The 116819-nt window shown below is 41.9% G+C and overlaps 9 protein-coding genes and 1 long non-coding RNA gene across 25 annotated transcripts; 3 read left to right on the top strand and 7 right to left on the bottom strand.

Moving 5' to 3' along the window:
• Window positions 1-1083: 1083 nt before the first annotated feature.
• Window positions 1084-24062, bottom strand: LOC109873727 (MAP7 domain-containing protein 2). 12 transcript variants are annotated; one of them, XM_031809410.1, is made up of 18 exons: window positions 22917-24062; window positions 19873-19980; window positions 19124-19234; window positions 18825-18902; window positions 17615-17778; window positions 15844-15943; window positions 14552-14632; window positions 8671-8792; window positions 8399-8514; window positions 7856-8313; window positions 7588-7738; window positions 7253-7433; window positions 7003-7107; window positions 6812-6871; window positions 6418-6469; window positions 3163-3724; window positions 2516-2794; window positions 1084-2366 (listed from the first exon to the last, which is right to left on the bottom strand). In XM_031809410.1, the coding sequence occupies exons 1-17, from the start codon at window positions 22957-22959 to the stop codon at window positions 2536-2538; spliced, it is 2751 nt and encodes a 916-aa protein (XP_031665270.1). In that variant the 5' UTR covers window positions 22960-24062; the 3' UTR covers window positions 1084-2366; window positions 2516-2535. The 12 variants fall into 12 exon arrangements, with proteins under 12 accessions (XP_031665270.1, XP_020321005.1, XP_020321006.1 ...); XM_020465416.2 differs by having other exon boundaries at window positions 2532-2794; XM_020465417.2 differs by having other exon boundaries at window positions 1153-2366; window positions 2532-2794; window positions 6418-6466.
• A 117-nt stretch (window positions 24063-24179) lies between these two features.
• Window positions 24180-27324, bottom strand: LOC109874119 (eukaryotic translation initiation factor 1A, X-chromosomal). Of its 2 annotated transcripts, XM_020465906.2 has the most exons (7): window positions 27104-27324; window positions 26458-26541; window positions 26094-26197; window positions 25760-25810; window positions 25603-25684; window positions 25265-25356; window positions 24180-24529 (listed from the first exon to the last, which is right to left on the bottom strand). In XM_020465906.2, the coding sequence occupies exons 1-7, from the start codon at window positions 27117-27119 to the stop codon at window positions 24524-24526; spliced, it is 435 nt and encodes a 144-aa protein (XP_020321495.1). In that variant the 5' UTR covers window positions 27120-27324; the 3' UTR covers window positions 24180-24523. The 2 variants fall into 2 exon arrangements, with proteins under 2 accessions (XP_020321495.1, XP_031665278.1); XM_031809418.1 differs by having other exon boundaries at window positions 24285-24529; window positions 25603-25810; window positions 27104-27305.
• An 89-nt stretch (window positions 27325-27413) lies between these two features.
• On the bottom strand, window positions 27414-47761 carry LOC109874076 (ribosomal protein S6 kinase alpha-3-like). 2 transcript variants are annotated; one of them, XM_020465832.2, is made up of 22 exons: window positions 47415-47761; window positions 46902-46943; window positions 45767-45883; window positions 45505-45586; window positions 45266-45346; window positions 45069-45148; window positions 44835-44953; window positions 44584-44621; window positions 44275-44417; window positions 44018-44088; window positions 43826-43914; window positions 41453-41517; window positions 39611-39713; window positions 39383-39507; window positions 39154-39279; window positions 38969-39058; window positions 35997-36155; window positions 35641-35802; window positions 35389-35465; window positions 33552-33669; window positions 30376-30516; window positions 27414-30270 (listed from the first exon to the last, which is right to left on the bottom strand). In XM_020465832.2, exons 1-22 carry the CDS (start codon window positions 47478-47480, stop codon window positions 30148-30150), a joined length of 2217 nt encoding a protein of 738 aa, XP_020321421.1. In that variant the 5' UTR covers window positions 47481-47761; the 3' UTR covers window positions 27414-30147. The 2 variants fall into 2 exon arrangements, with proteins under 2 accessions (XP_020321421.1, XP_020321422.1); XM_020465833.2 differs by having other exon boundaries at window positions 44835-44941.
• Window positions 47762-48020: 259 nt separating this feature from the next.
• On the bottom strand, window positions 48021-59642 carry pdha1a (pyruvate dehydrogenase E1 subunit alpha 1a). 2 transcript variants are annotated; one of them, XM_020465258.2, is made up of 13 exons: window positions 59354-59631; window positions 58840-58948; window positions 56913-56933; window positions 55080-55148; window positions 53222-53395; window positions 52718-52844; window positions 52469-52560; window positions 52233-52325; window positions 51964-52119; window positions 51809-51880; window positions 51619-51686; window positions 51255-51363; window positions 48021-49286 (listed from the first exon to the last, which is right to left on the bottom strand). In XM_020465258.2, exons 2-13 carry the CDS (start codon window positions 58894-58896, stop codon window positions 49122-49124), a joined length of 1203 nt encoding a protein of 400 aa, XP_020320847.1. In that variant the 5' UTR covers window positions 58897-58948; window positions 59354-59631; the 3' UTR covers window positions 48021-49121. The 2 variants fall into 2 exon arrangements, with proteins under 2 accessions (XP_020320847.1, XP_020320848.1); XM_020465259.2 differs by lacking the exon at window positions 56913-56933 and having other exon boundaries at window positions 48031-49286; window positions 59354-59642.
• Window positions 59643-61044: 1402 nt separating this feature from the next.
• On the top strand, window positions 61045-68486 carry LOC109874044 (peroxiredoxin-4). Its single transcript, XM_020465788.2, has 7 exons — window positions 61045-61381; window positions 65299-65416; window positions 67422-67538; window positions 67637-67759; window positions 67988-68118; window positions 68226-68260; window positions 68376-68486. Exons 1-7 carry the CDS (start codon window positions 61168-61170, stop codon window positions 68424-68426), a joined length of 789 nt encoding a protein of 262 aa, XP_020321377.1. The 5' UTR covers window positions 61045-61167; the 3' UTR covers window positions 68427-68486.
• A 3942-nt stretch (window positions 68487-72428) lies between these two features.
• LOC109873711 (diamine acetyltransferase 1) lies at window positions 72429-76241 on the top strand. Its single transcript, XM_020465391.2, has 6 exons — window positions 72429-72932; window positions 73130-73181; window positions 73289-73372; window positions 73988-74089; window positions 74361-74401; window positions 74556-76241. The coding sequence occupies exons 1-6, from the start codon at window positions 72867-72869 to the stop codon at window positions 74727-74729; spliced, it is 519 nt and encodes a 172-aa protein (XP_020320980.1). The 5' UTR covers window positions 72429-72866; the 3' UTR covers window positions 74730-76241.
• Window positions 75525-77652, bottom strand: LOC116358292 (uncharacterized). The gene is made up of 3 exons (XR_004206178.1): window positions 76255-77652; window positions 76004-76087; window positions 75525-75695 (listed from the first exon to the last, which is right to left on the bottom strand). It is a non-coding gene; the product is annotated as an uncharacterized LOC116358292 (long non-coding RNA).
• Window positions 77653-77734: 82 nt separating this feature from the next.
• On the bottom strand, window positions 77735-85027 carry LOC109873712 (MICOS complex subunit MIC26-like). The gene is made up of 4 exons (XM_031809409.1): window positions 84960-85027; window positions 83644-83745; window positions 83409-83528; window positions 77735-77892 (listed from the first exon to the last, which is right to left on the bottom strand). The coding sequence occupies exons 1-4, from the start codon at window positions 85020-85022 to the stop codon at window positions 77881-77883; spliced, it is 297 nt and encodes a 98-aa protein (XP_031665269.1). The 5' UTR covers window positions 85023-85027; the 3' UTR covers window positions 77735-77880.
• A 9238-nt stretch (window positions 85028-94265) lies between these two features.
• Window positions 94266-106502, top strand: LOC109873766 (zinc finger Y-chromosomal protein 1-like). 2 transcript variants are annotated; one of them, XM_031809408.1, is made up of 8 exons: window positions 94266-94349; window positions 101331-101427; window positions 101624-101959; window positions 102108-102257; window positions 102366-102473; window positions 102547-102681; window positions 102836-102982; window positions 103155-106502. In XM_031809408.1, the coding sequence occupies exons 2-8, from the start codon at window positions 101361-101363 to the stop codon at window positions 104432-104434; spliced, it is 2223 nt and encodes a 740-aa protein (XP_031665268.1). In that variant the 5' UTR covers window positions 94266-94349; window positions 101331-101360; the 3' UTR covers window positions 104435-106502. The 2 variants fall into 2 exon arrangements, with proteins under 2 accessions (XP_031665268.1, XP_020321060.1); XM_020465471.2 differs by lacking the exon at window positions 94266-94349 and adding an exon at window positions 94717-95114.
• Window positions 105974-110675, bottom strand: LOC109874020 (lipocalin). Its single transcript, XM_020465755.2, has 6 exons — window positions 110473-110675; window positions 110018-110157; window positions 109807-109886; window positions 108746-108859; window positions 108487-108588; window positions 105974-108190 (listed from the first exon to the last, which is right to left on the bottom strand). Exons 1-6 carry the CDS (start codon window positions 110566-110568, stop codon window positions 108171-108173), a joined length of 552 nt encoding a protein of 183 aa, XP_020321344.1. The 5' UTR covers window positions 110569-110675; the 3' UTR covers window positions 105974-108170.
• Window positions 110676-116819: the final 6144 nt, after the last annotated feature.

The raw sequence follows: 116819 nt of genomic DNA, 5'->3' as shown, positions 1-116819 counted from the left end.
AAAAAAATACAAAGAAACAATTGATATTTTTCTTTGTATTTTATTTTACCAGATCCAATGTGTTACATTCTCCTACATTCATTTCACATTTCCACAAACGACAAAGTGTTTCCTTTCAAATGGTATCAAGAATATGCATATCCTTGCTTCAATGCCTGAGCTACAGGCAGTTAGATTTGGGTATGTCATCTTTGGCAAAAATTGAGGGGCGGATCCTTACGCGGTTTTAAGAAGGAAAGAAATCCACAAATTAACTTTTAACAAGGCACACCTGTTAATTGAAATACATTCCAGGTGATTACCTCATGAGCTGGTTGAGAGAATTCCAGTGTGTGCAGAGTGTGCAAAGCTGTCATCAAGGCAAATGGTGGTTATTTGAAGAATCTCACATTTTGATTTGTTTCACACTTTTTTGGTTACTACATGATTCCATATGTGTTATTTCATAGTTTGATGTCTTCACTATTATTCTACAATATAGAAAATAGTACAAATAAAGAAAACCCCTTGAATGAGTAAGTGTTCTAAAACCTTTGACTGGTAGTGTACATTTGCAAAAATGTTTAAAAAAAACTGTTTTTGCTTTGTCATTATAGGGTATTGTATGTAGATTGATCAGGGGGAGAAAACAATTTCGTACATTTTAGAATAAGGCTGTAACGTAACAAAATGCGGAAAAAGTCAAGGGGTCTGAATACTTTCCGAATGCACTGTATATGGCTAAACCTTTCCACATAATTGGAATGAATAGCACAACACCTAAAGTGCTATAGCCAATAGGATAAGAAAAAGTCAATCAGTTGGTAGAGGCATCGGGCTGTTTTCTAACAATTGATTGTAGGATGAAATTTGGGTTGGTACACTGACTTTGTACAACATTTTTGCAGTGCAAACATCATTAGTTATTATCAAATGATTGTACAGGACATTAAAACATTAAGACATTGGTATTTACCCACTGGGCACACACTGGCTAGTCTTGTTTTTGACATTTCATATTCAGATTTTTATCAGATATATTTAGGTGGCTTTATTTTTAGGTGGCTTTGTGACCAACTGTAGGCATTCAGATACAACAATACATTATTGTTTTAAGGTTTATTAATAGTACTGATATTCATCATCTCATGCTAATGACCCATGCACAATGTCTACAATAGTCACATTTTTTTATTCATTGCAATGCTGCTTTAGTTAGAGATACGACAGACACAGTAGGTTTGAACTGTTAATAACATTTTTTCTCTTTAAAACTGATTTTCTACATCCCTGGTTGCTTACACTTCAAGTAAAAAATCTTTCCTTCTTCTGGTGCATTATTTCTCAAAACACAATACAGTCATAGTGGAACCAGTGACTGTCCACTCACATCTGTGCATATACACACCAAAAGTACTTCATTTTGACAACACAGCCAACTGGATTCCATCTTACAAGCCATTTAACATTCAAATGATACCAGCTTACTGGTTTCAGACTTTTGAAGGATCAGGCACAGCTCCATACTTTGTTGATCGAGGAGGAAAGAGAGAACAAAACCTGCAATGCATGGGTTGGTGACAATCTGTATTATACTGAGGAATGTTTCTGTACAGCTTCTTTTTTTAAACTTTTGAGTTGCAGTAGGGCCTACTGTTTGACCTGGGTTCAAGTATTATGGCACACATGCTACAATCTAAAATCGCACAGCAGGTTGGACACATACATTATGACAACAAGCTTGAGTCTCTTGGGAGTGAATTATGTCCAGGGAGATACAAGCTAGCCTGAGGCATCCACAGCCAGAAAACGGTGGACTTTTCAGTGGAACAATCTAATTGAAAGATCAGTACATACTAAACTACAGTGGGTGGATACAGACCAATATTAATCTTTCAATCATTAAAGGAACAATACTTCTGTCATTAGAGGAACAATACTGCAGTAGCAAAGGCAACTTACTGATATGATTCTCTACATGGGTGTGGGGTCTTGCTTCATGGCCACTTTGTTTCATTGAGACAGTCTCTCTCACGCACGCACACACACACACACATGTTTCAGACACTAACAACAGCTCTATGCAGTACATGACATGACACAGATAGCTATGACTATCATCAAGGTATTATCTGAGAAGTACAGTAAATCTATGAATATTATTGTCACTTATGCTCCGTGGTCCAAGGCTATAAAGACAGATGTATTGTAGGAGGTTGAAGGTAAATGGACATTCAAGGTTGGAGACCAACAAGGAGGATCAAAAACTACATTCAGAGTGCTTTCTCTCTCATCTCAAGAGGTGCCAGATTTCCATCCTCAATAACACCAGACAACATAGATGCTTTCCCCCTGCTCTCTCCATCATGGCTTGCCAGTCCAGGGCTCTGAAAAGAAAAAGGTCATCATAAGATTCTGTGTGTTTGAGAGAAGCTAGTGTGGGCGAGCTACTGTATGTGACAACTTGCGTTTGTGATTTAAAGTGTGTAAACATGCACCTGTGAACATTCTCACAGATTCACATTCTCATCCTCACATATTTTTTTATGTACCGGACTACTGGATGTTGAACTTGTGTGAGGGTGGAGGATGAGATTGGATGAGCTTGGAATCGGCACCGGGGCTGCAGAGCCCCTCGATCAGGTTCTTGTTGCAGTCTCCTAGGCTTCCCATGGGGGAGAGTTTGGGGTAGGCCACATGGCCCGTCAGGTCCAGCAGATCTTCCAGGGCTCGGGCATTACTCATGCAGTTGTGCTGGACCTCATTGACTGGGGAGTACTCTGGGATGGAGACGAGCTCCTCCTTGGAAACTGGGCTGAGAGAGGACAAGGGATGGAGGAAATTTGTGAATTTCATAATGGTTATTCCCTCGATGGTATACTACTATGGAGCATGCTGCCCTTGAGTAATCGAGGGCGGATATGAGGTGAATAATAAATGTGAAGCCATTTTCATTATCAATATTCCTCAGGGTATGCCGAAGTGCTATGGAAAAGTTCGGAATAGGATTCTATTGATACAAAATCCCTAATATGCCCTGAGGGTAACACACATAGGTAGCTGGTATGGTGGGCAATACATGTGCATACTAACCAGTATCAGTTGCATTTATTGTTTGAATCAGTTATACATACATCATCATGTATTCCCGTAGATAGACATGGCCTTGCTCTGATGGCTTACCTGACCTCCATGGACTGCACCTCGTCATACACCCCGCTGCTTTTCACAACCAGAGGCTCCAGGTTGATGAGTGGAGGTGGGGGTCGGCCCACCGGTAGGGACGCCATGGACGGTTTCTTGGGCTGCACCTCTTGTGCGATTGTCTGTGTGGTCAACTTCACATTTACTTGGGTACACCCCTGGATTTTGAGCTGAGCAGTGGCTTGGCTGCTCACCTGGGTTTCCTCCGGTTTCTTCACCTGTACATTCTCTTGCTGGTTCACTTTGGAAGCGACCCGTCCCTTTACAAAGACACTCTCTTGCTTGAGAACCTGGGCTCCACCCTGTCCATTCACTTGGGCGGTCTGTTGTTTATTTATTTGTTTAGCGTCCTGTCCCTTTTGCAGATCAGTCTTCAGTGGGGTTACCTGGTAGGTGGCTTGACCCTTCACCAGGGCACTGTCCTGCTTGTTGACATGAACAGTGACCTGTCCATTAACCTGAGACTCAACCTTTGGGTTTTCTTGCACATTCACCTGAGCATTAGTTTCAATCTTCATCTTTGAGTTCATTTGCATTTCCCCTGTAGAGAACAAAATTATCACATTGCACAGAACTATTCCCTGAGAAAGAGCACCACAAGACCTGACCAAGGACGGCTTAAAAATATGCTAAATATACACAAATCCCATGCCTCCCCTAGAATCATGTCAGAATTTGTTAAATCCCTGGCCAATATTACCCCTTGAAATTGTCCCATTCCTTAACCTATATGCACTACTGTGGCAACATATCATACATGACTACCTTTGTGAGCCAGAGGGGTTCCCAATATCAAGTAGACAGGCAGATTTGCTTGTTCTACATCAGCTAATCAAATAGAACAAGAAATGCAGATTGGTCTTTCTCTTCAATTTCATTACATTTTCTAAATACTGTGTGTATTAGGTAACAACACATCCGCCACGCTGAACATTAACACGGGGGCGCCTCAGGGGTGCGTGCTCAGTTCCCTCCTGTACTCCCTGTTCACTCATGACTGCACGGCCAGGCACAACTCCAACATCATCATTAAGTTTGCTGATGACTCAACAGTGGTAGGGCTGATCACCGACAACGATGAGACAGCCTATAGGGAGGAGGTCAGAGACCTGACCATGTGGTGCAAGGACAACAACCTCTCCCTCAACATCAAGACAAAGGAGTTGATTGTGGACAACAGGAAAAGGAGGACCGAGCACGCCCCCATTCTCATCGACGGGGCTGTAGTGGAGCAGGTTGAGAGCTTCAAGTTCCTTGGCGTCCACATCAACAATAAACTAACATGGTCTAAGCACACCAAGACAGTCGTGAAGAGGGCACGACAAAACCTATTTCCCTTCAGGAGGGTAGTGCGTACGGCCCAGTACATCACCGGGGCCAAGCTTCCTGCCAACCAGGACCTCTATACCAGGCGGTATCAGAGGAAGGCCCTAAAATTTGTCAAAGACTCCAGCCACCCTAGTCATAGACTGTTCTCTCTGCTATCACACGGCAAGCGGCACCGGAGTGCCAAGTCAAGGTCCCAGAGGCTTCTAAACAGCTTCTACCCCAAAACCATAAGACTCCTGAACAGCTAATCAAATGGCTACTCAGACTATTTGCACCCCTCCCCACGCTGCTGCTACTCTCTGTTATTATCTATGCATAGCCACTTTAACAACCCTACCTGCATGTACATAATTATCTCAATTACCTCGACACCGGTGCCCCAGCACATTGACACATTGACTCTGTACCGGTACCCCCTGTATATAGCCCGCTATTGTTATTTACTGCTGCTCTTTAATTATTTGTTTTTTTTATCTCCTACTTTAAAAAAATAAATAATTGTTGTTGTATTTTCTTAAAACTGCATCGTTGGTTAAGGGCTCATAAGTAAGCATTTCACTGTAAGGTTATTTCACCTGTTGTATTCGGCGCATATTTATTTTTTAAATTTTTATTTCACCTTTATTTAACCAGGTAGGCTAGTTGAGAACAAGTTCTCATTTGCAACTGCGACCTGGCCAAGATAAAGCATAGCATTGTGAACAGACAACACAGAGTTACACATGGAGTAAACAATTACAAGTCAATAACACAGTAGAGAATAAAAAGGGGAGTCTATATACATTGTGTGCAAAAGGCATGAGGAGGTAGGCGAATAATTACAATTTTGCAGATTAACACTGGAGTGATAAATGATCAGATGGTCATGTACAGGTAGAGATATTGGTGTGCAAAAGAGCAGAAAAGTAAATAAATAAAAACAGTATGGGGATGAGGTAGGTAAAAATGGGTGGGCTATTTACCGATAGACTATGTACAGCTGCAGCGATCGGTTAGCTGCTCAGATAGCAGATGTTTGAAGTTGGTGAGGGAGATAAAAGTCTCCAACTTCAGCGATTTTTGCAATTCGTTCCAGTCACAGGCAGCAGAGAACTGGAACGAAAGGCGGCCAAATGAGGTGTTGGCTTTAGGGATGATCAGTGAGATACACCTGCTGGAGCGCGTGCTACGGATGGGTGTTGCCATCGTGACCAGTGAACTGAGATAAGGCGGAGCTTTACCTAGCATGGACTTGTAGATGACTTGGAGCCAGTGGGTCTGGCGATGAATATGTAGCGAGGGCCAGCCGACTAGAGCATGCAAGTCGCAGTGGTGGGTGGTATAAGGTGCTTTAGTGACAAAACGGATGGCACTGTGATAAACTGCATCCAGTTTGCTGAGTAGAGTGTTGGAAGCAATTTTGTAGATGACATCGCCGAAGTCGAGGATCGGTATGATAGTCAGTTTTACTAGGATAAGTTTGGCAGCGTGAGTGAAGGAGGCTTTGTTGCGGAATAGAAAGCCGACTCTTGATTTGATTTTCGATTGGAGATGTTTGATTTGATGTTCAACCTTTCTAGTGAAAAATAGTACAGATGAAGTTCCATGCTGAGGGCTGCATTTTGGCAGGAACAGAGGAGTTATAAATAGCCAAAGACCTTGAACATAATCTAGGATGCAGAGCGAATCCAATCCTCTCCCGAGGACAGGTATTGGAAAAACACTGCTAAATTACAGCCATGCAGGAGTCTCCTATGTTGATGGAAAAGTACTGGGGTCTCTCACCCACCATGCCCAGTCTACTTTCTGCTGCCACTGGGTGGGACTCCTATACAACATGCTTTAGTAAGCATTTATACATTCATAGGGGGTCTTTCCTGCTCGGGCAGGCAGAGTATCAGTGGGTGAGTGGAATGGATCACCTACCTGGTGGTGAGACAGGCTGAGGCAGAGTATCCACCTGCCCTTCCTCATTCTGCTTCAATATGGAACAAAGATGGAGGCAACATTTATTATTCCACAGCAAATAAGAACAAAATGATGTACAATACTGTGTGATTAAGACCTGTAGTAATCAGGACGCATAAACCAATGTATCAACAATGATACAATTTCATCCTGATAATGATCACAACATAGATATAAAAACAAAAGCTCTTGGGGGGGGGGGGGGGGGGGGTTACAAGCTGCAAAGCACATACTATGTTAGTATGCAATACCTTACAGGATCACACAACATCACATGGATAATACAACAGTCAGCAGGTCCCTTCCTTGAAGCGGTGCAGAGCTATGAGAACGGCAGGCACATCTACAGTACCTTCATCTCAGCCTGGTTCTCATCACTCTTCCTGGTTCTCTTCATTATCTCCTCAATTCTCTGTGGGGATTGCATCAACATTTGATTAAGGACTGGTCCAGACTTTGATGACGTGTATTGAGCGGTGCAGACTGGGTTTCAGAGAGGCTGATTTATTCAGTAATAAGCATTGAGTACTGAGTCATAAAAACCTTCTTCCGCAGATGTCTCTCCTCTTCTTGTTGTAGCTTGAGTATCTCTCTCTCCTGACGCTGACGCTCCGCATCCTTCTGTGCCTGTAACTCGGCCTCCTCCTTCTGTATCGATGAAGATAGAGGATTTATGCTTGGAAGTGAAACAGTACTGTGTGCTGTGCAAACAACTCATGTTAAACATGCACCAGAGTAGACCTTCTGCATATCACCATACAGACAGTCACAACATAGTGACCCCCCCCCCCACCTCTCTGTCCATCTTGACCTGTAGCTCCTTATCCTGGCCCTCCCGCTGCAGTTTCTCCTCTTCCTCCCACGTCCTACGGAGGTCCTCCTGTCTGCTCCTCTCCTCTTCAGCCCGTCGAGCCTCCTCCTCCTGCCGTGCTCGCTCCTCTGCCTGTCTCCTCCTCAGCTGCACCGCCTTCAGACTGAGTGACACAGAGACAGACATGATGACTTGCAGTATATGCCATCAGTCACATCCACATCCACAGACACGCAGACACACCATCTGTCCGGCATGTACTGACAAACAAAGAGACGCATGGTGACACTAACCACTGAGACACACAGTCTCCTTACCGCTCATCCTCCTCCTGCTCACAACGTTGTTTCTCCTCCAGCTCCTTCTGCACCCTGGCCAGACGCCTACGCTCTGCTAGCAGTCTAGATGCTTCCTCTGCGCTTGTCGTTCCAGCAATTCCTTTTCCTGTTGGCGTCACTGACGATGGCTCTGTCACAAAGATAAAGGCCCAAATGTGTGTGCATTGAAACTCGTGCCCTTTTGACAATGCACTGATAGATGTACTTAAATATTGATATACACAAAACGATTGGTAAAGAGTTTCACCTGTGCTGTTATCTGTATTCAGGTCGCTGCAGGCGGACTTTGGCATCTTCTTGTCTGGAGTGTCTATTTTGGATGCTTTCCTATCAGCAGTCTCAGCCATAGGACTCTTCTTATCAGGGTTGTCCTTCTTTTCAGAAATCTCACCTTTTAAGTTCTTACTGGGGGTCTCAGTTTTTGGGAATCTCTTTTCTGGGGTCTCAGTGTTAGACAGTTTTTTTTCAGCGGTGTCAGCTTGAGAAGACTTCTCAGGGCTCTGAATATCAGACATCTTTTTCACAGGGGTCTCTGGCTTGGAGACATTTCTGTCACTGATGTTGTTGTGCCCTTTGGCTTCTTCAACTTGTCCGTCCTCCTTCTTGTTGCCGTCGGTAACCGGGGTGGTGGGTCTGTGCCTGATGGGAGAAGAGTGGTACTGGCGCACAGTGCAGGGAGACTGGGTACAGCTCTTAGGCAACAACCTAGCAACAAGAAAGACATCATCACCCTCTGTCACAGTAACTAGGACCGACCACATGGATTCAGCAGCAGGACAGCGAGTCTTACTTGGGGGTGGCGGGGGAGGCTGAGCGTCTGGTGAACATGGCTGGGGATTCTGCTCTTCTCACAGGGGAGCCTGTCGCCGGGGAGCCAGTCATTCTCTCTCTGCGCAACCTCTCCTTCTGAAAACACACCAGAGAGAATGTCAGTGTGTGTGCATGTGTGTGTAATCCTGCCAACATGGCCCTGCCAACATGGCCCTGCCAACATGGCCCTGCCAACTCTTCACTGGTTTCTGTCTATTCCACAACCAAGTGGGTAGGTAAAACAAGTCTGACCTTGGGGGTTTGAGGGGTGGAGATAGACCCCCCTGCTGACTCCTCTGGAGAGCCCTGGAGCCTCCGTCGATTAGCCCGGCTTGGCGAGCCCCGATAGGGTGACCTGTGGGGGCTGCAGGGAGCTGCACAACGACAGACATCAGACACTCAGAGGTCAAAGGATAAATTAATTATCAAGTTAAGATGTATTGTGGTCAGAGGAGATACAATGATGGTAATTCCATATTTTCTGATCAATATCCACAGTATAGGTATGGAGGAAACTAACTATACTATCAATTTTTGTAATGAATCATACAAATTATTTTGTCTTTTCGCATGGTCATATGTCGCAAGTTAGAGTGATGTTTGCACAATCCCCCCAAATACATCACGAATACTATATAAATTGGCATTTAGAAAATAAAATAAAAACACCCACACACATTACTACTGCCATATTTACAGTGGTGTAGTGGAGGGTCAACACCGTTTACTCACCTTTTTTATTTCACACGAGCGTTACAGAAAAATGAATTGAAAGTACTGTGTTTATCCACCTATTTTGTTTACCACTACATCACTGTACATTATGTAAGGCATGCAATGTTAAGCAACACTTTGTGAAGCATCTTAGCGTGTAGTTATTTTTTCTCCTTGTCACTCCAAAACATACACAGAAACACAGTAGACAGCTGTTACACACATACTGAATACGCACATTTAAACACATCTACACCCTCTGACACATACATTCAAAAAAGCCAGACCTAGACATAAATAAAGTAGATCAAATGTCATGTCTATCGGCAGAAGTAGAAATGCTGCCATGCAGTCCCTAGTTTCTACATCACTAACGCTGCATGATGTCACTGGTGTGTTACCTGCCTGGAAACATTTACTGCCTATGTGCAAAAACTTGTCGGTCCAAATGTTTTGTCTAGCTGCTACCTGTGCATCGGTGGCAGGGCAGATGGAGGTCTGCTGCACTGTGGCACTGTGGCACTGGGTCATAGAGGAGTGAGTGTGGGTAAGAAGGCGGTGGACCATCAGGCTCTCCACAGAGTTCATGTGACAGCGCTGGGCTGATGGAGGGGTCAGGGGTCAATGGAAGAGTTGGCAGGAGGGGACGGAGATGAGGATGACGAACAAAACAAAATGCCATGAGGGACATGAGACGGAGAAATTAAGGTGCTCGAAGCAGAAGGAGAAGCGGAATGGGGCTAAGAATGCTTGTTCTAGACTAGTGAGTACTGTACACCCGGACAATGGAAAAGATGTATGGGTCTGCCTCAAAAATGTCTCATTGTCATTTGTGATGACACGGACAGAAGTAGCTATTAGCAGTGAGGGTGAGAGTAGCAGTTGCCAAAGTCATAGTGTTTAGGTTAGTAGTAGTAGCATTGATAGTAGTAGTAGTGATAATAGTACTAGTACTAGTAGTGGTGATAGCAGCCACAGTAGCAGTAATAGTAGTAATAGTGGTGATAGTGGTAGTATTAGTGGTGATAGTAGTAGAAGGAGTAGTATTAGTGGTGATAGTAGTAGAAGGAGTAGTACTAGTGGTGATAGTAGCAGTAATTGTAGCAGTAATAGTGGTGAAAGAAGCAGTAGTAGTAGAGGTAATAGTAGTAATAGTGGTGATAGTAGTAGTACTAGTGGTAATAGTAGTAGTAGTAGTAGTGGTGGTGATAGTAGTAGAAGGAGTAGTAGTAGTAGTAGTATTAGTGGTGATAGTTGTAGTAGCAGTCATAGTAGTAGTGGTGATAGTAGTAGTACTAGTGGTGATAGCAGTAGTAGTAGTAGTAGAAGTGGTGATAGTAGTAGAAGGAATAGTAGTAGTAGTAGTACTAGTGGTGATAGTAGTAGAAGGAGTAGTAGTAATGGTGATAGAAGTAGTACTAGTGGTGAAAGAAGTAGTAGTAGTAGTAGTGGTGATAGTAGTAGTAGTAGTAGTAGTAGTTGAAGAAGTAGTACTAGTGGTGATAGTAGTAGAAGGATTAGTAGTAGTACTACTACTACTACTAGTAGTAGTAGTAGTAGTAGTAGTAGTATTAGTGGTGATAATAGTAGTACTAGTGGGGATAGTAGTAATACTAGTGGTGATAGTTGTAGTAGCAGTCATAGTAGTAGTGGTGATAGTAGTAGTACTAGTGGTGATAGTAGTAGTAGCAGTAGTAGTAGTAGTGGTGATAGTAGTAGAAGTAGTAGTAGTAGTAGTAGTGGTGCTGATAGTAGTAGAAGGAGAAGTAGTAGTAGTGGTGATAGTAGTAGAAGGAGTAGTAGTAGTAGTAGTAGTAGTAGTAGTAGTAGTAGTGGTGCTGGTAGTAGTAGAAGGAGAAGTAGTAGTAGTACTAGTAGTAGTAGGGTGATAGTAGTAGAAGGAGTAGTAGTAGTAGTAGTAGTGGTGCTGATAGTAGTAGAATGAGAAGTAGTAGTAGTACTAGTAGTAATAGTGGTGCTGATAGTAGTAGAAGGAGAAGTAGTAGTAGTACTAGTAGTAGTAGTAGTAGTAGTAGTCGTAGGGGTGATAGTAGTAGAAGGAGTAGTACAGTGGTGATAGTAGAAGGATTAGTGGTAGTAGTAGTACTAGTAGTAGTAGTAATGGTGATAGTAGTAGTAGTAGTAGTAGTAGTAGTAGTAGTGATAGTAGTAGTGGTACTAGTAGTTGTAGTGATAGTAGTAGTAGTAGTAGTAGTGGTGATAGTAGTAGAAGGAGAAGTAATAGTAGTACTAGTAGTTGTAGTGATAGTAGTAGTAGTAGTAGTAGTAGTGGTGATAGTAGTAGAAAGAGAAGTAGAGGTAGTACTAGTAGTAGTCGAAGGAGTAGTAGTAGTAGTAGTAGTAGTAGTAGTAGTGGTGCTGATAGTAGTAGAAGGAGAAGTAGTAGTAGTACCAGTAGTAGTAGTGGTGATAGTAGTAGAAGGAGTAGTACTAGTGGTGATAGTAGCAGTAATTGTAGCAGTAATAGTGGTGAAAGAAGCAGTAGTAGTAGAGGTAATAGTAGTAATAGTGGTGATAGTAGTAGTACTAGTGGTAATAGTAGTAGTAGTAGTAGTGGTGGTGATAGTAGTAGAAGGAGTAGTAGTAGTAGTAGTATTAGTGGTGATAGTTGTAGTAGCAGTCATAGTAGTAGTGGTGATAGTAGTAGTACTAGTGGTGATAGCAGTAGTAGTAGTAGTGGTGATAGTAGTAGAAGGAATAGTAGTAGTAGTAGTACTAGTGGTGATAGTAGTAGAAGGAGTAGTAGTAATGGTGATAGAAGTAGTACTAGTGGTGAAAGAAGTAGTAGTAGTAGTAGTGGTGATAGTAGTAGTAGTAGTAGTAGTAGTTGAAGAAGTAGTACTAGTGGTGATAGTAGTAGAAGGATTAGTAGTAGTACTACTACTACTACTAGTAGTAGTAGTAGTAGTAGTAGTAGTATTAGTGGTGATAATAGTAGTACTAGTGGGGATAGTAGTAATACTAGTGGTGATAGTTGTAGTAGCAGTCATAGTAGTAGTGGTGATAGTAGTAGTACTAGTGGTGATAGTAGTAGTAGCAGTAGTAGTAGTAGTGGTGATAGTAGTAGAAGTAGTAGTAGTAGTAGTAGTGGTGCTGATAGTAGTAGAAGGAGAAGTAGTAGTAGTGGTGATAGTAGTAGAAGGAGTAGTAGTAGTAGTAGTAGTAGTAGTAGTAGTAGTAGTAGTGGTGCTGGTAGTAGTAGAAGGAGAAGTAGTAGTAGTACTAGTAGTAGTAGGGTGATAGTAGTAGAAGGAGTAGTAGTAGTAGTAGTAGTAGTGGTGCTGATAGTAGTAGAATGAGAAGTAGTAGTAGTACTAGTAGTAATAGTGGTGCTGATAGTAGTAGAAGGAGAAGTAGTAGTAGTACTAGTAGTAGTAGTAGTAGTAGTAGGGGTGATAGTAGTAGAAGGAGTAGTACAGTGGTGATAGTAGAAGGATTAGTGGTAGTAGTAGTACTAGTAGTAGTAGTAATGGTGATAGTAGTAGTAGTAGTAGTAGTAGTAGTAGTGATAGTAGTAGTGGTACTAGTAGTTGTAGTGATAGTAGTAGTAGTAGTAGTAGTGGTGATAGTAGTAGAAGGAGAAGTAATAGTAGTAGTGGTGCTGATAGTAGTAATAGTAGTAGTAGTAGTAGTAGTGATAGTAGTAGAAGTAGTAGTACTAGTGGTGATAGTAGAAGGATTAGTAGTAGTAGTAGTACTAGTAGTAGTAGTGGTGATAGTAGTAGTAGTAGTACTAGTGGTGATATTAGTAGAAGGAGAAGTAGTAGTAGTACTAGTAGTTGTAGTGATAGTAGTAGTAGTAGTAGTAGTAGTGGTGATAGTAGTAGAAAGAGAAGTAGAGGTAGTACTAGTAGTAGTCGAAGGAGTAGTAGTAGTAGTAGTAGTAGTAGTAGTGGTGCTGATAGTAGTAGAAGGAGAAGTAGTAGTAGTACCAGTAGTAGTAGTGGTGATAGTAGTAGAAGGAGTAGTAGTAGTAGTAGTAGTAGTAGTAGTAGTAGTAGTAGTAGTGGTGCTGGTAGTAGTAGAAGGAGAAGGAGAAGTAGTAGTAGTACTAGTAGTAGTAGGGTGATAGTAGTAAGAGGAGTAGTAGTAGTAGTAGTGGTGCTGGTAGTAGTAGAAGGAGAAGTAGTAGTAGTAGTACTAGTAGTAGTAGGGTGATAGTAGTAGTGCTGATAGTAGTAGTAATAGTAGTAGTACTAGTAGTATTAGTGGTGATGGTAGCAGAAGGAGTAGTACTAGTGGTGATAGTAGAAGGATTAGTAGTAGTAGTAGTGGTGATAGTAGTACTAGTAGTTGTAGTGATAGTAGTAGTCGCAGTATTGGTGAAAGTAGTAGAAGGAGAAGTAGTAGTAGTACTAGTAGTAGTAGTAGTAGTGGTGATAGTAGTAGTAGTAGTAGTAGTAGTGATAGTAGTAGTGGTGATAGAAGTAGTACTAGTGATGATAATAGTAGTACTAGTGGGGATAGTAGTAGTAGTAGTAGTAGTAGTAGTAGTAATACTAGTGGTGATAGTTGTAGAAGTAGTAGTACTTGTGATTATAGTAGTAGTAGTAGTAGTAGTAGTAATACTAGTGGTGATAGTAGTAGAAGGAGTATTAGTAGTACTTGTATGTAAAACTGGTGGACTACCTGTTCCTGTGCATGTTGAATGGCAAATACTGCTCGTCACTTCATTATTATTGGGTTATGTTTTCCAAATACTCATGGGGATAGGATGGGCTCTCTGAAATACAAAATATATAACACTGATTATTTCAATGAGTGATATTACAGATTGGTAAGATGCAGAAAGAAACCTTGCGAATGTCAAACCTCAACCAAAGTGTTGTGACTGAGTGACATATGCTTTCAATGAGGAGCGACAAGGAGGTTTCAAACAATGAAAAGGAGGAAGTGAAGTGGTGTACATGTGGCCCTAATGCCTGTCCTTTCCTAATGGATCTCTTGTTCACTTTCTTATCTGTGTATCCTTAAACCCTACATCTCTATTGTTATCCCTTGCTGTCTCTTTTGCTCGACCCGGATTGACTTGTAAGTGCCAAAAGACAACTAAGATATCAAAATAGCAAAGCTGAGCACAAACACCTACACATACCCTCACACATACACACGTAAAAAAAATATTGATAAAAGCAGCAATTATACAACATCAATGTGCACTTGTACATTAGTAATTGTTCCAGGCACACAACTCCTCCCACACACCCTCATGCTTTCAGATACACTTTCTGATTTAGCTGTTGCACATGCATTCTGGGAAATATACATAAAACCTTTGAGTCGGCATGACATTTCCCTAAAACCAAACAGCCAATGAGAGCAGTGGTCACTGTGGGGTGGAGAGCAGGATGGGGGACAGGGGATTGGTGGACCGAACGGGAGGGGTTCATAACATTACCGGATTCGCTGGCAGCAGGAAAGGGGGCGGCGAGTTCATGGGGAAAGGTGGAGGCGGGGAGAGGGGCATTCTCACAGTCACCTATAGGCAGCGGGCGGAGCAGAGAGAGCACAGCGTTATGGCCAGAGCTGCCACTCATGGCTTTACCTGATGACCCTCTGATATACCTGTGCACCCAGCATGGTGCCCCGGTAGACAACTGTCTGGGGAGGTAAACCCATGCAGCAAGGCTGGAGGCAATGAGCAGGCCAGGGAGAAAGACTCTCTCTCTCACATACACACCTTTATCCTCCATATACATGTATCCCTCTATGACCCAATCCAAATCACATGTACAAACACATTCAGAAAACAGTGTAATAAACATCAGCATCTACATTTAGAACATTATGTTTCTGTATCTCAGTCCTCCATCTTAATCCATAAAGAACACCAAACTCCCAGTGCCCCATCGAAATGAAATCATCAATACCTGACTCAGGACAGAAGCCCTCAATAATGCCCTAAACCAGCAGCAAGTATGCTGTCAATTCTAAAACTGTCTGCTTTGCTCCCCTCAGGGTTGACTGAACTGATTACTATTTCCACAGTTTACGACAGGTCTGGGACAGGCAGGCACAGAGACATCACAGTCTGACCTTGAGTCTAGAAGGGTGGAGGAGAGTCATAAGCTACCAGCAGCTTCCAGAACAACACCTATCGTTTGCCCGTTTATCCGATGGACTGCTTGTTTGCTACTTTATCCGATGGACGGCTTGTGTGCTTATTTATCCGATGGACTGCTTGTGTGCTAGTTTATCTGATGGACTGCTTGTGTGCGAGTTTATCTGATGGACTGCTTGTGTGCGAGTTTATCTGATGGACGGCTTGTGTGCTAGTTTATCTGATGGACGGCTTGTGTGCTAGTTTATCTGATGGACGGCTTGTGTGCTAGTTTATCTGATGGACTGCTTGTGTGCTAGTTTATCTGATGGACTGCTTGTGTGCTAGTTTATCTGATGGACTGCTTGTGTGCTAGTTTATCTGATGGACTGCTTGTGTGCTAGTTTATCTGATGGACTGATTGTGTGCTAGTTTATCTGATGGACTGATTGTGTGCTTGTATCTGGTAGAGAGGAGAACTCCAAATGTGTATCCTATAACTTTAGAAGCCACAAAGGGACATGCCAAATCGAATTAGCCTAGGACATTTAGTGCGGTTCCTCCCTCCCTCTCACCATTTCTCCTTCCAGTCACTGATTCATCATTCACACTTCATTGTACTCCTCTCCATCTCCCTGTTGTGGACTCACCCTGTGCTCCTCCAGCTCCGCCCCATGTCCAGCGTTTGGGCCTTTGCTCTAGCTGCAGGCTGCGTTCCAGGGAGCGTTTCATCAGAGCGTCCAGTCGCTCCTGGTTGTTCCGTTCCAGGACCGGGAAGACAAGGGAACTCTATCACTGAGCTGCTCCCCTGGACCTCCCACGAGGACCAGGCTGGTCGCTCCATAACCACCACCTCTCCTCTTACACAGCACAGTACAGTCTCACAGCACAGCACAATCTCACTTTACCACATAAGGCAGATAGAAAGAGAGCACAGCTGCCTGGAGACTCCACCCCTCCAATCACATACACATGTTGACACAAAGACACTCACACAGTCAATCTCCCAGCATGCAACAGTATTGACACAGTTTGGAGACTAGCTCCCTTCTTCCTTTATCCTATATCCCCCCACTCTCTTCTGGCCTCCTGTTCTACTCAGATTTTCCCCAGTAAATCATCTTTCATCCAAGCTAGTTAACCCTTCCCCACCCACAGTGTTGCCATGGTACACAGAGCAGGAGACAAAGCCATCTGGTGGGGGATCAACCATTGCCAACATTTCTCCATTTACAATTATTCCATCTTTTCCTCCTATATATCCCCGCTATTGCTTTTAATTTCTTCCTATCTAACACAGAAAAATACATGGACATGCACCGTCAATATGAACTACACACACAGATGAAGCCAGCACAATAGCAAATATTTGAATGAGAATTACACTGCAAAGATTCAATAAAGGGTGAAAAGAAAGTGAAGAATCTTAGTAACACAGAAAAGCAAATCCGACAACAGGCTCCTCCTGTTTTTCTATTGGTCTAAAATGACATCATCCAGAGGATATAATCCATCCAATAGGAACACACACCACACACGCACACAATCGATCCGGGTGAGATTGATGCCCAGGCAAATGCTGTATCATCCGTCTCAAAAATGCATGATCTTATGAATATTACCACTTTTATAAAGATATCAAGAGAGCAGACAAAAATGATAATTAATGTTATTTCATTCCACTTAGACTTACTTAATTCTCTATAACATACATGTTTATGCTAGGTTTGAAGGCTAAACGGTGGAATCAATGTAGGCTACAAATCCCTAAAATAAATGGACCCGTCTTTGGAAAGTGGCAGTGTGTGACATGATTTAAAAAGACAAAGCTGCCAATGTCGTCGTGGCTGAGCAGATATTTTGGGAAGCATTGACAAATTGAGAGCAATGACAAAGCAGGATTAGGATCAGATTAAAAAAATGGAATGCCAGAGACATTCATTGATTAGGCTGATGAGGTCACTGAGATTTACATAGAGATCAATACCAATGGCATCAGCTTCCCAGAAGCCAGTGTTGACTGGTATGCAGGGTGGGATAGACTAGAGGGGGTGGGTGAAAATCCCCATTACCTAACAGAGCAGAGGTCTATCCAATATTTGATTGGGAGACGACATTAAGTACTGTGATTAATGAACTACAGGATTTGAGTGAATTAAAGAGCATACATTATGTTCCTGCTTATCTCTCTCTCCAAAACCCAAAACAACGTCGCCACAGAAGGATTTCATCATCTGGCTGTTGGGGCTATTGCTGCACATGCCACACACACACATAGAAACAAAAACAGAGCATACAAACTGAATAATAAACACACAAAAATGGAACTGAAACTGAACTGAAGCTGAAAGAGCTGAGTGTGAGCACAGAGGGAACTACATCATGCACTGGAAGATGTAGTGGCTAAGTGGTGAGTCTGACCTTTTCCTCCTCCAGCCTCTGTCTCCTCTTCTCCTCCACAGCAGCTCTGCGGAGCTCCTCCTTCTGTCTCTGTTCCTCCAGCTTCCTCCAGCGCTCCTCCACGGTACGCTCATACTGCAGCTGAGCCCGCCGCTCCTTCTCCATGATCGCCTGCTCTCGTACCGCTGGAAACACCAACCAACACACCCAGATTACCACCCTCTCCAACACCACTTTAACAACCAACAACAATCTTTGTTCCTGAACTGGAAGTTTTATGGGGCAAAATGATAGAACATTTCTGCTAACACGCTATAATAAATTATATAACATTTCTGCTAATCTGCTGTAATAAATTATAGAACATTTCTGCTAATCTGCTGTAATAAATGATAGAACATTTCTGCTAACACGCTATAATAAATTATATAACATTTCTGCTAATCTGCTGTAATAAATTATAGAACATTTCTGCTAATCTGCTGTAATAAATTATAGAACATTTCTGCTAATCTGCTGTAATAAATTATAGAACACTTCTGCTAATCTGCTATAATAAATTATACAACATTTCTGCTAATCTGCTGTAATAAATTATAGAACATTTCTGCTAATCTGCTGTAATAAATTATAGAACATTTCTGCTAATCTGCTGTAATAAATTATAGAACATTTCTGCTAATCTGCTGTAATAAATTATAGAACATTTCTGCTAATCTGCTGTAATAAATTATAGAACATTTCTGCTAATCTGCTGTAATAAATTATAGAACACTTCTGCTAATCTGCTATAATAAATTATACAACATTTCTGCTAATCTGCTGTAATAAATTAAACAACATTTCTGCTAATCTGCTGTAATAAATTATATAAAATTTCTGCTAATCTGCTGTAATAAATTATATAACATTTCTGCTAATCTGCTGTAATAAATTATACAACATTTCTACTAATTTGCTATAATAAATTATACAACATTTCTACTAATCTGCTATAATAAATCATACAACATTTCTACTAATCTGCTATAATAAATTATACAACATTTCTGCTAATCTGCTATAATATATTATACATTTCTGCTAATCTGCTATAATAAATTATAGAACATTTCTGCTAACCCTCAATAATAAATTATACAACATTCCTGCTAATCTGCTATAATACAAATATTGGCTTCAATAAAATATGATTTCCATCAGTCTAAATACTGACAGGAACATCACTTACCTAAACCTTTATCTCTTTCCTCACGTCTCTCTTTGGCTAAACGCATCCTGTCATCTGTCCTCAGATACCCTTCCACATCTGAGGGAATGAGATATAAAGTGATATGAAATGGGATTAAAAAAGAGAAACAGACAAGCTACACAGAAACAGAGCAAGGAGAGACGTTCAAATAGATAGTGAGGGAGAGATGTGCTTATAGAGAGGACCCTTGAAGATCTTAAGCAGCTTTCATATCTAGAAAAAGGGAAAGATTCTGTAGGGGAGCTAACAGCCACAGTGGGGGTGAGAGTGTGACTTACACTGTTTACCTGCATGATTGTTAGTGTTGTTGCCTGGCAGACGTAAAGGGGAGGGGAGCCCATTGAGCTGGGGCTTCTTCTCTATGACCAATGCTGGGCTCAGCACCTCGTCTGATATGGGAGAGATAACAGTCCCCACAGTTTATCAGCAGAGGAAAGCAGTGCTATACATAGCACTAAACCACAGTATTGGATGCACTGGATGTGTCATCTCTGTAGGGTCCGAACGGTTTGACCTACAAACTAGAGTGGTCATGCTCTACGACCCCCACAAGCATCATGGGACTCGTCTGAAGTCGGTACAGTTAATCTGCCAGTAGGCTACACACTAATACAACATGTAGGGTGTTTTGCTCTAGGACACCCACAGGACTCACAAGACTCGTCTGAATGTCCCCTGGTACCAGTTTAAAAAATGATTCCAGTATACTGTATATGGAGACTGTTTTACGCCAAAAATACTTTAATACATGTTTTATTTTTATTTGACTGTTTCCTGATATCTCTCAGATATAAGACAGACACTTCAGAACAAACGTCCTTTCGATTTTTGGGTGGGACTATCTGTTGTTCCATGTAGTGAATCTGTTATTCAATGTGATTGTATGGGCTAATAGCAGTAAGGCCAAATAAAATAATTATGAAAGTAATTCTGTAATGCACCTTTTCAATTCAGACAAGTACCCAATAAGCACCCAATAAATATGTTTAAATGTTAAGAGTGTGAGCCATCAGTTGGAGCAGTTTACTGTTTTTCACAGCTGGGCTCCCTGGATGAAGTACAACACGGGCTGGGGAGCCATGGCTGTTGCTTTGGGGTCTCTTCTCCGCAACTGACGGTGGAGTCAATCCTTCGGCTGGAGAAGGGAACATATGAGTCAAGCGAAAAGTCTGAATAGCTATTGTATGTCAGTCAAGGACAAATAGCAGCCAGGCCATTGATTTATTCTGTACTAGATTAAAAACAACAGCCATAATCTGTCCCTGTTACTTATGCATCACTCACCAAAATCTAATACAGCTCCCGGTCAAGGAGAAACCTATCAAATCACAACATTGGGTTGTACACGGCCTATAATGAAAGAACTGACTTTTGGGAAACTAGGAATTAGCCTAGATACTGAGGGGTGTTTTCGCAGACCCAGTGTAAGTAAACCTATAAGTTAAAAAGCACTTTCGATTGAGACTGTCCATATCATGCTTTTAGAGTATAGGCTATAAACTTAAATTGGGGTCTGCCAGGACAGGCCTTATAGGTAGGCAACTAACAAGAATACCTTTTCACTGGCCAGGTCACATGTCTTTAACTATTGATAAATGGTATGTGCTTTGGTGAGAAACCATATGTTTCAAGTCCCTGATTTGATTTGATTTTTAAATACATGTCTACCCTATGAAAACTAAATAAGGCCTCAAAACCAGATGTAGATATATGCATTTGATCAGCCCTAAATTCTAAGCTACTGGGCCATTTTGATTGGACATACTCAGATCTAGCTATGGAATGCTTAACTCCTCGGAGAACGTAGTTGAGCGTTCCTTAGCTAACACAGATCAGGTTACATCTGACTGTGTAATTTGAGCACAAATCATACCTTGATGATAACATTTGTACCAGTAACTGAAAACAATTACCTTGGACACCAAAATCTAGGCAACGGTTAAAATTTACCCAAGAATTTAATTTGTGGCGTCATGCACCCTGTCCATAGGTTGGTTTCAAACAGTGGAAACAGCCTTTTCCTGCAATCTAGAGCCATGTTTAATTCTATGTAAAAAATATATATGTTTATGTTTCTGCATATCTAATCATACCTTTTGAGCTGTCTGTGTCATAACTGGTGGTTATTTTTTCAAACTAAATATGCTTATCTGCATCTCTGCTAAAAATTGTTTTATTTGATTTTATTCAACCTTGATTTACAATGGCGGCCTACTTGTAAAGCCCCCCCAGCCAAATCCGGATGACGCTGGTACATTTGTGCGTCGCCCTATGGGAATCCCAATCACGGACGGTTGTGATACAGCCTGGGATCGCACCTGGGTCTGTAGTGACAACTCTAGCACTGCAATGCCCGAGCCACTCGGGAGTCTGGGTAAAGGATTGAAAGGAATGTGAGTCTTATTCGGTGAATTTAGTAATTGCTTGATTTTCTAAAGTCTACGGCTATTCGGCTATTTCAGCCACACCCACTGCTGACCGGTGTATAAAATAGAGCACACAGCCAAGCAATCTCCATAGACAAACATTGGTAGATTGGCCTTAGTGAAGAACTGTGACTTTCAATGTGTCACTGTCATAGGATGCCATCTTTCCAACAAGTCAGTTCGTCAAATTTCTGCCCTGCTAGTTAAGTGAAGTGGAAACAACAACGGCTCAGCCGCAAATTGATAGGCTACACAAGCTCAAAGATTGGGACCGCCGAGTACTGAAGCGCGTAAACACTCCCTATCGAGTTCCAAACTGCCTCTGGAAGCAACATCAGCACAAGAACTGTTCGTCTGGGGCTTCATGCAATGGGTTTCCATGGCCGAGCAGCCGCGCACAACCTAAGATCCCCATGTGCAATGCCAAGAGTCGGTTGGAGGGATGTAAAGCTCGCCACCATTGGACTCTGGAGCAGAGGAAACATTCTCCGGAGTGATGAATCATGCTTCACCAACTAGCAGTCCGACGGACTAATCTTGGTTTGGTGGATGCCGGGAGAACACTACCTGCCCGAATGCATAGTGCCAACTGTAAAGTTTGTTGGAAGAGGAATTATGGTTTGGGCTAGGCCTCTTAGTTCCAGTGAAAATAAATCTTAACGCTACAGCATACAATGCCATTCTAGACGATTATGTGCTTCCAACTTTGTGGCAACAGTTTGGGGAAGGCCCTTTCCTGTTTCAGCATGACAATGCACTTTGCACAAAGCAAAGTCCATACAGAAATGGTTTGTTCGAGATCGGTGTGGAAGAACTTGACTGGCCTGCACAGAGCCCTGACCTCAACCCTATCAAACACCTTTGTGATGAATTGGAACGCCGACTGCGAGCCAGGCCTAATCAGCCAACATCAGTGCCCGACCTCACTAATGCTCTTGTGGCTGAATGAAAGCAAGTCCTCGCAGCAATGTTCCAACATGTAGTGGAAAGCCTTCCCAGAAGACTGGAGGCTGTTATAGCAGCAAAGGGGGGACCAATTCCATATTAAAGCCCATGATTTTGGAATGAGATATTCGACGAGCATGTGTTCACATACTTTTGGTAATGTAGTGTAGATAGACAAACTAGCTACTCTAACTTCATTGATAGCCTGAAATGGCTTATTAGTAGCTAGTTGTGAGGTTGGGAGACTGGGAACCTGGGCTAAATAACACCAACTTCATAAAATTACTAGGTGGCTAGTAGCATTACAGAGAAACAACTCAAAAATAAAAATAAAACATCTAAAATTAGAATACAATTTTTAAACAGGGGGTTACCTGCCCCTGTGCCCCCTATTGGCATGACACCTCTGGCACAGAGACAATCAATTTGGCAATCAACAAAGGTGCATGTTGTCCTTTTGATGTAACAATAATTCATTGTTTAGGCAACTGACCTTCAATACAGTCAACGATATTTAGCATAGGCTATATAGGCTACATTAGGAATGGCTTAAGACTACAATGAAATGCAGTTTGGGGATACAGTGATTTATGCGCGTAGCCCTATGCCAATGTTACAGAACCCTTGACAAAATAGGCTACAGTGGAGAGAAACATTGGATATTGTAAACAATAGACAGTTAACGTTTTACCTAGCTTACCTGTCAAGGCGCTGGACGCTGTATTGATTGCCTTCTCCGCCATCGTCGTAGTCACTAGCGGATCACCCTCAAATGTATGGGTGCAATGTCAAACACCCCGCAGCAAAAGGCTCCAAATCAAGCCGAGGGAAACCGCATCGCCAGCTTCTACCTTCAGGCGCATGAGAACATATGCTGCGCTATCGAGGGATGTATCTGTTTTCCACTGCCTGCAATATGTGCGCTCCCCCGGAACGGTGCACAGGCGGTCAGGAGAGCAGTAGGATATTCGGGTGAATGCGGTTACTGAATGAGGCAATAGGCTGCTGTTTAGTGGACTAGTTTGAAGGTCAAAAGTGTTCGTGGCTAGGTATCCTTGGATAATTGTTGGGAAGGAGGGGAGAAAATTATGCGCTCCAGTTCAGGGAGTAGAGCTGGATAGAGATGATGTGCGAATATTCGACAGCGCGTCAGTGCCTCACCAGCCGGCTCCGCATTACATCATTGATGGAGGGACAAACTGTAGCCTAAGCAAATGCATGAAGTAGGCTAAAATCGAATTATTGAATTGCATTTAATAGCATTATACGTTGCCATCAAATAATTGGATACATGATGGGAGTGGGACAGACAGTTGATTCGTGCGTTTTATTTTCCATTGGGCTATATTTGGGGTGAAATAATACCTTTCTTAAAAAATATGAATTTGGAAATAGATAACTGATGTCTTAATTTTATTATTAATATGCTTTCTTCAAATAGGCTATTAGTGAAAAACATTACAATGACAGCGTCAAAACTTTTGAGTAGATGTGCCTCTGATCCCCTCTGCCCAGAGACGTGAGCGTGGATTAAGTGGTGCGCAGCATCTGAGCACCCTGCGGCGGTCTCGCTCCAGACTCAAATTAACCTCGCCCGGTACTGTCAGTCTGACTTTGTAGCAAAGCCAGCCAAATTCTGTGCGTGTCATCAAGCCATAGCAAATAAAACAAATGCGAAGAGACCATCCTTGCCTGAGCACTCCTAATTTGGTTACAAAACTGGGCGAAGTATCTGTTTCCTAGGCTTAAATGCAGCATTGTTATTGATAGGTGGAATACTGTATAAAAACAAGGCACTATTACATACTAGGTCCAGTGTTGTGCCAATACTGTAAATGCTAAATAAAAGGTTTACCAATAGGACAGAGTTCTTCTACCTGCTTTCACCATTTTTACAAAGTGAAATTTCTGTTGCCAGCCAAGATGTTTTTTGATTGAAAAAGGCATATCAAATTAGCACAAATTTTAAAATAATTACTTTATTGATCATCAATATCAAGAAAACAAAAGTATGTTCTAAAAAAGGGGGGGATACTTTGTTTTAGACAACAAATCTTCAGACCAAACATTTATTTCAGTTTTTTTATTTTAAATTCTGGTGTTCTGTAATTTGAGCCTATATTCCGCATGAGATGGAATAAAATATAAATATATTACACCTATAACAAAAATGTGAAGTGTGAACTGAAGTAGGTGTGATGTTCTCATTTGACAGATTCCAGGTCTTAAGCAGTCTCAACTGACTTGAGGATTATAGAAATGTCCACTTTCCTCTGCGTAAATGATGTGGCACACAATAGTCCTGATTCAGATCTGAGAGGAAGGGGAGAGAGGCATGTTACCAAGTAGTATTACCTGACCCAATAGCAAAGACAAAACGTTCAAGCAAAATGCACAGAGCGAAAAAGCATTTCACTCAATTGTATGTGATTTCAGTTGATTGACTACATCAGTTATCCATTTGGGTTGGGGGGGTATTCAGATTCCATACAGTTTCTGTGCCATACCGGGGTATGCAGTATTACCAGAAGTGCATACAAGGGGCGCACAAAACAATTTAGGCAACCAATCAAATCAATTTATATAGCCCTTCTTACATCAGCTGATATATAAAAGTGCTGTACAGAAACCCAGCCTAAAACCCCAAACAGCAAGCAATGCAGGTGTAGAAGCACAGTGGCTAGGAAAAACTCCCTAGAAAAGCCCAAAACCCAAAAGGGGTGGTCAGTCCTCTTCTGGCTGTGCCGGGTGGAGATTATAACAGAACATGGCCAAGATGGAACATTGTAACAGGGATCTTAATCCAGGCAGGGATTGAATGTCTCTGCTGTAACCAAGAAGCTTGATGTTGACATTTAGCCACTTAGTAGACTAAATGTATAGCTGGAGCCCTGTGCTGTATATAATTCATGGCATCTTAGATTTCTTAGTTATACTTAACTTAAAATCATACCGTATTTTGAAATACCCTGGTATGCGGTATATCGCCCAATCCTATTCCTCATTGACAGCTTTCCTTGTGACTTGCAAGAGGAACCTTCTACTCACATCATCAATGTCCTCGTCATCATCTCCAATGTCATCAAACTGAATGTCCTCGTCGTCACCAGGTCCAAATGTGTCGGTCTCATTGATTTTAGCTAGGGAGTTAGAACATACACTCACCGTTAATTAACTAGTTTGCCTTAAAGAGTGCACATGTGCCCATAATCATAAGAGTACATGGCCATTAAAGCCAGATCGGTCTTCAAGATGATCAAAATGTTCATAAATGACAAACAGGGTAAAATAATAATCACAGGTCAGCAACTCAGAAGTAAATGTCAGTTGGCTTTTCATAGCTGAGCATTCAGTGGTCGAAAAGCAGGTAGGTCCCAGATACTTACCATGTTCAGGAAGCTCCCCATAGGCCTTCAAACTCCTGGCCTCGTCTGCATTGTACTTCAGGATAACATCAGCTTTTTGGTCCTTTAAGGAAGAATGTAATGTATTATCATTAAAAAATACAAACCATTGCTGATTTTTGTCTCTCATAATTATTACCTGGTAATCTCGAAGTCCCACCAGGATGATGTCTGAACTGTTGATCCAAACCTGCCCAAGAGAGAATAACAAGATGTCAGCAAGGAGAATTTGGAGTATAATAACTGTAATACTTCCATCATAGAACTGGACACATACAGCCCAGGTAGAAGAGTCTGTCAACCCTCATGTCATTTCCAACCCAAAGCATTACGGAAGTAGCGCGTAAAGGATGATGTCATTGGATTGCATTTATACAGTTCACATATGATCAACAGTCTTCAGCCTGCAGCTATTTGCCAAATTGTGTGACTAGTACCACTAACGCTATATAGGCTACTGTGTACAGAATTACCTTTTTCCGTAGTTTTCCTCGGATGTGACAAAGTCGCTTGACTCCATCAAAACACATAGCTTCCAGTCGTCCATTACCCAACATCTTAATGACCTGTGCATATTCTAGATTAGAACAGACAAACAGAGATGAAGCAGTTAGGCAATTCATATAGAGGTCACGAGGTGACTCAAATGTAAGTGCTGAACTGGTAACCAGGGAGCACACAAATGTTGAATACATCTAGATCATAACTGTATTCGATTAGTAGCTACACTGTTAGCATGGTCAGTGTTAAAGCAGTTGACAATTGGTTGAAATTAAGTCAGAACCTATTTGCTAAATTTACAGACTAAATAAGGTTGAAGGGGGACCTTGCACTCACCTTGGCCATCCTCTTTGAAAACCAGCTCTCTCTTTTCTGATTCATTCTCATTTTTACCACGTCGTCGATTCTTTCCCCCCTTACCTGTAATGAGAGGGTGAGAGATGTATTAGAATGCCAATTTTTCTATCTAATGGGTGACAGTCATTCCAATTCCACCAGTCATTGGCAACATGAGTCAAATAAACACGGATAAATAGGCCAACCAAATGGCTGTTGCCTAGCTACAAATATACTTTCATTAATCCCTTTTACCTGTGCTAGTTAGTTAGTTAATGTGACAGCATCAGGGCTGAGGCTCAAGATGATAGGCACAGGGCAGGGATATTTTTGGCCTACCGCACTAGTTGGTACTAACGTCATTCAGTTGCGCAAAATAATGTGACAAAAGGCAGTTCATAGTTCGCCAGTCGAATTCCTAAATTATTAATAGTCAAATTGCGATACTATAAACAATATGACATTGGTGATAATGAAGGTTAAGCAACGTTTCCACACGTTTCAATATTTGTTAAATGCCATACGGTGCCTTCCTCCAGTCACGTTGCTAAGCATGGGCCCGGGTGGCTAGCTAGCTAGCATAAACATCAACCATTCCATGGAATAACGTTAGCTAACAACCAAAGGCAACATGTTTGCTACTTACCTTTATTCTTCGGCATATTCCCAAACTAACAGGCTTTGTTAAATCAGTCCTGTTTTGTCCGTATCGAATTGTGTGTTAAAAAAATGGAATGAAATACCAATCCGTGACGATGTCACACACTTACAGAGTTAGCAAGCTTGTTAGCTTAGCTTTCTCGGAGAAACCACTTCCGCTTGCAACACCGTGAAGCAGCATTAGGGTTTAAAAAGTGGCTTCCCATGTTTCCTAACCGATCTGGTCTCCTACATCATATACTCATTAAAATGGATAGTTATGTGGCCTTTCGGTGGAGGAAAGAATGAACAATTGATGCATTACTTGATTGTATATTTATTTGATGTATTCATGATAATTTTTTGGGTTACAAATGAAGCTGCAGTCACTTGCCTGGCCCACATCTGAGAAACATTTCTCTGTAAAACATGGAAACAACCAGAGGGGAAAGTCGCTATCTATTCACCCCTCCATCTAGCATGTTACATTTCCCCAGCATCTTCTTGGAAAGCCCCCCCCCCCCCAAACTAAAGCTGTCCTGTGACCATCATGCACACCAAGTAGAAAATGTTTCATTCATCAACATATACAAAAATACATTCTTAATGGTCTCTTAAAAGTAGACTGGAAAAGTAATCTTAATTGCTATAAGTATATCCCAAGTTCACGTTTCCCTTTATGATTATGAGAAGGACAAAAAATGTTTAAAGACTAAGTAAAGCAAGAAAACTCCAACCCCTCTGGGCCCTGCCCCAACACAAAGGTCTGAGAGAAAGTGCAGCAGCAGATACTGGAGTGAGGAAGGAGGTTAGCACTTTTTCTCCCCCCTTGCTGACAGGGCCTTGGTAAACTGTTGCACTATTAAGGAGTTTGTCAGTGTCCAAACCCTAATTGCCCAATAAATAAGCAATATAGTAATAATTCCATGTTGCTTATTCCCAGAGCCTTGTATTTAGAAAGTTGAGCCAATGCGGTTTCCGCATCATGATGCATTTTATATTGACACTTCAACATTCTATGGCAGCCATGTTAGCTCACTATTAACAATAGCTACATGGGGAATATAAAAATAAAATAGAAAATTGTATAAAACTGAATGTCTGAATTGGGCAATGATGCAAAAACATGACACTAAAACATTCCATGGCAGCCATAATAGTTCCATAGAAATAGAATGAATATAACAGGCATCCCCATTAAAGTCAACGGTAGCATAATGGCTGGACTGGCAGCCATTGAGTGTACCTATGACTAGGTTGAATATGACAAAGGTTAAGAAAACAAGATTCTAATAGCCCATAACTCTTTGCAAGAATAGGACCAGCTGTGCTGGTTAGCAATGGCGCTGGTAGTTAACGAACACCAATGATCGCAGATTTGTGACGACGTTGTCTTAACCTGAATATTTTTTCCCTAGACCAATGGCAGGAAGTAAAAGCAAGAAGTATAAACTTCAATCTGTTAAGTCAACTCAACTGACATCACAAAAAATACATTCATGAGCCACATCAGCTAGCACACGAGTGTCAAAATCATTCCACGGAGGGCCGAGTGTCTGTGTGTTTTTGCTCCTCCCTTGTACCTGATTGATGAATTATGATCACAAATTAGTAAGGAACTCCCCCCCCACACTTGGTTGTCTAGGGATTGATTGAAACGAACAGACAAGGCCCTCCATGTAAAAGGTTTGACACCCCCGAGCTAGCATAATTTGAATGAACATTCTACATTACCATGGCAATCCAGAATCTATTGATAGAATATTCCAAATAAAACCTAGGGGTCAAACAAGGAAATGGCTCCATTCATTTTTCCCATAAGGGATTTTAGAAACACTTAAAATAAGGGCTTTTGATAACTGTGTAAATCTCTCTAGGACAAGGTGACTTATAAATATATTTGCCTGTATTTACCCCCCCCCCCCAAAAAATGTGCTAATTAACTGTGAACGTGGCTATCATAAAGAACTACAAATGCCATGATGACCTGGACGAGACTGCCAAATCGAGGCAAAGGAGAGAATGTCTGGATTAACCATTTTAGTTACATTTAGTAATGAATAAATTGGCTAAATGTATTTAAATGGACAATTATGTGAACTGTCTTGACACAATAACTGTTAGCAAAGGTGTCAGCACGTGCATGAGCTTGCAGGTATTTGTAATCTTGCGTGATGTCTACTTGGACACTAATTAGCATTTTTGAAGCAGAGTAAATGGAGACAAATATATCGGTTAGTCAACTTGTCAGAGATTTACAAGGTTATCAAAATGACACGCCAGGGTAAACCTACACCAAACATAGCCCTTATTAAGTATCATATGGGAAAAATGAATGGTGGAAAAACAATTGGAACCATTTCCCTGTTTAACTGCTAGGTTTTAGGAGTGTTTTGACACCACTGTGGGGCTATACGGTGAGTTCGTTAACCAGTCAAATTGCCAGGGTTAGAGCACCAAGTCAGTTCCATTCATTCATTCTATTTCTATGGTTAGCTCCCCATTTAACATGACATGGGGAATATTTAAACAATGCTATGTACCCAAATGTCTGGAATTAGAACAATATAACATTCAAAAAATTGTCCTAACTAAAAATATGACATGTTTACATGTATCTAATATTTTCAGATCTATACAAGTGCATAGGTAGGGGGTAGGGGCTTAGCGGTTGATTTGGAATAAGGGGGACTGACTGTGCTCCATGCAACTGGGGGAAACACCATTTTAACCCTTTCCAAACCCCTTCATCCCCCAGTGCTTAACACAATCTCTGTTTAAACACAGACCTGTAGGAACCCGTATACATTTAATTCTATTTTTGTAGTAAATATCTCATTTTCATAAAATATACAGTTCAGCCTTTCCAAGAGTTTGTAACTCTTGGTCTGAAGGCAGTGATTGTACAAGCAAATACATGATACATTTTCTCAGTGAATGGGTTACCGTTTCTTTTTGGTCTTACACACTGTTCTTCTAACACAGCGGGAGTCGAAACACACTAATGCACTGGTGCAGTAGCATTAAACAGGTGAGATTGATACTAGTGGATCACAGGGCTGTGGAGGTCAACTTCTTCACTCCTCTTCTTTGAGCTAACGAGGAGCGCCCTACAGGGTCCAGCACAGGGGGAACATGCATGTTCAGAGCAGAATAAGTGGCTGCCATCGCACCCTGCAAGAGGGAGAACAGTCTTGGTGTTAATTTATCAATACCCAGCAGAGAAGCTTTCAGAGTGTCAGAAAAGAGAGACTTGTGCATTGAATAAAGTTTTGTTACCTTGACCAAATGAGGAGCATCCTGTCTATTGAGCTGGTACTTGGGCAACTGGTCCTTGTGTAATATCCAAGGGTGTCGCAGCACCTGAGCAGCAGTTAGCCTCTGGTGGGGGTCCACATGCAGCATCTTGGACACTAGGTCCTAAAAGACAGCAATGCCAATGTTCAGATTGTGCATACTATCACTTCCATCAAGTATACAGTGCATTCAGAAAGTATTCAGACCCATTCACTTTTTCCACTTTGTTACATTACAGACTTATTCTAAAATTGATTAAATCGTTTTTATTCCCTCAATCTACACACAATGACAATTCAAAAACAGGTTTAGAATTGAAAATGTATTTTAAAAATCTAAAACATCACATTTACATCAGTATTCAGGACCCTTTACTCTGTACTTTGTTGAAGCACCTTTGGCAGCAATCACAGCGAGTCTTCTTGGGTATGACGTTACAAGCTTGGCACACCTGTATTTGGGGAGATTCTCCCATTCTTTCTGCAGATCCTCTCAAGCTGTCAGGTTGAATGGGGAGCGTCGCTGCACAGCTATTTTCAGGTCTCTCCAGAGATGTTAGATTGGGATCAAGTCCGGGCTCTGGCTGGGCCACTCATGGACATTCAAGAGACTTGTCTTGAAGCCACTCCTGCGTTGTCTTGGTTATGTGCTTAGGGTCATTGTCCTGTTGGAAGGTGAACCGCAGTCTGAGGTCCTGAGAGCTCTGGAGCAGGTTCATTAAGGATCGCTGTACTTTGCTCCATTCATCTTTCCCTCGATCCTGACTATTCTCCCAGTCCCTGCCGCTGAAAAACATCCCCACAGCATGATGCTGCCACCACCATGCTTCACTGTAGGGATGGTACTGGCCAGGTGATGAGCAGTGCCTGGTTTCCCCAAATGTGACATTTGGCATTCAGGCCAAAGAGTTCAATCTTGGTTTCATCAGACCAGAGCATCTGTTTCTCATGGTCTGAGAGTCCATTAGGTGCCTTTTGGCAAATTCCAAGAGGGCTGTCATGTGCCATTTACTGAGGAGTGGCTTCCGTCTGGCCACTCTCTACTATAAAAGGCCTGATTGGTGGAGTGCTGCAGAGATGGTTGTCCTTCTGGAAGGATCTCCCATCTCCACAGAGGAACTCTGGAGCTCTAGGAAGAGTCTTGGTGGTTCCAAACCTATTCCGTTTAAGAATGATGTAGGCCACTGCGTTCTTAGGGACCTTCAATGCTTCAGAAATGTGTTGGTACCCTTTCCCAGATCTGTGCCTCGATAGAATCCTGTCTCGGAGCTCTACGGACAATTTATATGACCCCATGGCTTGGTTTTTGATCTGACATGCACTGTCAACTGTGGGACCTTATATAGACTAGAGGTCGACCGATTAATCAGAATGGCCGATTAATTTGGACCGATTTCAAGTTTTCATAACAATCGGAAATCAGTATTTTTGGGCGCCGATTTGCCTATTTTTGTATACCTTTATTTAACTAGGCAAGTCAGTTAAGAACACATTCTTATTTTCAATGACGGCCTAGGAACGGTGGGTTAACTGCCTTGTTCAGGGGCAGAACGACAGATTTGAACCTTGTCAGCTCGGGGGATCCAATCTTGCAACCTTACAGTTAACTAGTCCAACACAATAACGACCTGCCTCTCTTGTTGCATTTCACAAGGAGACTGGCTGTTACGCGAATGCAGTAAGCCAAGGTAAGTTGCTAGCTAGCATTAAACTTCTCATAAAAAACAATCAATCATAATCACTAGTTAACGACACATGGTTGATGATATTACTAGATATTATCTAGCGTGTCCTGCATTGCATATAATCTGACTGAGCATACAAGCAGGGCAGTGTCCCCAGTTTACAATTGGCTCATTCATCCCCCCCTCCTCTCCCCTGTAACTATTCCCCAGGTCGTTGCTGCAAATGAGAACATGTAAAATAACGAATAAATAAAAGCATACAAGTATCTAAGTATCTGACTGAGCGGTGGTAGGCAGAAGCAGGCGTGTAAACATTCATTCAAACAGCACTTTTGTGCGTTTTCCCAGCAGCTCTTTGTTGTGCGTCAAGCATTGCGCTGTTTATGACTTCAAGCCTATCAACTCCCGAGATGAGGCTGGTGTAACCGAAGTGAAATGGCTAGCTAGTTAGCGCACGCTAATAGCGTTTCAAACATCACTCGCTCTGAGCCTTCTAGTAGTTGTTCCCCTTGCTCTGCATGGGTAACGTTGCTTCCATGGTGGCTGTTGTCGTTGTGTTGCTGGTTCGAGCCCAGGGAGGAGTGAGGAGAGGGACGGAAGCTATACTGTTACACTGGCAATACTAAAGTGCATATAAGAACATCCAATAGTCAAAGGTTAATGAAATACAAATGGTATAGAGGGAAATAGCCCTATAATTCCTATAATAACTAACTACAACCTAAAACTTCTTACCTGGGAATATTGAAGACATGTTAAAAGGAACCACCAGCTTTCATATGAAACATTAGCTTTCTTACATAGCACATATTGCACTTTTACTTTCTTCTCCAACACTTTGTTTTTGCATTATTTAAACCAAATTGAACATGTTTCATTATTTACTTGAGGCTAAATTGATTTTAGTGATGTATTATATTAAGTTAAAATAAGTATTCATTCAGTATTGTTGTAATTGTCATTATTACAAATACATTTTTGTATTTTAAAATCGTCCGATTAATCGGTATCTGCTTTTTGGTCCTCCAATAATCAGTATCGGAGTTGAAAATCATAATCGGTCGACCTCTAATATAGACAGATGTGTGCCTTTCTACATCATGTCCAATCAATTTAATTTACCAGAGGTGGACTCCAATCAAGTTGTAGAAACGTCTCAACAATGATCATTGGAAACAGGATGCACCGGAGCCCAACTTCAAGTCTCATAGCAAAGGGTCTGAATACTAATTTCGTTTATTTTTAATACATTTGCAAAAAAAGTCATGGGGTATCGTGTGTAGATTGATGAAAAAAATATTAAATTAATTTTAGAATAAGTCTAACAAACATTTGGAAAAAGTGAAGGGGTCTGTACTTTCCGAATGCACTGTATAGTGCTAGGAAAAGGATTCCGTTTTGAAACCACTATCATAGAGTAATTGGATACTATGGAAAGCACAGTGCTGCAGTACAACCGACATCCCAGACATACCTTGGCCTCTGCGGAGACTGAATTCCAGTAGCCACCCGTCAGAGAGAACTTTCCACTGCCGATCCGAGCCAAGATCTCTTCAGGAGTATCCTCTGGTCCATTGGCAAAAGGAGTGAAACTGAAATATCAAGATAAATACATACTAATAATAAGGACTAATAAAATATGAATGTACTTTATTGTTGCTATTGTATTAGTGGGGAGAACAAGTATGATCCACTGCCGATTTTGCACGTTTTCCTACTTACAAAGCATGTAGAGGTCTGTCATTTTTTTAATCATAGGTACACTTCAACTGAGAGACGGAATCTAAATCAAAAATCCAGAAAACCACATTGTATGATTAAGTAATTCATTTGCATTTTATTGCATGACATAAGTATTTGATCACCTACCAACCAGTAAGAATTCCAGCTCTCACAGACCTGTTAGTTTTTCTTTAAGAAGCCCTCCTGTTCTCCACTCATTACCTGTATTAACTGCACCTGTTTGAACTCGTTACCTGTATAAGACACCTGTCAACACACTCCGACCTCTCCACACTGGCCAAGACCAGAGAGGGTGTACGGACATCAGGGATCAAATTGTAGACCTGCACAAGGCTGGGATGGGCTACAGGACAATAGGCAAGCAGCTTGGTGAGAAGGCAACAACTGTTGGCGCAATTATTAGAAAATGGAAAAAGTTCAAGATGAGGGTCAATCACCCTTGGTCTGGGGCTCCATGCAAGATCTCACCTCGTGGGGCATCAATGATCATGAGGAAGGTGAGGGATCAGCCCAGAAATACACGGCAGGACCTGGTCAATGACCTGAAGAGAGCTGGGACGACACTCTCAAAGAAAACCATTAGTATCACACTACGACGTCATGGATTAAAATCCTGCAGCGCACGCAAGGTCCCCCTGCTCAAGCCAGCGCATGTCCAGGCCCGTCTGAAGTTTGCCAATGACTATCTGGATGATCCAGAGGGGGAATGGGAGAAGGTCATGTGGTCTGATGAGACAAAATAGAGCTTTTTGGTCTAAACTCCACTCGCCGTGTTTGGAGGAAGAAGAAGGATGAGTACAACCCCAAGAACACCATCCCAACCGTGAAGCATGGAGGTGGAAACATCATTCTTTGGGGATGCTCTTCTGCAAAGGGGACAGGACGACTGCACCGTATTGAGGGGAGGATGGATGGGGCCATGTATTGCGAGATCTTGGCCAACAACCTCCTTCCCTCAGTAAGAGCATTGAAGATGGGTCGCGGCTGGGTCTTCTAGCATGACAACGACCCGAAACACACAGCCAGGGCAACTAAGGAGTGACTCCGTAAGAAGCATCAAGGTCCTGGACTGGCCTAGCCAGTCTCCAGACCTGAACCCAAAAGAAAATCTTTGGAGGGAGCAGAAAGTCTGTATTGCCCAGCGACAGCCCCGAAACCTGAAGAATCTGTAGAAGGTCTGTATGGAGGAGTGGGCCAAAATCCCTTCTGCAGTGTGTGCAAACCTGATCAATAACTACAGGAAACGTATGATCTCTGTAATTGCAAACAAAGGTTTCTGTACCAAATATTAAGTTCTGCTTTCTGATGTATCAAATACTTATGTCATGCAATAAAATGCAAATGAATTACTTACAAATCATACAATGTGATTTTCTGGATTTTTGTTTTAGATTCCGTCTCTCAAAGTTGAACTGTACCTATGATAAAAAATTACAGACCTCTCCATGCTTTGTAAGTAGGAAAACCTGCAAAATTGGCAGTGTATCAAATACTTGTTCTCCCCACTGTACGTGTTCATATTTTTATGAACATCATTGGCTGCATTACTATTGGTAAAGCACGCATACCCAGTAAGCATTGTATAGAGCAGCACTCCTAGACTCCAGATATCACAGGCTGCATCATAGCCCTGTTTCTTCAGGACCTAACAACAATAGGAAGTATAGCCCACTGCATTAGAATACATAATGAAAAGAATGCCATGTCAGTTACTAGACAAATATATTGAAAACTGAAAATACGATGAACTTGTTATAGTTAGACGACCATTAGCTGAGCATGCAGGTACTAGTCACAGAAACATGTAGAAGAAGAGACACCTCGGGGGCAACAAAGTTGGCCGTGTAGCAGGGAGTCATCAGGAGTCCATTTTCAGCTCTCAGCTGTTTGGCGAAGCCAAAGTCACAGATTCGGATGGACTCTGGGTTTCCAGACTCATCCACGTACAGTATGTTACTGGGCTTCAGATCTCTATGGACAACCTGAGCAGGGGGACAGAAATTCCAACAGTGACATAGTGAGTCAGGGAGGCAAATTGTAGATTGTCAACTCGTATTGCTTATACCGTAGAAAGGTCCTGTGTATTGAAAGTAGCAAAGTGCTCAAAATATAGTGTATATACTTGGAACACGTAATATATCAGTATTATGCATCATTGTGATGGTGAATGTTTTACCCCCTGTGCATGCAGGTACTCCACAGTTTTGGTGATGGTGTGGAGAACTGCACTGGCCTCCCTCTCAGAGAAGAACTTCTGTCTGAGGATCTTATCCAGCAGCTCTCCTCCTTTCATCAGCTCTGTCACCAGGTACACTGAGCGCCCATCGTCAAACACCTACAGTTAACAGGGCACACAACCTCACAATGTCACCCAGAGAGACACTCACAAATAACAACTCATTATAGAAGAGTATTCAGCACACAAAAAAATATTCCCATAACTCTCAGAACATCGACATACTCGCCAAACAATGAAACAACAATTCAATTGTGAATCTACACTGAACTCAACGTGTAAAGTGTTGGTCCCATGTATCATGAGCTGAAACAAAATATCCCAGAAATGTCCGACACGCACTAGGGTTATATATTTTCCCGGTATTTTACAAATGTTCCATCCTGCGAATAAATCACTTTCCTCCCGGGTAAACCGGTATTTCCCGCCAAAACCAGAAGTGCCATTCAAAAGTATATAATGTTTGGATTTGATTGGAGCTTTGATCAGCATGAGAATTCAAACCTGATGTGCCATATATTAAATATACTGAACAACAATATAAAAGCAATATGGAACAATGAAAAATATTGTACTGAGTTAGTTAGTTTAAATTAGTCAATTTGAATTATTAAAGGTCCAAGGTCTCTTTTAAAGCTGGGCCCTGCGTATACATGTTTACACATACAGTTGAGCAAATTAGGCCCTTATCTATGGATTTTACATGGCTGGGCAGGGGTGCAGCCATGGGTGGGCATAGGTCCATCCACTTGTGAGTCAGGCCTACCCACTGGAGAGCCAGGAGCAGCCAATCAGAATGAGTTTTTCCCCACAACAGGGCTTTAATACAGACAGAAATACCCCCCCCCCCCCCCCCCCCCCCCCTCGGGTGAAGAAGCCGGATGTGAAGGTCCTGGTCTGGAGTGCTGACATCGTGGTCTGCGGTTGTGAGGCCAGTTGGAAATTCTGTTACTTTTTGCACCAAAGTACATTCATCTCTAGGAGACAGAACGCGTCTCCTTCCTGAGCGGTATGACGGCTGCATGGTCCCATGGTGTATATACTTGCGTACTATTGTTTGTACAGATTAACGTAGTACCTTCAGGCATTTGGAAATTCATCCCAAGGATGAACCAGATTGTGGAGGTCTACAATTTTTTTTACTGAGGTCTTGGCTGATTTCTTTTGATTTTCCCATGATGTCAAGCAAAGAGGCACTGAGTTTGAAGGTAGGCCTTGAAATACATCCATAGGTACACCTCCAATTGACTCAAATGATGTCAATTAGCCTATCTGAAGCTTCTAAAGCCTTGACATCATTTTCTGGAATTTCCCAAGCTGTTTAAAGGCAGTCAACTGAGTGTATGTAAACTTTTGACCCACTGGAATTGTGATATATTATTTCACTTATAATTCACTGTCTGTAAACAATTGTTGGAAAAATTAATTGTGTCATGCACGAAGTAGATGTCCAAACCGACTTGCCAAAACTATAGTTTGTTAACAAGAAATTTGTGGAGTGGTTGAAAAACAAGTTTTAATGACTCCAACCTAAGTGTATGTAAACTTCCGACTTCAACTGTAATAGATAAAGGTTGAACTCTGAAGTTCACACACACACACATATATAAAACTCTGCAAAAAAAGAAACGTCCCTTGTTCAGGACCCTGTCTTTTAAACACTATTTCCCATGCTTGTTCAATGAACCATAAACAATTAAATGAACATGCACCTGTGGAACGGTCATTAAGACACTAACAGCTTACAGACGGTAGGCAATTAAGGTCACAGTTATGAAAACTTAGGACACTAAAAGAGGCCTTTCTACTGACTCTGAAAAACACCAAAATAAAGATGCCCAGGGTCCCTGCTCATCTGTGTGAATGTGCCTTAGGCATGAGGACTGCAGATGTGGCCAGGGAAATAAATTGCAATGTCCGTACTGTGAGACGCCTAAGACAGCGCTATAGGGAGACAGGACGGACAGCCGAGCGTCCTCGCAGTGGCAGACCACGTGTAACAACACCTGCACAGGATCGGTACATCCGAACATCACACCTGCGAGACAGGTACAGGATGGCAACAACAACTGCCCGAGTTAAACCAGGAATGCACAATCACTCCGTCAGTGCTCAGACTGTCCACAATAGCCTGGACTGAGGGCTTGTAGGCCTGTTGTAAGGCAGGTCCTCACCAGACATCACCGGCAACAACGTCGCCTATGTGGACAAACACGTCGCTGGAACAGACAGGACTGGCAAAAAGTGCTCTTCACTGACGAGTCGCAGTTTTGTCTCACCAGGGGTGATGGTCGGATTTGCGTTTAATCTGTTGTTGAATCTTGTTATGTTCATATAAATATTTACACGTTAAGTTTGCGGAAAATAAACGCAGTTGACAGTGAGAGGACGTTTCTTTTATTGCTGAATTTAGGATAATAACACCATCTTGCTGTAACTTCAGTCAACGGTAACAGCTGAGGCTTAAAAGCAAAACAGCGCAGGGCCTCCCGAGTGGCGAAGCGGTCTAAGGCACAGCATCGCAGTGCTAGAGGCGTCACTACAGACCCCGGTCCGATCCCAGGCTGTATCACAAACAGCCTTGATCGAGAATCCCATAAGGTGTCGCACAATTGGCCCAGCATCGTCTGGGTTAGTAGAGGATTTACTTGGCTCGTCGTGCTCTAGCTGACCTCAGTTGTCAGTTGAACAGCGTTTCCTCCGACACATTGGTGCGGCTGGCTTCCAGGTTAAGTGAGCGGGTGTTAAGAAGTGCTGTTTGGCAGGATGCATGACTCGCCTCCCGAGCCCGTTGGGGAGTCGCAGTGATGCGAGAAGATCAAAATTAGGAAGAAAAAGTAAAATACATAAAAAATATAATTAAAAAACATTGCTGCTTGCTTCATTCGCATACTGCTGATGTAATGACTCACATCTTTGAGAGTGATGATGTTGGGGTGCTGTCCATAGCGCAGAAGAATCTCCACCTCTTCTGTTGTGTCCCTCTTGGCCTTACTGATGATCTGGGATAACAACATCAGTAATAACAGTTAATCCTACCATTCTACCATGGGCATTCCCAGGGTGTGACATGGGCAGCCCCAGCGTTACAGCTCACCTTTACAGCATAATCCATACTGTTGCTCTTCTGAACACAGCGTTTGCATATAGAGTAAGAGCCCACACCAATGTCCTCCTTCACATCATAGGCATCACTAAACTGTGCTGTGTTTCTGTGGAGTTGCTGAAGAGAGAGAGACACAGACACCAATTCTGTTATTTCCACACACAACCATATTATAATAAATAAATACAGGGACCTATCCAGTGCGTGCGTGTGTTGGTACCTGTATAGAGGACATGTTGATGTTAATGTTCTGTGGAGGTTGACTCTCCTCATCTGAGATAGCCACGAAGCTGAAGCCTCTAAACAGCTGGTTGGTGTTGGCACTTGGGGGACAGCCGGGAGAGTCTGTGGGGAAAATCCTCATGTCAACCCTCACTACTTTTCATTCACACACACAATTATGAAACTGTGTATTGTATAAAGCACCAAACAAGAATCTGTCATTTACCCCGTGGAGTTTTTGCAGTGAATTCAGAGTCAAAGTAGATGGTGTCATCAGGTCTGCCACTCGCAGGTTTGAAGGGGGGATGGAGTTCTCTCCTGAATAATTTCTACAGGCATACCAAAAAAAAGGGGGAAACATTGGAATAAACCTTAACATGTTCATTTTATTTAACTGGGCAAGTCAGTTAAATTCTTTGGGATAGGGGGCAGCATTTTCACTTTTGGATGAATAGCCCAGAGTGAACTGCCTCCTCAGTCCCAGATGCTAATATATGCATATTAGTATTGGATAGAAAACACTCTGAAGTTTCTAAAACTGTTTGAATGATGTCTTAGTATAACAGAACTCATATGGCAGGCAAAAACCTGAGAAAAAATCCAAACAGGAAGTGGGAAATTTAGGTCATTTTTGAAGTCACCCCTATCGAATACACAGTGGGATATGGGTTATTTTGCACTTCCTAAGGCTTCCACTAGATGTCAACCATCTTTAGAACGTTGTTTCAGGCTTCTCATGTGATGTAGGACCGGATGGGAGCTCTGAGTCAGTGGTCTGCCTACTGCCTCGTTCTCAGTCACAGGCTTTCACTTGAGAGGTAGCTGTCGTTCCATTGCTTTTCAACAGACAATGTAATTCTCCGGTTGGAACATTATTGAACTTTTATGATAAAAACATCCTAAAAATGGATTCTATACTTAGTTTGACAATTTTCTTCAACCTGTAATATTACTTTTTTAAACATTTTGTCCAAATAGACCAGATCGAGCATTTGGATTTGTTTACCAAATGCCCTAACAAAATAAGCTATTGGACATAAATTAAGGACATTATCAAACAAAACAAGCATTTATTGTGGAACTGCGATTCCTGAGAGTGCATTCTGATGAAGATCAAAGGTAAGTGAATATTTATGATACTATTTATGAATAATGTTGACGACCCAACATGGCGGATATTTCTCTGGCTGGTTTGGGCTCTGAGCGCCGTTCTCAGATTATGCTTTTCCGTAAAGTTTTTCAAAATCTGACACAGTGGTTGCATTAAGGAGAAGTGTATTTAAAGTTTAATGTATAATAGTTGTATTTTCATCAACATTTATCATGAGTATTTCTGTGAATTCATGTGGCTCTCTGCAATATGACTGCATGTTTTGGAACTACTGAATCAAACACGCCAATGTAAAATAAGATTTTTGGATATAAATATGAACAAAACATCATGTATTGTGTAACATGATGTCCTGTGAGTGCCATCTGATGAAGATCATCAAAGGTTAGTGATTAATTTTATCTCTGTGTGCTTTTTGTGACTCCTCTCTTTGGCTGGAAAAATGGCTGGGTTTTTCTGTGAGTTGGTGGTGACCTAACATATGCGTTTGTGGAGCTTTCGCTGTAAAGCATTTTTGAAACCAGACACTGTGGCTGGATTAACGAGAATTGTATCTTTAAAATGGTGCCTAATACTTGTGTTTGAGAAATTTGATTTATGAGATTACTGTTGATCTGTATTTGGCACCCTGCAATTTTATTGGCTGTTGGCGAGGGGTTGCGCGAGCGGAATGGAACCCAAGTCCGAGACAGGTTAAGAACAAATTCCTATTTACAATGATGGCCTAATCCGGCCAAACCCTAACCCGGACGACACTGGGCCAATTGTGAGCCGCCCTATGAGGCTCCCAGTCAAGGCTGGTTGTGATACAGACCGGAATCGAACCAGGGTCTGTAGTGACGCCTCTAGAACTAAAGACAGCTGCGCCACTCAAGAGTTTAAAAACATAAAGCATTTATAATACACACTGACAGAGGAGCAGGCAGATGGCAAACGCATATTAATATGCAAACTTACGTTCCAGTCAATTGTGGAAAATAAGGAATGTCTCTTGATCTCTTCCACTCCATCTGGACCAGCACCTGTGAACAACAAATCCACACACATTACAGGATACCTGTGGTATCTTTTGTAATATGATTGCAGTTCAGTGATGACAAATTTAATTTCATGGTATATAATTGGTAGTTACAGTATTGTCCCATCGCTGCAACTCCCGTACGGACTCGGGAGAGGTGAAGGTCGAGAGTCATGTGTTCTCTGAAGCACGACCCTGCCACAAGCCACACTGCACGCTTAACCCGGAAGCTAGACTCACCAATGGGTCAGAGGAAACACTCCAACATGCTACCGTGTCAGTGTGCCCGGCCCACCACGGGAGTCGTTAGAACACGATGGGACAAGGACATCCTTGCCGTCCAAACCCTCCCCTAACCCGGACAATGCTGGGCCAATTGTACACCGCCTCACGGGTCTCCCGGTCACGGCTGGCTGCAACACAGCCCAGCTAGAACCCAGATCTGTAGTGACGCCTCTAGCACTGCGATGCAGTGCCTTAGACCACTGCACCACTTGGGAGACAACCAAACACTATGTTCCGCCTAGAGTGGCAAGATATTTTTTTCTCTATTGAGTGAGATTAATTTAAAGGGGCAATCTGTGATTGCTACAAACATTTGTGGACTTGTGAATGAAATATGTGCAGTTGAAGTCATAAGTTTACATACACTTAGGTTGGAGTCATTAAAACTTGTTTTTCAATCACCCCACAAATTTCTTGTTAACAAACTATAGTTTCGGCAAGTCGGTTAGGACATCTACTTTGTGCATGACACAAGTCATTTTTCCAACAATTGTTTACAGACAGATTATTTCACTTATAATTCACTGCGTCACAATCCCATTAATCTGTACAAACAATAGTACACAAGTATATACACCATAGGACCATGCAGCCTTCATACCGCTCAGGAAGGAGACACGTTCTGTTTCCTATAGATGAACCTACTTTGGTGCAAAAAGTGCAACTCAATCCCAGAACAACAGCAAAGGACCGTGTGAAAATGCTGGAGGAAACAGGTACAAAAGTATCTATATCCACAGTAAAACGAGTCCTATATCGACATAACCTGAAAGGCCACTCAGCAAGGATGAAGCCACTGCTCCAAAACCACCATAGAAAAGCCAGACTACGGTTTGCAACTGCACATGGGGACAAAGATTGTACTTTTTGGAGAAATGTCCTCTGGTCTGATGAAACAAAAATAGAACTGTTTGGCCATAATGACCATTGTTATGTTTGGAGGAAATAGGGGGAGTCTTGCAAGCCGAAGAACACCATCCCAACCGTGAAGCACAGGGATGGCAGCATCATGTTGTGGGGGTGCTTTGCTGCACTTCACAAAATAGATGGCATCATGAGGTAGTAAAATTAGGTGGATATATTGAAGCAACTTCTCAAGACATCAGTCAGAAAGTTAAAACTTGGTCACAAATGGGTCTTCCAAATGGACAATGACCCCAAGCATACTTCCAAAGTTGTGGCAAAATAAGGACAACAAAGTCCAGGTATTGGAGTGGCCATCACAAAGCCCTGACCTCATTCCTATAGAAAATTTGTGGGCAGAACCGAAAAAGCATGTGCGAGCAAGGATGCCGACAAACCTGACTCAGTTACACCAGCTCTGTCAGGAGGAATGGGTCAAAAATCACCCAACTTATTGTGGGAAGCGTGTGGAAGGCTACCCGAAACGTTTGACCCAAGATCAACAATTTAACAATTTAAATTTCTACCAAATACTAACTGAGTGCATGTAAACTTGAGACACACTGGGAATATGATGAAAGAAATAAAAGCTGGAATAAATCACTACTATTATTCTGACATTTTACATTCTTAAAATAAAGTGGTAATCCTAACTGACCTAAGACAGGGAATTTTTACTAGGATTATATGTCAGGAATTGTGAAAAACGGAGTTTAAATGTATTTGCCTAAGGTGTATGTAAACTTCCGACTTCAAATGTATTGGTTGAATAAGATAAATTATAAAATACCTCATGAACTTAGTTCAACTGTTGTACGCCATAACAACTCAAAATTAGCTGTTTTTACTCCAATGTTTGTAAACAAAGTAAACGTAAAAACACTTCATAGCCTAAACTTTTAAAACTATAAATGTTGATATCATGAATGGTCAATCTTTGCATCCATAGCTATGTCTATGAATTTAAGAGTGGTTACATTTCTCCAGCCCCACCCCTCAGCTTTTTACCAAAACAAGGGCAGGGATGCGCTTTGTTATTGTTTCAACTGTTGATTGCCACTTTAAGCAATCATCAGTTACAAGCCATGGTGCACAATACCCTTTTAGTGATGGAGAATGATTACCTAGTCTGTTGCCTGGGTTGCGTTTGAAAAGGTTACGTAGGAGAGATTGGGCGTCTTGGCTCAGGAACTGTGGCATTCCCAACTTGGCCCTGCAGTGCAAACAAAACAATGACCATGGTAGATTGAGATCAAACTGTTATGTGCTAACAGCCTGGTTAAACTTGTACTCAAGACAGGTTGAGTAAGACGCACTTCAGTATCATGGTCATGGTTTCCTTCCGGTCCTTCCCTTGGAAAGGCAGTGTCCCAGTCAGCATCTCAAACTGGGGAAGATGAAAACAACATTGTATTAACATGTCTAATCAGTGGCAATGTCAGCCATTGGACACATTGGCCCATCCAGGCAGTTATGAATGTGGACACACTTGATACTAGATATCAGATATTTGAACACATCCCAGGGTAATGAATTGCAGAGAGACAGAACCATTTGGAACTCCAGCACTCACCATGAGCACACCGTAGGACCACCAATCAGCGCTAAGGGTGTGTCCTCGGCGGTTCACAACCTCTGGTGCCATGTACTCCACTGTTCCACAGAAAGAGTAGGCCTTGTTCTCATGATCAATTGACTCTTTACTAAGGCCGAAGTCTGGAACAAACAAAGGGCAGCAAAATGAGTCGAGCTGAAAATGGTACATAGGAAGACTGGGCTCCTAAAAGGCATTAAAAACACTTTCTTATTCTGCTCGGTGGCTGAGTCAGGCTGAGTGTGAATATGAAACATTAATATGTAATAGGAGCAGAAAATCACTCACCAGTGAGTTTGATATGGCCCTCCTCATCTAACAGAATGCTGAAAGGACAGAGTGATCTCAGTCAGAGAGGAAATTCAACATCTGCCAGCAGAAACGCATACAGTAAACAGACAGTATATAACATAAATTCGAAGCTCAAAATAACATTAGATTTATATAAAAATATGCAATCATTTCCGAGGTTGCTGATTGGAAGAGAAACAAGTACCTAATGGGAAGAAGCAATGTCATAGCATTAGTGTAATATGTACTTCTCAGGTTTAAGGTCTCTGTAGATGATTCCCAGGCCATGCAGATGGTCCAGGGCCAGAGCCAGCTCTGCCAGGTAGAACTTCACATCCTCCTCTGTGAACATCACCTGGTAGACAGACTTGTTAAAAACAACACACCTAATATAATATGGACATGAATTACCAGGAAAAAATAAACATTTTTTTAATGTAAAAAATAAATAAATAATAATAAATTATTTGAATTCTGCTCACCTCTTTAGACAGCCGTGTGAATAGATCTCCACCTCGGAGGAAGTCCAGAATCAGGTACAGCTTCCCTTCTGTCTGGAATGCTGTGAAGAATCATGGATACATATTGAAGTCAAAACTCATCTGTAAGGTTTAATGACCTGTGCTTATATCAGACGTAGACATATGACAGGGCAGGCAGATGATGTCTGATAACTCACCGTAGTGTAGTCTGACTATGAAAGGATGGTTCACCTCTACCAGAATGTCTCGCTCCATCTTGGTACGGACCCTATCTCGCACTGGTGATTCGTGAAAGAAATGACAATTAAAAACACGACTGTAATAGAATTCAAAAAATATATATATACTGTAGTTGTAAAGTAGTTTTAAAACCATTGCAAGCATAATATTCAATATCAACAAATTCACAGAAAAAAAAATCATCACAGCAGACTACCTTTCAAAGTGGCCTTTTTCAGCACCTTCATAGCATACAGCTGTCCAGCATCAGGCCCTGTTATTTTCTTCACAAGGAACACCTGAACAGGGGAACATAGGTAAGAGACACAAATCAGTTCAGCTATTAAACCCAACAGCATCCAATCAATCAGTCAGTCTAATATACACAAATGTTCAGAGATATGAAAACCATAATTCATAATAAAACATAAAACACATTTAGACCACTACACAGTTTCATCTCACACACTGTCATTTACCTTCCCAAAGGATCCCTGTCCCAGTACCTTGCGGAGCTCAAACTGCCTAGGATCAGCCCTTTCAGAGCCCTCTTTAACATGGTTTGTGATACTGATCTCATTCACTGAGCCCTCATCCTGTGAAAGATTAGAGACACAGTCAAAACAAAACCAGGTACGCGCCAAATACACCGCAGTGTGGAGAGAGAATAGGAATACACAGTAATTCTATAAAACAAACACACAAATGTACAGACACACGTCACAAAGAATAATAAAGAGAAGCAATGGAATTAATCAAATAAAATACATTCACAAGTTTTGAAGTAAAACCCTACCAAGAAAGAGACTGTTTCAGCGCTGCATACTCAGAACCTTTTCTTTGCACTAGAGCAGAGAGTCATACTGTGGGAGGATGGAGAAATCAAATCCCATGCTTTCCCACCCAAACACAACACCAAGCCACATCAGACCCACGTACAGCACACCAGCTCTCAGCAAATTCCTTCTTTGGCCCGTGTTCTGCCCCAGCGGTGTCCAAATCCCCCATCCCGGTGCTGGGCCAGCAGAGCCCCTCTCCCTGTGTCACAGTGTGGCTGCGCTGGGATAGACTGCGCTACACTCTGATCTGTCGGGGGAGGGAGCTGCCGACGGACAGCTTGCAACCGGTTCCACGCATTCAACACCCCCTCCCACTGCATCAAAAGGTGTGGAGGAGGATGACTAAAAGACATAGCATGCACTCTCCCTCTTTCACAGTCGCTTTCACTCTTTCGCTACCCTTATCTTCTCTTTAATCATTTTGCTCTCACCGACCCCACCACTAGTCCATATTAATACATAGTACTCAGTATTATTGTGGAGTGCCTGGATGTAGGTGTGTGAGTAGGTGAGAGAGGACAAAGAGAGAACTGAATTGAGAGAGAACATGAAACATAAATACATATGCACACACCAGTGGAGGCTAGTGAGGGGAGGACAGCTCATAATAATGTCTGGAAAGGAGGAAATGGCATGGCATCAAAGTGTTTGATACCATTCCAATGATTCCTCTCCAGACATTACCACGAGCTTGTTCTCCCTTGTTCTCCCCAATTAAGGTGCCACCAACCTCTCTGGGAGAAGACAGGTGAGATTATAAAAAATGTTTACTCACACTACATACGGTTTCATCCTCCCCCATTGAGTCATCCATGACCTGTAACACAGAGAAAGCGATTGAACTTGGTCTCTCACACAAAATTGGGGTGGGCTCGTGTTTTTGAAACTGTGTAATATGCTTCAGGGCCAATTGTTAGTTGATTAGAACATATAGAAATAAAACTGCATTTAATAGACCCAGTTTACACTTTAGAAATGGCAACTTGAACGATAAATATCACATGTTCGCTGTAGTGAAGTAGTTAGCGATTTGTCCCCCCCCCTCCCTCACGATGTCCTGAAACAAATGGCTGTTAGTTATCAGCCTGCACTTCTTGAGAAATAAGACAGCTTTAATCACAAATATGTAGTCCTTTTTTTAATCGCTTAAGTTTAATAATCAGTTTATGCGAAACTAAATCGAAGTTGGTGTCCCACAAACTGTGTGAGGAAGTGGATTCACAACAGCCCGCGTCAAACGTTGACAAATACAGCTAAGGTGGCCATCGTTCATTGGCATGTTCATTACCTCGTTTTCCGAATTCTCCAAGGCCATTTTCTGCCATGGGTCTGCTCCAAACTGTGCCAAGGGCATCTTCGACAAGAGTTCAGTCGCTGCCGCGCGCTTTCAGTGACTTAACACTGTCAAGGGTGGGATTCGAAAAAGTATTTCTTGAGGGGGGGGGGGGGGGGTTCTCTTAAACGAGAAAACCAAAATAGTAAAATGGTTTCAGTTCAACCCTAACTGTGCGTTTAAACGGCTTTCATCACTCTTGCCAATGTTTTCTAGGAACTTCATAAACACTTTTCCACATCAAAAATCACTCACTTCCGTTCTCTCTCTCAATATGGCGCCGTGGTTCGGTCTACCTGTATGTCAGAACGAGGCTCTGGAATGCGTCATACGTCATTGGTTGGGAGGGACATGATATGGCATCAAAACAGGTGATGATAAGCAATTACTAGGTTAAAGTTGATCAAATATGCAATAAGCCTCGATGTGACATGGAAAATGTAACCTAGAACTTACATCACAATAGGGTCATATAAGTTGAATAGCCATGTAATTGTTTAACATTAAGCCCCCCATCCATGCCTTTTGTTTAGAACAAGGATCACACATTCACACTTCAGACACATTTGTATACAAAGCTTTCTTTCAAAGTTTATTTGTTTGATAGACTGTACAAAGACAATCAAGGCATACATACACTTCCTGACACATTAGCATCTCTGGGGGAAAACTAGGACAGATCTGTGTGTAGTGCCCCACTGTTCTCTGACCATTATCCACTGTAACAGTTGACGACCCCCCCCCCCCAAAAAATCAGCATTTTCTATTCCTGCTTAAAGTAGTTGTAGTTTGAACAAACCGCATTGGGATGTCAGTTACAAAACACATTCAGCAATAAATACGAGGCTGATAGAATAAAAAAGAAAAAAATTCAGGAAACAAGAGAGCAGGGCAAATAATGATTTAGAAGGACAATCATTGTCTACAAAGTTGGGGTATGACTGACAAGATAGTGAAGGCATGAGGTCAACATGATTTAATAATATCTCTCTGAAGCATCACACCACAATATCCAGACTTCATCCATGCGGCTCTGCAGTGTTTGTGTTCTGCTATGAGTGACCCGCAGCCTAGAGACGCTCATGGTCGAAACAGAGAAGATCCCACAGGCACAGATTTGATTTGGCATGACAAAAAATAATCCCAATGTAAATCACTTTATTTAAAATACCTTTTAATCTTATATTTGGAGAGAAAACCAACCACAATCATTGAATAGGAGTAACTACACCTGTAATGTTGATAAGGACAATAGGTCCATGTGACCAGTCTCAGAACATTTGGAGAGGGACAATGAAAGGTTCTTAACTTCTCTGTTAAAGAGCCTTTCTTTGGGGCGAGAGATTAGAGTCCATGAAGGCCATTGGCTGAGATGGAGAAGGTGATGTGTGCAAAGACAAATGTGCGTTGTTGGAGGATAGGGGAAGGGCCTGGGAGACAAAGGGGTGGGGCACAAGAGCTTTTAGCTCAGCGGTTCCCCAAACTCGGGCCTGGGGACCCAATGGGGTGCACATTTTGGTTATTGCCCTAGCACTACACAACCCATTCGAATAATTAACTAATCATCATGCTTTGATTGTTTTAAATCAGCTGTGTAGAGCGAGGGAAAAAACAAATGTGCACCCCTTGGGGTCCCGAGGGCAGAGTTTGGGAAACGCTACTTTAGCTGGTCGACGTCAGCTTGGTCCATGGGGTGGCACCACGCACTTCAAAGGGCTGATCGTTGGCAAAGATGTGGCTACACAGGTCATCCAGAGGGGGCTCGGGGTCTGTGGTGGCGAACTGTGCAGCATCTTCAATCTCCTTCCTCACCGCAATGTCAATCTCCTGCACACATACAGGACAAGGGAAGTCTTTGCATCCTCAAAGACATGCTTCAGTCAGCTGTAACTATTTTCAATGTGTCAATAATCATGCGTTTTTCAAAAAAATGCAGCTATTTGACTTTGTGTAGGTAACTGTCAAAATAAAGGAAACACTTGAATAAATGAGGGATACAAAGTATAAAAGCAGGTGCTTCAACACAGATGTGGATCCTGAGTTAATTAAGCAATTAACAACCCATCATGCTTAGGGTCATGTACAAAAATGCTGAGTTTCCCATTATTTTGGCTAACATGGCTAGAAGAAGAGATCTCAGTAACTTTGAAAGAGGGGCCTCAAGGGAGCATAGGGGGTTTAAATGGTGTGTGGGTGTGTCTCAGTCACCACATCTCAATCCAATTGAACACTTATGGGAGATTCTGGAGCGGCACTTGAGATAGCGTTTTCCACCACCATCAACAAAACATGAAATGATGGAATTGATCATGGAAGAATGGTGTTGAATCCCTCCAATAGACTTCCAGACACTTGTATAATTTATGCCAAGGCACATTGAAGCGGCTCATGGTGGCCCAACGCCTAAGGCTGGGCGATATGGCCTAAAATCATACATCCATTTTTTTCTCTAAAGAAGCTTTGCTAAAATACACTGCATTTCAAACATACTCTAATGAAGTCAGGGCTTGTTAAATTATACCTAGGCTAAATATAAGCCTTCCACAACCATAAGACCCACTAATAATTACATGTTTAACCTGCTTTTAATTATTTTTATGATCAATGATCTTGCTTTCAAGTCTATCAGAATGGCCCTTTTTATTGAAAATGTAATGAGAACCACACATAAGGCATTCACTAATGACCAACTTCTTGTAGCAGGCATTATAGAAAATTAACACAGATCTCAAACAATCTCTCAAGCACAAGCACACTTGCTAGTGAGTAGCCAGCTAATCTTTACAGTTAAAGTAAACTTGGATCTATTTGCTAGCTAACAAGGTAAAACAGTTGAATTGTTATGAAGACACCCTTCTGTCTCCAACTGTTTGAACAGCATGCTAGCCTGTCCACTTTGTTCAGATGTTGAAATCAAGTGGCCTACCTTATTTCTCAGAATAAGTTGCTAATTCCTTATATAATAACTTTTTTATGGCTATTGCACATTTATAAAACACATACGAGCTGTCTAGTCTAACAGTCTGTGGGTTAAATGCTGCTAGCAGTACATGGTACCGCAATGTCACGCGCAACAAACTGCGTATATATTTTCCAGAATCAATGTTCATTGATACTCCCGTTTTAGTAGGGTCTGCTCTTTGCACAATTTGAGTTGAAACATAAAAAGGGTATTCTTAGAAAGATACATTTCTCATCTATTACAGTCAAATAATGTCTCAATATGCCCGATTCTGTTATACCAAACATCAAATAGCGAGTTGAAACCACTTATTGAAGAAGTGATGTTTCATCTTTGTTGTCGTGAGTGTGAAGTTAATGTTTTAAGTATATATTTCTATTATTACGGGGATATCACTCTGTCAAGAGGGCACCTGCGCGGGAAGTTTAGTTGTTGATGGACCTAGCCTTGAGGGGAATGTTCACACGGTATAGTAAAGTATGTTAAACTGGAACCTTGTCGTTGTGTCATTTCAAGTTAACAGTGAGTGCCAGGTAGGAGAGTGGCTGTGTGTAAATGGGAAGGTGTACAGTCACAGCAGAAGGAACGAAAGAGACCAATAGAGAATAAGCGGACAGACATAAGCTCTCATAAAAAAGAAAGCTAGATTCTTGTGATACAGGTATTTGGAATATTGTGTAAAAAAATAAATAATAATTTGATATGTTGCCCAGCCCTACCAACACCCTGTGAAGACACTGTTGGCATTTCCTTTATTATGCCAGATACCTGTATATGCTGCCTATTCATACTGTGTTGAATGTGCAGTATATTAGTGAATGTTTGAGAATCACCTTGAGCTCCTCTATGCTGGCCATGTTGTTGCTGAGCATGCGGTCCTTCAGCATGGAGATGGGATCGCTCTTACTACGGACCTCCTGGATCTCCTCACGTGTGCGGTAGCTGAGGAAGGGGGAAGAGCGGGTAGGGATCAGGGCTATGCAGTGTCACTACAGGGGGGTAGGAGGGCAGGGAGGAGGCTACTGGGGGACATAGCAGAGTGCAGGGACAGCAATATATTAGAGCACTGAAAGCTTAGCTGAATCCCTGGTGTGTTGGCACTGATAGAGTAAAAAAAACAACATAGGTATGTAACAATAATCATGTCAATAACAACAATAGTAATCCAATAATAACAATATAGATGTAGACTTTTACCTGACCCCAGGATCGCTCATGCTGTGTCCATGGTAACGGTAGGTCTGTAGCTCCATGAGGATAGGACCCTTAACACAGGTGGTGCACAGAGAAAGTTTAAGTTGTGCTACTTCAACTGAAAACACACAAACCTGTACACAGTACACACAGAAACAAATCAACCATCCTACCCACTAAGGTTGATGCTCACCTTTCCAGATCGGCAGTGAGCAGCTGCAAACTTGGTGGCCTCTCTAACACACAGGACATCCATCCCATCCACCTGGATACAGATGCATTGTGTGAGACTACAGAATATATTTTGTAAGAGGTAAAGGAGTTTGAATATATTAGTTAGCGGTCTACCCTAATGCCAGGAATGTAGTCTCCTCTCTTGTAGTATTCGGTGCTCGCAGCAGAGCGCTCTACTGATGTGCCCATGGCATATTGGTTGTTCTCACAGATGAAAATGATGGGTAACTTCCACAGAGATGACATGTTATATGTCTCAAAGATCTGACCCTGTGGATGAATAAAAATTCTGTCAACAGCTGGGGTCAAATAAAAACTTGAAGTTGAGTGTCCTTCATATGTTTAATGCATGCAGGGTTCAAGAAGCATGCCTTATGTCAAACCTGATTGGCTGCGCCATCACCATAGAGACTGACACACAGCTGATCATTGCCCAGGTACTTGCAGGCCAGGGCTACACCGGCTCCCAGCGGTACCTGAGTGGAAATTAGGCAGGTGTTATATTTGTGAATCTTTGAATCGGATATAAACCAGATGCAAATGAGGTAAAAAAAAAAAATCTAAATGGGATTCTTTCAAATCTAAGATAAAGGAATAACGCTAGGCCTTCGGGAATTACCTGAGCTCCCACAATGCCATTGCCTCCATAGAAGTTTTTAGTATACATGTGCATAGAGCCTCCCTTGCCCTTAGCAATGCCTCCTCTACGACCTAAGAGACAGCAAAGGAAGAAAATACCAAAATGAGGGAAGAAAACAAAAAGAGCGAAAGAGGTTAGTTTTAATGTTTAGAGATAAAATCAGAGGTTCAAAGTACAGTGATTAGATCTTATTAGGGTTCTCTATTGGACTGAGTCAAGTCCACTCACCAGTGAGCTCTGCCATGATCTCCCTGACAGTCCCACCCCTGGTGAGGGTGTAGCCATGGGCACGGTATGCAGTGATCAGGTGATCTGACAGGGTGATACCCCCCTCAATGCCAACCGCACAGGCTTCCTATCAAAGAATAACAATCTCTGAGCATTCAAATTAAAATCAAATTTTATTGGTCACAAATATTTAGCAATGTTATTGCAGGTGCAGCGAAATGCTAGTTGCTATTTGAATGCAGTGTGTGCGTGTGTCAGTGGAGGCTGGTGGGATGAGCTATAGGAGGACAGGTTCATTATAATGGCTGGAATGGAATAAATGGAACACAATCAAAAACGTGTTTCACATGTTTTATGTGTATGATACAGTTCCATTTGTTCCATTCCAGCCATTACAATGAGCCTGTCCTCATATAGCTCCTCCCACCAGCCTGCAATAGTGTGTGTTAATGTGAAACTGTATGTTTGCTTATACAATATGTGAGTGAGATTGTGTCTCCTAACCTGGCCATCATACAGGTGACAAAAGCCTCTGATGATCTTCTGCTTATAGAGCTGGTCAGCCTTCAGCTCCATGCGTCTTATGGTCTGCATGGTACGATAATACTTCAGCCCCTCCTCCCGGGTCAGAGTGGCTGTCAGGGGTGGGCCCTCCTCCAGACGATGAAGGTCAACTTTCTGCAGGAGAACACACAATGAGAACTCAACACGGCAGACTGTGAGCATCAAAATCAGCTACACATCGTGTATACAGTGCCTTGCGAAAGTATTCGGCCCCCTTGAACTTTGCGACCTTTTGCCACATTTCAGGCTTCAAACATAAAGATATAAAACTGTATTTTTTTGTGAAGAATCAACAACAAGTGGGACACAATCATGAAGTGGAACGACATTTATTGGATATTTCAAACTTTTTTAACAAATCAAAAACTGAAAAATTGGGCGTGCAAAATTATTCAGCCCCCTTAAGTTAATACTTTGTAGCGCCACCTTTTGCTGCGATTACAGCTGTAAGTCGCTTGGGGTATGTCTCTATCAGTTTTGCACATCGAGAGACTGACATTTTTCCCCATTCTTCCTTGAAAAACAGCTCGAGCTCAGTGAGGTTGGATGGAGAGCATTTGTGAACAGCAGTTTACAGTTCTTTCCACAGATTCTCGATTGGATTCAGGTCTGGACTTTGACTTGGCCATTCTAACACCTGGATATGTTTATTTTTGAACCATTCCATTGTAGATTTTGCTTTATGTTTTGGATCATTGTCTTGTTGGAAGACAAATCTCTGTCCCAGTCTCAGGTCTTTTGCAGACTCCATCAGGTTTTCTTCCAGAATGGTCCTGTATTTGGCTCCATCCATCTTCCCTGTCCCTGCTGAAGAAAAGCAGGCCCAAACCATGATGCTGCCACCACGTTTGACAGTGGGGATGGTGTGTTCAGGGTGATGAGCTGTGTTGCTTTTACGCCAAACATAACGTTTTGAATTGTTGCCAAAAAGTTCAATTTTGGTTTCATCTGACCAGAGCACCTTCTTCCACATGTTTGGTGTGTCTCCCAGGTGGCTTGTGGCAAACTTTAAACGACACTTTTTATGGATATCTTTAAGAAATGGCTTTCTTCTTGCCACTCTTCCATAAAGGCCAGATTTGTGCAATATACGACTGATTGTTGTCCTATGGACAGAGTCTCCCACCTCAGCTGTAGATCTCTGCAGTTCATCCAGAGTGATCATGGGCCTCTTGGCTACATCTCTGATCAGTCTTCTCCTTGTATGAGCTGAAAGGTTAGAGGGACGGCCAGGTCTTGGTAGATTTGCAGTGGTCTGATACTCCTTCCATTTCAATATTATCGCTTGCACAGTGCTCCTTGGGATGTTTAAAGCTTGGGAAATCTTTTTGTATCCAAATCCGGCTTTAAACTTCTTCACAACAGTATCTCGGACCTGCCTGGTGTGTTCCTTGTTCTTCATGATGCTCTCTGCGCTTTTAACGGACCTCTGAGACTATCACAGTGCAGGTGCATTTATACGGAGACTTGATTACACACAGGTGGATTGTATTTATCATCATTAGTCATTTAGGTCAACATTGGATCATTCAGAGATCCTCACTGAACTTCTGGAGAGTTTGCTGCACTGAAAGTAAAGGGGCTGAATAATTTTGCACACCCAATTTTTCAGTTTTTGATTTGTAAAAAAAGTTTGAAATATCCAATAAATGTCGTTCCACTTCATGATTGTGTCCCACTTGTTGTTGATTCTTCACAAAAAAAAATACAGTTTTATATCTTTATGTTTGAAGCCTGAAATGTGGCAAAAGGTCGCAAAGTTCAAGGGGGCCGCAAGGCACTGTATTTTTTGTTTTACCTTTATGTCAAAGGTGGCCTCAGGAGTGAAATCAGCATACGAGCGTGATGCCACCACCAGACTGGCAGCCTAAAATAAAACAGAAGACACTTGAGAGATTAATTTAACCGGACATCACGTCTTTTCACAACACAAATCTACTTAGCAAGACCTGCGGTTGGGCAAGCCGGGAGAGGTCGCACAAAAGCATCTGCAGTAGGACAGACCCATAAAGTGAGAAGTAGAGTGAAAAACTATGGTATGGAACATAGCTATACTTCCAGAGGTTGATTCACACACCACAATGAGACTGAAGAAACACTCCATTGTCACTGACAAGCACCGGTGAAAAGTCAGATTGTCTTGAAAAACACTGAACCAATCAACTAACAAGAATGCCTCATTGGCTGAAAAAGACATATCTAGAATATTTCCGTCACTCTGAAAATCAAATGTGTGTTCAAATGTGAATGGTTAATGAAGGAGAAATATGTTATTGTGTTGTAGACCAAATTTCAGGGTGGGCAGGTTCACACAGCCAGTAAATTCAAGCACTAAGGAATATGAGTGATCACACCATGGGATAGCCTTACATGCTGACCACACCGGTCGGGTCGCGTGCACGAGCATTGCAAAATAAATGTAGACATACATGTTATTCATTCATTGCACCCACACTGCTCACGAGCATCTACGTTGCCAGGCGCTAAAATAGAAGTTGATTCTATTTGTCGCAGAACGCAAGTCCTGCCTCTCCCAACTTCTCATTGGGTTTTAGAAGCCATACCCATGTGCCATCTTCTCATTGGTTTTTAGGAACATATACCCACATGGGTGATTGAAAGATGAACTGAAGTCAGTTGTGGTAATGCATCTTATGAAAGTTAGTTGTTAATCTCCATATAAAGTCCAAAGAAGAAAAAGCCTGGAAGGAGGAAATGATTTGGTTGACCGTTTCATGTGTGGATTAATTGTCGGAGTAGAGGACCTTGTGCAGTTCAGGTAAAATAACAGCTCAATGTTTATATCCCAGGACAAATTAGCTAGCAACAGCAAGCTAGCTAGCCAAATTGCCATAAATGTTTTATGCTTTTCAACCTGTCGCCAAATTAATATAATTGGTTCAGAGTTTGTTTTGATCCTTGAACCTCCGTGTCGTGATCACGTTTGGTGTGGGGGGACAAAAACCATTTGTGCACGATGGCAGACACACGTGCGCGTCTGGTTTGGGCATGGTGTTAGTGAGAGAAAACAGGCGGCTCACAGCATCAGGCAAAGTACTGTAAAAGTTAGAATGGTTGTGAGGGGAGGAGAGTAAGATACAGAGGGGCTGCCACTACTCCCAGCAAGCTGTAGCTCTGCTAAGTGCAATCTCAGGGTGTTGAAGCAACGCTATGTCAGTATTCTGGCTCCTCTCTGCCAGCTGAAGCTCAAATATGGATGAGTCAGAAGCACCCCTGTTAGTACTGAGGTCAGGTTCTGAAACGTTTCATTCCCGGGTTGGTTGGTCCACTTTAAGAGGTATTTTTGGTGATGGTAGTTCTAGCGTTAGTCGGTCAGATACCATTTCTGCTTCTGTTAAAGTGTGGTCTATGATGCATAGCATAATTGCTGAACGAGAACATTTCCAAATGAAAATTATTCTTATGGGGGTGGGTAAATGCAATGTTAAATTATTCTGTAATTGGACCCCAAATAAATAACTAAATGAATGAGTGAAAGTATAGAATATAATGTTAACATGTGAAAGGGAAAGAAACCATTAGGAATAAAGATGGAGCACAAAATAGGCAGAATCGGGTGTGCCACAGGGATTGTATCACCGACTACACTACAGTAAAACCCACATCTTACCTCTGACACAACCTGGGCTCCCTATCAGGCAGCCAATGGGAGAGAACCAGAGAAGGGAAGCAGTGAGGGAGTACAACAGGAGACATCAATATATAAAGAGATTATTACATTAGAGAATCACAGGAAAGATTTTATTGTCAGACATGAAAGGGAAAATTCTGACAATTCTGTGCCACAAATATTTGAGTTGTGTTATTCATGGTGACCAGCCAATCATTGCAAATATTAATTCCCTCCTCCTCTAATTAAAAAAAAATATCACTAGCTGCAACAGAATACCATCGTGGAATGCATTTTTATGTCTACGAGTCCAGTATGAAGGAAGTTTATTTAACTAGGCAAGTCAGTTAAGAACAAATTCTTATTTACAATGACAGCCTACCCCAGGCCAATTGTGCGCCACCCTATGGGACTCCCAAACACAGTCGGATGTGATACAGCCTGGAACTGACCCAGGGACTGCGGTGACGCCTCTTGCACTGAGATGCAGTGCCTTAGACCGCTGCGCCACTTAGTTAAAGGTATTTCACAAGCCAATGCTGTCTAACATTAGCGCAATTAGTGGAAGTCTACAGCAACAGTTAGCATGCTAGCTGTTCATCTGACTCTGGGGAAGTAGATAAATGGCTTCATAGCCTAAATATATCCATTTAATATGAATAAAATTAGTAATTGGAGCTAAATACAGGGGTTTTTCCTTTATAGAAAATTGTTAGGTGGTTCTAAGTGATAATTTTCAAATGCACGCAGAAAATATATTGAACTATATTTATTTTTAAATACCATCTCTGAGAACTAACAATCAAAATGAATTGGTAGAACTACAGAAAATTTGCTTCACAATAGCACAATTCTTTACGCGCCGCCAATATACTTTTCTAGGAAATAGACTGTTAGAGTTTACACTTCCACTGAACTGTGGAGAGGTCAAAATAAAGAAATGTCTACCAAATAAATTAATAAAAGGTTTTTCATTACCGGTACTTCTACTTACCATTATTCACCTATGAGCCTTCGTCAAAGCTTTTTCTCATAATTGAGACGGTTGCTACTTAGCACTGGATATCTTGATTAAAAGCTGACATGGTGGCAAAGAGAGTTTGAATGAGAAAAGTTATCTTTACGGGTTGCCCGTGTGGTTGATCCTTTTGGCGGTAAGTATATAACCACAGGAAAGTATTGTAACGACCCTGGGTTTATAAGCGCGCAAATCGACCCTGCCGGACGTCGGGCTAGAAGGTCGAGGGTTCGAGACCTGCTCCCTGCCTGTTTCATTACAGTTTAATTACTTGTCAAAGCGCTGGCATTGCATTTCTATCACCTGAAACATGCGAACAATATAAAAATAGATGCACAAGACACATGCACGTGTTTACATGGTTCTGCACATGCTTTGGGTAATAGAAAACGGAATGAACTACCAGCGCCTTGAAAAGGAGATGTAATTATACTTCCTGTGGACATATTGTCACACATTACAACAGCAAAAATATCCAACCGCACAGACAACCGGTAAAGTACGTTGAAATAAATTTGTATTCAACATGCTGGCTTGTTGAGGTCGTGATCGATCACTTTCCTGATTCAAACTCTTTCTGTCCGACGTAGAATTCTATGGAATTGAACATCGGGTTTCCCAATCCAGGCAATATTGAACGCACCGCGATGATAACTATTTTGACAAATTGGCAGCTAACTAAGTAGGCATATGATTCTTTGGATTATAGCTAGTTCGCAGATTTACCTAAAACTTGCCAAGTCATATTTAGCTAAAGCCAAGGGCGGCTAGCAAGTTACTGCGGTACGGGTACGAATCGGGGCCTATCGGGATGGCAAGGTCAGGACCGCAGCTCGTCTCGTTTTTTAAGAAAAGGACAAGCGGTCATGTGTATCCTATAGTAAAATACTATACATAAATAATACTTACATTTCTTCTTGCGCTACCCCTCAGCACGTTGGAGATTATTGTCAACATCTTTTGCATACTATTTGGCCGCCAGCGATCTGCAGAAGGTTTTCCCCTCCGTCCTTCCTGCCTGTCAAAACAAACGCTACCAAAATGACGTTACCGACAAAATCCACGTCGACTGCAGATGACGACATGCGCTACGCCTAAAAATAAATAAAAACACGAGCTTCGAGATTTTGCAGAAGCACAGGCTTCTTTCTGTACGAGCGAGTTCCTCTTCAAGTATTTGATTGCACAATGAATTACCAGGTACTTATTCGATTATGTTTAACGGCGGATTGCATCCAATACATGTTGCATTACCGCAACCAACTGAAAAGAGGAGCGACCTTTAACATTCTGTTAAAGGTTCCCCAAAGCACACACATCCCTGGGTCGCTCCTCTTTTCAGTTCGCTGCAGATAGCGACTGGAACACTCAAATTGGACCATTTTATCTCCATCTCTTCAAAGACTCAATCATGGACACTTACTGACAGTTGTGGCTGCTTCGCGTGAGCTATTGTCGCTACCTTCTTGCCCAATAATGTTTCTACCATGCTATGTTGTCTTAGGTCTCTTTATGTAGTGGTGTGTTTTGTCCTACATGTATTTTTTAATTTGTTATCCCTGTCCTCAAAAAGGAGCCTTTTGGTAGGCCGTCATTGTAAATAAGAATGTGTTCTTATCGGACTTTCCTAGTTAAATGAAACTAGACTGGGGTATTTTTTTTTATATATATAAAAAAGCAACCCAACCCTCGTCCTGGAGATCTACAGTTCTGTGGGGTTTCAGTCCAACCCTAATTTAACACACCTGATTCTACTAATTAGCTGCTCAAGACCTTAACTAGCTGAATCAGATATGCTAAGTTAGGGTTGTACTGAACCTAGCTCTCCAGGAAGAGGGTTGGACAGTCCTGCCTTATACTTTGAGGGAAGATATCGTTTTTAAATATCCTACCATAACCCCACACTCATTAAAAACACACCACGCTAGTTGACTATTTAAACATATATAATCCTACCTCAGGCCAACAGCCTGGAAAGACAGGACACCACTCAACACACCCTGTAACTCTTCTGACGTCAAATCTCGTACACCAACATATTTTTATGCAGCTGCCACCACAACCTCTTTTCTGCGACTTATGTTCCATCCCTGTGGTACAGTTGATAACCATAGCTATGAATGCTAAAAAGCCAAAGCCAATTCTCACACTAATCCTCCCAGGATCCCTCCCCCTTGACCCATCTTCCTCTACTTTCTTCACTGCCTCAATATCTGACAGACACCCTTTGCACTACTCTAACCTCAACCTGTCTCTCGCACCGGACATTTCTGATCCCCAGCCCCATGGGCACCTGTACAATTAACACATACTGCTTTTGAAATGTAAACTAAGCCTTTGTAGATATTTGATATACACTGAGGTTTATTCAGAGTGCATATGTATATATTTTTATTTATAGAATTGTTTGTATTGTTTTTGGAGATTGTTAGAGGCATGTTAATCTTGAATATAGGCCAATAATACTGGTCAGGCACTTTTTTTTAGGAGTTTTGATATTCTTATGTGGTTACGGTACTTGTTGATACTGTTTGTAAGTATCCATGTTATGTACAACGTTATGCACTACATTTGTAATTGTATTTGAATGTGAAATGAAAAATGAAAAAAAAAAAAAAAAAAATCTGTGCAAGCCTCGAAGGCACATACAAAAGAAAATGGTAAATAGTCATAAATAGAAACGATGTATAGACTGGTATATGATTTTTTTTTTATACAGGGACCTAGTTTCTCTCTTTTTTCTTCAAATATTTATTACTACTTGTTCTTTTTTTTTCTTTTGTATTTGGCATTTGACTTTTGATTGATATTGTTATTCTACTGCATTGCTGAGGAGTTAACAAACAAGCTGTTCACTCTACCATGTGCACGTGACCAATAAACTTCGATTTGATTCTGCACATCCTTCACATCCCTGTTTAAGATGAAGTAACACAATATGAACTATATTGTGAGGACCCTTGAATGCAAAAATAAGAATGATCAAATAAACAAAATAGGAAATATGCGTTCATCACATCGTTTTCATATAGTTTGATATACCCAAATCGATCATTATCATTCACTAATAACCATTTCTGTTGACTTGAACAAGGAGGACGACCTCCTTTCAGGAGAAAGGGAAAGTACCTTGCGAAAAGGTTCTATCGATCGAGGCCAATTGCGCGTTCACGTGAAATAGCGCCCCTGCACTTTCCTAGAAGCTAGCTAGCTACGTGCTTTTAGCAAGACAGTGTAATGGACGTCATGCTTCATATGAAGATGTTAAAGGACATTTTAAGTGTGTTTTGCACAATTTGTTTGGTCACCAATTTTTCCACTGCAGCCCAAGACGGTTCTAATGGGAAAAAGGACCAAGAGTGTCACAATTACGCTGGAGGACACGTCTACCCTGGAGAGGCTTTCCGTGTGCCCGTCTCTGACCATTCCCTGCACCTCAGCAAGGCGAAAAGTGTGTATTGTCCCTGTACAGTTGTACTTAACAATCCCATTGACTCTAAAATTATATATATATTTTTTTACTCAACATTATATGCATATGGTACTTTTGTTTTTAGCTACGGCGCTAGCTAGCTTGACTGCAGGCAACTTAATTAGCTAACGTTAGCTGACTTGATTAGCTAGACACAGTGCCAATTATCTGCAAATTGTCCAGTTTTCCCTTGCCAAGTTCACCACTGACGTTAGCATAACATTTGTATGCGCGTTATTGTAATATTGCTGGCTTTTACTTGTAGATAAACATTCATAAGTAGTAGTTAGTACATTTGGACACGTCAAGCCAAAACGTTGCTCCAATTACTTTGTCGAGTATCCGCGCAATAACAATTGCGTACCACACAATCCCAATGGATGCATCTCAGTCAGTTATGTTAAGTGGGTTCCTCTTCGAGCTCACGCCTTCATCAGCATTCGTTAAGAGGCAGGTGAAATGTAAATTCTCAGTAGGTGGCCTCCATTCGCTTTCATATTTCCTGCGTTTTCCAAACAGAAGATGGCTAGGTGACAAGGAAGCCAATACCAGACTTCTGAGATGCAACCATCCAGAATACACTATATATATTTAAGTGTTCCCTTTATTTTTTTGAAAAAGGCAACACTTAAACAACACAATGTAACTCCAAGTCAATTACACTTCTGTGAAATCAAACTGTCCACTTAGGAAGCAACACTGATTGACAATAAATGTCACATGCTGTTGTGCAAATGGAATAGACAACAGGTGGAAATGATAGGCAATTAGCAAGACACCCCCAATTAAGGAGTGGTTCTGCAGGTGGTGACCACAGACCACTTCTCAGTTCCTATGCTTCCTGGCTGATGTTTTGGTCACTTTTGAATGCTGGCGGTGCTTTCACTCTAGTGGTAGCATGAGACGGAGTCTACAACCCACAGAAGTGGCTCAGGTAGTGCAGCCCATCCAGGATGGCACATCAATGCAAGCTGTGGCAAGAAGGTTTGCTGTGTCTGTCAGCGTAGTGTCCAGAGCATGGAGGCGCTACCAGGAGACAGGCCAGTACATCAGGAGACGTGGAGGAGGCTGTAAGAGGGCAACAACCCAGCAGCAGGACCACTACCTCTGCCTTTGTGCAAGGAGGAGCACTGCCAGAGCCCTGCAAAATGACCTCCAGCAGGTTGTAGACTCAGAAACAGACTCCATGAGGGTGGTATGAGGGCCCGACATCCACAGGTGGGGGTTGTGCTTACAGCCCAACACCATGCAGGATGTTTGGCATTTGCCAGAGAACACCAAGATTGGCATATTCGCCATTGGCGTCCTGTGCTCTTCACAGATGAAAGCAGGTTCACACTGAGCACATGTGACAGAGTCTGGAGACGCCGTGGAGAACGTTCTGCTGCAACATCCTCCAGCATGACCAGTTTGGCGGTGGCGTCCTGTGGCATTTCTTTGGGGGGCAGCACAGCCCTCCATGTGCTCGCCAGAGGCCAAAGCCTGACTGCCATTGGGTTGAGATCCTCAGACCCCTTGTGAGACCATTTTTTTTAACCTTTATTTAACCAGGCAAGTCAGTTAAGAACACATTCTTATTTTCAATGACGGCCTGGGAACAGTGGGTTAACTGCCTGTTCAGGGGCAGAACGACAGATTTGTACCTTGTCAGCTCGGGGGTTTGAACTCGCAACCTTCCGGTTACTAGTCCAACGCTCTAACCACTAGGCTACGCTGCCGCCCCATATGCTAGTGCGGTTGGCCCTGGGTTCCTCCTAATGCAAGACAATGCTAGACCTCATTTGGCTGGAGTGTGTCAGCAGTTCCTGCAAGAGGAAGGCATTGATGCTATGGACTGCCCCGCCCGTTCCCCAGACCTGAATCCTATTGAGCACATCTGGGACATCATGTCTCGCTCCATCCACCAACGCCACGTTGCACCACAGACTGTCCAGGAGTTGGCGGATGCTTTAGTCCAGGTCTGGGAGGAGATCCCTCAGGAGACCATCCGTTGTAGGGTGTTCATACAGGCACGTGGAGGCCACACACACATTACATCAAAGTTGGATCAGCCTATAGTGTGGTTTTCCACTTTCATTTTGAGTGTGACTCCAAATCAGAAGAAATAAGAAATGTGTTATACTCTGAATAGGACCATTATGCCAACTGTTACACGAAATAACTGCCCTTTGAGCTCATGCTAGGTAGCATAAGCCACACCAGCCATTTTGGAATGGCAGTGTCAGCCTTCTTCGAAGTTTAACAGCGGTTGGTATCCAATAAATGTTGCATTACCACCACCAACTAGACTAGTGTATAACCCTTATACTTTGCTTGAAAAAAGGAAAATAAATCAACCAATGCCCAATCATCTAACCCTACACTCATTAAAAACCCACCACCCTACTCCACTCTAAACCTATCTAGTCCTACCTCAGGCCAACAGACTGAAAGGACGAGACACCACCACTCGACACAGCCTGTAACTCTTGTAACGTCAAATCTCGTACACCAAAATACTTCTCGTTTGGTGCGACGCGCCTGCTCCCTCAGACCAGTAGTGTCAGCCAATCGGCTCCTTTGTTATTCAACCTATGCCTTTCCATAATGGTAGCTATGGCTACTGCTACCTAGCATCAGGACGGAAAAAAACTAGCAGTTGTTTAATCTTCGAGGTGTAACAGTTGGGATAACGGAGTACAACGCAGTTCTTATCCCTGTATTGAGGTTTGTTTTCCGAGCCATATCTCGCGCTGGCTCTGCGTTGTCTTAATCTAAACAGGAATCCTGTCTGACCCCAGTGCAGCTATAATCAAGAGTGGGGTCGACATCTATTCTGGCTAATATGCACCCAATGATGTGATGCTCCCCATGGGATAGCCAAGTGTGCCACAAGCCTGGCCTGAGATATAGGCCTACCTGCACACTGCTCACCAACAATGAACAAATACTATTAGTTGTCCGCCACGCATAATATACTGAACAAAAATAGAAATACAACATGTAAAGTGTTGGTCCCATGTTTCATGAGCTGAAAGAAGATCCCAGAAATGTCTATATGCACAAAAAGCTTCTTTTGTGCACAAATGTGTTTACATCCCTGTTAGTATTTCTCCTTTGCCAAGATAATGCATCCACCTGACAGGTGTGGCATATCAAGAAGCTGATTAAACCGCATTATCATTACGTAGGTGCACCTTGTGCTTTGGACAATAAAAGGCAGCTCTAAAATGTGCAGTTTTCACACAACACAATACCACCGATGTCTCAAGTTTTGAGGGAGTGTGCAATGTGCATCCTGACTGCAGGAATTCCCACCAGAGCTGTTGCCAGAGAATTTTAATGTTAATTTCTCTCCATGAGCCACCTCCAACATTTTGTTTTAGAGAAATTGGCAGTTTGTCCGACTGGCCTCACAACTGCAGTCCACATGTAACCACAACAGCCCAGGACCTCCACATCCGGCTTCTTCACCTGCAGGATCATCTGAGACCAGCCACTTGGACAGCTGATAAAACTGAGGACTATTTCTGTCTGAGGAAAAACTCATTCTGATTGGCTGGGCCTGGCTCCAAAGTGGGTCGGCCTATGCCCTCCTGGCCCACCCATGGCTGCACCCCTGCCCAGTCATGTGGAATTCGTAGATTAGGACCTAAAGAATTTATTTCAATTGACTGATTTCATTATATGAACTGTAACTCAGTAAAATTGTTAATTGTTGCATGTTGAGTTTTATATTTTGTTCAGTATAAATGCAGTAATCATGTGCACAGCAGGATTTGTACCCTTCCTGTTACTTTTTCATTTTGAATCTGAAGACTTTTGATTTGTTTGTCCCTAAAAGGTGATCAGCAAATATCTTGCTTGCTCGTGCTTTGAACCATTATCAAATTATATATTTTTTCTTATTTTTGCAGTTTCAAAGCCGGCACCTTATTTTGAGGGATCAGCTGTGATCGATGGAGAGTTTAAGGAGCTCCAGCTTTCTGACTACAAAGGGAAATACCTAGTCTTCTTCTTCTACCCCCTGGACTTGTGAGTACTATCTTTTATTGAACTTCATCCTAAAACAAATCTCTGTACTGTTGGTTGCAACTGTCAGAAAATGTGTTCATAGGCTAGTAACTTTCTGTTAGTGACTTTGTTACTCTATAACAGTGGTCGACATTCCAGGCAGCCCTAGTCGATCACCAAACTTTTCTGTAGAAAAGTCAACAATAAAGGCGGGCACTTTTTTATTTTTTATTGTTTGTTGCGCTGTTGGCGGTAGGTGCACTTGATTCAGAAGCCCTGCGTACTGGATAAGCAAAGTGTTCCCATTTTTAACTATTTTATTTTCTGTCTGAAAAGACTAACTCTGCCTACCCGGCGGACCGGGAGATCTTTGGCCACTCAATGTAGCCAATCTGATAGTTCAAATCACTGTGCCTACAGAGCTTCCATGCCCCCGGCCATGGCAAAGTTTGAGACAAGCCTACGTAAGATGTAATCATTTTTAAAACCATGACCTCAGAGACTGTCAAACAATAAAGCAAAGAGCTGCTGTTTTTGAGTAAGTTAATGTTTACATTTTTTTAAATGACTTTTTACCCCCTTTTCTCCCCAATTTTGTGATATTCAATTGGTAGTTAGTCTTGTCCCAGTCCGTATGGACTCGGGAGAGGCAAAGGTCAAGAGCCATGCATCCTCCGAAACACGGCCCCGTCGAGCCGCGCGGCACATTGAGGAAATACCGTCCAGCTGGCTACCGCAGTCAGCGTGGATGGGCCGGTACTGCCACAAGGATTCGCTAGAGCGCGATGGGACAAGGGCATCCCAGCAGGCCAAATTCTCCCCTAACCCTGACGACGCTGGGCCAATTGTGCGCCGCCTCACAGGTCTCCCGGTCGTCGCTGGCTGCCCCACAGCCCGGAATCTAACCCAGATCTGTAGTGACACCTCTAGCACTGATGCAGTGCCTTAGACCACTGTGCCACTTGGGAGGCCATGTTTACGTATTTGTTCAGCAGTGTCGACACTTTTGTAATTGTGTTGAATAAAAATATAAAATGTTTCTCTCTACTTCCACTCGTGTTGCAACTGCAATGAATGAGTAGCCAAGTTTATCGATAGCTCTGCTTTTTAAAAATTATTATTAGCAGCTTGTCTATTTTACTATTGCGGAATATTTCAATTTCTCTAGTCATAGGAACAAAAGCGAGATCCGACTACAAAATTTTTTTTGAAAGGTTATCCAACTCGTCATGATTTGACTTATTTTTTAAAACATTTTCTCCCGAGTTCCCTGTTGTCTTGAAAGCACAATCAGATGCATTTACCATCTGCCCAGTAAAATATAAAAGCTAATTATTAAAATTTATGTTCCGCAGTACACCGCAAGTGCTACACTAATTTATCTATTTTGTTATCAAAGCTCGAATTTTGACATCTAATACTGTCTGAGAATGACAATATTGGCAGGCCAGGCATAAAGGTAATATGCTGTGTTAATGTTTAGGCCTACTGCCCAAACCTCATTCCTACATTTTTTTTTTTTTACATGAACCTAATAAAAACAGTTATGTCATGATTAGAAAATAAGCAACAATCTGAGCGGTAGGTCTGCTTTGTTTTGACTGCAAAAGTTATCCTGAATGAGAAAAGGTTGGTGACCACTGCTCTAAAAGATCAAATAGAAATCTAAATAATCTGGTGTGTATTAATTCCCTCTTGCAATGGAAACCGTTTACTAGTTTAAGAACCAAACGGAGCAAACGAATCAGGGAGGAACCTTCCTGTAGTTGTCCAATAGAAACTTTTGCAACAGAATTGGGTAATGAATACACCCCAGCTTTTAATCGTGAGTCTGGCCTATTTGTTTTAGTATTTTATCATAAAATATACACTGTAGTAACTGTTTATACACTTTGCTGAGTTCTTACCATGACATTTTCTATATTATAGAATCATTGACTGAATGAAAATGCAGTATGCTATGTCTAAAGTAATAATGCTGTTGGCTATGTATTATTCTGATGACCCTCACACTGTGTACCTGCAGCACATTTGTCTGCCCGACTGAGATTATTGCATTCAGTGATCGTGTGCACGAGTTCCATGCCATCAATGCTGAGGTTGTTGCCTGCTCTGTTGACTCACAATTCACCCATCTGGCATGGTAAGATTTATAAGCATCACACCCCTCTTCAGAATTGCTTGGAGTTTTTCAGAGCACTTCAGCTTTTTTCCCTTGACCCTCTGGTTTTATGTTAACAGGATCAACACACCTAGGAAGCAGGGTGGACTTGGGCCAATGAAAGTCCCTCTGCTGTCTGACCTCACACACCAGATTTCCAAGGACTATGGAGTCTTCCTGGAGGATGCAGGACACACACTCCGGTGCAGTTACACTCACACACGAAGTAGAAACTACTACAAAAGATGATGCCTAGTATTGGTTTGATACAACTGCTATAGCCAGAACATTTTTCCTCATTAACCTCCTTTTATAAATCGGTTCAGTGAAAAACGGTACAACAAAATACCTGTTAACTGTTTTAAGTTCATGAAGTCTAAATTAATGCAGTTTGAAACTGAAGCAATCATTGTTGTCATTCTCCCCCTCAGGGGCCTGTTCATCATCGATGACAAGGGAGTCCTGAGGCAGATTACCATGAATGACCTCCCGGTAGGGCGCTCTGTAGATGAGACCCTGCGGCTGGTCCAGGCCTTCCAGTACACTGACAAACATGGTGAAGGTATGGTTCATTCTCAGATATTACAGCTAGATACTTAACTACCTGTGGTTGCTATGGATGGTCTTTGTTTACAGTTTGTGTGAAATAAATACTTTTTCTTTTTGCAGTGTGCCCAGCAGGATGGAAGCCAGGCAGTGACACGGTGAGTTTCATACTGTGTGTGTGTGTGTTTCCAAGTAAGTGCGTGCATGAGAGAAATATTATTTTCATAGACATTGCTTGAGACAACTACTAATTCAGTGTATTACTCTCCATAGATAATCCCAGACCCATCGGGCAAACTCAAGTACTTTGACAAGCTGAACTGACCCTCCCTTGCTCTCTAAACTCTTTGGTTGAAGCTCAGAATAAAAACAGAGTTTTGATAATCTGGTGTCTGTTTGGTTTTAGCAATGTACAGGCATATTTGACATAATTAAATCTCATCTAGTGATCTCTGAGTAAACTGGTTACCTTTGAGATGAGAAACAGGCCACGAACTACAACAAAATAATGCCTTTTGGAACTGAGTCACCCTCTCCTAATGGGAGACATTAGATGGCGCTGTTGATGAAATTAGTGAAATGCATGTATTCAATGTTTCTCCTAGGATTTTTTTTTTCAGCAGGGTTGGCAAAGTTACTGTAGTGGGTGTGGTCATTTTTTCCTCTTTTTTTTTTTTAAGGCACTCTTGGCTGCAGACACAATGTTGCTGTTTTAAAACTAATTTCTTGCAACTCTACACATTTTGCCATGGTTTATGGCGTGTTCCTATGCTATAATGGTGCCCCAAGTCATGACATTTTGGGAATTTTAGATTCTCCCTGACTTTGTTTTTTATTTTGGTGATTGTTAGTTCTCAAAGATGAGAATTATTACATGACATACTTTACATACATACTTGATCTAGTTTTAGTCATATTTTTGGAGTCTAAATGAATATAGGGGAAACGCTGTTCTGCTATAATATGTTGAGTGTGCCAAATATGTCCCACTCCAATGGACTGGACACCAGATAACAGTTGGCTATAAACTAGTCGCTTGAGTATTGGGCATTCCTGGGGAGGGGTCCTATAACAAATAAATACTCTGGAATATGATGGACATGCACTCTGGAAATAATTTGAAATGTTTTAAATGTAAATGAAACTACAGTACATCCATAATATGTACCTCAAAGTGCACACACAATTAATTTACACAACATGTACAGTAGGTCTGCATGGTCACATGTCTCAATTAATGAAATGCCATCAGAATATCACATGCAGGACCAGTCAAAGAGAATCTGAACGTAAAGAGTTTCGTGGCAGTTTAAGGTCACAAGTTTATAGATCATGCCAGCATCTGCTTTCCTGGAGATTGTAGCACATCTGAGTCACTACTGTGAAGCTTTGCAGAGCAATGCCATGGACTGAGCCATAAACATTTTTTAAATACAGTCTTATCTAGTTTAAATTACTTAAGACTTTTATAACTAACTGACACTTCCAATAAATCCTGGGATTTCACATAACTCAGACTGGCAGTACAATATTGCTGCCAAAAGGTTTGGCCAAGACTGCAGGCCTATTTGACAAGAATAGGTGTTTTTTTCTTAAGAATATTGGAGATTTTGTTGACATAAAGAAGAGATGAAGGGCCCTTAACCTCAGGGATTCACGTTTAAGTGGCCTAAAGCCTATGTATTTACAATTAAGTTACAAAGGCGGGTACTGTGTAATTACAGTGTAGGCACACAGGGTTATGGTACTTACAACTGTGACATGTAATTAGTCTACATGTGCCTACCAATGTGAACAATAATTACTCTGTAGATGTGCCTACCACGTAACTACATTTGTTTTTATGTCCCTTGATTGACCATTCCTTCTCAGCCTTGTGATACATCATAAACACATGGACTATGTGTTTCTGATGGTACTGTGAAACAGATGTGTATGCATGTAGGACAGCTTCAAGGCATTGAGACCCTGTTTTTACAATGTGGGTGTCACACAAATACTGTACACCATGTGACAAGAGAAATGGGTTACATAACTTTGATGGTCATTTCATGCATTTATCGCATTACCTTTTTATATAAAACATGACCCATTTACAATACTAGTAAAAGTGTGTGTGTGTGTGTCATTGTGCACTGATTTTAATAAAAACTTTTTTAAATGGACCCATTACACAAAGTCAAGTAGGTAGTCTAGGCAAATATGACTGAATTAGAGTTAACCCTAAACCTATTGTAGAGAGTCTTTACAGTGCATGGACAGATGTAGGCATACTGTACATGCATTGTCATCAAGAGATGAGCATTAAGCAGCCTGCAGAAGTCCTAAAATGGAGCGCGTTTGAGCGGGTCAATTGTGTCTAGTCCGATGGTCACCGCCTTTGAAAGTGTGTTGCATTATGGGAAAAAAAATAACTTTACAAAAACCATATAATCAAAGATCATGCAGATTTGATGAAATTGCCTTCAAGTCACTGCGAATGCTTCTCATCAACTGCAACATACAGACAACGGTCAGCTAATGCAGGGTTTCCCGAACTCGGTCCTGCCCCCCCCCCAAAAAAAAGATAAGATGTAAGATAAGCAGACCTAGTGGAGTTTTTTTTCTTCCTGTGGAGGTCAATGAGTGTCGAATTACACTAGGCCTATTTGATCCAAAGGTTTGCAATGTTTAGGCTGTTAACAAACGTACTGTTATGAGTGGATGTACGTGGCATTCCTGCAAATTTTAGAAAAACTACTTTAATTGTGCCTGTTGTTCACAGTATGTCTGCTCTCTCATTTGCTAGAATGGTCCCATCTGATCTCGCCTGCCTTCCATCTTTTGAGGACTTGTATTTCCAATGTTGGAGCGGTCACTCAACTATCTTGTCAATATAATAGATACTCTTTGACGTGATTGAAACAGGAACCAATTTTGCTGTGATTCTAAAAGCTACAGGGGATACCTCTCTGAAACAATTGCACGCGCGTCATGTTTTCAATTTGAGTGTGTATGATGTGGGGGTATAGAAAAGTATATTTCGACATTTTGTAAAGAAAACGGATTGTTTATAAATGTTTGTTGACACTGCCATGTTGATCTGAGCCTTGCTGTTAGAAAACCACTAACGTTGGTGTTCGTCTGTCGCAGGTGCACTTTTCTGAGTTTAACGCGGCATTGCTGAACGCACCCCCCTTTTTTTTTATTTTTTTTTATTTTTTTATTAACAACAAATCAATACATAAAGCACATGAGGGAACACAAGCATACATAGATTACAAATAATAGACAGTCGAGCTAGGGGGTACAATATCACATTACAATTACACAAGGACCTTAAGGGACATGCATATACTTACAATTCTAACAGCTTTTTTGTTAGTAGAGCATTTAACCGTCTTAAAATACAGTTCAATTTCTTTTTGTAGGGTACGAAAATGTGGTTTTCTGTTTGTAAATTTACATTTGTGTATATGAAATTTGGCCAAAAGAATAATGAAATTAATTACATAAAAATGATTCCGCTTATTTCTATTGTATGTAAAGAATCCAAACAGTACATCTCTCCACAATAGTGTAAAATCTTCATAAATGTGTTCAATTATAAACCTACTGATGTCTTGCCACAGTTTTCTTACATGCATACAATGCCAAAAAAGATGCACAACTGTTTCTGGGTGGTCATTACAAAAGGAGCAATTTGAGTTGATGTTTTCCTTAAACTTCTTCATATAGTGGTTGGCAGGATAATATTTATGAATAATTTTAAAGGAAATTTCCTTAATTTTGTTAACAAGTAGGTATGTTTGTGGCAACATCCAAACTTTTTTCCAACAGATATTATCAATAAATCCATTCCAATAAGGCATGACATAAGGTATAGATACAACATCCTGCTGAAACAAGGATCGTATCGCTCTGTTGTTGAATGGACCAAAAGAGAAACAAATCTTTCCTACTGATGAGTCAACAGGGTCAATAGAAGGTAGGCTCTGAGGGTCAGGTCTTGACATGTTCCTGAATAACATAGCAACACCTGAGGGAATGGCATCTAAAACAATTGCAAAATCTTTAGGTGTTACAGGGACCTTGTAAAGTGATAAGAATTCTTTATAACTGAGTAAAAAACCCTCTGCATTTACCAGTTGGCTCACCAATAGGATATTATTTCTGAACCAATATTCTAAAAACAGAGAGGTATTTTTATACAATATATCCCGATTATTCCATATATAATATCTGTGTGGAGAAAAATTGTGTTTATAAATTAAGGAGCTGAACGCACCACACCCAATGGACGGCAGAAACCCTATGACGTTGTTAGGCTATTTCCCCGTTTAGTCTGATTGACATTAGATAGCACAGCCACAGATTCTAACTGCAATCTCTCATAAAAATGTATGAAAACAACATTTGAGCTTTTTTGTCTTCATTTAAGGTTAGAGTTAGGCACTAAGTTCGCAGTGGGGTCAAGGTTAGGTTTAAAATCACATTTTAAGAATATTAATTTTAGAAATACTTTGTGGTTGGGGGAACTAGTGACGACCGTTTAGTCATCCGGATGTGATTGTGACATGCTTACGAAGTGCGTATAAAAAGGGGTAAAGCACTCTAGAAAGGTATTGCGCTGCCTGCGACCTAGGCTAATGTAATTCCGCACGAGCTGGAATCCTAACCTTACTGCGGGAGGTGAACTCCTGAGAAGCGGATGAAGAAACAGGTTTTGCTTCTTTTTACATTCCGAGGACTTGTAAGAAAAGGAAAAAAGAGTAAAAGAAGAAAATGTCGAACTTTATATTACGGAAAGCTGAGCCCAAGGACGTGTCAGACATATTGCGTCTCATAAAGGTAGGAGGTTCCATTCCCTGTGTTTAAGGATTTGTGTCGAAATGTATCTAGGTCTTTCTCAAATCCCTGTTATAAAAGTTAGATTTTCTTGTTAAAAAAAAGCTTAGGCATATTTCTCAATGTTATTGTGACATATTTGACTAACAATTATTTCATTAACTATAAGGATTGTTTTTTTTCATGTCCTATATTTCCAGGAACTTGCTAAATTTGAAGAAATGGAGGAGCAGGTCATCTTGACAGAGAAAGGTAGTCTACTCTTAGGCCCGTGTTTGTTTGGCCTATTGTGACCATATGAAATGTTTCCCCAAACAAATCCGAAGTCTCTTCATAAATGTCCTCATAATTTACTTTAGAACTACTCGAGGACGGCTTTGGGGATCATCCGTTCTACCATTGCGTCGTCGCGGAAGTCCCTGAGGATCATCAGAGCTCCGATGGTAAAATATGTTGTAATTTTGTTTCCACGTTCTCGCTCACACCACACATCTTTCAATGACCGTTTGTAAGGAAATAGTGCAACGGTTAAATCATTCAAGGGAAAATCCACTCAAACTCCATTTTTCATTTTTTTTTAACGTTAGTCCAATGTTTATAGTCCCAACGAGTTTTGCATATGTCAACAGGCAAGTTTTCAAGATATTGGACATTCAAGAAGCAAAGTAGCACCTGCCATCATTGGGATGAGACAATATGTGTTTGAGTGGTGTTTCCCTTTTAATTTCAAAATTTGAAATGTGCAGTGTTGGTGTGCTTAACTCGAAGTCCAGTTTCAACTCGGACAACCTTGCAGAGCATGATTCATCTCAAGGACCAACCTGACCAAGCATGGACTCCGATATTAATCATGATGTGGTTTGGAATGTCAACTTATAAATTCTCCAACACCTCCTAGGTATCATAATTAGGCCCCATAGATTTTCCTGACTGACCAAGACCAATCTCCATTATCATACACAATAAGCCCAGTGGGGTTTACCATCAAGTCCTAGTAGTATAATAGTTTTACACGTACTTCCTTGCCGGTTTTAATGTGGATGTTTTCACTGTTTTAGGATACACTGTCATTGGGTTTGCCATGTACTACTTCACCTATGACCCCTGGATTGGAAAGCTGCTCTACCTAGAGGACTTCTATGTGATGAAGGAGTTCAGGGGTAACTATTGTCTACCCTGAGTCTTGTCATAACATTTGTATTTCACCAGGTAAGCTAGTTGAACAACTTCTCATTTGCAACTGCGACCTGGCCAAGATAAAGCATAGCAGTTCGACACATACAACAACAGAGTTACACATGTAATGAAAAAAACAGTCAATAATACTGTAGATATGACGTGTTATTTACATTGAAGGCAAGGCAACTGAATCACTGTCCATGGATCCAGAGCTTAAAAATCAATCTAACCTTTGATCCTGTTTTTTCTCAGGTTATGGTATTGGGTCAGATATCCTGAAGCTTCTGAGTGGGGTAAGTCTACTTTTTGCAATCAATTCACCGGAAGGACATTTTCTTTTCCAAAACATGAAAGTTGAGCCTATACATCATAAGTCCAGCCTATGGAACAATCTCAAGCTATTTGATGACCCTGTCCCGTCTAACTTTATTGTCCTCCCTTCAACAGACAGCAGTTAAGACTCGCTGCAGTAGCATGCACTTCATTGTAGCAGAGTGGAACAAGCCGTCCATAGAGTTCTACAAGCGCCGTGGAGCCTCAGACCTGTCTGATGAGGAGGGCTGGCGACTCTATGCGATTGAGAAGGATGACCTGGTTAAGATTTCTACCAAGACGCGCTAAATTCATCAAATGATTACTGATGGCAAAGCCTTCCCCCTTCGACTCCATTGGCAATGTTTTTAAAACATTTTTTAAAATGTGTATCATTAAATACAAAACCTTATTTGTTCAAGTTCTAAATGCAGGACTGGTTAGCTGTCTTTTTTAAAAAAATTTATAACTAAAGTCAGCAGGTTTAATTTACTTGTATCTGACTGGTTGTGAGTGACCTACCTTCATCAAGGAGAGAGGAAATGGGGATATCTAGTCAACTGATGTCTTAACCATTTAACCCCACCCCAGAACTATGCTGACATCAGCTAGTCATGTGATTGTGTACTAGCACATAGAGGAATCGGTATGTTGCTTTCGAAACTCCTTATGTTTTTCTACCAATGATAATGTCTGGCTCAGAAGTGGGGGCTTGTTTATTTTTTTCCCCACTCATTTGTCCTCACATGCCTAGAGTGCCATTATAGTATTTCTTTGTGGCCGTGAGTTTACTGTAAAAAAGCAATAGATACAATACATTTTCAGGTCAACATAGATACATTACATTTTATAATCTAAGTGACTGGTCCTGGGTAAATGCCAGAGAAACACTGGGATATTGCAGGTTTGGGAGTGAGCATAACATGTACAGTAGCATACAGGGAGCTGGACCTGTTATACCTGGGAATACTGCTAATCTTGTTTTGTCAATGATCCTATCACACCTTATCTGGGAAAAAAAAGAGGTCATTAAGCCTTTAGCTGCAATAATTTGTTAGCATAAGCACCTGCTATGTAAAGTACACAGATGTTATGAATTGACAAGTGATTGGGGTGTTCTATACATCTGCAGGCTGATCCAGAGGCTAATTGACCACCAGGTCAATGAAGGTGCTGGAAAACTGGTATTGTGCAGAAATGTTCAGGTTTGTTGTAGCTGCTATGATCGGGGTTTGGACTCTGCAGCTGGGCTGTTTTCCTCTTGTTTTTCATAGGCTGTGAAAGTAACCATGGCAGCATGTGAAAATTCAGACTTGACAACCCATTATACATTTTTGTAACCTTTTATTTAACTAGGCATGTCCACTTGAAACAAATTCTTATTTACAATGACGGCCAAACCCTCTAACCCGGATGAAGCTGGGCCAATTGTGGGACTCCCGATCGCGGCCGGTTGTGATACAGCCCGGTATTGAACCAGGGTCTGTAGTGATGCCTCTAGCACTGCGATGCTGTGACTGCTGCACCACTTGGGAGCCCACAAATAATCTGTATTAGTTTTGGACCTGACAGGATTAGCTCACCTTCCCCTCTACTGGTGTGGTGGCGGAGTTGAAAAATGTCTATGTTAGCGTAGCCCTGCAGGGCGAAATCGTACAACGAGTGTTCTGTGGGAAGGAAAAATAGGCTTTTAAACAACAGTATACTGTACATTGAGAACTGAATATCACAAGATTACCCTACAACATGTCTTGGCATGGAACAATATTCATTTTCTCCCACACGTGCAAGTACAAATAAAAACAACACACGATATATTGACCCGCTCACTCACCTTGGCGATTGATGCGGCCGCTTGGGGGTAGTACATAGTGTCCCGCAGCCATCAGCCCTGTAGGGTAGATGAGCTTCTTCACCCTGGAGCCTAGGAGACACAAGAGTGGGGACCACAGACAATTTTTATTCAAGAAGATAGATTAGAAGCAAGAAAGGGAAAACCGGATAGGGCAACAGTAAGCAGTAGTAGGCCTGATATTTGATATGGTCTGGAGGCAACAGCTCTACCGCTAGACCAGACTCTAGCTCAGAGACTCACTGATACAGAGTGTTTGCTTAAACACAGAGACAAAGTTGATAAACCCAAACACACGATGGAGATAAAAAAACAGGGTACTCGTCATTCAAATTCAAAACTAATACCTCTTGGAAGAAAGAGTCCAATGATACCAGCAACTCCAATGACCGCAACCCAATCCAAAGTAACTATTAAACAGTCAGGTGTGCATACATTTACGTCTGAGTGGCCCCAGTGGGAATTGAACCCACGCATTACAAGCCCCATGCTTTAACAACTGAGCCACACAGGATCACAGTAATGAGTAATGTGTGCACTTTGTGTGTATCACGGGGCGTGTGTTTTTTTACCACTTCCTAATTGGATGGCACTTTCAACCTTGGGCTTCACTTTTACAATGGCACCCTGAACCCTACAGGAGAGGACAGTACAGTGAACATGTAACATACATCTGCTAATATCACCCAATGTCTGCACCTTGAGAGCCATTCAAGAATGGATAAATGCTTATTTTTAATTGTTAAAGAATAAGTTCACATTTAATAATATGATAATACGATATTTCATAGTAAATATGCTCTTGCCGAATAGTCTTCAATTTAAGGTTACTGAGCACACTGTGCACCTGTGATGCTTTACATTGTTTGTACTGGTTGTATAACTAGTGGTAGGACTGCCATGCCCCCAGAAACCTCATCCAGTTCTGTGGGCCTTAAGCACTGGCCATTCTGTTATCCAGTAGAGTGCTCGAGTTGAACATCAAACAACAGCACTTTGTGTACCCTTGACCCATTGTAAAGACATTCTGCACTGTACAAGAACAACTACCAATAAAGTTCCAACCAAGTCGCTGTACTGACAAACATGTGCTGTATGTTAATGAGCTGCTTATCTCTGGACTGAAAGAGTCAATGGGGAAGAGGTCAGGAGGGCAACTAAGAAACAGTGAACACAGTGACAAACACAGATGTCGAGTTCCCCTACTCAGACGTTGCATGCATCAACCAATGGTTGAGTGTGTCATCGACTCACAGATTGCTAAAACATATGATGTGGTTAGCTGACACAAAAAAAGGACCTATCCAGGCATTGTAAGGTCTGGCATGTGTCAGCAGTACCTGTGAATCGTACAACGAGTGTTCTGTGGGAAGGAAAAATAGGCTTTTAAACAACAGTATACTGTACATTGAGAACTGAATATCACAAGATTACCCTACAACATGTCTTGGCATGGAACAATATTCATTTTCTCCCACACGTGCAAGTACAAATAAAAACAACACACGATATATTGACCCGCTCACTCACCTTGGCGATTGATGCGGCCGCTTGGGGGTAGTACATAGTGTCCCGCAGCCATCAGCCCTGTAGGGTAGATGAGCTTCTTCACCCTGGAGCCTAGGAGACACAAGAGTGGGGACCACAGACAATTTTTATTCAAGAAGATAGATTAGAAGCAAGAAAGGGAAAACCGGATAGGGCAACAGGAAGCAGTAGTAGGCCTGATATTTGATATGGTCTGGAGGCAACAGCTCTACCGCTAGACCAGACTCTAGCTCAGAGACTCACTGATACAGAGTGTTTGCTTAAACACAGAGACAAAGTTGATAAACCCAAACACACGATGGAGATAAAAAACAGGGTACTCGTCATTCAAATTCAAAACTAATACCTCTTGGAAGAAAGAGTCCAATGATACCAGCAACTCCAATGACCGCAACCCAATCCAAAGTAACTATTAAACAGTCAGGTGTGCATACATTTACGTCTGAGTGGCCCCAGTGGGAATTGAACCCACGCATTACAAGCCCCATGCTTTAACAACTGAGCCACACAGGATCACAGTAATGAGTAATGTGTGCACTTTGTGTGTATCACGGGGCGTGTGTTTTTTTACCACTTCCTAATTGGATGGCACTTTCAACCTTGGGCTTCACTTTTACAATGGCACCCTGAACCCTACAGGAGAGGACAGTACAGTGAACATGTAACATACATCTGCTAATATCACCCAATGTCTGCACCTTGAGAGCCATTCAAGAATGGATAAATGCTTATTTTTAATTGTTAAAGAATAAGTTCACATTTAATAATATGATAATACGATATTTCATAGTAAATATGCTCTTGCCGAATAGTCTTCAATTTAAGGTTACTGAGCACACTGTGCACCTGTGATGCTTTACATTGTTTGTACTGGTTGTATAACTAGTGGTAGGACTGCCATGCCCCCAGAAACCTCATCCAGTTCTGTGGGCCTTAAGCACTGGCCATTCTGTTATCCAGTAGAGTGCTCGAGTTGAACATCAAACAACAGCACTTTGTGTACCCTTGACCCATTGTAAAGACATTCTGCACTGTACAAGAACAACTACCAATAAAGTTCCAACCAAGTCGCTGTACTGACAAACATGTGCTGTATGTTAATGAGCTGCTTATCTCTGGACTGAAAGAGTCAATGGGGAAGAGGTCAGGAGGGCAACTAAGAAACAGTGAACACAGTGACAAACACAGATGTCGAGTTCCCCTACTCAGACGTTGCATGCATCAACCAATGGTTGAGTGTGTCATCGACTCACAGATTGCTAAAACATATGATGTGGTTAGCTGACACAAAAAAAGGACCTATCCAGGCATTGTAAGGTCTGGCATGTGTCAGCAGTACCTGTGAATTTTTACATTCTTTATAGAGTACTTTACCAGTCTCTTAGAATGAACTAATCAGCTTAATCTTTATCCCCCTCTTTGAGTTTATGATGATTCTGTGCGCGTGTGTGTGTGTGTGTGTGTGTGTGTGTGTGTGTGTGTGTGTGTGTGTGTGTGTGTGTGTGTGTGTGTGTGTGTGTGTGTGTGTGTGTGTGTGTGTGTGTGTGTGTGTGTGTGTGTGTGTGTGTGTGTGTGTGTGTGTGTGTGTACAAGTGTATGTGTTCGTGGCTATGGGGAGTACCTGAACCTTTTCCACTGTCAAATGGCTTGTTTGCTAAAAGGGTAGCAGATCGTTGGTGTGATCACATGGGCAGAAGCAGAGCAGCACAATCACAACTAACACTTCACAGCAGACAGACAAAATCATTCCAACACGTGCAATGATTATCAATTGCAGCATGAATTCACAGTAAAGGTCTACTGATTCATGTGAAATGCGCAGTACAGATTTACTGCCGCCGTGATATGCAACTTTTCAGGGAAGTTAGGAACAAATATACACAGGCAGTTAGGAAAGCTAAGGCTAGCAGAAATTTGCATCCTGTAGCACAAACTCAAAAAAGTTCTGGGACAATGAAGTCCATGGAGAATAAGAGCACCTCCTCCCAGCTGCCCACTGCACTAAGGCTAGGAAACACTTTCAGAGCTGGTCATGGGTGCACCTCAGCCACGCTCAATGTACTAAACAATATCATAACCGCAACTGATAAGAGACATTACTGTGCAGCCGTATTCATCGACCTGGCTAAGGCTTTCGACTCTGTCAATCACAATATTCTTATTGGCAGACTCAACAGCCTTGGTTTCTCAAATGACTGCCTCGACTGGTTCACCAACTACTTCTCTGATAGAGTTCACTGTGTCAAATCGGAGGGCCTGTTGTCCTGACCTCTGGCAGTCTCTATGGGGGTGCCACAGGGTTCAATTCTTGGGCCGACTCTCTTCTCTGTATACATCAATGATGTCGCTCTCGCTGCTGGTGATTATTTGATCCACCTCTACGCAGACGACACCATTCTGTATACAGTGGGGCAAAAAAGTATTTAGTCAGCCACCAATTGTGCAAATTCTCACACTTAAAAAGATGAGAGAGGCCTGTAATTTTCATCATAGGTACACTTCAACTATGACAGACAAAATGAGAAAAAAAATCCAGAAAATCACATTGTAGGATTTTTAATGAATTTATTTGCAAATTATGGTGGAAACTAAGTATTTGGTCACCTACAAACAAGCAAGATTTCTGGCTCTCACAGACCTGTAACTTCTTATTTAAGAGGCTCCTCTGTCCTCCACTCGTTACCTGTATTAATGGCACCTGTTTGAACTTGTTATCAGTGTAAAAGACACCTGTCCACAACCTCAAACTCCACTATGGCCAAGACCAAAGAGCTGTCAAAGGACACCAGAAACAAAATGTAGACCTGCACCAGGCTGGGAAGACTGAATCTGCAATAGGTAAGCAGCTTGGTTTGAAGAAATCAACTGTGGGAGCAATTATTAGGAAATGGAAGACATACAAGACCACTGATAATCTCCCTCGATCTGGGGCTCCACGCAAGATCTCACCCCGTGGGGTCAAAATGATCACAAGAACGGTGAGCAAAAATCCCAGAACCACACAGGGGGACCTAGTGGATGACCTACAGAGAGCTGGGACCAAAGTAACAAAGCCTACCATCAGTAACACACGCCGCCGCCAGGGACTCAAATCCTGCAGTGCCAGACGTGTCCCCCTGCTTAAGCCAGTACATGTCCAGGCCCGTCTGAAGTTTGCTAAAGAGCATTTGGATGATCCAGAAGAAGATTGGGAGAATGTCATATGGTCAGATGAAACCAAAATATAACTTTTTGGTAAAAACTCAACTCATCGTGTTTGGAGGACAAAGAATGCTGAGTTGCATCCAAAGAACACCATACCTACTGTGAAGCATGGGGGTGGAAACATCATGCTTTGGGGCTGTTTTTCTGCAAAGGGACCAGGACGACTGATCCGTGTAAAGGAAAGAAAAAATGGGGCCATGTATCATGAGATTTTGAGTGAAAACCTCCTTCCATCAGCAAGGGCATTGAAGATGAAACGTGGCTGGGTCTTTCAGCATGACAATGATCCCAAATACACTGCCCGGGCAACGAAGGAGTGGCTTCGTAATAAGCATTTCAAGGTCCTGGAGTGGCCTAGCCGGTCTCCAGATCTCAACCCCATAGAAAATCTTTGGAGGGAGTTCAAAGTCCGTGTTGCCCAGCAACAGCCCCAAAACATCACTGCTCTAGAGGAGATCTGCATGGAGGAATGGGCCAAAATACCAGCAGAAAACGTTTGACCTCTGTCATTGCCAACAAAGGGTATATAACAAAGTATTGAGATAAACTTTTGTTATTGACCAAATACTTATTTTCCACCATAATTTGCAAATACATTCATTAAAAATCCTACAATGTGATTTTCTGGATTTTTTTTCTCATTTTGTCTGTCATAGTTGAAGTGTACCTATGATGAAAATTACAGGCCTCTCTCATATTTTTAAGTGGGAGAACTTGCACAATTGGTGGCTGACTAAATACTTTTTTGCCCCACTGTACCTCTGGCCCTTCTTTGGACACTGTGTTAACTAACCTCCAGACGAGCTTCAATGCCATACAACTCTCCTTCCGTGGCCTCCAACTGCTCTTAAATGCAAGTAAAACTAAATGCATGCTCTTCAACCGATCGCTGACCTGCCCGCCCGTCCAGCATCGCTACTCTGGACAGTTCTGACTTGGAATATGTGGACAACTACAAATACCTAGGTGTCTGGTTAGACTGTAAACTCTCCTTCCAGACATACATTAAACTTCTCCAATCCAAAATTAAATCTATAATCAGCTTCCTATTTCGCAACAAAGCATCCTTCACTCAGGCTGCCAAATATACCCTCGTAAAACTGACCATCCTACCGATCCTCGACTTTGGCGATGTCATTTACAAAATAGCCTCCACCACTCTTCTCAACAAATTGGATGCAGTCTATCACAGTGTCATCCATTTTATCACCAAAGCCCCATATATTACGCACCACTGCGACCTCTATGCTCTCGTTGGCTGTTCCTCGCTTCATACTCGACGCCAAACTCACTGGCTCCAGGTCATCTACAAGTCTCTGCTAGGTCAAGCCCCGCCTTATCTCAGCTCACTGGTCACCATAGCAGCACCCACCCATAGCATGCGCTCCAGCAGGTATATCTCACTGGTCACCCCCAAAGCCAATTCTTCCTTTGGCCGTCTTTCCTTCCAGTTGTCTGCTGCCAATGACCATTCCAGTGTTTAATTGCTATATTGTAATTACTTCGCTATTTATTGCCTTACCTCCCTTATCCTACCTCATTTGCAGATGCTGTATATAGATCTTTCTACTGTATTATTGATTGTATGTTTGTTTATTCCATGTGTAACTCTGTGTTATTGTATGTGTCGAACTGCTTTGCTTTATCTTGGCCAGGTCGCAGTTGCAAATGAGAACTTGTTCTCAACTAGTCTACCTGGTTAAATAAAGGTTAAATAAAAATAAATAAAAAATAAACTGACCATGGTGAAACACAATGTACAGTATTTCTAGACCAGGGGTTCTTTAACTTTTTCAGCTTGAGACCCAAATTAGAAATGTACTGTGCTCCCAAGACCCCAAATCTTCCTCTAATGACCCAAATTAAGAACAAATAGTGTGTTATTATAGATGTATAACTAAGAGTGTGTTATTATAGATGTATAACTCACGACCCACATTTCATATGCCTCGGGCCCATTGGGTCCCGACCCATAGTTTAAGAAACCCTGGTATAGACACATAGGAATACCAGTAAATATTAATGGGTCTCTGGGAAAATAATTACTGTGGATGCTCAATACGCAAAGAGAAATTTAGATGAATGACAATAGTGAGACCTACTGCAGTTAATATTTACCAGTCACAACTAATCATAGTAAATCTTTGGAGGTCACAGGAAACAGGGTGCATTGTAAAATATGTAAAAGCAGCTGGGATGATAATGTAAAGCATGGCAAAAACATTTCAGTGCCCATGTGAAGTAATTTTGGGTCCATGCAGTGAGGCTGGGCTATCAGACATTATGAATTTTCTGTCTTTATTTTCTGAGAGGAGACTGTTCCTAACAAAGGAAATAATGACTGTCACCCAGTAGCTCACTGGTGAGTAGGATTATCAATGTACCTGACACCAAGTAACATATGGCTCTGCCAGTTTCCTTAGAGTGGTAACACCTGGCTCCAAGTGCCCTATATCTGGCTCCAAATAGCGGAACTTCTGCTGCGGTGTAGTGTAGAGGGAGAGCTGTAACAAACAACATTTTACATGGGTCAGTTACCTCATGCCAATGTTGGCTTGCCTCAGACAGGAAGTATGCTGACAGACTTCAGTAAGTGTGATTCTGTGCACAATGCAGTACCTCATTTGTATTTAAGGTGACATTGGGCTTGTCCTCGGCGGCAGCAAACACAGTACCTGACATCAGGCTGAGAGTTACAGGCACAGCAGCCACCCCTGCTACCTGAGGTGACACAGAACAACTGGGACATCAACAGTTTGGTCTACACTCTCTCAGTCACACAGAGAAATGATAGGTCTCAAGGCTGTTATTCACGTTTTGCAGTTGAGAGCATATCCACTCTACAGCATAGCAGCATAAGCAAACACACGTCACATTTTGGAACAAAGAAACATTTACACAACACACTAAATTTCACAAAGTTTTGATCTCTTTCTGAAACACATAATAACAAAAATATGTATTGGAAGCTCTTCAGGTTTTTTTCCCGTTTTCCCGAGTCAATAATTTACATGAATTTAGCTTGACATACTGTTCAGTGGATTATAGACATGACTTGTGTTTGTTTGCAAAGGTCAAACACATGAACACACAGACACACATTTTTGATAATGTGAATATTGCTTTCATTAATATTAAGTATTGAAAACAATTGAATACTGAATAAATACTTTCCAAATATTTGGCTAAAATGTTACATTTAGTAGCTGAGACATACTATTGGAGGGCTCAATGGAGCCATCCCAATGTTGAACGTTTCACAGGCCCAACAGTCCATTCAGACCTGCAAACACCCTAGGAGTAGACGCTAGAAGTTGTAATAAAATTGAGAATTGAGGCCCTTAAGATTTACAAAAAAACTATGTTGCCATCTAGTGTCAAATAAGTGTATTGTTAATCCCATTAAGTGGGGACTTGTTAGCTACACACATTTATCGGTTACCGGTCTGTCCAGTTCATGAATTTCTTGCAGTCACATCATAGATAACAAAATGGTAAACTCACTGGTTAAATAACACGTGTGAAAAACTAACTAGGCGAGTTTACTCACTTTTTAAATTAGCTGGCTATGGATTACTGGTGACATATTGGCTACCTTACAAAGCCATAAGGAGGTAACGTTGTTCAGTTGGTTATTAATGTCCCCGAAATACTGCATTTTTAAATGTCTTTTTTATTATAGGTTTTATACTACATTATGCATGTATTGCAAAGCAATGCCCTTGACAGTCTGGTGTCTGGCTCGCTGTCCTTAAAAGCCTCTGGTGCGTCACCGGGAGTTCGAGTCCCCTAAATATTTTTTTATGAAACAGATCGCTATTCAATTCAAAGAATAACATGTAAAAACACGACAATAAATCTATGTGGACTGAAGACGACATACATTAATGCAAGTGATTTAGTTGTTACGTAGTAAATAAAGTTTATATTCTCACCTTGTACATGATCCTTTTTGCGGTGCCAAACTTCAAGTACCTACGGCGTATGAGAGGGGACATGCTGCTTCTCTGGCTGCATTCCAATCCGTTCTTGTTACCTTCTTTCAATTCTGGTTCATCTACTATAGGCCGGTGCTCTCATAATAAAACCAATGAGTAACCTGATAATTACTTGATAGTAACTTGTTATTTAACAAATGGCAGAATGCAAATGTCGACAATCAGTTTACTGTAAGTTTTTGTGGTCTTTTTTCAGTGCTCATTAGCTCAGGAAAGGTGGATTTGACATTGGCTCGTGAAGTCAGTATTCTAATCATCCTTTAGCAACTCTTCTCAAAAAAGTCAGTAGCCAAAAAACATTGCAGGAGTGGATAATGAAATATGGGTAAGGGGCCATATATTCATTACACTACATGACCAAAAATATGTGTAAACCTGCTCGTCGAACATCTCGTTCCAAAATCATGGGAATTAATATGGAGTTGGTCCCCCCTTTGATGCTACAACAGCCTCCAATCTTCTGGGAAGGCTTTCCACTAGATGTTGGAACATTGCTGCTGGGACTTGCATCCATTCAGCCACAAAAGCATTAGTGAGGTCGGGCACTGACGTTGGGTATTTAGGCCTGGCTCGCAGTCGGCGTTCCAATTCATCCCAAAGGTGTTCGGTGGGGTAGAGGTCAGGGCTCTGTGCAGGCCAGTACAGGAAAGGGACTTCCCCGAACTGTTGCCACAAAGTTGGAAGCACAGAAACATCTAGAATGTCATTGTATGCTGTTGCCTTAAGATTTACCTTCACTGAAACTAAGGGGTCTAGCCCGAACCATGAAATACAGCCCTAGACCATTATTCCTCCTTCACCAAACTTTACAGTTGGCACTGTGCATTCGAGCAGGTAGCGCCAATAGTGTCCAAAGCTGTCACCAAGGCAAAGGCAACTTTGAAGAATCTCAAATATAACATATATTTTGATTTGTTTAACACTTTTTTGATTACTGTATTTTGTCCCATGTGTTATTTCAAATCAAATCAAATTGTATTTGTCACATACACATGGTTAGCAGATGTTAATGCAAGTGTAGCAAAATGCTTGTGCTTCTAGTTCCGACAATGCAGTAATAACCAACGTAACAATTCCAAAACTACTACCTTATACACACAAGTGTAAAGGGATAAAGAATATGTACATAAAGATATATGAATGAGTGATGGTACAGAACGGCATAGGCAAGATGCAGTAGATGGTATAGAGTACAGTATATACATATGAGATGAGTAATGTAGGGTATGTAAACAAAGTGGCTAGTGATACATGTATTACATAAAGATGCAGTAGATGATATAGAGTACAGTATATGCATATGAGATGAGTAATGTAGGGTATGTAAACATTATATTAAGTAGCATTGTTTAAAGTGGCTAGTGATATATTTTACATACATTTCCATCAATTCCCATTATTAAAGTGGCTGGAGTTGAGTCAGTGTGTTGGCAGCAGCCCCTCAATGTTAGTGGTGGCTGTTTAACAGTCTGATGGCCTTGAGATAGAAGCTGTTTTTCAGTCACAGGATTGTGTCTAGGCACAGATCTGGGGAAGGGTACCAACAAATGTCTGCAGCACTGAAAGTCCCCAAGTACACAGTGGCCTCCATCATTATTAAATAGAAGAAGTTTGGAACCACCAAGAATCTGCCTAGAACTGGCTGCCCGGACAAACTGAGCAATCGGGGGAGAAGAGCCTTGGGAGCTGACCAAGGGAGCTGATCAAGAAACCAATGGTCACTCTGGCAGAGCTCTAGAGTTCCACTGTGGAGATGGAAGAACCTTCCAGAAGGACAACCATCTCTGCAGCACTCCACCAATCAGGCCTTTATGGTAGAGTGGCCAGATGGAAGCCACTCCTCAGTAAAAGGCACATGACAGCCTGCTTGGAGTTTGCCAAAAGGCACCTCTCAGACCATGAGAAACAAGATTGTCTGGTCTGATGAAACCAAGGTTGAACTCCTTGGCCTGAATGTCAAGCATCATATCGGAAGGAAACCTTGCACCATTCCTACAGTGAAGCCTGGTGGAGGGAGCACCATACTGTGTGGATGTTTTTCAGGGGCAGGGACTTCAGGACTAGTCAGGATCGAGGCAAAGATGAACGGAGCAAAGTACAAAGAGATCCTTGATAAAAACCTGCTCCAGAGCGCTCAGGACCTCAGACTGGGGGCAAATGTTTACCTTCCAACAGGACAATGACCCTAAGCACACAACCAAGACAACGCAGGAGTGGCTTCAGGACAAGTCTCTGAATGTCCATGAGTGGCCCAGCCCGAGCCCGGACTTGAACCTAATGAAATATCTCTGGAGAGACCTGAAAATAGCTGTGCAGCAACGCTGCCCATCCAACCTGACAGAGCTTGAGAGGATCTGCAGAAAGAATGGGAGAAACTCCTCAAATACATGTGTGCCAAGCTTGTAGCGTCATTCCCAAGAACACTCGATGCTGTAAACGCTGCCAAAGATGCTTCAACAAAGTACTGAGTAAAGGGTCTGAACTTATGTAAATGTCATGTTTTAGTTTTATTTTATTTATAAATTAGCAAACATTTCAATGAACAAGTTTTTGCTTTGTCATCATGGGGTATTGTGTGTAGATTGATGAAGGTAAAAACAATTTAATCAATTTTAGAATAAGGCTGTAACGTAACAAAATGAGGAAAAAGTCAAGGGGTTTGAATACTTTCCAAAGGCACAGTAGGTTCAAGTTGTGTGTCATGCATGGGTACATTGAAATGTTTAACTTGCAAGCCCTTATAATTCCTAACAATGCAGTATTCAAAATCAAAATAGTATATAAGTAAAAAACACGAGAACTCAGAAATAAGAAGAAGGAAAAGAAAAACCTGGAGAATGTCAGCTACAGTCTCCTCAGAAAGTATTCACAGCCCTTGATATTTTCCATTTTCTTTTGTTTTAGAGTGGAACTCCAATAGATTTAATTGTCATTTTTGGTCAACGATCTACACAAAATATTTTGTAATGTAATTCTAACATTTATTACAAATTAATAAAAACAAATCTTGATTAGATAAGTATTCATCCCCCTGAGTCAACGTTAGAAACACCTTTGGGAGCGATTACAGCTGTGAGTCTTTGAGTCTCTAATAGCTTTGCACACGTAAATTGTACAATATTTGCCCAATATTCTTTTTTAAATTCTTCAAGCTCAGTCAAGTTAGTTATTGATCTTTGCTAGACAGCCAGTTTCAAGTCTTGCCATACATTTCTAAGCCGATTTAAGTTACAACTGTAACTATAAGCCACTCAGGAACATTCAATGTTGTCTTGGTAAGCAACTCCATCATAGATTTGGCCTTGCGTTTTAGGTTATTGTCCTGCTGAAAGATGAATTCATCTCCCAGTGTTTGTTTGAAAGCAAACTGAACCAGGTTTTCCTCTAGGATCTTGCTTGTGCTTAGCTCTATTCCGTTTCTTTTTATCCCCCCAAAAAACCTAGCCCTTGCTGATGACAAGCATACCCATAACATGATGTAGCTACCACAATGCTTGAAAATATGAAGAGTGGTACTCAGTGATGTGTTGTGTTGAATTTCCCCCAAAAACAACACTTTGTGTTCAGGACAAAAAGTACATTTCTTTGCCATGGTTTTTGCAGTATTACTTTAGTGCCCTGTTGCAAACAGGATGCATGTTTTGGAATATTTCTATTCTGTACAGTCTCCCTTTTTTCACTCTGTCATTTAGGTTAGTATTGGAGTAAATACAATGTTGTTGATCCATCCTCAGTTCTCTCATATCACAACCATTAAACTCTGTAACTGTTTTAAAATCACCATTGGCCTCATGGTGAAATCCCTGAGCAGTTTTCTTCCTCTCTGGCAAGTGAGTTTGGAAGCACTGTTTTTTTATTATTATTATTTTTTTTTTTTACGTATCTACCGATCGGTGCCCTTCTTTGCGAAGCACTTAAAAACCTCCCTGGTTTTTGTGGTAGAATCTGTGCTTGAAATTCACTACTCGATTGAGGGACCTTACTGATAATTGTATATGTTGGGTATAGAGATGGGGTAGTCATTCAAAAATCACATTAACCACTTTTATTGAACACAGAATGAGTCCATGCAACTTATTGTGATTTTGTTAAGCATATTTTTACTCTTTAACTTATTTAAGCTAGCCATAACAAAGAGGTTGAATACTTATTAACTCAAGACATTTCAGCTTTTCATTTTTTATTAATTTGTAGAAAATTCAACAACAAAAAATCCACTTTGATATGTGGTATTGTGTGTAGATCAGTGACACAAAATCTCAATTTAATATATTTTAAATTCAGGCTGTAAAACAACATTTGGAAAAAGTAAAGGGTGTGAAAACCTTCTGAAGGCACTGTATATACTGTATACTGAACAAAAATATAAACGGAACATGTAAAGTGTTGGTCCCATGTTTCATGAGCTGAAATATAAGATCCCAGAAATGTTCCATAAGCACAATTTATCTCAAATTTTGACCACAAATTTGTTTACAACCCTGTTAGTAAGAATTTATCCTTTGCCAAGATAATCCGTTCACCTGACAGGTGTGGCATATAAAGAAGCTGATTGAATAGCATGATCATTACACAGGTGCACCTTGTGCATGGACTACGAAAAGCCCCTCTAAAATGTGCAGTTTTTCACACAACACAATACCACAGATGTCTCAAGTTTTGAGGGAGCATGCAATGGGCTTCCTGACTGCAGGAATGTCCACCAGAGCTGTTGCCAGATAATTTAATGTAAATTTCTCTACCATATGCCGCATCCATTTTAGAGAATTTGGCAGTACGTCCAACTGGCCTCACAACCACAGACCATGTGTAACCACGCCAGCCCAGGATCTCCAAATCCGGCTTCTTCAACTGCGGGATCATCTGAGGGGGTGCTGAGGAGTATTTATGTCAGTAATAAAGCCCCTTTGTGGTTAAAAACTCCTTCAGATTAGCTGGACCTGGCTCCCCAGTCATGTGAAATCCATAGATTAGCGTCTAATGAATATATTTCAATTGATTGATTTCCTTACATGAACTGTAACTCAGTAAAATCTTTGAAATTGTTTCATGTTGCATTTATATTTTTGTTCACTATACAGTATATACAGGGTCAGTGCCAGTACCAAAAGTACAATGTCCAGGGATACTGGAGTAGTTGAGGTACATGTAGACAGGAATTAAGTGACTGGTAGCAGGATTAATAATAATAAGCAATATGGCAGCATAAGTGGAGTGTGGGTGTTATTGTGAGTGTGTGAGAGACTGGTAGCAGGAATATATAAATATTTATGGTAATATACTGATGGTAAAATAATGTACACTGCTCAAAAAAATAAAGGGAACACTTAAACAACACAATGTAACTCCAAGTCAATCACAATTCTGTGAAATCAAACTGTCCACTTAGGAAGCAACACTGATTGACAATAAATTTCACATGCTGTTGTGCAAATGGAATAGACAACAGGTGGAAATGATAGGCAATTAGCAAGACACCCCCAATAAAGGAGTGGTTCTGCAGGTGGTGACCACAGACCACTTCTCAGTTCCTATGCTTCCTGGCTGATGTTTTGGTCACTTTTGAATGCTGGCGGTGCTTTCACTCTAGTGGTAGCATGAGACGGAGTCTACAACCCACACAAGTGGCTCAGGTAGTGCAGCTCATCCAGGATGGCACATCAATGCGAGCTGTGGCAAGAAGGTTTGCTGTGTCTGTCAGCGTAGTGTCCAGAGCATGGAGGCGCTACCAGGAGACAGGCCAGTACATCAGGAGACGTGGAGGAGGCCGTAGGAGGGCAACAACCCAGCAGCAGGACCGCTACCTCCGCCTTTATGCAAGGAGGAGCAGGAGGAGCACTGCCAGAGCCCTGCAAAATGACCTCCAGCAGGCCACAAATGTGCATGTGTCTGCTGAAACGGTCAGAAACAGACTCCATGAGGGTGGTATGAGGGCCCGACGTCCACAGGTGGGGGTTGTGCTAACAGCCCAACACCGTGCAGGACGTTTGGCATTTGCCAGAGAACACCAAGATTGGCAAATTCGCCACTGGCGCCCTGTGCTCTTCACAGATGAAAGCAGGTTCACACTGAGCACATGTGAGAGACGTGACAGAGTCTGGAGACGCCATGGAGAACGTTCTGCTGCCTGCAACATCCTCCAGCATGACCGGTTTGGCGGTGGGTCAGTCATGGTGTGGGGTGGCATTTCTTTGGGGGGCCGCACAGCCCTCCATGTGCTCACCACAGGTAGCCTGACTGCCATTAGGTACCGAGATGAGATCCTCAGACCCCTTGTGAGACCATATTCTGGTGCGGTTGGCCCTGGGTTCCTCCTAATGCAAGACAATGCTAGACCTCATTTGGCTGGAGTGTGTCAGCAGTTCCTGCAAGAGGAAGGCATTGATGCTATGGACTGGCCCGCCCGTTCCCCAGAACTGAATCCAATTGAGCACATCTGGGACATCATGTCTCGCTACATCCACCGATCGCTATGACAGGAAGTGGGCGAGCTACGGAATGACTTTGCCCGCAGCAAGAATGTTGTGGCCCGCTACGTGGCCAAATTCAGAGAGCTTGCATTGCTGGAAGACCAGTAGACTATTATTGATTTTTACTTGTACCAGACTGTCTCTTCTCCTCCCATAGGATCCCCGATGGGTAACAATAATACACTGCTCAAAAAAATAAAGGGAACACTAAAATAACACATCCTAGATCTGAATGAATGAAATATTCTTATGAAATACTTTTTTCTTTACATTCTTTACATTGTTGAATGTGCTGACAACAAAATCACACAAAAATGATCAATGGAAATCGAATTTATCAACATGGGCAATTCAACAGTAACCAAGTGATGCTGAAACTTTGATTTTGTACCAGACTGTCTGGATTACTGACCTTTGCCTGACCCAGAGCCTGCCTGCCTTCCTGTACCTTTGCCCCATCTATCTGGATTACTGACGTCTGCCTGACCCTGAGCCTGCCGTTCTGTATCTTTGCCCCATCTATCTGGATTACTGACTTCAGTCAGATTATTAAGTCACTTTATTCATAATCCAACATATTATCCACATGTACAATCCAACATGTACTATATCCACATGATATATAGAACCTGTCAAAAGTTTGGACACACCTACTTGCACCACAGACTATCCAGGAGTTGGCGGATGCTTTAGTCCAGGTCTGGGAGGAGATCCCTCAGGAGACCATCCGCCACCTCATCAGGAGCATGCCCAGGCGTTGTAGGGAGGTCATACAGGCACGTGGAGGCCACACACACTACTGAGCCTCATTTTGACTTGTTTTAAGGACATTACATCAAAGTTGGATCAGCCTGTAGTGTGGTTTTCCACTTTAATTTTGAGTGACTCCAAATCCAGACCTCCATGGGTTGATAAATTAGATTTCCATTGATCATTTTTGTGTGATTTTGTTGTCAGCACATTCAACTATGTAAAGAAAAAAGTATTTTATAAGAATATTTCATTCATTCAGATCTAGGATGTGTTATTTTAGTTCCCTTTATTTTTTTGAGCAGTGTATATACATGTAAACAGGAGTAATAGTGACCAGTAGCAGGACAAATGGCTAGATACTAATGGTAATGGCAATCAATAATCAATGAACAGCAGCAGAATGGTAGTAATAAATCTAATCAATAATCATTTAGCAGCAGCGTAGGTGTGAGGGGTGAGTGCATGTGGGTGTAAGTGTGTGGCGTCAGTGATGTGTGTGTGTAACATTATTTGAGTAACTGTGGTTTATGACTCGTGACAGACTGCAATATAGTCTTCACTTGATCATAGGTCTCCTGCTGCACCACCCTCTTCTGTGGTTTCTACAACACCCCATCCCTCACAACCTGCCACTAACTCCATACCCCTCCCCTCAACTCGCCCCGTGACTGCACCACAGCTGCCCGCAAGACACATCTGTATATCCTTGGGGGTACTGTCGTGGAATTATCAGAATATGTTGGTAACATTTGTAAGATGTTTAATATTCATCAAATGTGTGTAAGTTACTTCCCATCAGAATGGTATTTTTGTGTAATTCTGTGGTGAGGTTGCAGTTATCTGTTCTATGTCAAAACTAAGTTGCATGGCCGCTGAGAGAGGGGAGAGGTCAAAGTGTCATCATGTGTAAACATATCTTTTACTCCCTACTTTTCTCATGGGGGGGAAAGGAGTGTGGAATCATTCTATGCTCCCTCTTTGTTGACCTGTGTGGTCAGTCTCCTATCTGTTTGAGTCCTATGAGTTTGTCCAGGAGTTTGTATTTAAGAGTGGTTGTATCTAAATGACAATTTGATATATGCCTGTTGATATCGAGGATTTGGTTTATGGTTCTGAGGTTTGGGAAAGGAGACAAAGCTGAACGATGAGTTATGTCTATGCGGTCTGACTATGTGTGTCTTTGCTATTAAAGGAACTCAGTTGCATTGTAAGGGGACTCTCAGAAAATTCACTGGGGAGACACTGAATTTATCTGAGAGTCACAGGATTGTGATAAGAGCTCATATAATTAAAGATGGACTTTTATAACTAACTCTGACGTGTGTGTGTGGTTTGCTCCCATGATTAGGTAAATAGAGGAAATTTCCACGACAGTACACTGAAGGTGAGTCTACATCCAACATATTCATGCACACCATAAATTCTACTTGCTTGGTTATTTTTACATTGATCAATACACTGTGCATTAGAAAACAGGACATAGAAGAAGCCACTTTCATGTACTGGTAGCCATTCTTGATTCCCAATCAGTTTCTTTCTACAGGATGAGAATAATGAAGTAACAGAGGAATAAAACCAACCATTAGAGAATGGAACCTGCCCAAAATTAGACAAGAGAAAAAGACATGGAAGGAAGTATTGTGAAGCACCCCAGATAGTTGTGCCATTGGGACTGAAGGAAGACTCCAGTGAAGATTCCCTCTCCGATTTTGAGTGGGAAGAGGAAGCAGTGAAACTCTGCTCTGGACAATGTGATGCCCACCTGAACTACTGTAGAACTTCACTTGGAAAAGACTAAAGGATACAGAATTAAAATTACTATGGGTAGCATTACCCTGCTCCACTCATATGGGTGGGTTAGTTTTCTGTTCTTTGCACACAAATCGTATAAAGTATTTTGTGTAATACAGTGTGTGACTGTGAGTGGTCTATTGCCTTTAGCTGAGGCCTGTTTTTTCGTATTACAGGTAAAACTGTAAAATCGATGCTGTTCTCTCTCCCGCTACACTATTAGTGTCACGGGTGCTGTAGAAGTACGTGTCCCCTGCTAACAGGTGGGGCTTTGTGCACGGAGACACTTCTTGGGGAATAGGCTACTGTTTGTGTAAGTGTTTTACTGCTTCTACACGAGACCTGGGCTTTTACCGTACATGTGGTAGAGCGTGTCCCTCAGCACAGGAAGAAATCGACCCCCCTGTCAGCTGGTCTCTCTCTTGCTACATTCAAAATATGTTCTTATCTCAAAAGACATCAAATTGCAGGCAAGAGAGAAGATCAAGGAATATCAACTGTAATAATAAATAGTGTCAAATGACCAAGAAGAAGTGGTCAATCAATGGCAAATATGTAGCCGTGAAGTTAACCTGTAGTGTAAGTTGGTAGTAACAAACCAAGGGTTTTATACAGGGCTAAATATAGATGTAAAATAACAGTATCTTGCTAATTAATGGCGGCAGCAGTTAAAGTTCTCGCAGTTTGTTCTTGATTTTTAGAGACATTCAATGAACCAATACATGAACAAACTAAACCAGTCTTTCAAAAGGTATGCAAAGCAAACAGACGCGGTGTTGAGTCCCTGATCGTGGCCTGCCTGCAATTACCAGTTAGGTTTCCAGACTTCTTCCGCATTTTCCTACGACTTTCGGGCTGTGACGTGAATGCTGACGGCGGCCTTGGTGCTGGCGGAGCTGGGGGCTGTAGCGATTCTGAGTATCAGTGGAGCTTCGAAAGTCTCGGCCCCTCCCTCCCTGCGCCTCAGCGGCCCGCCCAGCTAGCGCAAACTCCCGATTGAATCCTGCCCGAGTCTGGGGAAACCGGACGGCCTGGAAATCGAGCGACGGAGAGAGGCCAACCCGTACTACAAAATCTGGTAAGCAGGTTATCTTGCGCTTTTTCATGTGCACGGAGCATATGACATGCCTTGCATATGTGATTGCGTTTACATTATTCTATTTTTCTATCTGACAAGCGGAGAAGCGCACGAGGAGTTGGGCCTTTCTTGCTTATTTGGGCCCAGGCCTTAAAGCAGGCCACAATTACGGCCTAGAAAATCCGGGAGGGCGATTTTTCTAAACATCGGTAACATTAGTCTGCTAGTCAGATACCCCCACAAAATACAATAGTAGCCACCATGTTCAAATATGATACTGTGCATGCATTATTATGCAATAGTGGGCAAAATGTTTGTCCAGTTATCTCCAACACAAAATGGCGTACTTCTGTTTTTGAAAACACTGAAGGAAATGGGCGTTAGCTAGCCAGGGTAGCCGCCATAGTTACCTAGCTATAAACCTTTCAGGTGGCTCGCGAAATAGCTACAACATGCATTGATATTGACTATCGGATGGATGTGTGGGCTCTTGTCATGAAACTCATGTTTCCATTTATGTTAGCTTGCTCAAAGCTGCCCCAAACAACATTAACCACATTTAGCTAGACGATCTACTTGATTTATATTAGGTATGACGTAACCATTTTATTACGACCGCCAGATAATTTGGTGGAATGTCCTTATTTTGTTTGCTTGCAGACCTTTAGTCTTAAATGTTTTCTTGCGTAAATATACATTATACCAGTCGTTTTTGTACTGAGTTCGTTCCTATTTTCATGTTAGGCCAGCTAGAGGTTTTGAGTCAGATCAGCTCATTATGCAGCTGCACTGCCTGTCTCGCGCTCCCACACCACTGCTGTCAGATTTGACCATGGGGGTGGGTGAATTGGACGAGAAATTAAACGGCACGTTGCCCAAACCCTTTTTGTCTCGATGCATTTCGGCAAGTAACCACATGGATTCCTTCACATTGCAAGACTATGAGGATTAAGATAGTAATGTTTTTGCATGGCTGAAAACGTCACTCGTTATGTCAAAGCACATTACAACAAAAGAATGATATTTTAATTCCTATCACAGATGTAATAAACCTAATCGCTGCCTATACCCTTCCTCGTTTTGGTTTAGGCAGTAGGCCAAGTAAAATAGCTAGCTAGTTTAGATTGCCCCTAAATGAAGTGCAGACCAATATAATTGATGTCTAGACCGATTGGGACATGGCTACATTTCACAGGATGTGAAATACATGTGCTTAATGATATATGTTACATTGTAGCATGATTGCTTCTTGTTAGAGAGAAAAATATGTTTGAGATTTAGGATTTGAATATGGTAGACTATGGGACAAACTGGCAGGGGGGGACCTCGCTCAGGATTTTTCTAAAGCTCATTTCCTGTATTTCTACCAGGGCTGTCCCTGACAAAAAAATTATATTGGTCAACCAAAAGTAGCCTTTTCTTTCGACCAATCAATTTAGTCAAAATGTTTAAACGTGTATTTTACCATTATACAGACACACCCTCCCTATATGTAGGCTACAAACCTTGTCTGATGCTTTAAGCACACTGTTTTATTAAATAATTAAGACACACATATGACTCAAGGGAGCCAGAGATCAAGATAGCCTAACCAGAAGAAAGAAAAAACCTGTTCCTGACCCCCTTCCTCCCACTGCTGCTGGCCTTCGCAGATTCTGGCGCTACGCTCCTGAAGTTGCCAGTAAATGGGCTACATTTGGAGTGCCAATTTATTAAACATTTCTACTAATCTGCATGCCAGTTATGATTTTCATATGCTCGTTTTCATAGAACAGTTTCATTTAATTTATAACAGTCTTTGTATCTAAAAATCATTGTTTGTGGTTAATCGACATTCTATTTAAATTAAAACTCTATAAATCTAAAAGTAACTTTTATTGCCATTGTCAACTATGTAAAAATAGCCTACATAAAGCCAACACATGAAAACATTGCAGCCTGCAGGTAGAAAATATCCTGATAAAAATAAATATCCTATAAATCACATTGGCTACGATTGGCCTGTCTGTAAAGAACTTGAAACATTGTATAAACTGGGTTGCCCCGAAATCTCCTGCCAGCAAACTTGAAACATTGTATGAAATATTCTGGGCCCCCTAGTTGCTCCAGGCAGACACATCTGTAGGCTATTTGTGCAAGGGATAGGAAGTAATCAAATATTTTATAATGTTTCCACTGGATCAGAACGTTCCATTTTCCCCTTTCATGCCGAGTGGTTATCGAAAGGGAGAGCTGGAAATATTGTCATTATCAATTGATTATAAAAACAGACTTCATTTACTTGCTGTTTTGAGGGGGGAAATGGCTTTGAGAAGCTCCACAGCTCATTAGTGGTGGTGAATTAAGGCAATCAGAAATACTCAGACATCCCCAATGGCCACATTTATATGCCTACATTTGTGCGGAGGCCAGGTAGACTAGTCCTACTTCTATATGCGTAATCGGGTGCTCATCCTTACTAAACTTTGACTGACAGGAACGTTTCAAACAAAAGACGATAAATAAATTGACAAAACTCTTAAATGGAATTAAATAAACAAAAACGTGCTTCTCAAGTGTAGCATAAATTGTGAGTTCTGCAAAACAGATGTCCACTCCGATAATGAGAACGGTAAATGACTAATAATAATAATATATTGAATGCATTAACAGAAATTAGAATAACCAAACACATTCCAGATGAGAAATTATGGGAATTAACGGTAAATGTAGGCTACTACTGGTGATTATATGTAATGGGGAATTGATACACAGAAAACAATGCACACAATGAAATGATGAAACATTGAATACCCACAAATTGGCGGGAGAAAGATGTGCCGTGTGCATCTGAGCCACAATCCTCATATTCTTGGACTGGCATCCCTGTGGCCTCCAATTGATTAGTCCACTGAGACTGGCTCAAATCAGACAGGTGTTTTGTGTGCCATGGAAAAAGTGTTTATTTGCAACTGCTCAACTAAAAGATTCTAATGTTTTCAATACAGACCCCTTTCGCCATACAGTATTCCACATAAGGCGCCCATACATTATGAAAGTTGCACAGTATACTATTCATCTTGTAATGATTCAAATCTAGTGATTAGAGGTCGACCGATCATGATTTTTCAATACCGATACCGATTATTGGAGTGCCAAAAAAGCCGATACCGATTAATCGGCCGTTAAATTTGGTTGTTGTTGTTGTAATAATGACAATTACAACAATACTGAATTAATATAAGACATCAATAAAATCGTTTAGCGTCAAATAAATAATGAAACATGTTCAATTTGGTTTAAATAATGCAAAAACAAAGTGTTGGAGAAGAAAGTAATATGTGCCATGTAAAATATGTGCCATGTAAACAAACGTTTAAGTTCCTTGCTCAGAACATGAGAACATATGAAAGTTGGTGGTTCCTTTTAACATGCGACTTCAATATTCCAAGGTAAGAGGTTTTAGGTTGTAGTTAATATAGTATTTATAGGACTATTTCACTCTATACCATTTGTATTTCATATATACCTTTGACTATTGGATGTTCTTATAGGCACTATAGTATTGCCAGTGTAACAGTATAGCTTCCGTCCCCCTCCTCGCCCCTACCTGGACTCGAACCAGGAACACATCGTCAACAGCCACACTCGAAGCATCATTACCCATCGCTCCACAAAAGCTGCGGCCCTTGCAGCGCAAGGGGAATAACTACTCCAAATCTAAAAGCGAGTGAAGTTTGAAACAGTATTAGCGCACACCCAGCTAACTAGCTAGCCATTTCACATTGGTTACACCAGCCATTAGGCTGTTTGAATGAATGATTACGGGCCTGCTGCTGCTCAGTCAGACTGCTCTATCAAATCATTTAATTATAACATAATAACACACAGAAATACGAGCCTTTGGTCATTAATGTGATCGAATCCGGAAACTATCATTTCGAAAACAAAACGTTTATTATTTCAGTGAAATACGGAATCGTTCGGTATTTTATCTAACGGGTGGCATCCCTAAGTCTAAATATTCTTGTTACATTGCACAACCTTCAAAGTATGTCATAATTACGTAAAATTCTGGCAAATTAGTTCGCAATGAGCCAGGCAGCCCAAACTGTTGCACATACCCTGACTCTGCGTGCAATGAACGCAAGAGAAATTACACAATTTCACCTGGTTAATATTGCCTGCTAAACTGGATTAGTAGTTATAAGATAAGTTTAATGCTAGCTAGCAATTTACTTTGGCTTCTACTGCATTCACGTAACAGGCAGGCTACTTGTGGAGTGCAATGGTTAGAGCATTGGACTAGTTAACTGTGCGGTTGCAAGATTGGAACCCTGAGCTGACAAGGTGAAAATCTGTCGTTCTGTCCCTGAACAAGGCAGTTAACCCACAGTTCCTAGGCTGTCATTGAAAATAAGAATGTGTTCTTAACTGACTTGCCTAGTTAAATAAAAGGTATACATTTATTTAAAAAATGTAACAATTGAAAATCTGTATTTTTGGGCGCCGATTGTTGTGAACTTGAAATTGGCCCTAATTAATCGGCCGTTCTAATTAATCGTCCGACCTCTACTAGTGATGCATATCTTGACATTTCTGCCATCCATTGTGACATTGTGGGAAGATAACCAACCTTCCAATTAATAGCAATGCATTTCTTAGCCGCTATACATGAACATTACTGGACATTCAAACATATCAGTATCCATTCATCATCATCAATAGTGTCTCCAGGTCTTCCTCACATTTTTGCTTGGAATGTTTTGTGTCATTGGGAAAAGCCTCTCAAGCCTTGATACTTTTTGGAAATCAACTTTAGAGATTTGTCAGACTGCCTTAAAATAGTTTCAATCTATGAAGCGTCTGGCTTGTCCAGTGTTTTCTACACAGAGATAATAAAGTGTTGTATCTGCAAAAGTTCACCTCAGTGCTGTGAGACTGGTCTTCCCTGGTTGCCTGACCATGCTGAGTCCCCTGTCACCAACTGATTCTGCTCAGACGAGGCTTGAAAAATAATGACCGTGGTACATTTATACATTATATTATCCAAGAACAGCATCCGTGGTTGAATAATTGATCCCAGACTGTAGCCAACCCATCAACGCAAGATGGAACTTTGTTTCCATTCACTGATTTTTATATACTGCAATATTCACCTGAGCTCTGTAAACTGGTCTTCCCTGGCTGTCTGATCCTGCTGGGACACCTGTCACAATCTGATCTGCTAAGATATGATGAACATAGTGTTGTGTACTGACTGTGCACCATGACAGTGTAGCCTGTAGAGCTGTTTATACTATGTCAGAGTGAAAAGTAGGGAATTAGCTAGAGAAACTGACAGATCAATAACGTTACATTGCTATAGTGACTAATATAAAATCACATTGCGTTGTCAAAAAAATGTCTGAATGAATATTGTCCCTCATTTTTTGGTCACTGGTTTCCTCGTTTGATTTAGGTCTAGTGTGATTGAGGCAAAAATAATAGCTGAAATTAGTGAGCTGGCTAGCTAACGTTAGCCAACTTTTGACTAGCTCTAATTCTACATCAACTAGCATAAACTAGGCAAGTTAAGTTGCTTCTGTTGAAACGGGACAAAAAGGCTACAAAACATTTCCATACACAGAACAGCTGTTAGATGCTGCTATCTGACAGATTGCTAGAGGCTAGAACTGTGGCAGCTATTAGCTAGCTAGTTAGTTCTCTTCAGACAGAACTTCTTGAGGGATCAAACATGTCATGTTACATGTCAGTTACGCTACTATCTCAGCACTGAGAATACATACTTTTTTTCTGTTAAGTCAAACAACAGTTACCTTGCCAGCTGCATCAATCAAATAAAACGTAGCCAGTTTCTGTTCTGCTTGCTTTTACAACCTGGAGAAAATGCACAGCAGATGCAGGAAGCAGCACCACCGTGCTGGTCCTATAATAATAGCTCTGCCTTCATACAGCCTGTCCGCACGCTCAGTGGTTTCCGTGCTGTCCTAAATCCTGCCTGCTGAAACCGGCAAACAACCTAACCCAACAGCTCTGAGGCTTCTTCATGGTTCTTAAGCACACCTATGACACTTTTAGTATCACACAGCAATGATCAAATGGGGGGAACAAAAATGTAATTTTAGAATATGTTGTCTCCCCTGTCCCCAGTGAAAGTTGCCCCCCTGTGGTAGACTCATTTTGGTTGCCATTAGGCCCATGTGACTGATTTGTCTGGTCAATTATTGCCTCCAGTGCTGCAGTGACCAATGAGGTGTAAGGACAATGGATGAGGACGAGACCAGGCTGGCACTACATTCCCAAGAGCCTAAAATCATTCTCCATGGATCAGGTAATAGCAACATTTTGTTTGCGCATTCAAGTAATTCCCTGTACTGTTCGTTGTTCTGCACAAAAATCTAACATTTCTTCCAAGTTTTTAGTTTTTTGCTGTTATTGTCTGTGAGTGCATGAATGTGTTTTCTGCAACATGTTTATGTAGGCCTATGCTGAATATATCCAACTGTTCCTGTGTTGATGTGTTCCAGATGAGGGTGGTGCTGCAGGGGAGGAGTTTGTGGTGGAGCTGCAGGAGACTGTGCTGGTGTCGGAAGGGGAGGGGGAGGGAATGGCGGTGCATGGATTTGCTTCAGACGAGCTGGTGATCCAGGATGCTGTTGAGGACGTGGTGTCTGAGTATGTGCACTGTGATGAGGATGAGGATGTTGCCGTGGAGACGTGTGTGATGTCACTGGAGGGGGAGGACGAAGGTGTTGCCATGGGGGACATTCCTGAGGATGTGATGGTCGCAGATGGGCATACCCAGGATGAACTGGACCCAGAGCAAGACACAGACGGCTGTGGGGACTACCTGATGATCTCCCGTGAGTACCAGGTTGCTTCTCTCCTCTCCAGTTCTACATCAATACCACTGTCATCTGGCCTCTTTATAAAGAAAATATTACAGTTAAACTAATGACCAGTAGTGAATGGATCTCTCACTCTTGTCTCTCTCTTTTTGTCTTCCTCCAGTGGATGAGGCAGGCAAGATGGTGTCAGACGATGGCACAGAGGTGACTGTGGAGGGAGCCGAGGAGGACCAGGAGGTGGAGAAGGATGAGGACGGCCAGGAGGTGATCAAGGTGTACATCTTCAAGGCAGACTCTGGGGAGGATGACCTGGGTAAGGAGACATATGAATAATGTTTAGTACCTCAGGAAAGAGGGATTCTATAACCTATAATAGTTGATCACCAAGGAGTATTATATCAGTGTGTGGTTGTCTGTGTAGGAGAAACAGTGGACATCAGTGATGGAGACACAGAGGATGTGGCACTGACGGACTCTACAGGCCGAACGCTCCGAGAGAAGATGGTGTACATGTCTCAGGGGGACCATGGTAAGTGATCAATTCTGTGTGTGTGTGTGTGTGTGTTTTACGGTTGTGTTGTAACTAGTATGTTACCCTGCAGGTTCATCAAAGATATCTGATGAGGTTTATATGGAGGTGGTGGTGGGGGGTGAGGAACCAGTGACCCACGAGCGGTCGTACGACGGCACGGCTCTCAGCAAGGACTTCATGCCTGTGGCCTGGGCAGCCACGTATGGTCAGTAACACAATTTACATACAACCATACAGTTTAATAACAAGGCAGATAATGTCTTCTTGCTCACCTGCCTTCTGTAGTGATAAGTATCGCTGCTCTAGCAGGGGTGAGAGAAGGTGTGCATTTGCATCGAACGTTTGCTGTGTTATTCCAGGTTCTGAGGACAGTGAGAGCTGTGAGAACAGAAACGGTGCTGCCAGTGCTCTGCTGCACATTGATGAATCAGACGGAGCGGACAAGCTCAACAGGCAACGAAACAAGAACAAGAGAACAAGGGCTGAGCCTCGCCAGGTCCAGACAGGTACACAGCTGTCAGATGGGACAAAATAACTATCTGGTACTGATTCTATGGCTTGGGTTTTCACGTTAAATTTTTTGAATACAGACCATCTGTTGTTTTTACACCGTCAAGTGATATCTGTGAGTCATGTACCTGCCCTAATTTTCTTCTCTCTCGCTGTTTCCCACCCTAGCCATCATAATTGGTCCGTATGGCCAGCCTCTGACAGTATATCCCTGCATGCTCTGTGGCAAGAAGTTCAAGTCGCGAGGCTTCCTGAAGCGCCACACCAAAAACCACCACCAGGATGTCCTGACCAGGAAAAAGTACCAGTGCACGGACTGTGACTTCACCACCAACAAGAAGGCCAGCCTTCATAACCACATGGAGGTGCACACGCTGAGCAACAAGGCTCTGTTTGAGTGTGAGGTGTGTGGCAAGGAGTTCCACCAGCAGGCGGCGCTGTTCTCCCATCGACTGCAGCACCACCACCGTGAGCCCAAGAGCCCTGTGCCTTCACAGGCCAACAAGATGCACAAGTGCAAATTCTGTGACTATGAGACGGCTGAACAAGGACTGCTCAATCGCCACTTGCTGGCCGTTCATAGTAAGAGCTTTCCCCACATTTGTGTGGAATGTGGCAAGGGTTTCCGGCACCCCTCCGAGCTGAAGAAACACATGCGAACGCACACCGGCGAGAAGCCTTACTCTTGCCTCTACTGCGACTACAAGTCGGCTGATTCCTCCAACCTGAAGACGCATGTCAAGACCAAGCACAGCAAAGAGATGCCCTTCAAGTGTGAACGCTGCTTCCAGACCTTTGCTGAGGAGGAGGAGTTGCTGCAGCACGGGCTGACGCACGAGGAGGCCAAAACCCACCAGTGTGCCCACTGTGAACACAAGAGCTCCAACTCCAGTGACCTGAAGCGCCACATCATATCAGTGCACACCAAGGACTACCCCCACAAATGTGCAGTCTGCGATAAAGGTTTCCACCGGCCGTCTGAACTGAAGAAGCACTCTGCGTCGCACCGTGCCAAGAAACTGCACCAGTGCCGACACTGCAACTTCAAGATCGCGGACCCCTTTGTGCTCAGTCGCCATATCCTATCAGTCCACACCAAGGAGCAACAGGCCTCTCCTGAAAAGAACGGATCCAAAAGGACCTTATTGGGACCTTCCCCTGCTTCTGCCTCTGCCAGTGCACCGGTGGCAAAGAAGCAGGTTTTGGTGCCTGGTGCTAGTTCTAGTGCTGCGGGCTTGGCCACAGGGCCCAGGGAGAGGAGGGTGTACCAGTGTCAGTACTGTGATTACAGCAGTGGGGATGCCTCAGGCTTCAAGCGCCATGTGATCTCCATCCACACAAAAGACTACCCCCACCGCTGTGAGATCTGCTCTAAAGGCTTCCGCAGGCCCTCGGAGAAGAACCAGCATATCGCACGCCACCACAAGGACTTGGTGCAGGCAGAGTGATCCTGGCACTGCCCACCCTTCATACCACCAGAACAACACTAATGCAACCACCACCACACCGTAATCAATTGAATGTGTGTGTGTGAGTGTGTGTGCGTGTGTGTCTGCTGCATTAACAGGGAACATCTATTATTTTTACCGCAATGACTCTCAAGCCAACTTTCCTGCAACTGAAAAGGAATTTACGTGTACATATACCGGTGTAAGGCCTATGGAATAAGGTGACAAAGCCCTGTACTGACTTGCACTTTATCTGCATGTCCCCCTGCTGGTGACAGTATTGCATGGCAGAATGTGCAAGAGTCGCAGGTCTCTCGGAGGTCTTTGTAGATTCATTGTTTTTACTCCACAGCCACAATCAGTTCTTTATTAAAGTGGCAATTTTTAAGTCTACTTTAACTTGGCACACGACTAAGATCAAATATGATCTACAAGCTGTTTGTATTCACACAATAAAATGGACACTCACCTGCTGAGAGAAAAAGCAGATCCACTGAGCAGAGTGGTTGAGATTAACTCAATTCTAATAGCACTTGCCACCAATTTATTTTAAGAATTATGAATGCAGTAGTCATGAACTCATTAATTATACCTGATGCTTTGAACGCTGAGACACGAAGAGTATGTGTGTTGTATGTAGTTGAGTGCTTGCTTGTGTGTATGCCTGTTGTGAGGGATGTCAGTTAATGTATCTATTGTGCTTCCTGGTAGTCTGACCCCACATCTCCCTGTTGTCTTATCTTTGGTATTCTGAGAACTGTCGTTGTTGTCCTGAGGAGAACTGTCTGTCCGGTGAAGGAGTTGACTGCATCATAACAAATAGCCAAGGCATTTGTAAAAGCTGCAGCTTCAGAGAAGGTTTATTAGTTGATTCGCTTCTTAACACAGTGAGATACTAGATGTGGCCAACCATGCCGTCGTGGTAGAGGGATCTAATATACAGGTAAGCAGTATCAACTCCAACCCATAAACCCCTCTTTATACACATTATTTTACCCCTAATAAGCTTGATTATCAGACACCTAACTGAAGTGTGATGCAGCGCCAGCAAGGCCTTCGGAGTGAGGATGCACACTATCTGGTACCACTAATTCATGACCACAACATTACACGCTCCTCAAAACCTATTGGATGAGAGAGCCATAGGTCCATCCCCTCTGACCTTCTCCATTGGATTTTGAGAAGAAGAGGATGCGATGAGTATGCGATTGAGATTCTCCCATCTACTTATGTCAGTGACCAGTATTAGTTCCCTGAAGAGAGATGTAACTCGTGGTATGTTTGTACTCTGGCTTCGACAGTTCCTTCCCCTGTGATCATTTTTAGTTTTTATATTTATTTCATCATCATGAAATTTGTTGTATAGTTCAGTGTAACTAGAATTCTATGGGACGTAAATTATTGTTTTGTACACAAATCTGTAAAAAGTGTGTAGATGTAAACACTTACATAAAAGGAGGAATCAGAACCGTGTTGTTATGGATGTACTTGATGTATTTGTTAAAAAAAGATATGAAAAAAGATAATAAAAGCAAAGTATTTTACCTGCTTGTTTGTCTTTTTAATAATTGACCAATACAGTGCCTCCAGGAAGTATTCATACCCCTTGACTTATTCCATATTCTTGTTACAGCCTGAATAAAACATGGATTTTTTAATTTTTTTATAAAAGTGAAAACATGTTTTTAGACATTTTTGAAAATGTATTGGAAATTAAATACTGAAATATCCAATTGATGTAAGTATTCACACCCCTGAGTCAGTACATGTTAGAATCACCTTTAGAAGCGATTTCATCTGAGTCTTTGGGTAAGTTTCCAAGAGCTTTGCAAACCTGGATTGTACAATATTTGCACATTATTATATATTTTTTTATTTGAGCTCTGTCAAGTTGATTGTTGATCATTGCTAGACAGCCATTATCAAGTGTTGCCATAGATTTTCAAGACGATTTTAAGTCAAAACTGTAACTAGGCCCCTCCGGAACATTGAATGTCGTCGTGATAAGCATCTCTAGTGTATATCTGGCCTTGTGTATTAGGTTATTGACCTGCTGAAAGGTGAATGTCTCCCAGTGTCTGTTGGAAAGCAGACAACCAGGTTATCCACTAGGATTTTGTCTGTGCTTAGCTCTATTCCTTTTATTTTTTTATCCTAAACAACTCCCTAGTCCTTGCCAATGACAAGCATAACCATAACATGATGCAGCCACCACCATGCTTGGAAAATATGACGAGTGGTACTCAGTGATGTGTTGGATTTGCCCCATACCTAATATTTTGTATTCAGGACAAAGATAATTTCTTTGCCACATTTTCAGTTTTACTTTAGCGACTTATTGCAAACAGGATGCATGTTTTGGAATATTTTTATTCCTTAGAGGCTTCCGTCTTTTCACTCTGTCATAACTACAATGTTGTTGATCCATTCTTAATTTTCTATCACAGCCATTTTACTGTTTTAAAGTCACCATGGGCCTCATGGTGAAATACCTGAGCAGTTTCCTTCCTCTCCAGCAACTGAATTAGGAAGGACGCCTGTATGTTTGTAGTGACTGGGTATATTGATACACCACCCAAAGTGCTATTAATCATTTCACTATGCTCAAAATAATATTCAATGTCTGCTTTTTTAATTGTTTTGCCATTTACTAATGAGGTGCGCTTCTTTGCAAGGCATTGGAAACTTCTGTCTTTTTGGTTTAATCTGTGTTTTAAATTCACTGCTCGACTGAGGGACCTTACAGATGATAATGTGTGGGGTACAGAGATGAGGTAGTCATTCAAAAATCATGTTAAACACTATTACTGCACAAAGAGTGAGTCCATGCAACTTATGTGACTTGTTAAGCACATTTCTACTCCTGAACTTACTTAGGCTTGCCATAACAAAGGGCTTGAATACTTATTGACTCGACATTTCTAAAAACATATTTCCACTTTGACATTATGAGGTATTGTGTGTAGGACAGTCAGTGTTGTAAAAATACTTTAAGTAGTTTTTATGGTTCTGTACTTTACTATTTATGTTCTTGACTACTTTTACTTCACTACATTCCAAAAGAAAATAATGTACCTTTTACTCCATACATTTTCCCAGACAGCCAAAAGTACTAGTAACATTTTGAATTCTTAGCAGGACAAGAAAATGGTCCAATTCACACACTTATCAAGAGAACATCCCTGGTCATCCCTATTGCCTCTGATCTGTATGACAATTGGGTAACTTTATCCACCACAGGCCATTGACACAAAATCTCAATGGAATCCATTTTAAATTCAGGCTGTAACACAACACAATGTGGAAAGAGTAAACGGTTGTGAATACTTTCTGAAGGCCCTGTGTGTAATTGTCAACTAATAACTGCAAGGAGTAGGGTAACATTTTCTTTTACAGCTGGGTTTTACAATAGGGCATACATGTGATCAGACTTCTAAAGCAGCTTGTATTACTTAGGATCAGAAGTATTAAATACCGTCATATATAAGAGTGGGATGCCTGACAAACTGATAAAGCACCAGACAGTATTTTATTGGAACAAATCGGGGAAGTGGAAAACTAGGCTTCAGTGGGTAATGTAGCGTAGCTGCAGGTTAAGGCGGAACCAGATGGGTCACTGCAGCTTAAGGTGGTTCTTGGTTGTCACAGTTGCCATGTGTCTGCCTACCCATCAAGTAGCAAAGCCATGCAGAAGGATCAAGGGAGGACACTTTGGAAGTGATGAGCATCGATGAAATTACGCAGCGGGACACTCATCTGTAGAAAGAGAGAAAGAAGGCCTGAGACATTCCACACTTCTATCCAGAAATATTGTTCAATTTAGGGCTCTATTCAACCTGTACCGCTGAAGCATTACAGATTGCAGGCTGGAAATGTTAAGGTAAATCTGATTGAGCAGACATATGCAGCGGTTACATATGCACCATGAAATGCAGTCTCCGCTAACGCAGGAACATTGCCTTTAAATTTCAACCACGCTGTAACGCTGAACTTCCGCAACATGGATTTAATAGAACCCTTAAATACACGTCACAAACAGAAATGGGACTAACCGTTTTTGGGGAGGATAGCAATGTTCTCAGGCAGAATGCCAGTGTCCAGGGAGAACTGCTTAAACTTCTGCAGCAGGTCAGGGCTCAGGTCTGTCCCGCGGGCTGTAGACACCACACATGCAGAACATGGCAGACTAAATATACTATGAAGGATACAATACCATTTATAATGCAAGATTGCTAACAAATTATGGGGGAAAAATAGTGACAAAATGAGACTGAGTTATAGGAATTAACAGAGGAGTGGAAAATAACTTACCATACAGTTTGTTGAGCACAGTTGAAACACCTCCCTTGGTCTTGATGGTGTGAATGAGGGCGTACTCATCATACTTAACATCAACGACACGCATGTCATTTTCATTATTCCAGCCTAGAGAGGGGTGAATAGACACACACATTTTTGTGTGTGTGTGTGTATATATATATATATATATATATATATATATATATATATATATTAGGAACTCAGTCGGGTCTCAACAAACAGTTTATACATACACTAGATGACTGACAGGGGGCGATGTCTTGAAGCCACCGCGACTCCATCTTGGCACTCCCCCACCGTTGTAAAATATATTTTGGAAGCTATAGAAAGGCTTTTATAAAAGTCTACATTTGCTTTTGAAACACTTGTTCTATTACAGACACCTTAGTGCATACTTTTAAACTATATTGTGTGAGCTAAACATAAAAAAATGAAACATTTGAAAAGATATAAAACAAGTTTATATAATATTTTATATAATACTTAGAAAGTACTAATGTTACTGTCCCCACTACAACAACATAAACACTTAAATACATGTAATGTTGTTACATTTATTCCTATGGAGGACTGCTTTTCTGAGGAGTGCCAATATGGCCATCCAGTGGCTTCAAAGTCTCTCATTGCCTAATACATAGCATCCAGGGTTTACATACATCATTGGTAAGAATAGTAGAATACACCAGGTGCAATTTGGTTGTGCATCATCAGTTGTGGAGCCCCCATCGATTTTGTTAGTCATTCTCACTCAGACCATATTAATGTGGCATGAGTCATAACAAAGTTAGTTATAAAACTGCAAAGTTTTCTCTCCACCCCATGGCCAAATGTGTAGAATTGCGGAAAATGTACTTTAAAACTGCAACAATTTCTCTTCGCCCCATGGCAAAATGTATAGAATTGCAGGGAATGTTTCTCTACACTGTCTAGAGGTGGGCCACTAAAATGTTTTTCTGCGAGGTGTGGGCCCTGTAACCAAATCTCGCTTAGGGCCCACAAAAGGTTATAACCAGCCCTGTGTGTGTGTATATGTGTGTAGGTTCTAGACTTACGCTGGCTCTTGAAGATGAATTTCCCAGGAAGGTTTGTCTTCTCAGCCAGGTGGTTCATTCTCCAGCAGGAGCCATCAGTGCTACAGAGACAATACAGTTCATACAGTATCAGCAGAAAGTCACTCACTCACTCACTCACTCACTCACTCACTCACTCACTCACTCACTCACTCACTCACTCACTCACTCACTCACTCACTCACTCACTCACTTCAGGCTAGCATATGCCATGTCCAGGTCTCCTTCAACAGTTGGTGTCAGCATGGCGGTGCCCATCTTCATGCCGGCCCTGTGGCTGACAAACCACTGGGCATTAGTAGCAAATCCAATCAGGTACCACTTTCCTGCAACCTGAAAAAACCGAGCCTTGATTAGATTACAACACCTTCTCAATCCTGTCTGTGGGGTCACAGCATTTTTCGATCCTAAATCCGTGAGAGCTGATACTGGAATATCCCTGAATCATTTATAAATGAAATTCTCAATCTGAAAATGTGTCACTAGAATTCCCACATTTCTCTTAATCATTTCCATTTGTATCACAGTTTCTTTTTCGTATTTTTTTCAGTACATTTTTTATCTATAATAATCTCTAGTTTGGTCCTCATCATTTGATTTTCAATGTATCCCTGATTTGTTAATCCCTCTCTTCATTCTCTCTCTTACCCCCTGTAGATTGAAGTCTCCTTGGGGAAGAACCTCAGCGGTGACAACCAAGGAGCAGAGCAGTGCTCCTAGCGCTCTCAGCAGCATGGTCGTCATGACTACAGCTGAGCAGGGTCAGTATCAAGAATTGTAAAGTAAGTGGTTGTACGAGGAAGAGGACAGAACAGATCTGTTTTTCTTCGCTGCCTCTCACTCCTATATATACTGTAGAGCATGAGCTTACATAACCCCCCTCCCCTCCCTCTTCCCATACACAACCTGCTACCTGTCACCATCTCTATACCACACCCCCTAGACACACATACACACACACACATGCACACACACACAATACCAACGGGTGGAGATGGGGCTTGTGAGGGGTGTGGCCGGGACCTCCCAGTCACTCCTCCCTCTATAGAACCCTGGAGGTGGGATGGGTTCAAACAGGAGCAGCGTCCCCCCCATCCCCCACAAAGACAGTGATGAACAATGCAGTGTCTGCCTCTCCAGTGCTTTCTGTGGGCAGGAAACAGATAATCAAAACTAACTGTCAGCACTTTGGATGGTAAACAGAGCTCCCCCTAACACACAAGCCCTGAATCTCTTTTTGTGTGTGTGTGTGTGTGTGTGTGTGTGTGTGTGTGTGTGTGTGTGTGTGTGTGTGTGTGTGTGTGTGTGTGTGTGTGTGTGTGTGTGTGTGTGTGTGTTGTGTGTGTGTGTGTGTGTGTGTGTGTGTGTGTGTGTGTGTGTGTGTGTGTGTGTGTGAGCGAGCGTGTGTGTGGTTTAATATTAAATCTAACTATCAGTGTAAAACCTTGCTGGAAGAGGTAGAGCAAGCCTTCATGTAATCTCAGTTTGATTTATCTCAGGTCAACATTTTTAAATGTATAGTCCCCTCAAAACACAACCTAATATGATTCTCCACTTGTCTTTTTAGGGGATCTATCCCTTTAAATCGGATACTGCTTCAGGCAAGTAATTCTTATAAAAGTTCTAAAACACGAGATGATGTAAGAAACTATTTTCCAGTGGTAAATGTTTCACTGTTTTGACTGTTGGACTTAAGGTAAGGCGATAGACATACTGGGATGGAACTCCTGAAACAGGTGTGGGCAAGTCTAAAAGACACAGACACACCTGCAACCCACATACCTTGCCAGTTGAAACAGTGGTCTGGAAACCATGAATCAGTCCAATATTGAGAAATCAAATCAAGAAATGTTCTCAGTATCTAATGACAATATTTGTGTGCTTAATTCAAGTGTGCAAATAAAATCAAACCACTTGATTGAGTGGACAAAATAGTTTACTGGAACATTCTCTTATTAACAAAAAATGTCATTGTAAATGTAAATGTTAAGTTTGACCTAAGGTTGCCACTTATGTATGGCTTGTAGTCTACTGACTGAACCTGCACGTTTGGGTATTACTATGTTATGTTCTAGATGAACTAGTATGTACTATGAGCAAGAAAATGGACAGTCATCAATTGTATTGAATCCCTGTAAGATAGTGTGCCACTATGTTCATACTGACAGATGGCAGACTCAGTTTGTGGTTTGACTGCAGAAGCTTCAAAATGTTACTGCAAGTCTTTTCACTCCAACTTTGCACCGTAGCATATTCCATGAGGAAGAGGACCTCCGCTGTCCGGCTACAGTATTGACATGGTGTTCTTCAAGTTGAGGACAGAGGAGAGTACAAGTCTTTTCCCTCCAACTTTGCACCGTAGCATATTCCATGAGGAAGAGGACCTCTGCTGTCCGGCTACAGTATTGACATGGTGTTCTTCAAGTTGAGGACAGAGGAGAGTACAAGTCTTTGAATCATTAGATGATAGAAAGCAGAACATCTGTTACAGGGGTATTCAACTCTAACCCTACGAGGTTCGGATCCTGGTGGTTCTTCTGTTCTGCTTGATAATAAAATAAAATATGCGTATTAATACACACGTGTACATGTGTGAAATAGGACAAACATAAGCACTGACCAAATTATATATATTTTTAATAAAATCTCTGATAAATAGCTGACTGTAGGGATAAAGGACAGGAGGAAACCAAATGAGGGAAACTAATCAGACAACAGTCCACTCTAAAACATTCACAGTATGTGTATGTTGTCTTCATTAGGTTTCTCTCAATTTTACTATGCTCACCTGTCTTACAGACACCCTTAACAATAACTTTTTCTAAATTGAAAGATCAGAAATTATTGTTTTAATCATTGATGAATGCCAGACAGGCAGATAGAAAAACAGACAGGACAGACAGAGAAAAACAGACAGGACAGACAGAGAAAAACAGACAGGACAGACAGAGAAAAACAGACAGAAAGGACAGAGAAAAACAGACAGAAAGGACAGAGAAAAACAGACAGGACAGACAGAGAAAAACAGACAGAAAGGAAAGGAGAAAAACAGACAGGACAGACAGAGAAAAACAGACAGAAAGGACAGAGAAAAACAGACAGAAAGGACAGACAGAGAAAAATATGGATATGAAACGTAACAGTTTTAACATCAAGGCTCTCAGTTCTTAATAAAGTTTTAATCACCACACAGTGTCACAGGCAAGGAATCACCCAGAAAACACAGTGGTGGTGTGGGGGAGAGAACGAGAGGAAGAGTACACAGGCAAACAAGCCAAGTTATAAAGTATGACTCCCCCAGGGCTTCTTGAATCTTCTTCACTCCTCTGGGTTATGACATCCTCTTTTTCTTGGTTTTGCATTTCTTTGCGTGTCTTCATATATAAATATATAAAACAGGGAAGTCCTGTCAACTGTGAGTCACTCAAGGATGTTTCTGTAGCCTATCCTGTAACACATGATTATGTCTTGAGTGTCACGCTGCATACTATGTTATGTCATACTCGCCAGCTTCAGTAAGCAAGACAACGCCACCACGAGCATCACGATCAGCATTGACCTTATTCAAGGGTGCATGCTTTTTCCCTTCCTGTACTCCCTGTTCACCCACGACTGCCTGGCCAAACACGACTCCAACACTATCATTAAGTTTGCTGACGACATAACGGTGGTAGGCCTGATCACCGACAACGACGAGCCAGGCTATAGGGAGGAGGTCAGAGACCTGGCAGGGTGGTGCCAGTATAACAACATCTCCCTCAACGTGAGCAAGACAAAGGAGCTGATCGTGGACTACAGTAAAAGGAGGGCCAAACACACCCCCATTCACATTGACAGGCTGTAGTGGAGCAGGTTGAGAGCTTCAAGTTCTTTGGTGGCCCATCATCAAAAAAACTATCATGGTCCAAACACACCAAAACAGTCGTGAAGAGGGCACGACAACACCTATTCCCCCTCAGGAGACTGAAAAGATTTGGCATGGGCCCCTAGATCTTCAAAAAGTCTAGGTCCAAAAGGCTCCTTAACAGCTTCTACCCTGAAGCCATAAGGCTGCTGAACAATTGGCTACCTGGACTGCTGCTACTCGCTGTTTATTATCTATGCATAGTCGCTTTACCCCTACCTACATGTTTCGTACCAGCCAAAAGTTTGGACAATCCCACTCATTCAAGAGTTTTTATATATTTGGACCATGTTCTACATTGTAGAATAATAGTGAAAACATCAAAACTATTAAATAACACACATGTAACCAAGAAAGTGTTAAATCAAAATGTATTTAAATTTTTGATTCTTCAAAGTAGCCACCCTTTGCCTTGATGACAGCTTTATAAACTCTTGGCATTCTCTCAACCAGCTTCAACTGGAATGCTTTTTCAATAGTCTTGCAGGAGTTATGCTGAGCACTTGTTGGCTGCTTTTCCTTCACTAAGCGCAAACCAGATGGGATGGCGTATCATTGCAGAATGCTGTGATAGCCATGCTGGTTAAGTGTGCCTTGAATTCTAAATAAATCACTGACAGTGTCACCAGCAAAGCAGTCTTACATCTCCTCCTCCATGCTTCACGGTGGGAACCACAGATGGGGAGATGATCCGCTCAACAACACTGCGTCGCACAAAGACACAGCAGTTGGAACCAAAAATCTCCAATTTGGAGACCAAAGGACAGGTTTCCACTGGTCTAATGTCCATTACTCGTGTTTCTTGGCCAAAGCAATTCTCGTCTTCTTATTGGTGTCATTTAGTAGTGTATTTTCTTTGCAGAAATTTTACAATGAAGGGCTGATTCAGTCTCCTCTGAACAGTTGATGCTGAGATGTGTCTGTTACTTGAACTGTATGGAGCATTTAGTTGGGCTGCAATTTCTGAGGTTGGTAACTCTAATGAACTGATCCTCTGCAGCAGAGGTAACGCTGGGTCTTCCTTTCCTGTGGTGGTTCTCATGAGAGTCAGTTTAATCATAGCGCTTGATGGTTTTTGCAACTAAACTTTTTCCATATTGACTGACCTTCATGTCTTAAAGTAATGGACTGTTGTTTCTCTTTGCTTATTTGAGCTGTTACTGCCATAATATGGACTCGGTCTTTTACCAAATAGGACTATATTATGTATACCACCCCTACCTTGTCACAACAGAACTGATTGGCACAAACGCATTAAAATGGAAAGAAATTCCACAAGTTAACTTAAGGCACACCTGTTAATTGAAATGCATTCCAGGTGACTACCTCATGAACCTGGTAGAGAGAATGCCAAGAGTGTGCAAAGCTGTCAAGGCAAAGGGTGGCTACTTTGAAGAATCTAAAATATATTTTGTTTAACACATGATTCCATGTGTTATTCCATAGTTTTGATTTCATCACTATTATTCTAAAGAAAAACCCAGGAATGAGTAGATGTCCAAACGTTTGACTGGTACTGTACATATTCTCTCAATTACCTCGACTAACCTGTACCCACGCACAATGACTTGGTACCCCCTGTACAGTGTATTCGAGAAGTACTCAGACCCTTTTACACACACACTTGTCTATAGGAAGGTCAGAGACTTTAGCAAATGTATTAAAAATTTAAACTCAAATATGACATAAGTATTCAGACCATTTACTCAGTACTTTGTTGAAGTACCTTTGCAGTGATTACAGCCTTGAGTCTTCTTTGGGTATGACGCTACAAAATTGGCACACCTGCATTTGGGTATTTTCTCCCATTCCTCTCTGCAGATCCTCTCAAGCTCTGTCAGGTTAGATGGGGGGTGTTGCTGCACAGCTATTTTCAGTTCTCTCCAGAGATGTTCGATTGGGTTCAAGTCCGGGCTTTGGCTGAGCCACTCAAGGACATTCGGAGAATTGTCCCGAAGCCACTCCTGCATTGTCTTGGTTGTGTGCTTAGGGTCGTTGTCCTGTTGGAAGGCTATCCTTTGCCCCCAGTTTGAGGTCTTGAAGACTCTGGAGCAGGTTTTCAGCAAGGATCGCTCTGTACTTTGCTCTGTTCATCTTTGCATCGATCCTGACTAGTCTCCCAGTCCCTTACAAACATCCCCACCACCATGCTTCACCGTAGGGATGGTGCCAGGTTTCCTCCAGACTTGACGCTTGGCGTTCAGGTTTCATCAGACCAGATAATCTAGTTTCTCATGGTCCGAGAGTCCTTTTGGTGCCTTTTGGCAAACTCCAAGCGGGCTGTCATTTGCCTTTTATTGACGAGTGGCTTCTGTCTGGTACTCTACCATAAAGGCCTGATTGGTGGAGAGCTGCAGAGATGGTTGTCCTTCTGGAATGTTCTCCCATCTCCCCCGATTGCTCAGTTTTACTTATGTAAATAAAGCATTTCTTTGTTTAAATTTTTCATATGTTTTTGCTTTGTCATTATGGGGGTATTGAGTGTAGATTGATGAGGAATTTAAAAAATAAATATATATTTTAGAAATGTAACAAAATGTGGAAAAAGGGGTCTGAATACTTTCCAAAGGCACTGTATATAGCCTTATTTCATGGTGTTACTTATTTTTGTAAAACTGCATTGTTGGTTAAGGGCCAGTTGTAGTCGGCGCATAGGACAAATACAATTTTATTTGATCATTCTAGTGGTGTTCACCTACTCTCTTAATCTGGTGGCTTATAGAATAGGAGACTTAAATGTAGAAACTTTAAGAACACCTGCTCTTCCCATGAGACTGACCAGGTGAAAGCTATAATCCCTTATTGATGTCACTTATATCCACTTCAGTGTAGATGAAGGGGAGACATGTTAAAGTGTATACGCCTGGGGACTTGGATTGTGTGCCACTCAGCGGGTGAGTGGGCATGAAAAAAATATGTAAGTGCCTTTTAACGGTGTATGGTAGCAGGTGCCAGCCAAGTGCAACGATTTGTGTCAAGAACTGCAATGCAGCTGTTTTTCCACTCAGTCACCTGTGGATCAAGAATGGTTCACCACCCAAAGGACATTCAGCCAACTTGATTAAACTGTGAGCGTAATTGGAGTGGGGGG

This window comes from Oncorhynchus kisutch, linkage group LG29, assembly GCF_002021735.2.
Source record: "Oncorhynchus kisutch isolate 150728-3 linkage group LG29, Okis_V2, whole genome shotgun sequence".
NCBI classification, from domain to species: domain Eukaryota; kingdom Metazoa; phylum Chordata; class Actinopteri; order Salmoniformes; family Salmonidae; genus Oncorhynchus; species Oncorhynchus kisutch.
Note: the sequence above shows the minus strand (reverse complement) of the source record. Positions and strands in the feature narration are given on the sequence as shown.

Coding starts and splice junctions, on each gene's coding strand:
- LOC109874119 (XM_031809418.1), bottom strand. Junction 26,198..26,457: donor TTTCAAAGAGGATGGCCAAG/GTGAGTGCAAGG, acceptor GTTCTAATCTAG/AATATGCACAGGTCATTAAG. Junction 25,811..26,093: donor GAGGAAAACTACGGAAAAAG/GTAATTCTGTAC, acceptor TCTCTTGGGCAG/GTTTGGATCAACAGTTCAGA.
- LOC109874044 (XM_020465788.2), top strand. CDS start 61,168: ATGGACGTCATGCTTCATATGAAGATGTTAAAGGACATTTTAAGTGTG. Junction 61,382..65,298: donor GCACCTCAGCAAGGCGAAAA/GTGTGTATTGTC, acceptor TTATTTTTGCAG/TTTCAAAGCCGGCACCTTAT. Junction 65,417..67,421: donor TTCTTCTACCCCCTGGACTT/GTGAGTACTATC, acceptor GTGTACCTGCAG/CACATTTGTCTGCCCGACTG.
- LOC109874020 (XM_020465755.2), bottom strand. CDS start 110,568: ATGACGACCATGCTGCTGAGAGCGCTAGGAGCACTGCTCTGCTCCTTG. Junction 110,158..110,472: donor GAGACTTCAATCTACAGGGG/GTAAGAGAGAGA, acceptor CGGTTTTTTCAG/GTTGCAGGAAAGTGGTACCT. Junction 108,589..108,745: donor TGTGCTCAACAAACTGTATG/GTAAGTTATTTT, acceptor TGGTGTCTACAG/CCCGCGGGACAGACCTGAGC.
- LOC109873712 (XM_031809409.1), bottom strand. CDS start 85,022: ATGTCCCCTCTCATACGCCGTAGGTACTTGAAGTTTGGCACCGCAAAA. Junction 83,746..84,959: donor CAAAAAGGATCATGTACAAG/GTGAGAATATAA, acceptor GTGTCACCTCAG/GTAGCAGGGGTGGCTGCTGT. Junction 83,529..83,643: donor TCACCTTAAATACAAATGAG/GTACTGCATTGT, acceptor TGTTTGTTACAG/CTCTCCCTCTACACTACACC.
- pdha1a (XM_020465258.2), bottom strand. CDS start 58,896: ATGCAAAAGATGTTGACAATAATCTCCAACGTGCTGAGGGGTAGCGCA. Junction 52,561..52,717: donor GATCATGGCAGAGCTCACTG/GTGAGTGGACTT, acceptor GCTGTCTCTTAG/GTCGTAGAGGAGGCATTGCT. Junction 52,120..52,232: donor GTGATGGCGCAGCCAATCAG/GTTTGACATAAG, acceptor ATTCATCCACAG/GGTCAGATCTTTGAGACATA.
- LOC109873766 (XM_031809408.1), top strand. CDS start 101,361: ATGGATGAGGACGAGACCAGGCTGGCACTACATTCCCAAGAGCCTAAA. Junction 101,960..102,107: donor GGACTACCTGATGATCTCCC/GTGAGTACCAGG, acceptor GTCTTCCTCCAG/TGGATGAGGCAGGCAAGATG. Junction 102,474..102,546: donor CATGTCTCAGGGGGACCATG/GTAAGTGATCAA, acceptor GTTACCCTGCAG/GTTCATCAAAGATATCTGAT.
- LOC109873727 (XM_031809410.1), bottom strand. CDS start 22,959: ATGGCGGAGAAGGCAATCAATACAGCGTCCAGCGCCTTGACAG. Junction 17,779..18,824: donor GGAAAGAGATAAAGGTTTAG/GTAAGTGATGTT, acceptor TGGTGTTTCCAG/CGGTACGAGAGCAGGCGATC. Junction 7,434..7,587: donor GAGCAGGAGGAGGATGAGCG/GTAAGGAGACTG, acceptor TGTGTCACTCAG/TCTGAAGGCGGTGCAGCTGA.
- LOC109873711 (XM_020465391.2), top strand. CDS start 72,867: ATGTCGAACTTTATATTACGGAAAGCTGAGCCCAAGGACGTGTCAGAC. Junction 73,373..73,987: donor GGATCATCAGAGCTCCGATG/GTAAAATATGTT, acceptor TCACTGTTTTAG/GATACACTGTCATTGGGTTT. Junction 74,402..74,555: donor TCCTGAAGCTTCTGAGTGGG/GTAAGTCTACTT, acceptor TCCCTTCAACAG/ACAGCAGTTAAGACTCGCTG.
- LOC109874076 (XM_020465832.2), bottom strand. CDS start 47,480: ATGCCCTTGGCACAGTTTGGAGCAGACCCATGGCAGAAAATGGCCTTG. Junction 45,149..45,265: donor CATAGTCAGACTACACTACG/GTGAGTTATCAG, acceptor GATTCTTCACAG/CATTCCAGACAGAAGGGAAG. Junction 30,271..30,375: donor ATGCTCCTCATTTGGTCAAG/GTAACAAAACTT, acceptor TCCCTCTTGCAG/GGTGCGATGGCAGCCACTTA.